At 41.5% G+C, this 121,896-nt stretch overlaps 2 protein-coding genes across 4 annotated transcripts; one reads left to right on the forward strand and one right to left on the reverse strand.

Annotated features, from left to right (window-relative positions):
* Positions 1 to 31,554: 31,554 nt before the first annotated feature.
* On the forward strand, positions 31,555 to 35,355 carry BSX (brain specific homeobox; the record flags this gene model as incomplete). The annotated part of the gene is made up of 3 exons (XM_079708797.1): positions 31,555 to 31,816; positions 33,827 to 34,023; positions 35,116 to 35,355. 3 exons carry the CDS (start codon positions 31,555 to 31,557, stop codon positions 35,353 to 35,355), a joined length of 699 nt encoding a protein of 232 aa, XP_079564923.1.
* Positions 35,356 to 52,203: 16,848 nt separating this feature from the next.
* JHY (junctional cadherin complex regulator) lies at positions 52,204 to 114,065 on the reverse strand (the record flags this gene model as incomplete). 3 transcript variants are annotated; one of them, XM_079708747.1, is made up of 8 exons in its annotated part: positions 52,204 to 52,401; positions 54,335 to 54,463; positions 55,473 to 55,553; positions 62,750 to 63,044; positions 67,159 to 67,811; positions 82,408 to 82,521; positions 98,855 to 99,371; positions 113,752 to 114,065. In XM_079708747.1, 8 exons carry the CDS (start codon positions 114,063 to 114,065, stop codon positions 52,204 to 52,206), a joined length of 2,301 nt encoding a protein of 766 aa, XP_079564873.1. The 3 variants fall into 3 exon arrangements, with proteins under 3 accessions (XP_079564873.1, XP_079564872.1, XP_079564874.1); XM_079708746.1 differs by having other exon boundaries at positions 67,159 to 67,820; XM_079708748.1 differs by lacking the exon at positions 82,408 to 82,521.
* Positions 114,066 to 121,896: the final 7,831 nt, after the last annotated feature.

Raw genomic sequence — 121,896 nt, forward strand, 5'->3', positions numbered from 1 at the left:
AAGCCACTTACACTAAATGAACCTGTTTCCTCCATTGCAAAATGGATTGATAACATCTATCTTCCAGAGTTGTGAACAAGCACAGAATTGTAAACGAGAAAGTGCTACGTAAACTGCAAGTTGCTACATAATTATTAGCTATTATGGACCATATCAACTGGACCAGATTGGACGTTCCTGAAGGACAAGAAGCATGTCTGAGTCACCTTTGCGTTCAGACTCCAGCTATGGGCATCTGATTGAATGGAAGTGAAGAGTCATTATCACTGTGGGCTCATTAGCAGACCAGAACAAATACGTCCTCTCTGCCCTGGTGTGAACAGATGGACAGAACACTGGTAATGGGATGGAGCTGTGGTGACTGTACTTGAATTCCAATATTTACTGAGCATTTATTGTGTAGCAGGCATCATCTTAAATTTACATGTATTTATTTATTTGATCCTCACAATGTCCTTAAGAGGAAGCACCTTATCAGCATCATCCCCATTTTAAAGATGAAGAAATGGACTCTCAGATTTGGGAACTGACCCAAAGCTACGCAGCTGGCAATTAGGGGAGCAGGTCTTGAACCAAGGCAGTCTGGCTCCTCAGCCCACACTCCTTAACAATGTAGAGTTTAGGTACCAGCTAGCATGGGAACTACATTTGGGGTTTGTGACCTTTTTGATGTGCTTGGATTATAGGTAACATTTCCTGAGTAATTATAATACACCAGGTACCATGTTAAGACTTTTACATCTTATCTCCTTTAATCCTTCCAACAACCCTATAAGTGCTACTGTTTATTTTCTCCATTTTACAGGTGAAGAAACTAAGGCCCAGAGAGGTGAAACGAATTGCCCAAGATCACAGTAAGAGGTGAAGGTACTGGTTTATCTCATTTTATTGCAATTGCAGCCGGTGTTTTTCTTCTTTTTTTCTTTTTTTTTTTTTAACAAACTGAAGGTTTGTGGCAACCCTGTGTCAAGCAAGTTTAACGGTGCCATTTTTCCAACAGCGTTTGCTCACTTTGTGTCTCTGTGTCACATTTAGGTAATTCTTGCAACATTTCAGACTTTTCCATTATTTATTTATTTGGCTGCACCACACAGCTTGTGGGATTTTAGTTCCCCAACTAGGGATCGAACCCGTGGACTGTCAGGGAAGTCCTGAAACTTTTTCATTATTATTATATTTATTATGGTGATCCGTGATGAGTAATCTTTGATGTTACTATTGCAAAAAGATTACAACTCACTGAAGACTCAGATGATGGTTAGCATTTAATAGCAATAATACATTTTTAAATTGAGGTATATACAGTGTTTTCTTAGATATAATGCTATTGCACACTTAATAGACTACAGTATGGTGTAAACATAACTTTTTAAAAAATTGAAGTATAGTTGATTTACAATATTATATTAGTTCCAGGGGTACAGCATAGTGATTCAGTTATTTTTTTCTGATTATATTCCATTATATGGTATTACAAGATATTGAATATTATTCCCTGTGTTATACAGTAAATCCATGTTGCTTATCCATTTTATGTATAGTGGTTTGTATCTGTTAATCCCATACTCATAATTTGTCCCTCCCCCATCCCCTTTGGTAACCTTTGTTTTCTATGTCTGTGAGTCTGTTTTTGTTTTGTACATAGATTCATTAGTATAATTTTTTAGATTTCACATATAAGTGATATAATATAGTATTTGTCTGACTTACTTCATGAAGTATAATATTCTGTAGGTCTATCCATGCTGCTGCAAATGGCATTATTTCATTCTTCTTTATGGCTGAGTAATATTCCACATCTTTTTTATCCATTCATCTGTCGATGGATGTTTAGATTGCTTCCATGTCATGGCTGTTGTAAATAGTGCTACTATGAACATTGGGGTGCATGTATGTTTTTGAATTAGAATTTTTGTTTTTTCTGGATGTATACCAAGGAGTGGGGTTGCTGAGTCATATGGTAGCTCTATTTTTAGTTTTTTCAGGAACTGCCATACGGTTTTTCATAATGGCTGCACCAATTTACATTCCCACCAAGAGTGTAGGAGGGTTCCCTTTTCTCCACATCCTCTTCAGCATTTATTATTTGTAGACTTTTTGGTGATGGCTATTCTGACCAGTGTGAGGTGATACCTCATTGTAGTTTTGATTTGCATTTCTCTAATAATTAGCGATGTTGAGCATCTTTTCATGTTCCTGTTGGCAATCTGTATGTCTTTGGAGAAATGTCTGTTTAGGTCCTCTGCCAATTTTTTTGATTGAGTTGTGTTTTTTCTGGATATTGTTTTATTAGCTTTTTGGATATTAACCCCTTGTTGGTAACATCATTTGCAAATATTTTCTCCCATTCTGTAGGTTGTCTTTTTGTTTTGTTGATAGTTTCCTTTCCTGTGCAAAAGCTTTTGATTAGGTCCCATTTGTTTATTTTTGCTTTTATTTCTTTTGCCTTGAGAGACTGATTAAGAAAATATTGTTATGATTTATGTCTGAGAATGTTTTGCCTATGTTCTCTTCTAGGAGTTTTATAGTGTCACGTCTTTATTTATTTAAAAAATAAATTTATTTATTTTATTTTATTATTTATTTTTGGCTGCATTGGGTCTTCATTGCTGCATGCAGGTTTTCTCTAGTTGCGGTGAGTGGGGGCTACTCTGTTGTGGTGAGCAGGCTTCTCATTGCAGTGGCTTCTCTTGTTGTGGAGCACGGGCTCTAGGTGCACAGGCTTCAGTAGTTGTGGCATGTGGACTCTAGAGCGCAGGTTCAGTAGTTGTGGTGCATGGACTCAGTTGCTCCACAGCATGTGGGATCTTCCCAGACCAGGGCTCGAACCCATGTCTCCTGCATTGGCAGGCAGATTCTTAACCACTGCACCACCAGGGAAGCGCTCATGTCTTATATTTAGATCTTTGAAACATTTTGAGTTTATTTTTGTAGATGGTGTGAGGGAATGTTCTAATTTCATTGATTTACATGTAACTCTCCAGCTTTCCCAACACCACTTGGAGAGACTGTCTTTCCTCCATTGTATGTTCTTGCCTCCTTTATCATAAACTAATTGATGATAGGTGCATGGGTTTATTTCTGGGCTCTCTATTCTGTTCCATTGATCAATATGTCTGTTTTTGTGCAGGTACCATGCTGTTTTGATTACTGTAGCTTTGTAGTATAGTCTGAAGTCTGGAAGGGTTATACCTCCAGCTTTGTTCTTTTTTCCTCAGGATCGCTTTGACAATTCTGGGTCTTGTGTGGTTTTTTAAATCCCGTATAAATTTTAGGATTCTTTCTTCTCGTTCTGTGAAAAGGGTCATGGGTATTTTGATAGGGATTGCATTAAATCTGTAATTTGCTTTGGGTAGTATGGCCATTTTAACAATATTAATTCTTCCAATCCAAGAGCATAGGTTATCTTTTCATTTCTTGGAATCATCTTCAATTTCCTTTATCAGTGTTTTACAGTTTTCATCATATAGGTCTTTCACCTCTTTGGTTAATAAACATAAGTTTTATACGTACCGGGAAACAAAAAATTCATGTGACTCACTTTATTGCAATATTCTCTTTATTGCAGTGGTCTGGAACCAAACTTGCAATATCTGAGGTGTGCCTGTAGAGTTAAAGTTGGAACTTTGTTAGTCAGACTCAGAGCCTACATCCTGAACCCCACTATATTTTGCAGTTACTTTGCAAAAGCAACCACCTCCTTTGTTGAAGCTGTAAGAGTGATTCTATGCAGTCTTGTTCTAAGAGGAGAGAAGTCTGGTTGGGGAGGACCATTATGGACGTAGAGGAGAGACTGAGCAGGTCATGGTGCATGAGGGCAGAAGGAGGGAGAGGGAAAAAGAAAGCTGGTGACAGTGACAGTGTGTCTTCTAAAAGCAAGATATCTTGTTAGTCTCTGTGGGGTGAAAAGATGATATAGGCCTCCAGAGTATTTGTGGACTGGAGGTGGCACAAAACTAACTCTCAGATGATTAGGCTATAAAGCTTACACGTTGAAGAAAGGTGCTTTGGAGGTTCATCATGAAGAGATATGCATATGGTGGAAGGAATCAGAAAGGATAAGGAGGTATTTGACCTGGGTCTTTTTTTTTGGTTGTGTGGCATGTGGGATCTTAGTTCCCCAACCAGGGATCAAACCCACGCCCCCTGCAGTGGAAGCACAGAGTCTTAACCACTGGACTGCCAGGGAAGTCCCCTTGACCTGGGTGTTGAAGGGAGGAGAGGATATCAGTGAATGAAGAGGGCTGAGAGGGCCTTTCCAGGAACTATAGTTGTGATGCCTAAACTTTCCTTTTTGCAATGGTCCCACATTTGAAAGATTGTGCTATCAAAGTACAATAGGTTTATTAAGTAATACGTTTTCCTATTTATAATTAAAGCAATAAAGCTGTCGATTAAAGCTCCTAATCATCACTTATTAGCCAAGATTTATTCAACAAAACAGGTATTTAGCACCTTCTATGTGTCTAGTGCTGTGCCTGGTACTTGAAATACATTGATAGATAAGAGACTGCCCTCCTTCAAGGGACTTTCTGAGATTTCTAGTTGAAACCAAAGAAACTAGACATCTCTGTCCCATACTATCTTGGGTACATCTGTTATTAGGCCTTTTGAAATATTTAAAAAGAAAAATGATTATCATTTACTGAGAGACAGTGATCTGCCAGACATGCATTGGGCACTTTATATGTGTTTTTATTCATTCGTGTCTCCCCTCCACCTACACTCGAATGCAAGCTTCATGTTTTGTTCATTGCTGTGTCTCCAGTCTCACCGTGATGCCTGCCACATACTAAGTGCTCAAAAAACACTAGTCAAAGTGATCACATGAATTAACTCGAATCTCTCAACAATCCTGCAAGGTAGTGGTGATTTGTTTTCTTTCACTGCTGAGGAATCTAGGACTCAGAGAGACTGAATAAGTTGCTCAAGTTCATGCAGCTCTCAGTGACAGGGCTGGGGTTGAAATCTTAGATCTGTCTGACTGGAAAGGTGCTCCTCTCATTCTATTCTTCTGCCAGAGAGGCCTAAAGACAGGGATACTAGGTTGGAAAACCCTGAGATGAGAAACGAATATGCAAAAGAGGGTTGGATCAGGGGGAGTGGCCTGGGTGCAGGGTCAGAAGAGGAGTGGGGATGAGGCTGCCTCACGTGTTGGTGTGGAAGGCCAATGTGCTGGGCAGAGGACTTTGACTGGATGGGGAAGGCACTGTCTAATGCAAATTTCCACTTGATTGGAGTTATGTTTTAGAAAAATTAGCAGCAGTGCATGGGTGGTTTGGCTTTTAGAGAGATGGGAGATGGACGGGGGTCATTAATTCACCCACTGAGGGAGAGGTAATCAGTAACTGAATGGAGGTGGTGACAATAGGAATGGGAAGGAAGGATGATGTCAGGACAGACTCAAATGCCCCAATGAGGGGTCCAAGATAAAGCTCAGAGATGGATTTGCAGTGACAAGTGGGCGAGGCAGCTGGTATGAATGGTTTTCTCCCTCTTCCTAGAGTAACCTCCAGGTGGGTGGCAGCCTCTGTTTCAGGGCCACAGCTTTAAACAGTCATCTCGGCAGAGCCTATGGCTAGCCATTTCCTTTGCAAATATTTATGGAGCTCTTAGTGTGATCTGTTCACAGCCTCAGCATCAGCACTTTTTCACACTTTGGGCTTAGGTCAATAACATGCATTAAGGCTGTACTACGGTAGAGTTTGGAGATACAATGAGAGAAGACATGTAGGACTCTGTCAGGCTTCCTAGTTCAATCTGTACATAACACCTCCTTTCACTTTCTTCAACTGTAAAATAGGGATAATAATTGCACCCATCTTACAGGAGTGCTGTGAAGATTCAATGAGCTAATACAGGTTAAGCAAATAGAATGGTGCCTGACATGTACAGTAGTAAGTGATTAGTATTTGCTAATATGATGTGGAAGACAAAGTTCCTCCCCTCAAGGCCATCATCATGTAACTGTATTCATCCAGTCCAGCAAGACACTGCAATAACAGATATATATACAAGCGACAGAAAGAGTTCTAAAGGGGAGTGATTTTTTTAAAAAATTTTATTTAAGTATAGTTGATTTACAATGTTGTGTTAGTTTCAGGTGTACAGCAAAGTGATTCAGTTATATCTACATATCTATTTTTTTTCAGATTCTTTTCCCTTATAGGTTATTACAAAATACTGAGTATAGTTCCCGGTGCTATATAATAGGTCCTTGTTGATTATCTATTTTATATATAGTAGTGTATATATGTTAACCCCAAACTTCTAATTTATCTCTCCCCCGCTTTCCCCTTTGGTTTTCTATGTCTGTGGTCTATTTCTGTCTTGCACATAAGTTCATTTGTATCTTTTTTTTTAAGATTCCACATATAATTGATATCATATGATATTTGTCTTTCTCTATCTGGCTTATTCACTTAGTGTGATAATCTTTAGGTTCATCCATTTTGCTGCAAATGGAATTATTTCATCCTTCTTTATGGTTGAGTAGTATTCCAGTGTGTGTGTGTGTGTGTGTGTGTGTGTGTGTGTGTGCATGCGTGTGTATCACATCTTTTTCTTTTTTTATTTTAAAGAAGGGAAGGAAACTACAGCTTTATTAAGATATAATTCACATACCCTTTTTCTTTTTGGCTGTGCCGCGGGGCATGCGAGATCTTAATTCCCTGACCAGGGATTGAACCCCTGCCCCCTACAGTGGAAGTGAGGAGTTTTAACCACTGGACTGCTAGGGAAGTCCCCCACATCTTCTTTATCTAGTCATCTGTCGATGGACATTTAGGTTCCTTCCATGTCTTGGCTATTGTAGATAGTGCTGCAATGAATATTGGAGTGCATGTATCTTTTCGAATTATGGTTTTCTCTGGATATATGCCCAGGAGTGGCATTGCAGGATCATATGGTACCTCTATTTTTAGTTTTTTAAGGAATCTTCATACTGTTCTCCATAGGGCTGTACCAATTTACATTCCCACCAACAGTGTAGGAGGGTTCCCCTTTCTCCACACCCCCTCCAGCATTTATTATTTGTAGACTTTTTGATGATGGCCATTCTGACTGATGAGGTGATAACCTCATTCAAGTTTTGATTTGCATTTCTCTAATAATTAGCAACGTTGAACATCTTTTCATGCGCCTTTTGACCATCTGAATGTCTTCTTTGGAGAAATGTCTATTTAAATCTTCTGCCCAGGGCTTCCCCGGTGGCGCAGTGGTTGAGAGTCCGCCTGCCGATGCAGGGGACACGGGTTCGTGCCCCAGTCCGGGAAGATCCCACATGCCGCGGAGTGGCTGGGCCCGTGAGCCATGGCCGCTGAGCCTGCACGTCCAGAGCCTGTGCTCTGCAACGAGAGAGGCCACAACAGTGAGAGGCCCGCATACCAGAAAAAAAAAAAAAAAAATCTTCTGCCCATTTTTGAATTGTGTCGTTCGGTTGTTTTTTTTTTTTTTGATATTGAACTGCATGAGCTGTTTGTATTTTTTTTTTTTTTTTTTGGTATGCGGGCCTCTCACTGCCGTGGCCTCTCCCGTTGCGGAGCACAGGCTCCGGATGCACAGGCTCAGCAGCCATGGCTCACGGGCCCAGGCGCTCCACAGCATGTGGGATCTTCCCGGACCAGGGCACGAACCCATGTTCCCTGCATCGGCAGGCGGACTCTCAACCACTGTGCCACCAGGGAAGCCCTGTTTGTATATTTTTAAAAATATGTATTTATTTGTTTATTTTGGCTGTTAGTTGCAGCATGCAGGATCTTTTTTTAAAGAACTAATTTATTTATTTTTGGCTATGTTGGGTCTTCGTTGCTGCGCGCAGTCTTTCTTCAGTTGCATCGAGCAGGGGCTACTCTTCGTTGTGGTGCGCAGGCTTCTCATTGAGGTGGCTTCTCTTGTTGCGGAGCACGGGCTCTAGGCACGCGGGCTTCAGTAGTTGTGGCACGCGGACTCTAGAGCGCAGGCCCAGTAGTTGTGGCGCACGGGCCTAGTTGCTCTGCAGCATGTGGGATCTTCCTGGACCAGGGCTCTAAACCATGTCTCCTGCATTGGCAGGTAGATTCTTAACCACTGTGCCACCAGGGAAGCCCTGCTCATATATTTTTGAGATTAATTAAAGGAGAGTGATTCTTATGGATGCCTGTCTATTGTTCAACCTCATACCAGCCACTGACAGCCAAGCTCTCTTTATATCTCCCCAAATTCCTCAGCAATAAAATGACTATAGGGCTTCCCTGGTGGCGCAGTGGTTGAGAGTCCGCCTGCCGATGCAGGGGACACGGGTTCGTGCCCCGGTCTGGGAAAATCCCACATGCCGCGGAGCGGCTGGGCCCGTGAGCCATGGCCGTTGGGCCTGCGCGTCCGGAGCCTGTGTTCCGCAACAGGAGAGGCCACAACAGTGAGAGGCCCACATACCGCAAAAAAAAAAAAAAAAAAAAAAAAGACTATAACTCTTTCCAAGCTTCCATGACCCTATAGGACTTGCCACAAATGTTCCGGAGTCAGAGCCCCCCATACAGTTTTGGAGTTGATCTTTATCCCCCTCCAGCTCAGCAGATCTGCAGATATTAAGTCCCGGGACAAATGAGATTATGTTCCCTTTAGAGAGAAAAAAAAAGACAATCTTCACCTCTCCCTAGACACAGATATTCATTTGCCCGATCACCTGCAAAGCAGATGAGCCTCTGAGATGACCTTTTTCTTGTTCACTTAGGGGTGAAAAATTACCAGCAAAAGACCAATTAGTATCTTCTACGAGTAAGTCCCAAGCCTTCTGGAGCCAATTCTTTTACTCCATCCTCTGCACATAAGCAGCATCTACTTTGGGATCTGGTCCTAATTGAGTCCAACCTGTGCTGTTGTCATGTGTTAATTGTAGCCCCAAGAGAGAAGAGGGAGGGAGGGAGGGTGGAAGGGAAGGGGTTCTCTCCTTCCTTTGTCTCCAGCCTAGAAGAAGGCAGTCAAGAAACAGGGTGGTTGGCCAGAGGGGCAGAGGTCAGAGATGGAGGAACTACCTAGACGCCTGAGAGGCTGATTTACATGTGATGAAAAAGAATAAAAACGATTCTTTTTTGAGCACCTATTATGCACCAGGCATTATTATTATTATTATTATTATTATTATTATTATTTGGCTTGCGGGATCTTAGTTCCCTGACCAGGGATCGAACCTGGGCCCCAGCAGTGAAAGCGCTGAATCCTAACCACTGGACCATCAGGGAATTTCCACAAAGCCCTATTCTAAATGCTGTATATGGATTAACAGATTAACAGATTACCACAACAAGTCTCCAAGTTAGGTATTGTTATTAGTTCTCGTTTAAAAAAATGAGGAGAGCTTCCCTGGTGGCGCAGTGGTTGAGAGTCCACCTGCCGATGCAGGGGACGTGGGTTCGTGCCCCGGTCTGGGAGGATCCCACATGCCGCAGAGCAGCTGGGCCCGTGAGCCGTGGCCGCTGAGCCTGTGCGTCCGGAGCCTGTGCTCTGCAATGGGAGAGGCTGCAACAGTGAGAGGCCTGTATACCGCAAAAAAAAAAAACAAAAAAAACACTGCTGAGTAGTGCAAGGCTCTTAGCTCTCCAGGAGGAGGAGTAATGGGAGTAGACCTAGAATTTCTCCTTTCCTGTGAATTCCTAATCGTAAGGAAGCAGCACAGTGTGGTTCATCCACACTGTAAAGGCATGGATGGACTCCGAAGGCAGGTTACGTGATTTTGATCCTGGCTCTGCTATTTATTGCCTCTGTGACCTTGGACAAGTTATATGCCTTCCTCTGCCTCAGTGTCTTCATCTGTAAGATGGGGAGAATGGTAGGACTCACCCACTTCATGAAAGCCGCTGTAGGAATTAAATGAGTTACATGTAAAGTGCTTAGAACAGTGTCCCGCACGCATTTAGAGCCATATAAGTGTTAAAAATTATTATATCTATAGTGCACATTTCACAAGTTCTAGATGCTGTGGACATGCAATGACAACCTACAGTTCTGTATGCAGCCTGACAGCAAGAAGGTAATCAAGAGTTACATTTGTCATGATATCTCTAACTTCCCAGGTTCCCTGGAGTTCACCATTATCTCAATACTTATTATTTTATAATTATTAATAATAAATAATTAGTAATAGTATTATTTATTATGTAATACAATGTTTAATAATAATAAAAGTAATTAAAAGTAATAATAGTAACAGATTACATAGAGAGAGAGCTTTCTGTAAGTTGGGCACCATCCTATATGTGTTCTATATATCATCTCAGTCTTTACATTAATTCTCTGTGACAAGGACTATTATTATCTCCATTTTACAGATAAGGTCCCTGAGGTTTAGAGAAGTTAACCAATTTGTTCACTTTTAAAAAGCACAAAAAAATGTGCTGCCTAGATTTAATATAATCCTATGTCAATATCTGTGAATGGGCTTCCCTGGTGGCGCAGTGGTTGAGAGTCCGCCTGCCGATGCAGGGGACACGGGTTTGTGCCCCAGTCCGGGAGGATCCCACATGCCGCGGAACGGCGAGACCCGTGAGCCATGGCCTCTGAGCCTGCACGTCCGGAGCCTGTGCTCTGCAATGGGAGAGGCCACAACAGTGAGAGGCCCGCGTACCACAAAAAATAAAAATAAAAAAAATCTGTGAATATTATGGACAAGAAATTCTGGGTATAAGAACTATTCTTTTTTTTATTTGGCCTCACTGCACAGCTTGTAGGATATTAGCTCCCCAAACAGGGATTGAACCCAGGCCTAACCACTGGACTGTCAGGGAATTCCCAGAACTATTCCTTAAAAGGAAACCCTTCTAGTGCTTGTTTCCAGGTAATGATCTGTTAGGCTGGGAGGAGACTGCTTGGAGTAAAAGGAAGCAGAGAAACTCAAGACTGAAGATGTACATCTTAAACTGTGCAAATGTGAAAGTGGGAAAATGTGCACAGCACTTGGCATTTTATTAAGTGCTTTCTGGTTGCACCAGATCCTTTTTGAAACAAGGCATTGTGTAGCTAAATAAATAGTGATGTCACCTTCTTTTTCTTGAAGAGTCCCCTACAACAACTGTGAGATCCTCATTTTATAAATGGGGAAACTGAGACTAGGAGGGCTTAGGTGACTTGCCTAAGTTCGGTGCAGAGCCAGGATTCAAACCTGTGTCTTACAGATTTCCATCTAGCAGCCTTTCCTTACACTGTGCTGCCTAAGAGTTCGCAACACTGCTGGTGCAGTCACTCAAGCCACCATATTCATGACACTGTACTAAGTGCCATGGAGGAATCAGAGCATCTGGACTAGCCATTCCTTATGCTTCAAATGGAGAGACAAGACACACGGGGAACTGAGTTAATGGTAGAAAAAATGTCCCAAAGCAGTGTAATCGGAAATAAAGGGAAAGCAGTTCTCAGCTGTCAAGGAGGAAGACAGATTCTGTGCCTATAAAAGAGATTTGTGCACAAAGTACATGGAACATGCTGACCGACTAGAAGAAGCCAAAAGGGAGAGAGCCTGCTGCCCTGGACAGCCCTCAACCCTGTCATCCAGCACCCAGCTGAACCCTCACGCGCAGAATCCTTTATGGCCACAAAATGGCTCTTCCTTTTCCTTTAGAGTTGCGAGCGTGTTTCATCGTGGTTTTGATTGAGGACTGGAGAATTTATGCCCTGCAGCCCTTCTCCCCAGCATTCTCGTCACTTTAATTGGTGGAGCTGCCCAATTACCTAAATACTTCTGGCCGAGAAGCAGGATGGGGATGTTGAGGCTGGTGCGCCTCTCCCCTCCTCCTCCTCCCCCAGCTGGGCCATCCCCATCTCAATTCCAAAGGCCCAGCAGTTTCCATTGAAGTGTAGCAGCTCCATTTCCCTCCAGTATTAATAATTATGACATTAGAAGGGTGATCTGCTGCAATTCAGCCTTTCTATTTGCAGGCTGGTGGCTGCATATCAATGGCATGATTAGGCAAATGAAATCAGATTGACACTGTCGTGAAATATTCACATGGCCAGAATGCATATGCTTCAATCTCATTGTTCCCATTATTAAAGCCATTTTATAATCTCATAACATTTAGACTCACACTTTGCATTTCTAATTAACTTGAGGAGTGACTTCGCTGGGAATTAATTGCAACTTGTGCATTCTTATACACACAAACTCGCCGAGCAACAAACTCCGGTTGGCAATCATGCAGTTCACCCGCAGGATGGACCCTAGGCTGACTTCTGTTCTAAACCCTCCTCTCTGTCAGTTGGGAAAAGTGGCTGGGGACATTGGTTTTCATTAAAATTTGGCTACAAATTGCATGCAGGAACAGTCTGAGTGCCAGAGTCCCATTTCCCTTTGGGGGGACTTGTGTCCACCTGAATAGCCTTTCACAAAGAAGAGGTTTGATGTGAGGCAGCGGTTTTCAGCCTTTTGGATTTCATGGATCAGTAATATCTTTAAAGTAATAATAATAATAATGAAGGATTTGGGATATCTAAATAGCTGTCATATCGAGCTATTATATTGTCTTTATTGAAAATTATTTCGGGATGAAGAGTGTGGTGTATCTCTCACACTTTAGTTGGTTAGTTAACATTTGAAAATCTCTAATCAAAAGTTCATAACCTTGAAGTGGCCGCTATAAGCGCTTTAATGATCTCTATCTCCTATTAACATCAGAGCTTTGTTAATGCGCACAGTTGGTGTCAGAAATGTTTGGTTTCTTTTACTTGTGAAATGAATCATGTTCAAGACATGTGGATTGGTTAGAAATATTGACGAGGCACTTTTCATGAATGAACTGCGTAGCCCGGTAGCCTACACCCTTCAGAACAGTGCCTAGGCCCAGAATTTCGCCTGGTCATATTTTAAGAAACTTATACAGGATCTGGCTGCCTGGCATTGATTAAAAAGTGATCTGGAAAAAAAAAATGGTTCTGAAGAACCTAGGGGCAGGACAGGAATAAAGACGTAGACGTAGAGAATGGACTTGAGGACACGGGGAGGGGGAAGGGTAAGCTGGGACGAAGTGAGAGAGTAGCATGGACATATATACACTACACTACCAAATGTAAAATAGCTAGCTAGTGGGAAGCAGCCGCATACAGAGCACCGGGAGATCAGCTCTGTGCTTTGTGACCGCCTAGAGGGGTAGGATAGGGAGGGAGGGAGGGAGGGAGACGAAAGAGGGAGGGGATAAGGGGATATATGTATATGTATAGTTGATTCACTCTGTTATACAGCAGCAACTAACACAACAATGTAAAGCAATTATACTCCAATAAAGATGTTTAAAAAAAAAAGTGGAGTCTACTGTGAGTGAAACTTGCTTGCAAGATGCTTGATGGAGTGATTCTCAGCTGGGGACAATTTTGCACCTCCTGCCCCCAACCAGGGCATTTACAATGTCTGGAGATATTTTTGTTTGTCACAATTGTGTGTGTGTTTTGTGGGGAGCCATTGGCATCTTGTGGGTAGAGGCTAGAGATGCTGCTAAATACCCTACAGTGCACAGGACAGTCCCCTTCCCCAACAAAGAATGACCCACCCCCAAACGTCAGTAGTGCCCAGAAACCCTGGAAAAGGATAGAGCTTCAACTTCATTGAGCCCACAGAGCTGGCTGTAGGACTGTTTTTGTAACTAATTGCTAATGTTTGCATGTGTGGCAGAATTTAGTCTGTGCCTCTCTTTCACTGTAATTTAGGACCTGCTGGTGAAGTTGGAGGGAAGTTACCAATATCTGTCAAAAAGAACCTAATAGGGACTTCCCTGGTGGTGCAGTGGCTGGGAATCCTCCTGCCAGTGCAGGGGACATGGGTTCAAGCCCTGGTCCAGGAAGATCCCACATGCCGTGGAGCAACTGAGCCCGTGCATCACAACTACTGAGCCTGCGCTCTAGAGCCCGTTAGCCACAACTGCCAAGCACGTGTACCACAACTACTGAAGCCCGGGCACCTAGAACCCATGCTCCGCAACAAGAGAAGCCACTGCAATAAGAAGTCTGCGCACTGCAATGAAGAGTAGCTCCTGCTCGCCGCAACTAGAGAAGCCTGCGCACAGCAACGAAGACCCAACACAGTGGAGCATGGGCTCTAGGCGCGTGGGCTTCAGTAGTTGCAGCACACAGGCTCAGTAGTTGCAGTGTGCATGCTCTAGGGCATGTGGGCTTCAGTCGTTGTGGCATGCAGGCTCTAGAGCACAGGCTCAGTAGTTGTGGCACATGGGCTTAGTTGCTCCATAGCATGTGGGATCTTCCTGGACCAGGGATTGAACTCGTGTCCCCTGCATTGGCAGGTGTATTCTTAACTACTGCGCCACCAGGGAAGACCCTTTAATACCAAATACATTTAATAAGAATGATCTTTTAAGTAAAATATGTTCAGCTTTTTAAAAAACTCACTTTTTTCCCTCAATTCATTGCATTAGGATTTGCTCCAGTTTCCCCTCATACTGGCAAGAATGTGCCCAATTTAGAAGCAAATGTTGCTCTTTTTCTCTTTAAAGGGTATCTTGGATCCAAGGACCAGCCTAGAAAAGGGAGCATCTTTCCCAGAGAAGACTGAGAAAATCTTCAGGCAGCCAGGCTATTGGGACATCCTTCCTTCACAGGGCTGAAAATCCACAAATGGTACACCCCTCCCCCAAACAAAACAAAACAAAAACCAAGTAGCATGACTCCCATCCTACAGAAGAGAGAACACACTTCAGCGACTTGTCCAAAGTCATATGGCTAATATGTTTTCCAGTATCTGAGCCCAGATCTCCCTACCTCTAAGATGTCAGAAAGGAAACATCTCTTCCAGGATGTGGCCTAAGGACTGTGAGCGTGTTTCCACTCAGCGTCTGATGGATCATAGGATTGAATGTTCTTTGATGGATCATCTGGTCCAGAGATTTCCAATCTTAAACATGATAGATCCATGAACCTTTTAATTATATACTTTGATTTTTTCCAAGGAAAAAAATATTTTTAAAAAACCCCAAAACCTGACACTACTAATACCATTTCAGCAAAGAAAGGATATTTTAATGCTAGGAGAATAGAAAGGAAATAATTAATTCCTTCATTCATTCAACAAATATTTATCAGGTGCCCATTACATACAGGTATTCTGGGTGTTGGTGAAAAAACAGAGAATGAGAATATCAAAGTCCTTGTCCTCTTGGATCTGACGTTGCAATAACAATCTCTGTTCTTTAAGTGAAATAAATTTAACTCTATGAAAGATTCTTCCAGTGTTCTTATTGTTCTCTTTTCATCTTAATTAGTAAAATCCTTGTGTGGCAGCACTGGTCCACAGACCAGCATTTGGGAATTCTGCATCTAATGCATTTGTCTGTTTCCAGGGACAGAGCCCTGAAGTTACCTCAGATGGAAGAAAATCAGATCAAAATTTAGATGCTGTCTGGATTCTCACAGGGCTCAAATGGGAAATGGGGCATGGCCTTGTACACCACTGGGTGGCATGAGCCAGGTTTCCGTGAGTGCAACTTCTGACGCTTTGGTTTTATCGGTAAAGTGGCGATGCCCACCTCACTTTGCCTGCTTTTTCTACACCTTCACGGATAACTCTGGAAACCCTCCAAAGCATTCCAAGCACCTTTCCATCTCCCAGTTCATTGAAGCTCATTAACAGCCCTGGGAGGCTAAGTTCATTTCCCAAACAGGGAAATTGAGCCCCAGGAAGAGGTCACCTGGCAAGGCAGAGGACCAATCTCGGCTCTTTAGGACCAGTCCCGGCTCTTCTGCTTTTCGTCCATGGATCTACTCATGCGACAAGTCAGAGTTATCTCTGTTCAGAATAGAAAAGGCCAGAAGCATCTCCAGGCCTCTGTACCAACAGCCTTGTTTGTTTCTTTCCCTCGATTGTTTGGGTTCTACCTCTTCCAAATCACCCTTCCCACTCTGCCTGAAGCAGTGACCTAGGAGTTCAGGGTAATGCGTTTGCATGGCTAGTATCTCTTACTTGCTGAGCTATCCAGCAGGCTTGGAAATGGCAATAAAATTACTCAAATACTGGGACATCCCTGGTGGCGCAGAGGATAAGACTCCACACTCCCAATGCAGGGCGCCTGGGTTCAATCCCTGGTCAGGGAACTAGATCCCACATGCATGCCACAACTAAGAAGCTGGCGAGCCACAACTAAGGAGCCCTCCTGCTGCAACTAAGACTCAGCACAACCAAATAAATTTTTCTGTTTGTTTTTTGTGTTTTTTTAAAAGATATTTATTTATTTATTTGGCTGCATTGGGTCTTAGTTATGGCATGCGGGCTCTTTCATTGCAGCACGGGCTCTCTAGTTGTGGCACACAGGCTCAGTAGTTGCAGCGCGTGGGCTCCAGAACATGTGGGCTCTCTAGTTGTGGCACACAGGCTCTAGAGTGCACGGGCTTAGTTACCCCATGGCAAGTGGGATCTCAGTTCCCCAACCAGGGATTGAACCCATGTCCCCTGCATTGGAAGGCAGATTCTTCTTCACTGGACCACCAGGGAAGTCCCAATAAATAAATATTAAAAAAAAAAGACTCAAACACTGAAAAAGTGTCCCTGAGAGAGGGCACAGTGAAGAGGTAGGAGCAAAGGGGGAGAAGCAGGCCTGAAAGTCTGAGGCTGGAAGGCTGTTCAAGGAGCTCCCCAGGCCACCAAAATCCTCAAGGTGGAAATGAGGAGGCCGGGATCCTTGCCAAGCTTGACAGTTGGAAAATAAACACTGAGCTTCCCCTACTCTGCGTGAGCTTGGTTAAGTTTGCTTTAGAGAAAGGAAAGTCTGGCTGGGAGCTTCAAGCATCATCCTGTCTCTCCTCTGGCCTCCAGGTAAGCCTGCGTTTGCACCAGTCCTGGTGAGTGCCATTGGACAGCACTCCCCTCCCTCCAGCCAGGGCTGTGCAAGCCCTCAGCCCTCCATGCAAACTCCTGCTCTTCCCAGTGACCTTCCACGGAAACTTCCTTGGCTGATGAGAGCGTGGGCCTTCACAGGTCTAACCTTGTTAATGCTCATTATACTTCCTTCTTTAACTATGGAATTCATTCTCAGTCACTGGTGCTATTGCCACAGAGAAGGGTTGACTGGGTGACCGTACAAAACAGTACCTGATACCAAGATCTTTCTGTTTGGTGCTGAGAAGTGTGAAGGAATTTTCTGAGGGAGATGCATCCCTTTTTATTTTGTTTTTTAGGCAAAGGCTAAAAATGAATTCGTGGTTCCTGAGCCCATAACAACTGCAAACAAAATGAAGAATACCAGGAAGCATGGCTGGGATTGGAGCAACATCCTTGGAATGAATGCTTGGCCATGGATGATCTTCAACATGCACAACCAAGAGGTGATTATTTTTTTGTAGAATATTTTATTATTTTTAATTGAAATATAACTGACATGTAGCATTATATTAGTTCAGGTGTACAACATAATGATTCCATATTTGTATATATTGCAAAATGATCACCACAAGAGGTCTAGTTAACATCCATTACCACACATAGTAACAAATTGTTTTTCTTGTGATGAGAACGTTTAAGATCTACTCTCTTAGCAACTTTCAAATATACAAAACAATGTTATTAACTATAGACACCATGCTGAAGAGGTCACTTTTTATATATAGCATTTATTATGTATACTATTTAATATATATGTCCAAACATGTGATGAGCTTAGTTTCTGCTGTCAATAAGTGTTGGATCAATTAGTTAATCAATGAGTGAATACAATATGTATTTCTATCCAGCATTATTCGGACCACATGTGGAATATTATGTTCAATTCAAGGCAGGCTCTGTTGTAAAGTTCAGAGATCCATAGTGGTGAGAGGGCTAAAATATGATGTGTTACAAGGAGCAGTGCAGGTTCCGGGATATTTATTCCGGGAAAGAGAATACTCAGAGAAAACAGTAGAGCTTTGGAATTTTTATTTGTTTGTTTAATATTGGAAAGGCTTCTCTGTAGCAGTGAGTTTTCTTCTATGTGATTCTGGTGGTCAGAACAGGGATCCGTAGTACAGGTGACATGGAAGTAAATTGAGTCTTCATAAGAGGGAGTCATCGAACTGTCTCGGATCTTTTAGGTGGGAGGCCTACTTCAGGTGGAGGTTGCACAAAATATCTGGTAATGCCCTTTCCTGTTATAAAATTATACTACCTATATGTATATATGTGTGTGTAGCATATGGGTCTCCTCCTGTACCCAGACATAGGTTTTTGTTTATTTTTATTAATGGGTAAATGTAGGTAAGACCATTTATTCTCTGAAAGTACACTATTTAAAGGAATGTGAATATGGTGATACATAGATATGCATGTAAAGATGCAGAAGCACATAACAGTGTTTGCTAATTTTTATTAAGCACCATGTGCTGGACTCACTAACCACTTTCCACGCATTGTCTCATTTAAAGCTCCCAACCATCCTGTGAGGAGGTGGGAACATTTATTTACGTCCCCATTTTACAGATGGGACAAAGACTCTGAGAGGTCCCAGATAACATACCCAAGGGCACACAGCCAGGTAGACCTGGGTTGAACATCCAGGAGTGTCTGATGATCAGCCTCATAAAAGAGGATCTGTGATTTGTATTTAAACACAGACACACATTCTGAGACTGTGCATTTATTACAGAGACCACATACATACCTGCTGTTGTCTGATTTAGTCACTAGCTCATGGGACAGTGGGACTGCAGAGTGGGTGGTGTAGCTTCTCTTCAGATCCCCACCTCCTTCAGGATCTGCTTACTCAACTTCAAGGAGCCCAAAGGCCCATGGCTGGGCTGGCCAGGCTGGGCCATTATGTTGGTCTGGGGTTTCCCTGCCATGGCCCATCACAGAATAGATATAACCTCAGGTTTCTTTAGTTGAAGCAAATGAAGTTTTCTGTGCCTTATTTCATTTTGGTTTTAGTGCGTTTTGTGTGCATATGTGCATATACACATGGGTTCTTGTTTTTATTTTCCTAATGGACGAAGTTGGCATGGGAGAAGCTGAGCTCTCTGCAGCAGGCAGAAGCCTCCCAATGAATGAGGACGGTTAAATGAAAGGAGATGCTTCATAATTTGTCTCAAACAATCACTTAATGGGCGCAGGAAATTTCTGCGAAATGGGTGAATAGCGTAGGTCCATTTTATCAGCCCCTTAATGAAGTAAAGCCCGCTGGCTTTTAAGACCCAGGCAGCAAACAAAAAGTGGTCTTTATCCTCACACACCAAATCTGTGCGTCAGTAAAGTGCAGGCCCTGACAGGAATTTCAATTATTTAATCAAAAAGAAAATGAAAGAGGTCTTAAGTGTTGTGATTCGAAGACAGCCTTTTCATAGACCAATCTAGTGTGTGCTCACATTGAATATGAAGCAAAATGGGAAGGAAATTAAGGCAGCTTCGGCTTAAATCATGTGATTGCAAATAGTAAATTAGTTTCTCGATGTTTTCATTTAAGTGTTTAAGTGGAAGGTTTTATTCCTAATGTAGTGTAGTGACACAGAAGAGAACCCTCGCGGACTCCAGCTTCGCCGTCCTCGCTTGGTGATGCATTTACGCTGGGGCGGGAGGTGGGGAAGGGAGGCTAAGATGGAGGGAGAAGGGGAAGGGGGCCTCAGTCACGTTGAGATGCTTTTGTTTCAAATTGCTACCAAAGTAGCTTTCACAGCAAACTCATTAATCGAGCAGATGAGTAACGTCTGTTGAAAATGTACTAAGCAAAATGCATTTAATTTGGAAGGGAAATCAGGAACTGCATTAGTCAGAGCATTTAAATGGTAACATTATCCATTCACCTGTTGTTTTGTTTGATGCGGGCTCACTGAGTTTGTTCTTAAGGGATAAGGGTTGGTAAAACTGGTCGGCATTGAACTTCAGAGAAAACATGCTCCTCTGGCTTTCAAAGGCCTCTGGGTGGTTTTGCTGGGGCTCAAACGAGAGCCTGCTGTTGGGATGGGCAAGGATGGCACAGGAATCTCTCGGGTAACGTACTAATTGGGTTGGACTGAGTTGATCTCTGGCTGATGCAACAAGTAGCTGGAGGTCATTTCTTTGCAAATGAGCATCCCTTTGTGTTTGTAATTAGCTTTGATTATTCGGCTGGGGGCTTACAGCTGTGCGGGAGATCAGGCTCTGGGTTCACTCCGTAGAACAACAGTGAGTGGACTTTTAATATCGAATTAGGCACTAGGGCTTGGCATCTCTGAGAGTTAGACTTGCCAGCGTCCCTCCTGCAGCCCACAGTGAGAAGAGTATTACTGTGAATGTGTCTTTAACTGGCACTGTCTTGGCTCTGCTAGGATTACTGACCCTCCTGTATGTTTCAGTTTCATTCACCCAAAGTCCCACCTCCTCCATGAAGTATTCCTTGCCTACCTCAGGCCAAGAGATCTTTTTTTTCCTAGACTCCTAGAAAGCTTTTGGTCTACGTTTCTGTGATGCTTTCTGGACACTTGATACTGAGCATACACTAACTTACCATTGCCCAACTTCCTTTTTATGGTTGAATGGTATTTTTGCTCTTTCTTTTTATTATGGAAATTTTCAACAAATAGAAAAACAAAGAAAATAGTATAAGTAACTTCCATGTACTGATCACTAAATTTTAACAATTATTAACCTCTTGTCATATTTATTTCATACCCCCTGACCCAGCCCCTGCGATTTACTTACATTTCTCCATTATTCTAAAAGTATTTTTTATGATTGGTGCGTTCAAAGCAGGATCTAATCAAGGACCACACATAGTGTTTGATTTTGTGTCTTGTCTCCAGTCCTCACTTTATTTTTATTTTCCTTGTGGCATTGCCTTTTGGAACGAAATGGGGAATTGTCCCATGGAATGCTGGATCTCCTGGATTTCTCTCACTGCTTCTATGCAGTATAGTTTAGCTTGCTTTTGTATCCTTTGTATTTTCTGTAACTTAAAGTTGGATCTAAGCCTGATTGGATTCGGGTTAAACATTTGGCAGGGATACTTCACAGGCAATGATGTGTGCTTCATGTAGCATCACAACAAGGGCACGTGTAATGTCTGGTTGTCCCACCATTAGGGATGCTAAGATGGATCACTGGGTTGTAATGTTGACAGCCTGATGGCACTATATAAAGTTACATTTCCTTGTTTGTAAACAGCAAGTAATCTGAAGGGTATTACTTTGGTGCCATTAACAAAACCCAGTTTCCCTATTTCACAGCAAGTGAGAGCCAAGGATGTGCATTAGAGTTTCCTGTTTTCTGCAGCACCTCATAGGAAGAGATGTAGTAATATTAAAAAATACTGGTTGAAGGTATGAATGAACGAATGGATGGACACATGAGGTTCTGAGTGAATAAAGTGAAAAACTTAACATAATGAGAAATTCTGCAAACCCACCTGTGAAATATAAAACTAAGCTAATTATGTTTACTTTGCTGTATAAATTGGAGAGAATATATTAAAGCATGTAATACAATGCCAATCACAGAGTAAATGCTAGAAGCTATTATCCTTAATAATAATTAACATTTTCATCCTGCTTGACAGTTTTGAAAGATCTTTTGCATATTTTCCTCAAAAAATAGTCCTACAATAGTCCTCCGAGGTAGGTGACATTATCCCCACTTTGCAGATAGAGTAACTAAGCCTTTCAAGGGTTAAGTGATCTAGTAAACACAAGAGTATTGTCCTTAGATCAGGTGCATGGGAATCACCTGGGGCTCTCTGATGTGCTACAGAAAAAAGTATACACTGATACTACCTTTATGGGGTACAATTTGGCAAAGCCAGTGAGAATTACAAACTTGATCCAGCAATTTATCATCTAAGAATTCCTATAGACATACTTGCCTATGTGCAAAATAACATATGTGTATGGTTATTTATTGCATTTATTGCAGCATTGTTTATAATAGCAAAAGATTGGAAACATCCTAAATATCGAAGGGGACTAGTTAAATAAAATCCTGGTCGTCCATAAATGTTATAATGTGCAACCAAAAAAAAGTTAAGTAGAAAAACCAAAATGCAAAAGAATTTGTATAAAAAGAGAAAGGATGTGTGTATGTGAGAGGAAAAATATAGATATATTACATAATATTTATATTTCACTTATACACTTATTTATTTATTCACAATATATATTACGTATTGGGTGGCTGGAAGAGTGGGATGGGAAAAGTTTTCACTTTGTAACTTTTATGATTTTTCACTTTGCATTATTTGAATATATTTCCTATAGAAAAAAATGATATGTAATCTAGTTGGAAAAACAGAACCTGGCCATAAAAAGACATAAAACATATCAATGTAGTATTTAGCCTATTCCAAAAGCTCAGTGAATAGAATATCTGCTAATTGCATGGTGATTAAATACTGTGGACGGGACTGGTTTTCTGAGGGAAAAGGGTATGAACTGGATCTAGATTTGGATGGAAGTTATCTACGTAGATGGGAGGTGATAAGGATGATCCTTCCCGAAAGAAGATAGATGAAAGCAATTTTTAGTAATCAAGTTTTGTGAGGCTAAGACCTCACAAAAGTCTGCAAAGCGGAGGCTCCGTTTTAGTTTAGCTTTGAAGAGATTTCCCTACATTTGCCAGTCCATATTTCTTTCCCCCCAAAAAATCACATGGTATTTTTTTAAAAAGCACATGGTATTACCACACCATCTTGAGGGGCTGCCCACCTTCCAGCCAATAAGGAGGGCTCTGGTAACCTGCACTAAATTATTCTCTTACCTGGTAACTGTCAAATAATACTGCAGTCAATTATAGAAATATTTTCGTGTCAATTTTGGGGGATTCCAATACTGGAAAATATTAAAGACACAGTAGATAAAATTAAATCCGTGGCTTAAAAGTGGAGGCAAGATATATACGTATGAGAAAAAGCCTCCAAATGCACACTCACATTTTTATAAGGTACATGTTCAATAAATGTTTGCAGATGTAAACTGAATAAATCACAGAGCTCTTGGCTTCACTGTCTCCCAATATAATTTTCTGTCCTAATTACAATTGAGCCTGCATCATCTCAGTGATGAAAATATTTTGCTAATTAAGTAAAATGCACAGAGAATCTCCTGGTTGGTTGGTTGTTTTGCATGTTTTTGGTTTCATGTGTTGAGGTGTGTGTATTTCAAGAGGAAATAAGGCTTACACTTTTCCGAAATGTCTTTGTTCCCTTCACTTCTCTACCCTATCTCTCCAAACCACCTCACAGGGAGCCTAGCAAAGGTAAGGTACCTGGTAGACACTCAGTAAGTAGTCTTTGTATGATTGATTCTCCCCACCCTCCACCAGAAGAAAATAGACCTGGTGTGGATATCATGTTCTAACTAAATGTTTTCGAACCCTGTCTGGGGGAAAGTAGGAACATGAAGAGTGCAGCCATCCAATAAGAAGGTGTCATCTTAAAATCATCTTCAAGGTATCTTCTAGAGCTAAATAGCTATTCCCCATTTGTATCCAGGAGACCACTCCCTCATAGCTCGTAGACATCACCACCTTCCCAATACATTCTTTTTTTAATTTTCTTGACAAGAAACTCTTCCTAGGATTATATAAGCCTGCTTTTATGTAGGGACATGGTGTTGGATTCATTATTCACTCATGTCCGTGGTAGCCCTAGGGATCCAGTATTGATCATTTGCGCTTGCTTTTATCACCACCAGCATCATCACTACCACCGTCTCCATCACCACCTCCATCAGCACGACCGTCGCCATAACCACCACCACCTGCACTATCACCATCATCACCAGTAGCAGGGCCACTTATTAAGCATTAGCTGTGTGCCAGGCACTGAGCAAAATGCATTACATGTATTACCTTTTAAAAATTGAGATGCAGGAATTCCCTGGCGGTTCTGTGGTTAGGACTTGGCGCTTTCACTGCTAGGGCCCCAGTTCCATCCCTGGTCAGTGAACTAAGATCCCACAAGCCACATGCAGCAGTGCAGCCTATATAAATAAATAAATAAATAAATAAATAAATAAATAAATAAATAAATAAATAAAATTGAGACGTAAGTGGCATATATCCATTACCTTAAATTCTCTCCAAAACTACCCTATGAGATACAAATATTGTCCCCATTTTACAATTGAGAACAATAGAGCTTAGAGGGATTAAACAAAATTTCCACGGTCATACAGCTAGTATGCAGCAGTGATGGAGCCAGATCTCTAATCTCAGTCTGTTTGACTCTAAACCCTGTTCTATTTTCAACTGGTTATGTATATTGCCCTCATCATCTTGAAGTGTATGTGTGTGTGTGTGTGTGTGTGTGTGTTCATATTCCAAAGTTAAAACTTTAAAACATCCTTTCTGGTTCTAGTTATTACAGGTCATGGTATGAATTTATAAATCCTCCAATGAGAAGAATTGGGGAGATTGTGCTCTTAAATCAAGGGCGATAGTTTCAAGTTCCATTCCAGATGAGAAATAAGCAGCATCTATTATTGCTTTACTTGTCTATTTTTCAAAGATAATGTGGTTGGAATGAAGAGAGTGTGGACACTGGGGTCAGATAAACCTGAGTTCAAATCCTAGCATACAAACCTGAATGATCTTGAGCTCATGACTCTACCTAAGTGATCTTCTGTTTCTTTGTATGTAATAAGGAAGAGTTGTGATACTCAAATGAGAAGGCAGAGCAAAATATATGATGTATAATATAAATGCAAGAAATTCACCTCATTATCCACAGTGCCATCATTGAAATTGCTAAAAAACATTCTTCAAAGACTTTAAGTGATTAAATCGATATTATTCTTAATTTATGGATGAGAGTGAGGTGTGTGATCAACTTTGAAATCACGTATAGTTTATATGAAAATAAAGACTTGCAGAACTTTTACTAAGGAATAAAAGTTTCATGTCCCTTATAGGCAAATATCAATTAAAAACAACTATGTTCTAATTTGGGTCCAGTAACTTATGGAGAAAAGCTAAAATCATAATAAAAAGAATGTAATAAATTTTGATTTGAACATTTTGGGGTTGAAGTAAAATAATTCTTTTTCTTTTATATTTTAATGTTAAAATGACTTCTGAATAAATATTACATTCATATGATTCTTACTCAAAAGATACAAAAAGGGCATTTAGGGAAAAACCTGCTTCCCATCAAGTCCCCAGGACCTCAGTCCCTAAAGGCAACTAATGCTATGAGTTTCTTTTGTATCCTTCCAGAGGTATATATAGAATATGTAATCAAATTTGTGTAGTTTCCCCCATCCTTCCCCCTTTAAAACAAATGTTAGCATACTTTGCTCTTTTCACTTAAAAATACATCCTAGAGTTCCTTTTGTTCTGGGTTTGTGTAATTTAGCCATGATGTGCAAATCATATCTGTCAGATAAATTACGATGTGCATTTGTAATTTTGATATATATTACCAAATTGTTCTCAATAGAGATTGTACAAATTTGCATTCTTTGCATCAATATATGAGAGTGATTCTTTCCCCCACAGCTTTGCCAACAGAGTGGGCAATTAGATTTAGAAAATTTTTTATTCGACAGGTTAATGATGTCTCAGTGTAATCTTTTATTAGTCTTATTTTTAGTATTATTGTTAGCATCTTTTAAAATGCTTAACAGCCATTTATTTATATTTTCTTTTTGGTGAACTCTTTCAATCCTTTGCCCATTTTTAAATTGTACTCTTGATTTTTTTTATTGATTTATAGGAACTTTTTATATATAAGTAATTATCCTTGTGTCTGGGATATGAGTTGCAAATACTTTCTCCCAGTTTATTGTTTGTCTTTTTCCTTTGCTTATGATAACTTCTGCTATGCAGAATTTTTAAAAATTAGTTAATTTTTTAATCAATGTTTTCTTCTCTGACTTCCAGGTTTTTATGTTATACACAGATTATCTACCATCTTGGTCATTGTAAGACAAATTCAATATTATTCTCTTATAGTGACAACATTTGTACCTCCCATTTTTTTGGTCCACTAACTTGATTGCATTACCAATGAGAGTTTAAAGAATAAATATCATAAATATCAATCTGTTTCATGAACAGTATTCTCAAACAAAATATAAACGGCCCAGCATTTTAACAAAACATACCAAATATTTAGTTCCATGTACATAGTCCTTTTGGGAAATGTTTACAAATTTCTATACCCAATAATAGAGTTTGAAAGGGTCTTACAATCTCTAACATTAGAAATTCACATTGTATTATGGTAGCAACTCATGAACTTTTATTTTTAAAACTATGCATACTAATTTTGTATTGTTTAAAGTACATTATGCTAGTAGGTGCTAAATTTAAAATCTGACATAGAATTTGAATAGTTTGGAATGGGAGAAAAGAATACTTAAAAGGCATTTTGTTAGCTTATTGGGTTTTTCCCTCTGGTAATACACTTGGCTACTCTTCTAGGGATTCAGTGAGGACATGGTGGAATACTAATAAGAAACCTATTCAAACCTCATTCTTGTTCTACTATATGCCTCTTAGAGTATTAAGAAATGATAGGTAATCTCTCGTATTTCAAACCTTTAACTTCAGGTGTTTTTTTTTCTGTCACTTTTTGAAGCATGTTTTGAATTGAGATGCCAAAGGCAGCATAGAAAACTTAAAGAAAGAAATAAAATGAAAGTTTTTAACTCTTCAGACTGACCTTGTCCTGAACGAGCAAACTGGATAGAGTTAGTCCTCCTTATGTTAGGAATATTGTGATTTGAATACCCTATCCTTGAATGTGTTCTCATAGAATTCACATCCTAATTTTCAGTGTAAAAGCATTATTTGAAGATGCATTTGCAGGAAGCATTCACTGACTCCTGTTCTTTTTCTAGGCATGTCATCCACTTTGGTAGTGCTTAAAATAAAGTACTCAGATAGAAGGTAAGTTGAAACAGACAACAAGCAATATAATACAAAATGTTATGAGTAAAGTGTGTTACTCAGATCCTTCTAAAATACATTTCTCCCTTTATTTTGAAGGCCACGGTATAGGTACCTTGGCTAATGGAATCAGTCTCTTCCTTTGATCATCAATAGGGTTATCTTTTCGGGAAACTAAGTCCCAGCTCAGATGACAGTTTTAGATGAGGCTGACATGAAAGAGAGAAGGCCTGTTTAATTATCAGCTCCCTGAAAAACATGTATTTTCTCTCTTTAAATTAATAATTCTTCAGATGAAACCATAAACGGGAGCTCGATCAGGTCTTGTGGGTTGGGTTGGGGAAAATTTATTTGATCCTTAACTTTTGCTCAGAGCAGTGAACGGGATCTGATTTTACGCGTCTGCCTGGCATAGGGTTATAGCCTGCTGGCTCTGGGTGATCAATTTCAGCCAAATGAGAATGAAAAATAAATGTAATGTGAGTGCATTTATTTAATCTCCTAAAGCTTGGGGAAAGCTTGTTAAGACGGGTAGTGAGTACCCTGAAAGATAGTAGATGCTCAATGAATGTTCACAATAATAGAATATAGTGGATAGATGAAGCGCAAGTATTGAGAATGTGCTAGGCTGGCTTCAGCAACTGCTTTCCATTTCTTAAAAATTTACTTATTTATTTTTGGCTGTGTTGGGTCTTCTTGCTGCGCGCTGGCTTTCTCTAGTTGCGGCGAGCGGGGGCTACTCTTCATTGCAGTGTGCGTGCTTCTCATTGCGGTGGCTTCTCTTGTTGCGGAGCATGGGCTCTAGGTGCGCGGGCTCAGTAGTTGTGGCTCACGGGCTCTAGGTTTGGGGGCTCAGTAGTTGTGGCTCACGGGCTCTAGAGCACAGGCTCAGTAGTTGTGGCACATGGGCTTAGTTGCTCCGCAGCATGTGGGATCTTCCCGGACCAGGGCTCAAACCTGTGTCCCCTGCATTGGCAGTCGGATTCTTAACCACTGTGCCACCAGGGAAGTCCCTGCTTTCCATTCTCTATGTGTGTCTACCTACATTGGAAAAGGGTAAAAGGAATTATGGCAATTTACTAGACACATGCTGTCCAATAGGTAACCATTTGCCATATGTGGTTATTGAGTGCTTGAAATGTGGCTAGTCTGAACTCCTGAACTGAGATGTGCAGTAAGTGTAAAATACACGGTGGATTTTGAAGATTTAGTATAAAAAAAGGAATGCAAAAAAATCTCAATGATACTTATATTGATTATATGTTGAATAATAATATTTTTGATATATTGGGGTTAAGTGAAATACATTACTATTTCACCTGTTTCTTCCTACTTTTTAAATGTGACTAGTAGAAAAATTTTAATGACTTATGTGGCTTGCTTTATATTTTTATTAGACATCGCTGGTCTAGACTTTAGAGATAATCTAGGCAATGAAATATTTCTGCTTTTAAGGGGCAAACTGTTTGCAAGCTATATGAAAATATGCCATTTACTCCTTACCTGGGCTGGCGGGACTGAAGGGAAGAGGGAGGCCTGTTGGCTCTGGAATGCCTCTTCCTTTTACCCTAAGACTTACCCGAATTGAATCTCAAGACGGGGCTGGGCACCTTGGGGGCCTCCAGGCCAGAGCGCCAGCATCATAGAGAAACGTGCCAGCTTTCTTCACCTCGCGATTTCCCCCAGGGTCTGGGTCGTAACTCAGAGGAATGTGAGGCCGGGACCCGAAAGGAACTTCTCCAGGACAAGCCCCGCGTACACAGCCTGCCCCTTGCGCTGTGCTCAGGCCCCATAGCCCCCTTGGCGAGCTCAGCTGGGATTATCTGAATGCGCTGGGATAAGGGGTTCTCCTTAATGGACAAGGGTGGCGACCGAGGAATCCCTGTCTCTGCCCCACTTCCGATCCCCCTGTTCCTGCCTCTGCGCCCCCAGGGGCCTGCATTGGTGCGGACGGCGGGTCGCACTCTTTCAGCCACGGAGCTTGGTTTCCCAGCATCGCTGAAAGGGGAGAGGGAAGGAAAACTCCCGCAGTCCTGGAAGTCCTTCCACTTCCCAGAGCTGTCCAGTTTCCTCCCTCCGTCTCTCACTTCCTAGGTTCCCACTGGGGCGGAGGCGGAGGCTGGAGAGCCGGACTCCCGAGGGAAAGTCTCCCTCGGAAGCGCTGGGCTTTTGGGCAGGCGGGTCCTGGCATGAGCAGAAGTAGAGAAAGGGGAGCGTGGGCAGTCGGCCCCTCCTCCCGCGCGTCTTGGCCAGCGAGCAGGGCCTGGGGAGATAGCCTTAGCTTTGGGGGACAGCAGGGAATGTGAAATAAAAGTATATGAAATAAGGGGGAGGGTAAGGACTGAGCAGGCTGTCTACCCGGCCCCTTCCCTCCCCTTCTCGGATCCCTCGGACACTCCGGGAGACGTGTAAGAATGAATTCTTAATTTTTTTTTTTTTTTTTTTTTTTTTTGCGGTACGCGGGCCTCTCACCGCTGTGGCCTCTCCCGTTGCAGAGCACAGGCTCCGGACGCGCAGGCTCAGTGGCCATGGCTCACGGGCCCAGCCGCTCCGCGGCATGTGGGATCCTCCCGGACCGGGCACGAACCCGTGTCCCCTGCATCGGCAGGCGGACTCTCAACCACTGCGCCACCAGGGAAGCCCAAGAATGAATTCTGAGAAAGGGTTTGCAGCGCCTTGGCTCCAAGGTAACTGCTACCCAAAGGCGTTGGTTTTTACTGCCCCTGGTCCCAAGGGACATTCAGTAATCTTGTCATTTCTGTTTCTGAGGCAGAAGTTAGTCCCTGCCCCCAGAGTGAAGCTAAAATCCCACCCCCAAGGCTGGGTGCAAATCTGTGCTCGGTCTGTGTAGGGATGGAGTGTAAGCGCGCGCGCCGGCTCGGGAAGGCTCTTTACAGAGGCTACTTCTGGTTGTAAACCCGCCACGCCCTCAATAGCCTCTAATCCTTTAGGGTCTTAGGAGACAGGATGCCTCTGTTTCCACTCACAGGAAAGAGTAAGCGCTCTCTGGCAGCAGGGTGGATGTGGGTCAAGTGTGGACGGTCCCCTCTTCACGAGTCTCCTTGGTCTTCCTTTGGTCCTGCGGGAGATGACTGGACCAGTGCTAAGGACCAAGCAGCGACTCCTGGAAGTCGTCTATGTTCCCTCTCCGTGGCCACCTGCTTTCCGCTCTTCAGTTCTTACAATTATAAACTTTAAAAAGATCACATTTCACACTCCAGGACAAAGAGTTCTGACTTGGTTGAGAGGCTTACTTGCCAAGAGCTTATTTTAAAGTTATTTCCCCCTTCTTCCTCCTTCTTCTCGCTCTCCTCGTCTGTTTACCATTTACCAGTGCATCCGTATGGAATACGACGCTCCCACTTCTTGGAGCTCTGTAGTTTGGGGCCTAATTGATTCTGGTAATTAATTTGTTCTACCTGCTAGATCAGATGGAAATCCTACCCATGCGCCGAAGGATTAGCACTTGGCTTCCTAACACCTCCTCTAATTATCTAATAGCATGGGTTGTGAGGACTCAGTCTCTATTAAAACACTTTTACTATTAGCAGTGGTGATTGGAACTGTGATGATGACTAGATTTCAACAAATTAGAGCTTAAAAATGGGGAGATGGAAGAGAAGTGGCTTCTTTTAATTTCCCTGAGTTTAACATCAATAATTAGAGCAATTTTCAGAGATGCGAGCTGAAATTACCCCTGCTGTGCTGTAGATGATCACCTTAATTTTAGCAAATTGACTCCAGGGAAATAAATGTGACAGATTTGAAAAAGACAAACATTAGAAAACAAAAGATTGGGAGGGAGGAAAATGAAAAGAAAGGCTGCAAAAGGGGAAGGGAAACAAAAACACAGTACAATTATTGGGGGGGCGTTAGGGCTGAAAAGGATAGTATAGCAGAAATAGCAGCCTATGTGAGCAGAATGAGGAGAAAGTAATGGAAATTTAAGAGGAGGTGGAGGCTGGCATTTAAGAGGTAGTTCTGGACATATTTACACAGACCAAATTACTTGACTAATGTAGGTATAACTTTCCTCACACCACCCTCTAAAACTGAGGTAGAGAATGTTACGATCATCATCAACATTTTATTTATTTACCTCGACAATCCAGTCACCCCTCAGTCATCAACTTAAGTTGGGTCTAGCAGATTTGGACTCTCTCCTCACTTCTCCTCTTCCCCCTCTGCTATCATTTCTCTAAAGTTTTAAAGCCCAGGCCCCAGTGCTGAAATAAGTGCTTTATTCCTGTTGCTTCGGGGCCCTTTAAATGCCTTCTGCTCTCTAAAGAGGAGTTTGTCTGAGGGCAGAGACTTTATCTCTTTCGTTTTCTTTAAAAAACGGCCGGGAGCTAGGCAGCTCCTGCCGTGGCGGGCAGAAACTGAGGTCGAGAAACCTGGTAGGAGCAAGAACCCGGTCCGCTCGGCTCCACTCTCCCCGGGCCTGGCCGGTCGTATTCAGCACCGCGGACAGCTCCCCGCCCCGCCCCGCCCCGCGCCCACCGCACCCTCCCCTCTGCCTCTGGCAGCCTTGCCATTGGCTCTCCCGGCTCCCCTCTCCAAGCTGCCAATTCTCCTACACTTAGACCCAACCTACCCAAGAGCTTATCTCCTTGCCTCTCCAGCGCCGGGGGTAGCCCAGGCCGAGGAGAGAGCATCAGGGATCCGAGCCTCGAGGGTGGTTGGCTCTCGACCAGGCGTGCTGAGACGCTGCCTGCTTCCTACTCGCCGTCCCCGGCCCTCGCCCTGTGGCAGGCGCTCGGTTCAAGATGAATCTCAACTTCACCTCCCCTCTACACCCGGCGTCATCTCAGAGGCCCACGTCCTTCTTCATCGAGGACATCCTGCTGCACAAGCCCAAGCCGCTAAGGGAGGTGGCCTCTGACCACTTCACCAGCTCTCTGGCCTCCCGGGTGCCTCTGCTAGACTATGGCTACCCCCTCATGCCCACACCCACCCTCCTGGCCCCTCACCCCCATCACCCTCTACATAAGGGAGACCACCACCACCCTTATTTCCTCACCACCGCGGGTAAGTAACAGGGGTCTCAAGGTATGGGGAGAGAGAGAGAGCAAGTCTTCCAGCATAGACCCTAAGCCTGTGACAGACGAGAGGAAAGGCCAGAGCTGGCTGGGCCTGGCTTGGCTGGGCCTCCTTCCCTAAGTGACAGTGGAAGGTTGGGAATATGGCTGAGAACACAGGGAGCTCCCCTGAGGCATGCCAATCCAGGGTAGTAACTCGTGGTCACTCCTCACTTTTTATAATGGAGGAAACGTGCCGAGCCAAGAAGTAGCTGTAGATTTTGGCGATATTCTTGATGGGCAGTGTTCAGTTTCCTTTCTCTTGGTCTTCCTGGCCACTTTGGTCCATCTCTCAGTCCCCATCCCTACCTCTCCCACTCTGAGGGAGACCCCTGACTATCCCACCCCACGGAAAGGAACTCAACTTTCCAGCCCAGAAGCTCAAAAGGCTCCAGTGCGGCCAGCTCTCTCCTCCCAGGCGCTGAGCATTTGCAGGTAGACACTGCAGGGGTTTGGAAGTGAAGGAGGGTTTTGGGATATTCTGAGGACTGAAGGTTTGGGCTGGCCCGAATAAGGGAGAGAAGGTAAGAAAAAAAGAGGGAGAGACGCGGCTGCGCATTAACCCTCTTTACTCCCAACATCTAGCATTGAATTCACAATCTTGGGCTGGGCTGCCCTCCTTTGCCCCTGTTGCTGATATCTCTGGAGCCCAGAGCCAAAGTATTTTGATTTTCCAGGCATGGCAAAGAGCGGGGACCAGCAAAGTCTGGTTGGGACAGGGAGATGCGGGGAAATACCCAGGGTTTTTTTGTGCCTCTCTCTGAAAGGCCATATTCACGCTTTCCTTCCGGCATCTTCATTCCAGACAGAATAGAGTAATTCGTTGAGTCCAGATGCAGAGCGCAGCCGGAAAAACAACCCTAGTTGGGGTGGGGGCTGGACAGACGTGAGCCGGTTTGTGAAATGTGGGCGCTGGAATCCACGACAAAAGCTAAAGCGTTTGTGAAGCGGTAAAACCCAGACTTCGGGGCACTGGGTTGGAGGGGCAATTGCAAAGCCTGCGTCCAAGTCCGCCTCTCTGCTTTGGCTTCACCGCCGGCCAGAGATAGTCTCTTTTGCGCTGCACCAATGTTCCCGAAGGCAAATAGTAGTGGCCAAAGCCAGAGATACCGGAACTACTAGTTTTCTGTTTTTGCTGTTCCCCCCTGGGATCAGCCGATATTGATGTCTGCGGCGGTTGGTCCGCTTGGTGCGTCTCAGACACGGTAAAGCTTGCGAAGGTCGGAAAGACACGAGAAGTCTCCCGCGGCCCGGGAAAAGCGCTTCAATCCTTCTGCGTGGGGTTGGAGGGTAAGAATGAGAACTAGATTAGAGAGCGGGGTCCCCAGCGCGACCCCGAGACTGATAGGAAACGTGCGAGGCGGCAATTACCCTTCCGTTCTCGCTCAGGAGCTTCCCCGCACGTGAGAGTGTTGGCCTGTTCCCTGTGGCCGCAGGCGGGAGAATGGAGGCGGCTCAGGGAAGAGAACGGTGTTTTTTAGTGAGGTTGGGAAGCAGGCTCACATTCACACTTCTGTCAGCCCCAGGACATCACTGATTGTCGTCAGGGGTCTGGAGGATTGGGGGGAGGGGGATGGTGGGGGAGGAGGATAGCTGCTGGACCCTCCGACGTTTGCAAGAAAACTTCGGGAGGCGCAGCCGAGGACTCTCCGGAAATTTCTCCAAGAAGACAGTATTTAAGGCCTCCGGATCTATTTTATAATTTTCTTTTCCGTTTTACTTACTGTTTATTGTTTGTGTGTGTAGATGGCCTTTCTGATAAAGATCTCCAAGCGCTATTCTTGTGATTTATTCCCCCTGCCCTGCGATTCCTGGGAGAAGCCCTGGAGAAGCTGTGGGGCGAGGCGGGGACCGGCGGGGGCACAAGGTGGAGCGGGTGCTGGGGTCGAGGGTGGGGAGTGGAGCGGGGATCGCCCGGGGAGGTCGGGCTCTGCCCACTTGACCGCTCTTCTCTCCGCAGGGGTGCCTGTCCCGGCGCTGTTCCCGCACCCCCAGCACCCAGAGCTGCCGGGGAAGCACTGCCGCCGCCGCAAAGCTCGCACGGTTTTCTCGGACTCGCAGCTCTCCGGCCTGGAGAAGAGATTCGAGATCCAGCGCTACCTGTCCACGCCCGAGCGGGTGGAGCTGGCCACGGCCCTCAGCCTGTCCGAGACGCAGGTGGGCCGGAGGAGGGGGAGGCCCCATCTCCGCTCGCTCCTCTCCCCCCGACTCCTAACGCCTTTGGACCGGCTGCGGAGTTCTTGAGTGCAACGACCCCGCTCCCCTTTATTCTAGGCTTCTCCGAAGACCCGTAGTAAAAGTACCGACACCTCCAATCTCTTGTCGACTCACCGAAGCAAAATCTCTCGAGCGGGTTCTGGACACGGAGGAAAAACCCCTCGAGTGATTCTGATGATCACTCCCCGCTTGAGAACTATCATTTCTGTGCCTCCCCACCCATTTCTGATCAGGGCAGTAACCCGGGTCAGACGTAAATCGGTAAGAGATAAGAGGGTTCTTGACCCGAGAGAAGCCCACACAAGATTTTTTTTTCTTCTTTAAACGCTCTCACAGCCGCGAGTCTTCAGAGCCACCCCTCCCCAGCACAGACACACGCACACACGCACACACACACACACACACACACACTAATATAAGCCTCCTTTCTATTGCTCTGAGTGGAAGAACTGTTTTCATCTTCTACCAGATGCTATTCACCTGCAACCTCAAAATACCTCTCTCCACTCCCTTTCCTTTTCCCTGTACCTGGAAACCCAACTTGCTGTGAAATCATAGACCTGCCAGGCCCCAGTGATTTTTCTCTCTGATGAGAAGCAGCAAGTCTGCTTCTCATCTTGCTGTCCAGCAGTCTTGCTGTCCAGCAGTCTTGCTGGACCAGGTATTTAGATGTCACTGTCAGAGGAACGTATTCTGAACAGAAAGGAAACTTATCCACGCAGCACTTACTATTAGAAATTCTAATTAATAGCAGTATTAGTATTTACTAAACACACCATTTTGAACCTCATCGTTATTTCAGGACAAGTACTTCTGAGAGCTAGGATGCTTGATTCTCATTCAAGCTAAGACAATAACTTGTGAGCCGTACAGGTGTGACTTAACCCAAGGTTGGGACTGTCACAACTTCTGGATAATTCATCAGTGGATTGCGGTCTATTTTCTTAAACTCCAGCAATCGCTTTTGTCTTAGCTCAGTAACCATGGGTCTGAAGGAATGACGTGATTTTCTTTGTTTCTCCCCGGAATCAGGTGAAAACGTGGTTCCAGAATCGGCGGATGAAGCATAAAAAACAGCTGAGGAAAAGTCAAGACGAGCCCAAAGCATCTGATGGGCCCGAGAGCCCTGAGGGCAGCCCCCATGGCCCGAAGGCCGCACCCGCCGAGGCTCGGCTGGGCCTGCCCACGGGTCCCTTCGTGCTGACCGAGCCGGAGGACGAGGTGGACATCGGGGACGAGGGGGAGCTGGGCTCAGGGCCGCACGTGCTCTGAGCCGCCGGGCCGGGGAAGGCGGGGAGGACGCAGAGGGGCGGGCCAGGGATATCGGCTCCGGGAAGATAAACACGACACACCTGTTAACCGTCCAACACCTGCGGGGCCTGCGCAGCGCGGCCTCCCGCCCCCTCCCCCCCCGCCAGCTCGCAGCGCCCGTGCGGGGGCGAGTGTGCGCCTGTTTGGCTCGTCCGCTCGCCCCGCGTCTTCGGCAGCGCAAAAGGGAGCACGGGCTCTTGGCTCCCTAATTCGGTGGGGGACCTCTTCCCCGCCGCGACTGCAGGCCCCTCGGCCCTCGCCCCTCAGCCACCTGTCCCCGCTCCGTTGGCCAGGCTCTCCACCGGACCCCTTGCCTTTCCTTGGGCAGACCGACGGGCTGCAGGTAAGGGACCGGGTGTCTGGGCCCTCCGCTCTGCGGGGATCCGGATCCGGACCTGATCCTTAACACATTCACTCCCGGACAGACTCGGGCGCGGCCCGCCACTAACCTCCCACTCGCCCCCGCCCCCCCAATCTCTAACTAATACTAAGGCGACTCCCTCCTTCTCAGGGCGGCGCTTCCATCCTCTAGCGTCACAGTTCCCCTCAAGAGCTCGTGGTTCTGCACCCAGGAACCCTTTTTGAGCTTGTGGTCCCCCAGGCACCCGCGCTCTTTACCCTGGTTCCCTCTCCCTCAGCCCCCGTTCTGAGCGGCGCTCACGCGAGTCGAGACACCTGGGCAGAGCAAACCCACCGAGCAATTTTGCTTCCCGACCTTGTTGCGCGCCTGTCCAGCAACTCTTCCATGTCCCACCGGTTACTGATATTTTAAAAGCGAGTGTTCCTCGGGTTGTGTGTGGAAGTGCTCATTCTCATTGCATTTTAGGGAACTCGGAGTTTTAGCAAAATGAAACCTAAAGGGGAATACGCATCCCCTTACAGGCGTGCAGCTGTTTGGGGACCCTTGAGGTGGGGCAGGAGTCCTCTTGGTCCTGCGCGTTGCCCCCTCCCTTTCCCCTGGGAGGTCTCCTATTCTTTTCCCGGGTTTGCACTCTCTTTAGATAATAAAGGGCTCGCCGGGCAAAACTGGGAACAGACGCGAGTTTCCGGGAATCGTTTGTTACCGCGACCTCCTGCGCGCACGCTCCCTCCCCTCCCTCCGCCCTGCGCCGCAGGAATGAGCAGGGCTAATAACTTTTCCTTAACAGATTCCCGTCTCCCCGTCGCCGATTTTTCTGTTTTTAATCGTTTAATAGTCTAGAGTTCCACCTACGTGAAAAAGGTCTCTGCAAAGAGTATTTTTTGACTCTGAAGTGCTGAAAGGACAGGGATCTCTTGATATTAGGAGTGTGAAGTGATGGTAATGAATTGTGTGACGACACTGCATACCCAGTACACTTATCAAATATAGCAGCCGTGCCAGAGGCGACCTCAGTTTCCCATCTGCCTTTCGCCCTGGTTGTGTATTTAGGTAAAAGAGACCAGGAAGGCTGGAAAAGAGTGTCTGTGGCTAGTACTGACTCCTGGGTTCTAATGACTAATAGTAATTAGGAAAATTACAGAGGTGTGTGAGCTTGGGTTACATTTAATTACACTTTTCGGTTCCTTATTTCTCTAATAAGAGGATGAATCCTAAAGATCCTTCTGGGTCAAAGTTCTATGATTCTATGAATGTAGCAGCAGATTTTTTTTTTTTTCCAGTAGGCTTGTTTGGGGAAACATTAACTTAAGCAAAGATAAGCGTCAGAGTGAGAACTTTATCCAACCTGCACCATTTAGGAGGCAAAGCTATTGCTTTAAAAACACAAGCATTGTATATACTATTTGGGTTTGGCAAAGTGCTGTCAGTCAACAAGCTGTGAGTCATGGCAAGGATTATTTTTCTCTTCATAGATAAGGAAATAGAGGCTTGGCGAGATGGAAGGACTTACCCATGAAATCAGGACTAGCTAAGAGCCAAAGCAGGACAGAAAATATCTCTTCTGACTCCTTGATCACTTCTTTGCCCAAAACACTTTGCTTTCTTCTGGTAACATGGTTGGCATTTTGCTTCTAACACTTTGTAAGGACGCCTCTTGTATCTATTTAGATTGTGTAGCTGTGCTACAAAAGCAAGTCTAGGTTCAGATTTCTCCTGTCTCTCCCTGTTCAGATAATGACAGTATTGTTTTAAAGCCGGAGTTTTTGGCAAATGCTTTGTGAAAGACTTGGTTATAGAAAGAAAGCAATTTGTGAATAAGAATGTTTCTAGTAACTTGGGAGAGAAAGTGGGTCCTGTTATGCAAGGGGAACATCTCAAATACTTCTAATCCCAGGAAGAACAACTACTAAAAGGGATTTTGGGGGAGAATCTTTGAAGTGAGCAGAAATACTATGTTTTGGGAGAAATAAAAACAATTAAATTAGATGGTTAACACAAACCCCAAAGCACCAGGCATTTCTTTCTTTCTTCTCTTGTCTTCACAAGAATATGGCAGGGCTTATTCTGGGTCTCAGAGTAGCAGATTAGCTACATGTTAAGACTCTCTGTCTTGAAAAGGCAGGTAAAGAGGAAACACTGTTAGCATAGGCACAGCTGTGCTTGATCAGAGGCAGGATGAATCCTGGGGCTCAGGGAATGGCTGTGTCTTTCATTTATGAGCATCAAACACAAAAAGATGCTCATTCTGCCTCGTCCTTGTCTCCCTCTGTGGCTCTTCCTGAATAGATTAGTTAGGAAGGGAAGAGCTCAGACATGCAGCACCAGCCACACTGACGGTGGCACCATTTTCTCCTCAGACAGTATTCCCTGAAATTGGCGGCAAACAATTCAATAGCCAAGTTCTCCTAGTTTTTCTTTTCTTTTCCCTTCCTTCCTTCCTTTCTTTCTTTTTTAATACACAGGGAGTTAGTGATGATAGTAGAGGAGAGACACAATTTAGTCTCAATTTAATGTAACATGATAGCGCTTTTGGCCTTCAATACTGATCAAAGCCTCCATAGGCTGAAAAGATATTTTGTCTGAATTACCAGGCTTTTGCCTCAACTCAGTTTCAATTGGTGGTGAAGATCTGACAAAACCATGTTCATTAGGATGTATTAAAGTAAAGAAAGACATACATAGGTCTGATTCTGAAGGGGCAAAACCATCTTAAAATAGCCAAGGTGGACAAGTCATCCTACATGTAATCCCAAATGTAGTAAATAATTTGTTCGGTATTTGTTCTCAATGCTGTTTCTGATGGACTTCATTTCATAGCCTCTCAGAGAGGGACTCGATAATATTTCTACTCACATGACATAAGAACACAAGAAATCGACAACACATCATTCAGCCCAGTATTAGCTGATAGTGGCACTAAGAAATGATTAATTGGAATCCATGACACCACTTCAAAAGACAGAGAACTGGCTTTTGTCCATGGATTTGATAACTAGAGATAAAGAGGTGTGAAGGCACAGAGCAAGCAGAATGCTTTCTTCTGCTAAGAGAATCGTGCAATAAACATACTTAGTTGAAGCAGTGACTCCCTGGTCTTCTTGAATTGGGCTCAGTGTGTGCAAAAATAATGAAATATTTTATATTTATGTTATATTCTTGGCAGCACATTTTAAAGAGGATATTGACAAACTAAAATTCATCCAGGAATGAATACAGGAACCTAGATAGTAAAAGGTATAGGAAACAGAGGAGTGTGAGCTTTTAAGCTTGGAGAAGCAAGGCTTTAGAGAGGGTTGGGAGAGGAGATTGGCTGTGTTAGTTGTATTTCAATGGCTACAGAGCAATTACGTATCGGGAGGGTATGTCTAGTCTGTCCTGCTAGAGAGGGCAGAACCAGAACCAATGGATGGTTCCAGGCAAGCAGATTTTGGAACAATATTTGAGCAATTTCTATAGGCCAGGTACTGTGTTGTCCATCAATAGAACAGGCTAAGTCCACAAAACACTAAGCGCTTTTCACTAGCGAAGTTTGATCAGAAGCTGGAAGGCAAAACATTTAAAATTATTTGTCATCTTACTAAGAATAAGATTTTACTTCATACACTCTAATTTAAATAAATAGACCAGGACTTCCCTGGTGGCGCAGTGGTTAAGGATCCGCCTGCCAATGCAGGGAACACAGGTTCGATCCCTGATCTGGGAAGATCCCACATGCCGCTGAGCAACTAAGCCCGTGCGCCACAACTACTGAGCCTGTGCTCTAGAGCCCGCAAGCCACAACTACTGAATCAGCCCACGTGCCACAACTACTGAAGCCCATGCGCCTAGAGCCTGTGCTCCACAACAGGAGTAGCCACTGAAGTGAGAAGCCTGCGCACCACAACGAAGAGTAGCCCCCGCTCACTGCAACTGGAGAAAGCCTGCATGCAGCAATGAAGACCCAACGCAGACAAAAATAAATAAATAAATAAGATCCCACATGCCACATGGCCCGGTCCCCCCCAAAAAAGATACCTAGAAATCAACAAAAATAAATTTAAATAAATAAATAGACCTGTCACAATTAGAAGAGTTAACGGAAAAAAAAAAAAAAAAAAAAAAAAAAAAAAAAAAAAAAAAGAAGAGTTAACGGAAACAAGGAAAAGAAGAAAAGGATATTACTTTATTCATTAAAAAAGTCCCCAAACCTCATCTAGAAAGTAAATGAAAATAAGGTGATATCCCACTGAGTTAAGGACAAAGTTATAGTCAGGAAGGAATTGTCAGTGTTAGAAGAGATACTTGACAAAAATCTAAGCCCTTCATTTTATAAACGAAGACATTAAGATCTAGATATAATGAATGTCTGGCCAATGTCAAATAGACAGTGGCAGAATTAAGACTAGAAGCCAATTTTAATTATCGTAGCTTACCACTAATTCATATTGTGATAAAGGTGGCAGTGGGGCCATTGTCATTGTATTATGTGGAGGAGGGGATTTTGCATAGCAATTTTGGATGTAAAATTTTTTTAATTAGCTGGAAATTATCTAGCAAATTCTTAGATCAATTTATGGAAAATCTTCTAATTAAGAGCAATCTGAAACTTAAATTGACATTCCTAGGAGGTACTGAATCCCTTAGCCCTGTTTTCATCCAAGCCACAGTTGAATAACCACTTGCTGGGATGTTTTCTTTTTTTTCTTTTTTTTTAATTGAAAATGATGTTTTATTTGAATAAGGCATAAAATAAATTTATACTATTATAATTTATGCCAATCCCTATATTATGCTTACGTTTTATTTTTTTCTTAACTACAGACTTTTGCTGTGTTAATATATGTTGTGAATGATCATAGGATACATTTAACATATAGCGCTGGGATGTTTTAGAAGAGGTTCATGTATCCTCTTGTAGGATGAGCTACATGATGTCTAAGCTACTTCAAATCCCCCCACTTTTCTCTAAAATTTTTGGCCTAATCTCCTTTAATTACAGACAAAGCAACTGAGAGTCAGATACTGACTTGCCCAATGCCATACAGGCTATTAATTTGGTGAGTTACAGAATTAATACATGCAGAGGTCAGAGATAATTCCGATAAATATTCAGAAGTGAGATGAAAATTTGAAATGACCCCCATGTTTTCTCTTCATTCAGATTCTCCCTGTTGTATTTTCTGATTTTAATCCCACCTCCCAAAGGTGGGATTTCTCCTTCCCTCTCAGAATCCCTGGTGTGTACACTAGATAACCGTCCCTCCGTGATTTCATTTATAATAATTCTGTGAGCTCTCTCTTATTACTCTCTTTATAATATTATGGAACCACATCTGATTTGGCATCATTGCCACTGGCTAGATGGCTTAGAGACTTCAATTCTAATCTTACTTTAGCTAATGATTACATTATTTCTCTTACTTGGCGTCCAAAATATGAGGAGAATACCCTATAAATCAGTTAAGAATGGGGAGGGGATGTGAGATAACAGTTATAAAAGTATGTACTGTGATATCTTGGATGAAAAGTGCTAGAGAAAGATGACGAATTGCAATATACATCTGAACATATCAGTTTGTTCATTGATACCAAACTTCACAGGACATCAGCTGTAGCAGTATGGTTACCTAAAAGATGAGTATTAGTCTTGTGTGCCTTCACTATCATTACAAAGGGGATATTGTGTCTCTTTCCAAGGAATTTTATTTTTTTTTATAACTTCATCTTAATTTCTCTTTGTCACTGACCTCCCGTGTGGACTGAGAGGACAAGACAGCCCTGGATGAAATAGGAGTCAGAAAGTGTCATTGAGGATGCTTTATCTAGAAAGCTCCTTTTTCTCCCCCTTACCTGTCCCAGCCCCATTCTGCCCCAGGTTTCTGTTATCCCATTTGGTGACAGACATGATGTTATATAAGGAGTCAAGTTAGAAAGAATTGCCTATGATTCCAATACAGAATGTATGAGGGAAATCCAGGATTTAAGCTTCCTTCTGAAGCCTTTAAGAAATTTTTTTAGTTTAAAAAAGACACACCTTTTGCATATATCTCTGTAACAAGAATAAATAAAAGAGTTGTTTAGAAATATTAACTAATATAATCCCTGGGAATTATCTGAACATTTCTAACATCCGTGCTCTCCCTAGCCTCCAGGGCTGCAGATAATGGAGTAATCATGTGTGCTTGCCAATATTCTAACCAGAAGTTAAAGAATGGCCAAACAGGGAATTCCCTGGCCATCCAGTAGTTGGGACTCCGCTCTTTCACCCACCAAGGGCATGCGTTCCATCTCTGGTTGGGGAAACTAAGATCCTGCAAGCTGCAGGGCAGCAATCAATACCTACGTACATACATACATATACCAAATAATCTTTATTCCTCCTCAGTGCTTCACTTGGGAAGGGAAACAAACTATAGAAAGCAATGGGAATAAAGATAGGAGATGGCTCTTTATCCTGAATTTAAGATGGAAATAATTTACAAGCTAAAAACAAAATAATGAATACTTTATGCTTGCTCTGCCCTTTTCTCATCTGTTTTTTTCCTCTAGTTCCTAAGTTCTCTAATTTTAATTTTAAAGATTTGAGCTTTATCATTTACCTGTGCACAGTGTTTAAAAAGTCAAATAGTTCTACAAGGATTATTTAAAAAGGAAGCAGTCCCCTGTCCCCTTCCCTATTTTCTTCACTACAGAGGCAACCAGTTTCTGTTTTGGGCTGATTGTTTTGGTATCTTATCTACCTTCATGTTTCTAAATGATGTCACCGAATTGCTTCTTTTTGGTGTTTCTATTTCAGGAATTATCTAGTACTTCATGCTATAAAAGATGAAGATGTAGTTCTCTTTCTCCCCTGTTCCCACCACATATGTGCATCCTCTCTTATCTCTCCTCTCAAAACTGTAATTTTGCTTAGAGCATTATTATGATGTGCATATGTAATTCTCAGCTAAGCCAGGTAATCAGCTGCGATTACTTTACTTTTCCTGCAAGGCTTTTTGTTTTTCTTGGAATGAAGGCTCATTTTATTATTCTTAATTTTTAGTGTACTTGTGACTAATTTAACTCCAATTCTTCACCATTTGTCTCTACCTCCCTCCCAAATGTTCATGTATTTTTAAAAAATTTTTACTGGAGTAGAGTTGCTTTACAGTATTGTGTTAGTTTATACTGTACAGCAAAGTGAATCAGCTATACATATATACATATCCCTTCTTTTTTTGGATTTCCTTCTCATTTAGGTCACCACAGAGCATTGAGTAGAGTTCCCTGTCCTATACAGTAGGTTCTCATTAGTTATCTGTTTTATGCATAGTATCAATAGTGTATATATGTCAATCCCAGTCTCCCAATTCATCCCACCGCCCCCTTCTCCCTTGGTATCCATACTTTTGTTCTCTACGTCTGTCTCTCTCTTTCTGCTTTGTAAATAAGATTGTCTATACCATTTTTTTCAGATTCCACATATATACATTAATATATGATATTTGTTTTTCTCTTTCTGACTTACTTCCCTCTGTATGACAGTCTCTAGGTCCATCCATATCTCTACAAATGACCCAATTTTGTTCCTTTTTATGGCTGAGTAATATTCCATTGTATGTGTGTACCACATTTTTTTTTTTTTTTTTTTTTTGCAGTACGCAGGCTTCTCACTGTTGTGGCCTCTCCCATTGCGGAGCACAGGCTCCGGACGCTCAGGCCCAGCAGTCATGGCTCACGGGCCCAGCCGCTCATGCGGCACGTGGGATCTTTCCAGACTGGGGCACGAACCCGTGTCCCCTGCATCGGCAGGCGGACTCTCAACCACTGCGCCACCAGGGAAGCCCTGTGTACCACATCTTTATCCATTCCTCTGTTGATGGACATTTAGGTTGCTTCCCTGTCCTGGCTATTGTAAATAGTGCTGCAATGAACATTGGTGTGCATGTGTCTTTTTGAATTATGGTTTTCTCTGGGTATATGCCCAGGAGTGGGATTGCTGGCTCATATGGTAGTTCTGTTTTTAGTTTTTTAAGGAATCTCCGTTCTGTTCTCCATAGTGGCTGTACCAATTTACATTCCCACCAACAGTGTAGGAGGGTGCCCTTTTCTCCACACCTTCTCCAGCATTTATTGTTTGTAGATTTTGTGATGATGGCCATTCTGACCTGTGTGAGGTGATACCTCATTGTAGTTTTGATGTGCATTTCTCTAATAATTAGTGATGTTGAGCATTTTTTCATGTGTTTGTTGACCATCTGTATGTCTTCTTTGGTGAAATGTCTATTTAGATCTTCCACCCATTTTTGGATTGGGTTGTTTGTTTTTTTGATATTGAGCTGCATGAGCTGCTTGTATATTTTGTTAATCCTTTGTCAGTTGCTTCATTTGTAAATATTTTCTCCCATTCTGAGGGTTGTCTTTCCATCTTGTTTATGGTTTCCTTTGCTGTGCATGTATTCTTAACATTTTGATTTCCTGAACAAATTTCTCCCAGAGCCCCCTGGTCTGCTCCCCTATGGATTCTGGGTCAATGCATCTTCCTTCCTCTTCATTTCAGGCATTCCTTTCATTTTACTCTTGTTTCCTGTATCTTCCTTTTTCTTGATTTACTCTCTCATTTTGGTGGAGCACACGGTCCTGTAGTTTCCTTATTGGTGTGTGAAAAGTCAATGTTTTGAGATCATTCTTGTATAAAAACATCTTTATTCTAGTTTCATGCTTTATTAGTATTTTGGCTAAGTATAGAATTCTCAATTGGAAATTATTTTGAATACTTTTGAATAATTTTGAAAGCATCATTCAATTGCTTTTTAGCTTCCAATTGCTGCTGTGAAGTCTAACGCCATTTTGATTCTTGATTCTTTATATATCCTGTTTTATTTATTCATTTGTTTTCCTTTTTGGAAGCTTGTAGGGTACTCTCTTTGGAGCCAGTGTACTGAAATTTTGCAGTGATATGCCTGCGTTGGAGGTCTGTTTTCACCCACTCTTTTGGATACTCAATAGGCCCTTTCAGTCTGAAAACTCGTTTTTTTCAGTTATGGGAAATTTTCTTGAATTCTTTGATGATTTCTCTTCCTTTTTTTCTATGTTCTTTATGGAACTCCTATTATTTTGATTTTTTTCAGCCTCCTGGATTTATCCTCTAAATTTATTCCTTTCTCTCCTATTGTCTATATTTTTGCCTTTTTGCTCTGCTTTCTGAAAACATTCTGAATGTTATCTTGTAACCTTTGAATTTTTTATTTCAGCAATCATGTTTCTAATTCCAAAGATCTCTTTAATTTCCTCCTCCTCCTTTTTAATGGTATCGCATATAATATCTTCAGATGTTTGGAAGTCCTTGATTGTGTGCTCATATTTAAGTAGGAGAAATAAAAAGCTAATAGGAAGCTCTGAATACCCAGTGCGACCTGCTGACTGTGAACTTTCCTATAGGATAACATGGTTGAGTTCTTCAGTTGGAGAACCTCTGAAATCAGAATGTTTAGCTCTTTTCTTTTAGGCTGGTCAGATTCCCCAGAGAAGAGTTTTCCAAACTCCTGCTTATAGGACGAAGGCCCAACATTCTGGGGACCACGTGTCAGAGGAGGACCAGAGGTCTCTGTATTTAGAACACCTGTGCTCACTGTCGTCTCTGTTCTCAGGATGGTGCCTCATAGCAGCCCGTTGTTTCTCACTCCTGAGACTCTGTAGAGGGTCAAGCAGCCTTCTACCAGGGTGGTGGAGGGAAGTCATCCTTCATTTAACCCCCTCACCTTCTTCCCCCCCTGCTTCCAGCAGTAATGGACACCGTCAGTTCCTGAGCATTTTGGGCATTCTGTAGTGTATATCAGATTGATTCTTGGATTTTCCCATTGCCTGGTTACGATTTAGTATTTTTGGAGGCTTCCAATTATTATTATGATTTTGCAATTTATTCATCTGCTTTCCAGTGTTTAAAAAGCTGCTACTGGTATCCCTCTCCCTGTTCTCCCTGTTCTTATATGTTTATGCCTTTAAAAAACCCGTTACTGTGATTTTAGTGGGGGCTTGCCAAGGGAGTGAAACAGATGTGTGCGTGCGTGTGCATGTGTGTGTGGGTGCTCAATCTACCGTATTTATCCAGATGTCTCATAATTTGAATCTAAGATTATTTTATTCTGGCTTTTACAAGGAGTGATGGAGGTATTGATCTTTTACCTTGATGTTTCTTTTATGTAACTGAATTTGTTAAGTTCAAGAGAGTTGCCTTATCATTGGAACATATTAAAAGGCTGACTTCATTACCAAAGCACAGGATAGCCCTTCTGACCTCATATTCAGTGATGTACTACCAACGGCTTGGGATCTATCCATTTTGAAAGCATTGGAGGTTAGTTAGTCCTTAAGAATCTTTGTCTGTGAAAGGTCCTGAATAGTTTTGCAGGATATTCGTAGAAATTTCAAGGTGAGGGAATTTATGTTATTTCATTTTCCTTGGTCTCAGATTAATTTAAAACCTGGGTCCTTAATTCTCTGAGTAGAGAATCAGAAAAGATAAACAGAGAAAGCAAAACAGAGCCACACAGAAATACACACATACACACACACATGCACGGGCGCGCTTATAAAGAGAATGATGCAAACAGGACAAGGAGAATTGGAAGGTGATCAGTTAAGACATTAAGTGTTTTGTGACGCATGGACGCGTCTGCATTTTGCCCTGATAACAGGCCATCAGCTCGTTTTCAGAGGACTGCTGCCTTCTTCAGCTCAATCCGCAGATCAAAGCAAAACTGTCTGCTTGCATTTTGCAGTCAGAATGGGGATGCTAATTTATACTCCTTAATGTGTGAGGGTAAGGGACTCCTTCAATTAACTGAATTCTATAGCTGGCAAAATAAAAGGTATACAAAGAGGCGCAGGCTGGAAGAGCCGAAATTCTCATTAAATCAAAAGGTCCAGTATTCATTACCTCGTGCATCTGAGGCTAAACACTAAATATGGGGATCATCAAAGGAGGTTTAATGGTTTAATTATATTAGAATATAATCTAATTAAAGCATTAGACACGGCAAATAGTTCTTTGATATTCATCTAAAGGTTTCATTAAAAATGGGTACTTGAGGTTTGTATGATAGATTATCAATTTTAAGTAGAGACAGCATCCTTGGTACTGATTCAAAGTGTCACCATTGTGTGGAAGCAGGGGAAATGGGAAAAGACGTCACTGCCAGGTGACAGGTTAGAGATACAAGGTAAGGCCAACAAGGATTCATGATAGCGATTTTGATCACTGTCCGCATGACAAATAAGAAAGCATAAGGATTAATTTAGGAGACACATTTGCCACAGAGGAAAGAGTCCATTTGGGGCCCAAATTATTTGGTGTAGAGATCTACAGTGGTTTTTTTCACTGGACATGCATTCTGTTCTCTACTTCCTTCTCCTGTATAGACAGCTTCCCAAAGGATAACTGATTATACTTCGTGGGTTTTAAATTTCTGAAGGTTATTTCTCCCAGTGTCAAATTTGCACCATAAGGATATCTACTATTTAAGCATCTCTTGCAAAAGCTTGGGACTCCAGCAATAAGAGGTACTCTCAAAAGCCAGTCTAGCAGCCCCAGTAGCAGGTCTGGTCTCTACGAGCTGTCAACTCATAAAGAAAATTTGTGAAATCTTGTCAGGTATTTCCAGGGTTTCACTAAATTTATTTGCCTGAAATGCTCATATCATTGTAATCCTCTCGACCTGTTAGAGCTGTTTAATAGCAGAAGACCATTTATTCAGCTTATTGAAAATTAATTACTTATATTGCCCAGGTTTGCAAGGGGACAATGAAAAGGCAGTGGAGAGGCAGCAAGGGAGATAAACCTTGCCCGCCAAATTCTTTTTTCTTCTCTTCATTTTACCCAAAGAGGCCCTATACTGAGTGGTAGGGAGAGCTGAAAAGTCTGTTCATTTTGCATCTTATTGCATCTCTCACTGTGATGTTTTCATAACCTTTTGGGAAAGCCCCAACTTTTCAGTTATTCCACTGAACCAAAATTAAGTAACCAAACATGAAGAATGGGAATCTTTAAGATGAGAGAATAAAATGAATGAACGAATGAATGAATGAAAGAAAAACCCGCCATCCAAAACCTTTTGCTTTCCAGTGAATGGATGTTTGCTTAGGAAATTGAGACATTTTGTATTTTCTCTGTACCTTTGTGAGAAAGATGTGTGGCTTTGCTTAATGAAGTTGAGAGGGGGAGTAGAAACAAATACTGTACTTAATCTGGAGGCAGTGAGTTGCGGGGACAATTCTGAATATCAGATTTTTTAGCTATTCTGAGATCGTACTTCAGTATATTTTAAAAAGTGGAATAGATAGCTAAATAAAATTTTATTAGAATACATAATTCTCCTTTTTTGCCTTTATACTATAGAAATTTTGCCTGACAATATAGACCATTTCTTATAATGAGGGATACAGAGGGAGGAGATACTGGATAGACAAAATCCACAATAATGAAAAACTGACTTTGTGCTACTGTTTAAATCCTGTCTCACAGGGAAAACAACTAAAGAGGCAATGCAGCATTTATGTGTCCTTTCGTCTTTCTGTTTTTATCCATTTAGGAATAAAAGTTATGAAAACTCACTTAGCATTAGGGAGAAGTCCTATAGTCATCCTGTAGAATACTTGAGTGTTAGAGGAAATGTGTATTATTCAAGATTTATTCTTACTCTGATAGGAAAAGGTGATCTTTAAAAAGGCATATTTAGGAAAGCAACCTTAATTTTTCCTTAAGAACTTTATATTTTCAAGTGCAACTTCTAATATAATGGTAATATATGTTTTGAAGCACATGTTAGAGTTAGTTAAACTGGTCCTGGTATGTGCAGACTATCACCCCAATTCAATTCATCTTATGCAATTTTTCAATAAGTAATTAAAAAAGAATCCCTCCTGAGTTTATCCAGTCTGATATTGTAGACAATTATATTGTAGACAATTTTCTATCAATTCAAAGTTCTCAATTAGCTCCAGTGTTGTTCTAATTACTGGATGTGTTTTCAAGCAACTTCCAGCTAATAACTGTTGGGATGAAGAGTCATTTTCTCGCTCTAGACTAGACTGTGCATGCTCATGCTTGCTGTGATGTTTTGACAATGATTCATTAACCAATAATAAGGCCCCAATTGGAACAATTAGACATCGATGCCTTTGCTAGGCTGACCTTTTATTTTGTTCCTCAATATTGTCTTTTCTTCAGTTGGTTTCTAGATAACTCCCAAGAGACTCCTTACTATACAAAGCAATATCATGATGACAGCTGTCATTAAATTCAGCTACTTGTACAAAAGCTGCCTCTAGGAGGATGCTCTTGTTGGAAACTCAAGATGGAAAAACATCATAAAAGGAGTCTATAATAAGAAAGAATACATGATTTAAAGGTCCTTTATACCAGTTCATAGAGATTAGGGAGTTAGGCACTATGTCTTTCAATGGCTTGTATAACATCTGGTCAAATCCAGGCCCTCCATCATTACGTCACTCAAGTTTATGGTTCCTTGTCTTCTAATAGGCAGATTATTTTTATTTCCTAAATATCTGAAACAGAAATATGATAAAAATTGATCACTGATCCACTCAGGTCTATAAAAGATCAATGTTATTGTTAATAGTACAATTGCCTTTAAAGGAGGAACCAGACAAGCGTTTGTCATTTACTGCTTTTGCAGAATCTCTACCCTGTCTTAGTATCATGGTGCCTTAGTGCCATTCTGCTGGATCTTACCATTGTGGGATGACTTGGGGCCAGATGAAGCCTATTTTGATCTATTCTTTGATTTCAACCCCAAGCTTTCAGCAAGTATGTTCTCTTTTTTAGTCAAACTCATTTTAGATGCCGCCTGTCACTTTCCGTGTTTGTGTACAAAGAATTTTGATTGCTCTAGGGTCATATATACTGGATGGTAAAGCTTTGCCTTGAGTGTAAAGTTCCTGTGAAATGTTGTTTGATATCAACTGGATCATTGAACCTGCTTCAGCTGGGTGTGGGTTCTTTTTTTTTGTGTGTGTGTGACTTTTTTTTTTTTTTTTTGCGGTACGCGGGCCTCTCACTGTTGTGGCCTCTCCTGTTGTGGAACACAGGATCCGGACGCACAGGCTCAGCGGCCATGGCTCACGGGCCCAGCCGCTCCGCAGCATGTGGGATCCTCCCAGACCGGGGCACGAACCCGTGTCCCCTGCAGCGGCAGGCGGACTCCCAACCACTGCCCCACCAGGGAAGCCCAGGGTGTGGGTTCTTAATAGTAGGTGTGAAAGTGCCTGGAGGATTTAATGCTTAGGCTGAGAGAAATGGTTAGGAAGAGGTTTTTAAATGTTCTGAAAAAAAAAAAAAATTGAAATAGTGTCTCTTTTATTGGTCAACATTTGAGTTGCATTGTAGATGTCTCTTACAACTTCATCAATGTAGTAATAAAGTTGCCAGACTGTACATGTTAAAAATGCAAGGTAGATAGTAAAGCGTATTTCTAAAAATGGAACGTAAATGATGGAAGTTCATGTCCCAAATTGAAACATATAATTACATCCTCTTTGCCCACACAGAAAAACAAGAACGCTCTTCCCACAAACAAATAATCCAATAGTGCTCCCCTTGCTGTTGAAAGATTGGAGTTTAGACCTGGCTAGTCTCCCATTGTAGGACTGAAGGACTTCAGAGTCACTTATCCTTTCTTTCTTTCTTTTTTTTTTTTTTTTTTTGCCATACGCGGGCCTCTCACTGTTGTGGCCTCTCCCGTTGTGGAGCACAGGCTCCGGACGCGCAGGCTCAGCGGACACGTCTCACGGGCCCAGCCGCTCCGAGGCATGTGGGTTCTTCCCGGACCGGGGCACGAACCCGTGTCCCCTGCATCGGCAGGCGGACCCTCAACCACTGCGCCACCAGGGAAGCCCCACTTATCCTTTCTTGATCTCCATTTCTGCTTCTGAAAAATTGGCACTTGAACAAGATAAACCCCTTCCAAGCTCTAAATTCCTTTAAGATAATTTAGTAGAAATGGAATGTTTAAAAAATTTACCCTGTCCCTTTAAAAATGAAAATATGGAAATGTCTCTTATGCATTATTTTTAGCTTCCAGAGCAAGTTTTAAAATATAGGGAAAAAAATCATTCTATCTCATGTTTCTAGAAAAGTCTTTAAACATGTACCTTGAAGGGTCCTCTTCTTTTACAGATACATTTTAGGAGCAGCTTGGGCTGTGATTTTCCTGAACTAACTCCTCATATATGCTATGATTTTCCAAATACTACTGAAACGTGATTCTCCAGTTTACTGTTTTATGTTCACAGATACTTGTTATCTTTCCAGACTTTCAATGCTGTTTCCAGTATTAAGAAAAAGTTTTGTACAGGCAGCTTTTCTACCACATTGTGGTATATGTAAAATTTATACAATATAGGAATAAATCTCCAAAGCCAGTCCTTATGCCACCTGTATAGAGAAACAGATTTTCCCTAAATTATTGTTAAATGTGTCCATTTCTGGATGTAGCCATCTAAGAATGCAATGCCCATCTAGTACAAGCAAGTAAGTAAAATTTAAATCCTAATTTAATAGGATTTAAAATAGTCCCAGGGACTATTTTAAGACCTGGGAATTTCACAATGTTTATGCAGTTTCAAAAGATTCTTTAAAAGGGAAAAAATATTTATTAATATTGACATTCAGTAGGATGTTTTTGTCTCAGTGCTTTTGTGTGGAAGCACACATTTGATGATATTTTAAGATATTTTTGATGGCAAGATGTTCAGCAAATTTATATACTTGGAGTCAGCAGCTTTGAGAAAGTGTCTCTCTCAGAGGTGCCCGAGTTGAGTGCTTTTGGACTTGGTGGATTTCTAATTAATATCTTGATGCTCTGTTAGAACAACATTGAGATTTGTTTTACTTGAGTAGCACATCTAGAAACACTTTCATTTTTAAAATTTTACATATAAACCCTTGGCTAAATTTAGAGAATTTTGAAATATTTTGGAAATGATATCGCAAAATTTACCTGTGTTTAGTCCAAGTTGAGTTCTTTTCGATAGAAACTGAAGTGTTTATAGTTTTTTTTTTTAATCAGAAAAATGAGAAAGAAACTGAAGTAGATACATTTATTTCTGGGTAACTTTAAGAGTTTCATTATGCTAAGAAAGGGTAGCGATCATTTAAGAAATTAAAAGAGCCAATATAAAACCAAAAAGAAATAAAAGGATCCAGTATAAAACCAAAAGACTTTACTCCCTAGTTCTTATTCAGCCCCAATATTAACTGATTTGAAAATAAATAATTAAAATAGTTTTTCTTCCTGGAAAGTAAAATACGGCGCCATAATGTAATAGGGCCCCATATTTTAAATCCTGTACAAAGCAAACATGGATTGCAGTTAGATGACGATGCTAGGTCATCACTCTCAATGCAGAGTAGTGGGTTGGAGTTTCTCTTCTCCAAGTCCATTCCCTGGGCATCTCTGGTCATATCTTGTCTATACAATGTGAAGGGCTTTTAAAGCAGCCACAGCTTGTTTTTCCCTTTCATGTCTGTTCTGCAGTACTTCCAACAGTGAGATTTCAGGTAAAATGTCTCCTTTTCCAGCATGGGTTGGATTTTTCTTTTCCTTTGAGGCTTGATCACGCAGATTTGAAGGTTTGGGTTTGGGGATGGTCTTAGCATATTCCAAAGCCTAAAAGCATAAAGATAAAATTTTATTTGAGATGGGAAGTGAACCCTGGATTCCTTAAATTAAATCTAGTCTCAGGAAAGGTTTATTGATAATATAATTGGAGACTATTGCTACAATAATGTACTAAGCGATGGATGGAAATGGAGACCAAATGGAAAATACAAATAATGCAATATAACGCAGAGTTTAAACAAAATAAATTAGCCACGTAACAAAATGCTGTGGAAAAAAAGAGAGTTGAAGAATGATATGTACAGTTGTGACTCTGGATGTTTTCTTTATAAAACTGAGTTTTATTCAAGTGCTTGAAAATAGATTTCTTATGTGTTTGATCTGTTTAGCTTCTGGCAGTCTTATTAAAACCAAACCTCTATTAAGAAGATATTAACTGACCTTTCCATCCAAAGAGGACTTGTTACAGCTTGAGACCAAAGACATCACTGTAATTGAGATAAAACTGAGTCTCCATTATTACACCAACTATTCTTGTTTCTGGGTTCTTACAACTCTGGCAAGTATTTATTAGAGGTTGAAAGTTATTTTTTCCTTTTCTTTAGCATATCTATAGATACCTGGATACTAAAAAAAAGGCACTCTTTTTTTCAGTGATGTCAGTTCTGACAGGCATTACAATAAAGATGAGATTACTGAATATGATTTCTAAATCTGCCTTTATATGTTTTACTTTTCTAAAATTAACCATTTTTTTTAATTGAAGTATAGTTAATTTACAATGTTGTGTTAGTTTCAGGTGTACAGCAAAGTGATTCAGTTATATATATATATATATATACATATATATATATATATATATACTTTTTCAGATTCTTTTCCATTATAGGTTATTACAAGATATTGGATATAGTTTCCTGTGCTATACAGTAGGTCCTTGTTGTTTATCTATTTCATATATAGTAGTGTTATATGTTAATCCCAAACTCCTAATTTATCTCTCCCCACCCCCAGTTTTACAGTTTAATAAGAGTTTCTTGAGAGCTAAAATGGGAATGGATAGTATACATAGGTCCTAGAAGGGGAAAAATCTCCAAAACAGTAAAACTCCAGACTTCTCAGGGTGTGTAGTTGACTTCTATTGGAATTTCTAATTATAGACTTGTTGCCTTGAATCTCTTCATGAACCAATAATGGACTGGAGAAAAAAAGAAAAAGTGGCATCATGGAAACTCAATCAAGTGGATTGAGGTCTTCAAGGTCTGAGGAAGAAAGGCAATAGATAGAAAATATGAGAGTCTGTGAAAGAGAACACGAAGTACAAATTCCTAAAAGGGTCACTTGTCCCTCATGCAAAGGGTCCCATATCCTTACTGGGACTGAGGCAGAGACTTGTACTGCAAAGCTCGATGTCTCTATAGAACGTATTTCATTCACATCACAACTTAGAGTTGGATGACTTCTGAGAGGGAGAACATCCTGTATTTATCATTTTTATTGGGTAGAGGAACCTATATAGTACCATCCCTTAGGAAAAATATAGGGAATGAACTTGAGAGAAACAGTGAAGGACTTTCCTCTGACATAAGCACCCAGAGATGGCAAGATGCTAATTTCTTAAAACTTATTTAATGGTAGAGAAGGAAATTGATGGTTAATCAGGATTATTAGTTTTTTTCTACGAAATCACCTAACCATTGAATTTTTGTGTGAGAAACTCGAAATACTATACTTGGAGGAAAACATGTGGAAGACTAAAGATAACAGTGAACTTCAGGGAAAAAAAGAGGCTAAACTTCCAGCATCATATGTGTGTATATCATTTTTACATCAATATCTGTGAATGATGGCGAGCCGCAGGAACAGTAGTAGCTAAAACATCCTCTGTTCAAATAATGTGGGAAATTTATTGTCATGAGGTCACAGAGGTTTCCTTTTAATTCTAATTAAAAAGACAACTGCCTTGGTGAGAATTTCTTACCTTCTGCCGAGGGACAGCAGATTTATTTTCAGTCTTTGCTATTTGTGGCTTTGACGGGATGGATAGTGCCTTCATGTTGTATTCCTTTACTTGTTTTGCATATTCCTTTTGCTGTATTAATTTCTGCATCTGTTCAGAGAAACAAAGTGAGGGTGACTCACAGGTCCTGCTAGATCGCTCTGTTCTCTGTTTAAATTGACACTAATTTTAGTGAGCTGGGCATACAGTGTCAGCCACATGGGGGAAATGGGATCACCGTGTGTAAGGTGACAGCAGTGAAGTGGTTAAGTTAATGTTTCTCCTAGAAACAGTTTCTCTTTAGGGGCGGAATGTCACTGCAATAGCATACCCAGTGTTCACTTAACAGTGGCTAAATCACATTCAGCCTCTTCTTTGTTGCGTTTACCCAATTTATTTTCACTTTTGCTTCCAACTTTGAACTCTACTCTCTTTTTATGCCTTGAGTGCAACTGCAGTTAAAACACATTAGATGGGGGCTTCCCTGGTAGCGCAGTGGTTGAGAGTCCGCCTGCCGATGCAGGGGACACAGGTTCGAGCCCCGGTCGGGGAAGATCCCACATGCCGTGGAGCGGCTGGGCCCCGTGAGCCATGGCTGCTGAGCCTGCACGTCCAGAGCCTGTGCTCCGCAACGGGAGAGGCCACAACAGTGAGAGGCCCGTGTACCACAAAAACAAACAAACAAAAAAACACATTAAATGAAGATCTCCTTTCACTAGAGGAAAGAGAATAAAGTGGATGCACTTTTCGTGGCTTGGGAAACTCTTACCCTGAGTGTCTTCTCTGTAGCCATTCTTGAATATTATCAAGATAACTCTATTGGGAAAGACCAACGACCATATAACACACACATCTCTTTTCATGTGCATGTGTCCCACTTTTCTGTTTGGGCCTTCAAAACTAACTAAAAGGTGGATACATAAAACAACATTGGCTGAGTAATTTTATTTTATGGTAGAAGTAGTGCCTGGGGCTTATTACCAGTGCTACTTCAGAAGGGTCTCTATTCAGAGGGAGACATTTGAATTAGGACTTGGTTCTGGGGGTATCTTTATACGGTTTTGCTGGAAGACAAATGGCAAATCCAGTCCTGGAAATGCTGTATGTACATCACACTCACTTTGTCTCTGATGGACTCAAGGTCAGGTCCGAGGCCTCCAAGCTTCATGTCTCTGTTCTGATAACCTTTCAGCTTGGAACTCTAAAAATACAATCAAAGAGACAGTTTCTTTTAAAGACTTGTATGTCCCCCACCCTCGAGTTGTCATGGCCACATAAGAAAGGGAAGAAGCAAAATGAAAAATGGCAGCCTGTGTGGACCGTGGGAGAGTGGGTGTGTTTCCCAACAATTCTTCCATTTTAATGGTCGTCATTGATAATAGTTTCCTTGGTAATTTGTAGCTGGTGAGCTAACATGTTTGGACTTTTCCACTTCTGCAATAAAAAACATTGAAATTCTGAAAATTATAAATAAAAAATTTCAATTGAGTGAAGTGCTGCTTTGTTATTAACATTTTTAACATAACGGATACATTACTAATTTGCTGCTGCTGCTATGAGTAGTATGTCTAGTTTTGTACCGTTCACTGAACCAACTGATTTCCCTGGAAGAGGCGATCTAAATGAATCAGGTAAGCACACTGCTTCGAAGAGAGAGCACCCTGTCTAATGTCATAATATTCAAAAGAAAGGAAACATTTAAGGGTTAAGAGCCTAAGCAAGACCCACTGAGAAACTCATTTTATTCAGTGTGATTTTGGATATTTTGAAAGGTACAAATAATTTTATACGATAATGCTTATTACTATTGCATATTTAAAGGGACAGAGTAACAGACCGAGGCTCTTTAATTATTAAATTATGTCAGTTGAGCACAGTAACAGGCAGGAAAAATACTAACGCGCTCCGGACTGTAGGATAGGTTAAGATATTCCCCAAACTCCCACTTTTGACATGAAATCTGACTTGCTACTTGCAGCAGATACCCTTGTGGGGAAACAAAGGCCTTTTTTCTTTGCATTTGTGAGTTCATTGAGTTGTCTTCCTTGGGAAGGGTAGGAAGGACAATACCAAAGAGATGGTTTGGGTGACGGTAATGATCTTAGGGTACATCAAAATTGGTGCTTAGAATAAATAGCCATACGGCAGAGGCAGTAGTTCTGAACTAACCATGTATGGTACCACCTGTCTATATGCTAATGACAAGGCATGGTATTTTTCTAAATTTTGAAAGTTCCTGTTAATTATTAAGTCCTAAAATATACAATATATCTAATGTGCCCTTTCCTAAGAGAGAATTTGGCAGAGATAGTCCAGAGACTTTAAAAACAGAACATTTCATCATATAGAGAGTTACTGCATATAATTCTCAAATCTTAACAATGAACTTATGTAGACACATATATCAACTGTTACTACTCACAATGCCTCTTGACTGACTACCTGGAGGTCAGACCACTTAGCTTCTCCATTGCCATTTCCCAGGCTCAGAGCCCAAAGCTCTTTCCTTCAGACCCCAGCACTGAACTCTGGCCCATGAGATATGAATGAAGGTTTGCTGGCATAGATAGAGGGTGCATCTTGGAAAACCTTTAATTGGATTGGCACAGCCCCTCCCCCTTTCCCTTTATCTTGCCTTGAATGTGGATGTGATTTCTGGAGGTGCAGCAGCAGTCTTGTAGCCAGGAAAGAAAAAAAGAACAAGAGAATTGTACAAATACTGGTTCTGATATTTTGAGCTATAGAACCACCGGTGCTAGCAACTACCTACTTGTGGATTAACTGTATGTAAGAAGAATGAACCCTTATTTTTGAAATTGCTATAAGAGTAGTTCTGTGACTTGTAGCTGAAGGCAGTATTTCTAAGGTCCTACAAAATTTTTATAGTACATAGTGCTTCACAGGGCCAAAATCATGTGTCATTTAGGCAATACTTCTACACTGCAAGGATTTAAAGTTCTGTAAACAGAATTTGCCTGATTAGTATGTTAAATATTTGTAGTCAAAACTCTTTCAGTGCATCTGATTCTAAAAGGTCAAAGAAGATCCTTTCTTAAATCTTTGGACTAAAATAATTAAAATATAGTATACAGAAGAATATAATATATAGAAGAAGTATATAGAAGAAATATTGTTCATTGAAAGCATTTCAAAATCATAAATCTCCTTTAAGAGAATAGAGTCATCACCCAGCAAAACCACTACAGCTGCTTCCTGCCCTTTAGATGTATCCATTCATACTTTTATAAAATTGTCCCTATCCTACAAATTATTTTGTTATTTTTTTTTGCTGAGAAGGTTACCATTCACTGTATTTCCCTGTCACTACATGTTTTCTGAAAATGTGATTTTTATGTATAACATTCTATTGTCTAGTTATAGTTGAATTATTTAGTGATTCTTCTAAATGTTGAACATTTAAGATGTCCTAGGGATGAGCATTGTTTGTGGGCTACTCTGATTATTTCTTTGAGATAAATTAAGAGAAGTGAGATTATTGAGACAGAATCATGAACATATTCGGGGCCATTCATGAACACTTCTGTTAACAAGGTAGAAGAATGCTCTTTTTGTCCAGACCTCGCTGACACTGGGTATTATCACATTTTAAAACCACTGCTAATTTTTAATAGGTGAATGAACTCAGATATCCTATACTTTGCGATTGCAGATTTGTTCTTTATCTGGCATATGCCATCTCCGCCATTGCTTTGAAATCACTATGTTACCATTTGCCAAAGTAAACCAATAATGAAAAAGGAGAGAACCCCACTCACATCCAAGTCATAAATCCAATTTGTCCAAAACTGATGAGACAGAAATGATCAGCGCCCAGAAATCGCATCCTTAGTCTGAAGCAGCTTAGCTTTAATCATTCCACCAACTCACAAAAGATGTAACGCAAAGCATGAATAATTGCTTATTGCATCCCCCCTGAAGTTCTATCACCTTGAATAAACGTCGTGGCTGTCACAGGAAAACAGAACCGAGGGTCTAGCACTGCAGACTGACACAAAGGAAAGAGAGTGGCCCGAAGGGGTCATCTCCAAATGCCACTGACTCCTCGACAGGCTGAGCTGCTTCCAGTGAAGAGATGTTTCTCAAGGGAGAGCGATGGCCCCTAACAGTTTGTTCCGGGTGACTGGCAATGAAAAATCCTGGATTTACTTGTCAGCTTCAAGTAATCTTGATTGGTTCTCAGTGCTGTAATTTTGTTTGATCTCTTTCCATCAAAATTCTTTTTAACAGCTTTATTGAGATAAAATTCACACACCACCAAATTCACCCATTTGAAGTTGTACAGTTCAGTGGTTTTTAGTATAGTCATCAAGTTGTGCAGAAGTCACCACAATCCAATTTTAGAACATTTTCATTGACCTAAAAAGAAACCCATACCCATTAGCAGTCCCTTCCCTCCCCCCACCTCCAGCCCTAGGCAACCACTAAGCTACTTTCTGTCTCTTCAAAAGGCTTTCATAGTCAAATAATGCGTAGAATTTAGTTTGATTTATCTCTCTTTGGCTGTTACAAGACCAAAAGGTCACAATAGCACCATGCCCCCCCCAGTTTTTAAAATTAAATCAACAATAATAGTCTCATTAGGTCTCCAAACACGGGGCAAATAAAAGCATGTTTTCAAAAAATCCCCGGCAGGGTTTGCTGCTAGTCTTTGTGTGAGATGCACACAGGGTGACATCAGCCAACCCTGGCTCTAGCTGACGGCTGACCAGACCAGATCTACCCCTTGGAATTGGTGTCCACTGGTCGTGGTTTTGGCAGAGTCTGGCATAGGATCTCCTGGTGGAAGGTTTCTGCCGGCCATCAATCACACGTCTTCTCAAGCCGGAAGAGTGACTTTTATTGTAAACGTGGGGCAAAAGGTGCCTGACTTGGAAATGACATTGACTGTCCCGGGAGGACTTGTTTCAACTCTGAGAGGTCGTGCCCCGCTGTGGGGGACACTGTGGGGCTTTTCTCCAGAACATTCCTCAGATGTGTAAGGGTGAGAAAGTTACTCAGAGACGGGACAGAAAACAATGCCTCAAATACTGGGGAACAGCAAGTGAAGGAAATTTGCTCTGTGGTTGCTAAACTTAATCCAAATAAACCTCGTCTTAGAAGCAGTCAAGCAGCAATACCCGGATTGTCTGTGACAACAAACACACGAGTTAATTACTGCAGCTCAGCTCAACACAGCAGTCAGAGAACTCCGTAAGCAGTTATTTTGTGGCAGGTTGCAGTAGATATTTTTATTACTGTTTGTCATCACTTGTGCTGTGTTAATCTCTCACTGCCTGATGTCTGGATTCAGCGGCATGGACAATGCTGAGTGTTCATAAACTGGTCACAACAGAACTGCCAGGGGAAGAGGAACGGTGCTTGGGCCTATTATCTTGACAAATCCTCAAATTTTGAATGTGATTCGAGTCGATTCCCTTGGAAACCATGAGATTTGCTTGGACTAGGAAATGGGCATGACGTGGGTAATGAGTCCCTCTGTCTGGGGCCCCGGCTACCTGCTGTCCTATACAAATAGCTCGGTTCTAAATCATTTTAGCTTCTGGAATGGCTTCCCGGACAAAGAGTGCTTCTGTGTCTTTGTTGGATGTAGGCTGAAAGTCTTGGATGGAGAAAATGGATACGTGTGGATTGCAACATCTCTGAGAGAAAGCAGGAAGGCAGGGATTTCCCAAGTTGGAAAGAGGGCTTGGGAAGTGGTAAGTGGAAGTTCTCTTTCTTCCTCTTCCCTCCCCTCCCCGATCTTAGATGTCTCATGATACACCATCACTGGGTACTGTCCTCTGCCTTCCCTCGGTAAAACACAGATTCAAACTACCAAAAGGAGAAGGAAGGGAAAGGAAACTAACATTTAGTTGATGTCTATTCTTTGCTAGGCACTAAGCTAAGGTTTGAATACATTATGTCACTTAACCGTCAAACCAAATCTACAAAAAGAACAATTCTGATTGTGCGTATGAGGAAATAGGGGCTCAGGTGAATTAACTTGTCCGAGTCACAGAGAGATTAGGTGATGAGAATTTAGAAATGGCTGAGTGCGTGACTTCTGCTAAACCCTGCTCGTTAGGAATTGTTAAAAGCTTGCATTTTCAACAATAATCCACAGTTGGCAAGAACCCTAACCCAGAAGGTTCTCTTCCGAGGTAGTGAGTTTGAGCTCTTTTTTAGGCCCTGGTAACTCGTAAATTCCAGAGTGACAGGACGCCCTCACCTTGAGAATGTGTTGGTTCCTAAGCTCTGAATACATTTCCCTATAGAAATAATAATACGCACAGTGTCTGGCTTCCTAGCCCAGTCTACAAACCCTATTCTATTTATGAAGTACTTGAAAACACTACTAATCGTAGCTCAGATTAGGTACGATTAACTGTCAAGTAATGATGTTTTGGTGGAAAAATAAGTTACTTATGAACCCAGGAACACATTTCTTCTTATTTACTGTGAAACTGGGGATCATCCCAGCTCTAAACAACCAGTAGTGGTTTCCACAGCCTGGGCAAGAATTAGGTACCCCGGCAGGATGGAGGATGTGAGGGAGGGTCACATGAGGAGCCCAAGGAGCCCTCAGGTCAGCGTGTGGGAAGGGGCCGAGGGAAGGACCCCGGGGCTGTGAGTGAGCTGAAGGCCTAGGCTCGCAGGTGGCGGCAGTGGGCTGGGGCATTTCATGTGCATCAGCCTCTGAGGTTCTATCTCAGGAGGACACACCAAGCTGGTCCTCCTTTTCTTCTCTGCAGTATGACCCACTGTCGTTCTAGTCCAGCTTTCCCTTCTTCTCTTCAAGGCCACCCTTTCCTTTTTTTCTGAGGCCCGCATGTGGGTGTCCACTGACTTCACGATCCCCTATTCCTGGAGTGCCCTGCGTCTGCCCTGCACACCACAGCCAGAGCAGTCTTTCTAAAACATTAATCTAACTGTGGTTAAAATTCTTCCATGCCCCCCGCCAACCCACCACCCCCTCCCCACCAGCTGAGGGATTAGAGCCCTCCTTCTTCCAATGACGAGCAAGATCCTCGAAGACCCGGTGCCCGACCTACTTCCCCACTGTCACCTCTCAACACTCAGCACCTCCCAGTTTGAGTGGCAGCAGCCCTGAAATGCATCAGTTCCCAGCATGCTTTGTGTTCTCTCAAGCTTCAGAACATTCACTTACACTGGTCCCTCTGCCTGAAATGCTTTCAGTCTGCCTTCTTTTGCTAACTCTCAATCATCCTCTAAGATGCCTCACGATCACCTCCTGAAGCTCCGCTTGACCCGCAGGTGGGGATGTGTCCCCCTCTGTGCTCCTCTGTGTTCACTGTGCATCCCTCTCTCTTTTATTTCAACATGATACTGCTGGGGAAAGGGCGTGGCTCGTTTGCTATACATCCCAGCACCTGACACAGTTCCTGGTAGCAATTCAACACATATATGTTGAGTGGAACTAAGGATAGCTCCCTAAATCTGCCTTATAGTGGACGCCCCACTGGTGTCCACTGGTTCCCCGGCTGCTGGGAGTGTTGTCTGCTATGGCCCACAGTCGAGTCCCTCCCTAAGAACTGACCTCAGCCAGATGGAGCGGCTGTGCCCAAAGTTACAACGCTCCCCCAGAGACAGTCAATAGCCAATGGCTGATCCATGTGGGGGAACATCTGGGTTCCTTGCCTCTGATGGGCCATCCCAACTTCAGAACCCTCACGGGCTTGGCTGAGGCATCCTTTGCACCAGCCTCAAAGCCGCCCCTTCTCCCTCACCCGGCCCTGCCCTCTCCCTCCCCGACAAGGGTGGTTCCCCGGTAACTCTCTTGCTCACAAATCTCCATTTCAGAGTCTGTTCCTGGTGGGGCCAATCCACCACAGGACTATTGCTTCCAGCCAGTAAACTGGGCAACTATTTCCCTGTTGCCCAGTAAAGCAGAATGCATTTTCTAGCCTTTTCCTTACTATTTGACACTAGAAACAAGTGATCTTTCCTGAGGGGTTTTTATTGTTTGTAACAGTAGAGAAACACAAAGGACATAAAAAGACTCCTTCAACGCTCCTTCATTTCTCCCTGGAAACCTTCCTCTTTGCCTCCCACCCCCATTTCCCTTATTTAACAAAGCAGACCTGATGGGAAAGACCTAAGTGCACAAAGGTGCTAGTCATGGTGAATCTTAGGTAAACACAGAACTCAGTAAAGCAAACATTTCAGAAGAAAGCTCCGTCATTGGCTGTCCTGGGTGTTTTACTGCAGGAGCTGAGGTGAGATGAAGGCTGAGAAGGGGTGGGGACTAGAGAGGAAGAAGGAGGGGGAGCAGCAGCAGCAGCAGCCCTATTCCAGGCCTGAGATAAGGAGAATGAAAATCAAGGTCCCTCTGTATTATCAAAATAAAAGGTTAAGTAAGTAAGATGTTTTTATTACCTTAATGCTGCTTCTTTTCCTATGCTCCTTCCCCTTTTCCAGTTGAAACAGATAGCCTTCAGAATTGCTACAGCTAATTTTCACTTGGTTTCTTTGGCTTCTCTCTGAACTGAGTTGGGATTCACTTTCCACCCTTGACGGTATGGGTGGAAGTGTGACGCCAGGTAAGGCCCCTTTGTGGGGATGCACCTCAGTCAGATGCATTAGGGCCTGCTGATGCTGCTCCATTGTCTGGGTGAGCCGTGAGTCTGGAGAAGCACTAGCAGGTTGGCTCTCAGAGGAAGAATGGAACTTCCTTAAAGGAAAAAAAACACAAATCTGTTAATGAAACCTAGATACATAAGACTTTTAGCATAAAAGTCTTTATGAACCATTAATTTGATGTATTTATCACTCCCCCAATCAAATTAATGTTCTTTAGCTTAATCTTTTCATAAATACATTAATTTCTTAATATCCTCTATTTTTTCTTTAGGATATTCTAGCTCTTACTTAGAACTTTCATTTAGTGCATTCAGAATAGAAGAAACATCATTCTGAAAAAATCAAAGGCATTCCCACCACAAAATACCTGGACAGGTTGGATTAAATTAAACAAATGCCCTTCTAATTAGATAGTTGGATTTGTAAGAGAGACAGGGAATCTTCAGAGACCACAAACTAAACAGAAACTAAAACTAAAGCAGATTTAGATTAGATGAAGCTATGGCTTTCTTTGAGGGAGTTTGGACCTAAGTGCTTGAGTTTCACCATTCAACACTGGTACGGGATATGTGAGATCTTGGCTCTGTGTCGGGCAGAGAATCAGAACTGAGATGCCTGCATGAAGGCTGTATGTAACCCTTGAAGAGCTACACCTTCAATAAAAAGGCAAATTAGTGAAAAACTCATTCACCAGCCTTGGGAAACAACAAAGCAAGCCTATCTGTCTTAATGTAGGCTCTGAGCTGGAGAAAAAATTTCCTGTGAATATCTATGGGACAATATTTGGGGTTCAAATTTACCTTCCCCACATAATCATGGAAATCCAACACCAAGAAATTAACAAAGTGATCCTAGAGGAAGGATACCTCCCTAATATCTGGCGGAAGCAAGTTCTCTGGAAGGATACATTCCCACCCAAGCCTGCCTAGGTGTCTACAGATAAGATGGATAAACATAAGTTCACAATCCAAAATCCTAGAACATGTGAGTAAATAACCTACCAAGTATGAGAATCAGCAGATACACATGCACACACACACACAAAGCAGTAGTAGATTTCTAAGAACTTAAGGTAATTGAATATTAGATAGCATTCATAAGGAAGCATGTTTATAATGATTAAAGACATGAAAGAAGAAATCAAAACCCCGAGAAATATATTCTGAAAAAATAACAGGAAGGTTTTACTCAGAACCATGTAGAACTCCTAGACATGAAAAACACCATTACTGAAATTTACAACTCAGTGGATACACCAAAGAGCATATTGGAGCTGAAGAGACTTAGAAACTTAGAGGAAATTTCTCAGAAAGAGGCATAGAGGGATAAGAGATGGAAATAAGAAACAGTTAAAAAGACACAGAGTCTAGAATAAGAGAATCAAATATACATCTACTTGGCGTTCCTGAAGGAAAATTAGAACAAATTTGGGAGACGTAATATTCAAAGGAAAAATGGGTGATAATTTTCCAGAATTTATGAAAGAAATGAACCCTCAGATTTAGGAATCCCAGAAAAATCACAAGCAGGGTTACAAATTTCAAACCTAGATACATCACAGCAAAGCTTCAGAACACCAAAAACAGAGACCTCAAAACCAAGAAGAGATAAAAAGACAAAGACAAAAAGAATGATAATTACATTGATAAAAGACTTCAAAGAAATAGAGAAGCCAGGAAATAGAAAAACAGTGTTTTCAAAGAGGTTAATTCTTTATCAAGTTAAACATAATTTAAGAGAGAGGAAAGTAAAGGAATTTCAGGTAAATTTACCAGTGAAATGTACTTGCTGAAAGAACTTCTAAAGGATCTACTTCAGGAAGAAAGAGTAAAATGGAAAAAAGAATGGGAGGCAAAGACAATAATAAACAACTGGTTAAATCTAAAACATCACTGACTCTATATAACGATAATAAAACGATTAGTTTTAGAGATATAAGATGCTGGATAAAAATATGTATGACACAAAGGGTGATTGGATTAGAACAATCCAATGATTTGAATGTGTCTGCAGGAGAATAGAAATTTTAAGACTAGACTAGTTAATAATGTAAGTTAAAAAAAAAAAAAGACTAGAAGGAGAATATGCATTTCCAAATCAGTGGAGGGAAAAAGTAGCAGAAAGTTCTATCAGTTCAACAGACAATATTAAAAAAAATAAAGACAATATGTATTGGAAAAAATAGGGTGGCTAGGACAAATTAAGATAGTAGAAATTAATACAAATATATGAGTATCACAAAAAAAGTAAGTAGTTTAAAGTTTAATATCTGCCCACAAATAACAACAAAAGAAAAGCCAAACAAAAAAACACATGAGAACTAAATAGTTTTACTGGAAAATTCTATGAAATCTTCAAAAAGCAGTTCCAATTGTACATGAAGTCTCCCGGAGGATATAAAATGGGGGAATTATTTTAAGGCTGGTATAATCTTGATAACACATCCAGGTGGGGGCAAATGGCAGATTGGAGAATTTTAAGCCAGTCTCACTTCCTGCCTGTGAATGTTAAATCCTAAACAGTGTTAACAAATCAAATCAAGCAATATATTAAAATAGTATGACAAGTTGGGTTAGTCCTAGGAATAAAAGGATGATGGAATGTTAGAAAATCTGTTAACACATTTAGCCACATAAAGGATTCAAGGAGAAAATTTTTCAATTGATGCAGAGAATTTGATAACATTAAATATCTATTTATGATAGAAGTTCTTTGCAGGAAAAAAATAGGAATAGGAGGTCATTTCCTATTTATCTCCCTAACTACTAAAAATTAAATATTTTTAATGGCAAAAATGTTAGACTCACTCCCTCTAAAGTCAGGGAAAAAAGACGAGAATGCCTGCTATCTATCTATCACTATCTCTTCTAGGAAGCGAATTCTGAATCTTATTAATTGTACATTCCATACCTCCAAGTGGAGCACTTAAATGTCTTCTGATTAATTCATGTGTGTCAAACTGTCTCCCGACTTTGAAAATAAGCTCCTTGAAGGTTCCCACGCATCATACTACTTTTGTATCTTTTATAGCATTTTAGTCCTATATTCAGCCATATCAGGTATGTAATAAACACATTTGACTGAATGATATCAAGAAATACCCCGATTTTAAAAATAGCTTTTCTTTCTTCTAATTATAGAAGTAATGCATCTACACTGTAGGGAACTTGGACAACTCAGAAAATATAAAGAAGAAATTAAAAATAATCCCAATCTCTCTTGCCAGAAATAACCACTATTGACATTTTGGTGCATTTTTCATCTTCTCTGCACATTTTGACATAGTAGATAGAGCTCATAATCCTTAGGTGTAATTTTTGCACTGTACTATTTTCTCTTTATAGAAGCATTTCCTCATAAACATGGTTTTTAATGGTTACATGATATTAAATATTATAATTAATCTAAACATTTCCTTATTCAATTATTGTTGTCATTTCTGTAAATGATATATATTTTATTGAAGTGTAGCTGATGTACAGTGCTGTGACAATCACTGCTGTACAGCAAAGTGACTCAGTTATACACATATAGACATTCTTTTTTTGTATTGTTTTCCATTGTGGTTTATCACAGGATACTGAATACAGTTCCCTGTGCTCTACAGTAGGACCTGTTGTTTATTCATCCTAAATGTAATAGTTTGCATCTACCAACCCCGAATTCCCGGTCCATCCCTCTCCCTCCCCTCCTCCTGCTTGGTAACCACAAATCTGTTCTCTATGTCTGTGAGTCTGTTTCTGTTTTGTAGATAGGGTCATCTGTGCCATATTTTAGATTTCTCATATAAGTAATATATGGTTGTAAATGATATTTTTACACCCACATGTTTTTTTTTTCTGTATTTTAGATTATTTTCTTAGGAGAGACCATTACAGAGTTGGAGAGAATTTGTTCCCTCTGAACATTACTTGCGACCCTCAAAATATACTGATCTTTTTTGACTGGGTCCCTCTGCCCTTCTCCCTCCAACCTCTGGTTTAACGACAGTGGAAAAAGTAGAGGAGACAGGGAAGAAGAAATACATCAAAAGTGGACTATTTTCTGCAGAAATCAGAGGCAAGGACATCATTAGGAGAATTTTTCCTCTTGCCTGACCATCGCCATGAACGGCCCCCGCCCCTCCACCCCGTCCTCCCCCTCCTGTCTTTCTCTAGCAGCCTCTCATTACTCTAGAAAGCCACTTGAGAACAGGGAATTCTTACCATAATATTTCTAAGTCCTTATACTTTGTTTCTGTGTAAGTCCGTTTGGATTGCTTCTTATTTTCAGTTGATCCATTATTATTTATGTTAGAAACAGACTGAGAGCCTTTCTGGCTAAGGGATGCGTGCTTCTTATTAAGTTCATGAAGATAGTTCAAGTCCATATTGGAAAGAATGTCGATGTGTAGCTGCTGATATGAAAATCTTTTCTCTTCTTGGTCTTTGCATCCTCTTTCTGTATTAACATTCATCATTGAGTGATACCTGGTAGAATTTTTATATAATACCTTGTCAGAAGCCTGGTGTGGTGGAGCAAATTTATTGGAGGTTACTTTGGATTCCTGGTTTCTCGGTATACCTGAGTATTGTAAATCATTGTTCGGGGCATTCATAAGCACGACTGTTTCCTGTTTCACTGCAGTATGTATTGGCTTATTTGGGGTTTGCTGCTGTCTGGAAGCGTTATTCTGGTGTCCTTGACTGACAACCAGCTCTTCAGTCACCAGAGACTTTGGGCCGTGCCGGTGTTTATGCTGTTTTTGAATCTTGTGCTTGGCTGGTCTTCTGGAAGTTTGCTGGCCATTGGTTGTTTCTGAAGATTGACCTCTGGGTCCATTGCTTGATTTTGCATTTTCAAATTGAGACCAATGTTCCTGGTAATCCAAAAAAGATATTTTTAGTTAGTATAAAGTTAAAAGATTGGCACTCTTCACCAATTTTAGTGTTTCTCAAACTGGGAGTTAAGACTTCTAGGAAGGTGAACACAGAATTGAAAAGAGATAAAGAAGGAGAACAGAGGGTCCTTTCCTCATTTTGGGCAATGAGAGGGTGATTAGCTGAGTGGTTCCTCCTGGCAGTTTCAGATTATGAATTTTCTAGAAAGAAATAGCTTAGAATGGGCATTATATTAAGGGCAAGTCTTTGACTTAAAATGTTATAAAATGAAGTATTACCAAATGGGGGAAAAAAGCAGCTTTACCCCTAAAGAGCTGCATACAAAGGAAGTGCAAATCAACATCAAAATATGCAAGTTTATCTTAACTAAGATGAATATTTAAAAAAATATTATCCAGAAAGAACATCAACAATTTGCTTTACCCACCAAGTACAAGTTCAATATGAAATACAATTCAGATGATCAGATCTTCTTACTCATATAGGTCAGAAGCTAGAAATGATCTCTTCACCAGATGAAACAAATTAAATTTTATTCAGAGGATTATAAAAGAGTCTGCGCAGTGATAGGACATCTGTGAAACCACAAGGGTTGTTTTGCTTCTGTTCCTTAATATAGCCTGTACTTAGGCAATCAAACATCTGGGGGAAATATTTCAATTTCAGAGCAGTCTTTATGCTTTCCAAAGTCTTGTAACAACAAAATGTACTCCTGGTATAATAGATGCACTATGTAACTATATTGTGCTAAGCCATTTAGACATATTTCCCGAGGAATAAAGCACTCATTACTTTGTGAAAAACTAGCTGAGTTAAGAGGCCTTTGGAAAGAATGATTAAATGATTACTGAAAACAGTCAGAGGACCATATGCCTCAGTGCGTTATATAACTGCAACATAATTCTTCCTTGCTGAACACACGTATAAAAAGCCTCTGTGGCCTGTATCTATGCAACGTTAATCGAAAAATGCAAGTTACCCAGATCATTTGAGAAAAAAACTTGAATAAATCATGTTTTTGCTCAAATTGTTTTAAGGATAAGTTCAACTATTATTTCACTTTTCTGATGTAATTGCTAAGGCTCATCCTACTCCTGTATAATATTTAATGGTAGTCTACTTCTCATGAAATCTCATTATAATGATAAGGTTGAGATTATTCAATTTAAAACAGTAATATACAATATGACTTCTTATATCAGATTTTCAAGTAAGAATGACTTATAATTCAAAATTTAGAGTAAGTTCTCCTTAGAATTTGAACTTTCTGGAGGATTGGCCAGGTTCTTAGTAGCTCCTCGAAACTTTAAATGTTTACCTGCAGTGCTCCAAAAAAGAAAAAACTTCCTTTTCTGTCTGTATTTCAATTAAGAAGGGTCTTTCTTTTCATGCAATATATTGAGCTGCATGGGGGAAATGTGGGCAAGGAGGCTCTGCCAACAGACAGCCCAAGAGCATCCTTCCTTGTAGTGGGTCCAGAAGAACATTGTTATTTACACTCTTGTAGGTGTGTTCATGAAACACAGCGGCTCTTTTCATGGCTGTCATCGCTGTTCTTGAAGGTCAAAAACGATCCCTCTTTGCTGTGACCTAGAGATATTTATTAATGCTGATAATGTCATTCTTTTCAATATTTGTTCAGCCTTCTTTTATTTATTTATTTATTATTATTATTATTATTATTTTGCGGTACGCGGGCCTCTCACTGTTGTGGCCTCTCCCGTTGCAGAGCACAGGCTCCGGACGCGCAGGCTCAGCAGCCATGGCTCACGGGCCTAGTCTTTCCGCGGCATGTGGGATCTTCCCGGACCGGGGCACGAACCCGTGTCCCCTGCATCGGCAGGCGGACTCTCAACCACTGCGCCACCAGGGAAGCCCCAGCCTTCTATTAAATTGAAGGATAGTTGATTTACAATGTTGTGTTAATTTCTTTTGTACAGCCAAGTGACTCAGTTTAACACATATATACATTCTTTTTTTATATTCTTTTCCGTTATGGTTTATCACAGGATACTGAATATAGCTCCCTGTGCTATACAGTAGGACCTTGTTATTTATCCATTCCATATATGATGGTTTGCATCTGCTAATCCCAAACTCCCAGTTCATCCCTCCCCCACTTCTCCTTCCCGTTGGCAACCACAATCTGTTCTCTATGTCTTTGGGTCTGTTTCTCTTTCATGCATAAGTTCACTTGTGTTATATTTTAGATTCTACATATAAGTGATATCATATGGTGTCTGTCTTTCTCTTTCTGACTTATTTCACTTAGTATGATAATCTCTAAGTCCAACCATGCTTGTTCAGCCTTTTAATTGCTAGAAAAATAAGTGACCAGGAACTATTTTTCTGCTGCCCTCTGACTGTACTTGTCTAGCTCTCTCTCTCTCTCATTTCCACTAAAAAAAAACCTATCAAGAAATTCTTTTCCTGGGGTACCAGACCCAAAATCTTGGGTTACCACTTGGTCTTAATCATGTTATACCTTTGCAGCTGACAATTCAGATGACAATAGTGCTCTTCACAGGGTGCTTTGTCAACAAGGCCAAGGACTCATCATTTCATGAGAAACTTCAATTGCCTCGAGTGTTAAATCCACTGTTCACGTAAATGTAAGTGCCCAGAGACGGCATTTCAGTCTCCAGAAAGAAAGACGTTTATGGGCTTGATGTGATTTCTCTCACCTTCCGAGCAGCCTACTTGAGATCTGAGGTTTACTAAAGATTTATTACCCACAATTGAGGCATCAGATGTCACTCTTTAGGTGGCAAGACCCTAGTTCCCTGAAGTTAATATACAAAGCCATTCTCAGGCTATTTAATCTCCATCAGCACTGAAATCCTCTATTTCATCCCCCTCTCACTGGGGTTCTTTTGTTACCAACACTCACAATCAGTCCGGACTACAAGCACTCAGAATAACTGCTTAATGGCAGTAGGTTTTCCCAGCACACAAAGCTGAGTCCTTTGGCTGGAGCGTTAGCACCGGGGTCTCCTGATGCCTAATGCTGGGATGATAATTTCTCAGTAAGATCTGTGCTCAGTTATTAATGCTCCTCCATACTGTGCCATCCAACGGAAGTCTGCCCCCAACCCTGAGACAGGCAGCCTCCGGCTATTTCTCTTTCACGACTTTTCCTGTTTACATGACCTAAGCAGAGGGGAGAATGCACGCTTTGATGTCAGCCAAAATGTTAATCTGCTTTAAAACAAAAGCCGTTCTTGTTCTTAGTCACCCTAATCGACCCTGGAGTCCTGTGGGTTGTGCCTGGGCTCCAAGATTAGCTCTGAAGTTTCTTTTGTGTTTACTAACAACAAAACACACATGCTTTGAGTCTGGGTTATACATTCCATTCGATAATGTTAATAAAATTTAGAGAACACAGTAGCTCTAATTTTCAGTGCTAGTATAGAAGGACTCTATTGCTCAGGTGAATAAAAGCGGCATAGCTCTGTTGATAGTGCTGGAGGAAAACCAAATGAATAGCTCTTTGGAAAGGTGGGAAGATCACTTAGGATGTGGTCACAAGGATGTTGCCACAAATAAGTCAAAGACGCTACATATCTTTCGCGCTATCATTTCTTTTCCTTGTCTAGAGAGGCAAGAGTTATTTTATTTAGAGGCAAGAAAGGAGACATCCTATTTCATCCTTTTGAAGACTCATGTATTTGGGGAACTTTCTTCTTTCCCACTGCCAGCATGCTCCTTTCCTGGGAAGGATCTTGGGCTGGTGGGAGTGTACCCTCTTGCACTGGCCAGCAAGGGTCTGACCCTTAGCTCAGTACTGTGTCTGGTTCTGAGCACACAGTAGAAATGGGATTTGGAAAATCTGTGAAGATTCACAGGTGAGCACAAAGCGATTCAGGGCAACAAGACCTATGTGGACAGGTAAAGTGATGACGGATTGCTTGGCTTGAAGTAAGGATCTTAGGCATGTGTATGGCACTTACATAGAAAATGATGAGGATGACCATCAATTCTCAGTATTTTTTTAAAACAGATCTTTATTGGAGTATAATTACTTCACAATACTGTGTTAGTTTCTGTTGTACAACAAAGCAAATCAGCCATATGCATGCACATGTCCCCATATCCCCTTCCTCTTGAGCCTCCCTCCCAAACCTCCCCATCCCACCCCTCTAGGTCATCGCAGAGCACCGAGCCAATCTCCCTGTGCTATGCTGCTGCTTTCCACCAGCCAACTATTTTACATTCGATAGTGTATATATGCCTATGCTACTCTCACTTCGCCCCAGCTTCACCCTCCCATCCCACATCATCAAGTCCATTCTCTATGTCTACCTCTTTATTCCTGCCCTGCAACTAGGTTCATCAGTACTTTTTTTTTTTTTTCAGATTCCATATATATGTGTTAGCATACAGTATTTGTTTTTCTCTTTCTGACTGACTTCACTCTGTATGACAGACTCTAGGTCCATCTACCTCACTACAAATAACTCAATTTCGTTTCTTTTTATGGCTGAGTAATATTGCATTGTATATATGTGCCACATCTTCTTTAGCCATTCCTCTGTCAGTGGACATTTAGGTTGGTTGCATGTCCTGGCTATTGTAAATAGTGCTGCAATGAACACTGTGGTGCATGTTTCTTTTTGAATTATGGTTTTCTCAGGGTATATGCCCAGTAGTGGATTGCTGGGTCATCTGGTAGTTCTATTTTTAGTTTTTTGAGGAACCTCCATTCTGTTTTCCATAGTGGTTGTATCAATTTACATTCCCACCAACAGTGCAGGAGGGTTCCCTTTTCACCACACCCTTTCCAGCATTTATTGTTTCTAGATTTTTTGATAATGGCCATTCTGACTGGCGTGCCATTCTGACCAGCGTGAGGTGACACGTCATTGTAGTTTTGATTTGCATTTCTCTAATAATTAGTGATGCTGAGCATCTTTTCATGTGCCTCTTGGCCATCTGTATGTCTTCCTTGGTGAAATGTCTATTTAGGTCTTCCGCCCAATTTCTTTTTTGATTTTTTAAATAAATTTATCTATTTTTGGCTGTGTTGGGTCTTCGTTTCTGTGCGAGGGCTTTCTCTAGTCGCAGCAAGTGGGGGCCACTCTTCATCACGGTGCGCAGGCTGCTCACTGTCGAGGCCTCTCTTGTTGCGGAGCACAGGCTCCAGACGCGCAGGCTCAGTAGTTGTGGCTCACAGGTCTAGTTGCTCCGTGGCATGTGGGATCTTCCCAGACCAGGGCTTGAACCCGTGTCCCCTGCATTGGCAGGCAGATTCTCAACCACTGAGCCACCGGAAGCCCTTCCGCCCAATTTTTAACTGGATTGTTTGTTTTTGTAATATTGAGCTCCATGAGCTGTTTGTATTTTTTGGAGATTAATCCTTTGTCTGTTGTTTCATTTGCAAATATTTTCTCCCATTCTGAGGGTTGTCTTTTTGTCTCGTTTATGGTTTCCTTTGCTGTGCAAAAGCTTTTAAGTTTAATTAAGTCCCATTTGTTTATTTTTGTTTTTATTTCCGTTACTCTAGGAGGTGGGTCAAAAAAATATCTTGCTGTGGTTTATGTAAGAGTGTTTTTCCTCCATTTGTAGTTTATTTTTGTGTATGGTGTTATGTAGTGTTCTAATTTCATTCTTTTACATGTAGCTGTCCAGTTTTCCCAGCACCACTTATTGAAGAGGCTTTCTTTTCTCCATTGTATGTTCTTGCCTCCTTTGTCGTAAATTAGGTGACCATATATGTGTGAATTTATCTCTGGGTTTTCTATCCTGTTCCATTGATCTATATTGTACCATACTGTCTTGATTACTGTAGCTCTGTGGTATAGTTTGAAGTCAGGGAGCCTGACTCCTCCAGCTCCGTTTTTGTTTCTCAAGATTGCTTTGGCTATTCGGGGTCTTTTGTGTTTCAATACGAATTGTAAAATTTTTTGTTCTAATTCTGTGAAGAATGCCATTGGTAGTTTGTTAGGGATTGCATTGAATCTATAGAGTGCTTTGGGTAGTATAGTCATCTTCACGATATTGATTCTTGCAATCCAAGAACGTGGTATATTTCTCCACCTGTTTATGTCGTCTTTGATTTCTTTCATCAGTGTTTTATAGTTTTCTGAGTACAAGTCTTTCACCTCTGTAGGCAGGTTTATTCCTAGGTATTTTATTCTTTTTGTTGCAGTGGTAAATGGGAGTGTTTCCTTAATTTCTCTTTCTGATTTTTTGTTATTGGTGTAGGAACGCCAGAGATTTCTGTGCATTAATTTTGTATCCTGCAACCTTACCAAATTCATTGATTAGTTCTAGTAGTTTTCTGGTGGCATCTTTAGGATTTTCTATGTGTAGTATCATGTCATCGGTAAACAGTGACAATTTTACTTCTTCTTTTCCAATTTGTATTCCTTTTATTTATTTTTCTTCTCTGATTGCCATGGCTAGGACTTCTAAAACTATGTTGAGTAAGAGTGGTGAGAGTGGACACCCTTGTCTTGTTCCTGATCTTTGTGGAAATGCTTTCAGTTTTTCACCATTGAGTATGATGCTTGCTGTGGGTTTGTCATATATGGCCTTTATTGTGTTAAGGTAGGTTCCCTCTGTGCCCATTTTCTGGAGTTTTTTTTTTTTTTTTATCATAAATGGGTATTGAATTTTGTTGAAAGCCTTTCTGTGTCTATTGAGATGATCATATGGTTTTTATTCCTTAATTTGTTAATGTGGTGTATCACATTGATTGATTTGCATATATTGAAGAATGCTTGCATCCCTGGATAAATCCCACTTGATCATGGTGTATGATCCTTTTAATGTGCTGTTGGATTCTGTTTGCTAATATTTTGTTCAGGAGTTTTGCATCTATGTTCATCAGTGATATTGGTCTATAATTTTCTTTTTTTGTGATCTCTTTTTCTGGTTTTGGTATCAGGGTGATGGTGGCTGCATAGAATGAATTTGGGAGTGTTTCTCCCTCTGCAATTTTTTGGAAGAGTTTGAGAAGGATTGGTCTTAACTCTTCTCTAAATGTTTGATAGAATTCACCTGTGAAGCCAGCTGGTCCTGGACTTTTGTTTGTTGGAAGATTTTTAATAACAGTTTCAATTTCATCTTGTGATAGGTCTGTTTATATTTTCTAATTCTTCCTAGTTCAGTCTTGGAAAATTGTACACTTCCAAGAATTTTTCCATTTCTTCGTGGTTGTCCATTTTATTGGCATATAGTTGTTTGTAGTAGTCTCTTATAATCCTTTGTATTTCTGCAGTGTCAGTTGTGATTTCTCCTTTTTCATTTCTAATTCTATTGATTTGTGTCCTCTCCCTTTTTTTCTTGATGAGTCTGGCTAAAGGTTTATCAATTTTGTTTATCTTCTCAAAGAACCAGTTTTTAGTTTTATTGATCTTTGCTATTGTTTTCTTTGTTTCTATTTCATTTACTTCTGCTCTGATCTTTATGATTTCTTTCCTTCTATTGACTTTGGGTTTTCTTTGTTCTTCTTTCTCTAGTTGTTTTAAGTGTAGGGTTAGATTGTTTGTTGGAGATTTTTCTTGTTTCTTGAGGTGAGATTGTATTGCTATAAACTTCCCTCTTAGAACTGCTTTTGCCGCATCCTATAGGTTTTGGGTCATCATGTTTTCATTGTCATTTGTTTCTAGGTATTTTTTAATTTCTTCTTTGATTTCTTCAGTGATCTCTTGGTTATTTAGTAGCACACTGTTTAGCCTCCACGTATTTGTGGTTTTTACAGTTTTTTTCCTGTAATTGATTTCCAATCTCATAGTGTTGTTGTGGTCAGAAAAGATGCTTGATACAATTTCAATTTTCTTAAATTTTCTGAGGCTTGATTTGTGACCCAAGATGTGATCTGTCCTGGAGAATGTTCCGTGTGCACTTGAGAAGAAAGTGTATTCTGCCACTTTTGGGTGGAATGTTCTATAAATATCAATTAGATATATCTGGTCTATTGTGTCATTTAAAGCTTGTGCTTCCTTATTTATTTTCTGTTTGGATGATCTGTCCATCGGTGTAAGTGGGGTGTTAAAGTCCCCTACTATTACTGTGTTATTGTTGATTTCTCCTTTCATGGTTGTTAGCATTTGCCTTATGTTTTGAGGTGCTCCTATGTTGGGTGCATAAACATTTATAATTGTTATATCTTCTTCTTGGATTGACCCTTTGATCACTATGTAGTGTCCCTCCTTATCTCTTGTAACACTCTTTATTTTAAAGTCTATTTTATCTGATATGAGTATTGCTACTCATATCAAAAGCTTTCTTTTGATTTCCATTTGCATGGAATATCTTTTTCCATCCCTTCACTTTCAGTCTGTATGTGTCCCTAGGTCTGAAGTGGGTCTCTTGAAGACAGCATAATATGGTCTTGTTTTTGTATCCATTCAGCCAGTCTGTGTCTTTTGGTTGGGGCATTTAATCCATTTACATTCAGGGTTATTATTGATGTGTATGTTCCTATTACCATTTTCTTAATTGTTTTGGGTTTGTTTTTGTGGGTCTTTTTCTTCTTTTGTGTTTCCCGCTTAGAGAAGTTTCTTTAGCATTTGTTGTAAAGCTGGTTTTGTGGTGCTGAATTCTCTTAGCTTTTGCTTCTCTGAAAAGCTTTTGACCTCTCCATTGAATCTGAATGAGATAGTTGCTTGGTAGATTAATTTTGATTGTAGGTTTTTTTCTTTCATCACTTTAAGTATATCCTGCCACTCCCTTCTGGCCTGCAGAGTTTCCACTGAAAAATCAGCTGATAACCTTATGGGGATTCCTTTGTATGTTATTTTTTGTTTTTCCCTTGCTGCTTTTAATATTTTTTCTTTGAATTTAATTTTTGTTCGTTTGATTAATATGTGTCTTGGTGTGTTTTTCCTAGGGTTTATCCTATATGGGACTCTCTATGCTTCCTAGACTTGGGTGACTATTTCCTTTCCCATGTTAGGGAAGTTTTCGACTATAATCTTTTCAAATATTCTCTCAGACCCTTTCTTTTTCCCTTCTTCTTCTGGGACCCTTATAATTTGAATGCTGGTGCATTTAGTGTTGTCCCAGAGGTCTCTGAGATTGTCTTCAGTTCTTTTCATTCTTTTTTCTTTATTCTGCTCCTCAGCAGTTATTTCCACCATTCTGTCTTCCAGCTCACTTATTCATTCTTCTGCCTCAGTTATTCTGTTATTGATTCCTTCTAGTGTATTTTTCATTTCAGTTATTATGTTGTTCATCTCTGTTGTTTGTTCTTTAATTCTTCTAGATCTTTGTTAAACATTTCTTGTATTTTCTCAATCCGTGCCTCCATTCTATTTCCAAGATTCTGGATCATCTTTACTATCATTACTCTGAATTCTTTTTCAGGTAGATTGCCTATTTCCTCTTCATTTATTTGGTCTTGTAGGTTTTTACCTTGCTCCTTCATCTGTGACATATTTTTTTGCCGTCTCATTTTTTTTTTTTTTTATGAGTGTGATTGTATTCCTGTCTTACTGGTTGTTTGGCCTGAGGCTTCCAACACAGGGTTTTGTAGGCTATTGGGTAGAGCTGAGTCTTGGTGCTGAGATGCTCCGTCAGACCTCACTCCGATGAATATTCCCTGGGGTCTGAGGTTCTCTGTTAGTTCAGTGGTTCATAAGAGCGAGGCCTGGGAGATCAGGAGAGGCAGGTGGGAGGGGCCCTCCGGGAGGAGCTGAGTGGGAGAGAAGCAGAGGGCAATTGCCCCATCCACTCGGGCCTGGGGAGCTTGCTGAGCTCCCAGGCCGATCCCCTGCCCTCCAAAGCCCTCTCCAGGCTGCATAGCTCCTTGGGGGCATAGGAGGGAGGACAGGGAGATCAGGAGAGGCAGGCAGGAGGGGCCCTCCCAGACGGAGGAGCAGGAGAGGAGAGGAGGGCGTTTGCCCTGCCCACTCGAGCCCAGGAAGCCTGCTGGGCTCCCAGGTGAGGTCCCCCACCCTCTGAGACCAGGGGTGGAGGGCACCCTGGGCCCCTTCTGTTCCTTGAGCCTAAGCCCCACCCTCCACAGCCCCCAGGGCCTTTTTCAGCCCTGTGGGTCCTGAGCATTTGCCCCACCCACTGCCCAAATCTCACCCTTTCTTAGGCCCCACCCTCCACAGCCAGGGCCTTCCCCCCCACCCTTTTTTTTTTTTTTCCTCCTCTTCTTTTTTACTACTGTGGTATTGTTGTACCTTCTGGTTGTTGATTCATCTTTATTTTTATATTCTTCCTAACATATCTGTTAGTTTCCTAGTCTAATTTTATTTTTTTTGTATTGTTGTACCTTCTGGTTGTTGATTCATCTTTATTTTTATATTCTTCCTAACATATCTGTTAGTTTCCTAGTTTAATTTTATTTTTTACTTTGTTATTTATTTTATTTTATTTTTTTGGGCTGCCCCAGGCGGCTCGTGGGATCTTGGTTCATGAACCCAAAGTTGGGCTGAAGCTCCTGCGGTGGGAGCTCTGAATTCTCAGTATTTTTAAAGTGAAAACACACAGACTTAAATGGTCCAGGGACCTTGTTTCCAGCATATCACCTTTTCTTTTCTTGTCCTCTATCTCCAGTTTCTGATCCTTTCAGCATATAAATGTGTTTAAACCTCTTCTATTAAAAAAAAAAAAAGAAACAATCCCTTACTTGATCTCATTCTCTGGTTAAACCTCATCTGTTAATCCACAGCCAGGCATCTTAAAATGTAGGCTGGTCTTCATTTCCCCAGCTCTCATCCTGACCTCTGTACCCTGCAGGAGAGCCCTTATTCTCACTGAAACTGCTTTGCTCAGGCCACCAATGACCTTTTAGTGCTAAATCCTATGGTACTATCTTCTTTAAGTTTCTATTTTTTCAAACTTACACAATTATTTCAAACTTACAGAAAAATGGCAAGAATAGCACAGAGAACCCCCAAATATCCTCACTGATTCACCACTTTTTAACATTTAGCCACATTTCTTCATTCTCTCTCTTTCTGTAGCTCTCCCACTCTCCATTTGTAGACAAATATACATTCTATCATTTATAGTATTATTGTTTGTATCATCATTACTTAGTTTGTCTGAATCATTTGAAACTTGCATATTTGAGTTGCATACATCACTCCCTTTTCATGGCACCTCTTTACTTGTCTTATCTGCAGAGTTGAACCCTGTTCACTGATTTCCCTTCCTTGAAGTTTTAATGTCTCAGGTTCCATGACACTGTTATCCTGGTCAGCTTTCTGCCTCTCTGGCAATCCCTTTGTAATCTTTTACCTTCCCTACCTCTGCTCTCCCTTAAAATATTCTTACCAATTTCTCCAGGGCCCTGTTCTTGACCTTCCTTTCTTCTCCCACTACCTACAATTCCTGGGGCAGCTCAGCAATTCCCATGGCTGCAACCCACCAGGGAATTCTTATGATGCAAATGCACATAGGCTAACTCAGATGTCTCTCCTGAGTTCTAGGTCCTCCTCCCTACAGGCACCTCCTAACTCAACGTCAGGCCCACTGCTGGCCTCACACACCCCTCTTTCATTCCCAGAACCCTCCTTTCTCCTTTTCTTCCTCAGTGGTGTTGGTGCCACTAATCAGACACTCAGAAACTATTCTCTTTCTCTCTCCCACGTTCCCCTTGTATTTAAGCAATTGCTAAGTTTGTTCATTCCACTTCCTGACCACCTCAAGGCAGGGGCTGAGGGGGATCAGGTGCTGTCCTAACCTGCCAGGAGTTCAATCCAGCCGGTGGAAGAAGATATACCCACCATCCTGCAAAGTGAACTGATGGCATGTGGAGTGTGGGGCAAACAGAGCAAATGCTGCCACCTTTCCAGTTCTCTCATCATCTCTTGCAGAAATTACAGCAGAAGTCGCCTGACTGGTTTTGCTGTCTCTGCAATCTTATTATTCTCTTCCAATCTATTCTTCAGACCTTGGCAGTTTGTTAACATGCAAGCCCGATGATGTCATTAACCTGCTTACAATTTGCCAATGGCTTCCTGCTCTCCCTAGGATAAAATTGAAAATCTTTTGATCGGCATAAAAAGCCTTTCATGGCCCCTAGCTGACCTGCCCAGCCCTGTGTCCCTCACACTTTGCCCTTTAGCTACTGAACTCCAGGTGATACTCAGGACAGACTAGATTGCCCTGCATTTTTACACCTCTGCTCCCATCTGTCTGCTTGGCATATTTTGACTCATCCTTCTAGGGGCAGCTCAGGTGCTATCTCTTTTCAGGAAGATTTCCTGTCTTTTTAGGGCAGAATTAGGTGCTCTTTTAGTTACATTAAAAGAAAGAATTAAATTATACCTACTTTTATATCACTGCATTATAATGATTACATAACTGTCTTCCCACTACCAAAAGTTTTAAGCTCCTTGAGGGTAGGAATCTTTTTTTTTTTTTAAGGATCTTTTGTCAAGTTTTATTTACTTTTTTCAAGAGTTTTTTTTAAAAAAACATGTCTTTTGGGCTAGTCACCTAAAAGCTAGTGGTTGGAATATAGTAGGTACTCAATAAATATTTGTTGTCTGAATTATTTTGATTTCACGTAAAGGTATCTCGTAGTAGTGAGTTACTCATTGTTAGAGTAAGTTTACTGAGGGATATGCAGATTCTTTGAAAATCATCTTTCAAGAAAAAGATTTCACATGAGGCCCATTTTCACTTGAGATTCACTAAATGACCTTTAAATGGTTTTTTAATCAACCATTAAATATTGAGATCAGCTTTGGGTAAAGCAATGTGCTAGGAGGTGGAGAGGAATACAATGCTAAGGTTCAAGGAGCTTATCATGTAGTTGGTACAAAAGAAACACAGGCAACAGCTAATGAGACAGTGGCCGAACAGGATTAAACCCTGGCGGACTGGTCCCAGCCACAGGCACAACAGGACAGGGGTGGAAGAGGCAGGAGAGGGACCACAGAGAAGCCATCGGAGGTGGGTAGTTGAAGAGGAGAAAAAAAGTCAGCCTGGAGGTTTGTATGCTGAGTGCCCCGCCAGCATGCAGGATGCAGCGGAACACCTAACAAATCCTTTCTGAATAAAGAAAGGGAAACATCCCTTGGGCTGCTCGCTCTTGCTGTCATTTAGATGCAACAATCTTAAGATGCTTTGCTCCTTATTGCCTTTACTCAGGAGTGGGTTAGAAACAAATGAGTCTTGTACCCTCTCAGAGATGAAACAGTATCCTTCTTGCTTTCTTCTGATTTTCTTCTGTACGAAGTTTTTTACTGTCTCTGCCTAGGGCCATGCCATGCATTAAGCACCGTGATTTTACCTTGATTATTTTATCACTGGCTGAGACTCCTAGTGACAAGTGTGAAAGCTAGAGTTTGCAAGAATCCTACATGCTTCAACTGTGTTTCCTATAGTAATTTAAGTAACTAGAGATAAAGGATCATAGATTTATAGCATTTTGCAGCTGGGATGGACCTTGTAGTTCATTTCTGCCAATGCTTTGTTTAAGAAGAAAGAAACTTAAGGCTCGGGGGAAGCTGAGATTTGCCCAAGTCACGCATCAAGTAAACGGCAGGTCAGGGCCCAGAACTCCCTGTCTTCTGACCCAGTCCTTTACCCACAACACATAACAAGCCTTAAGGCGTTTCCTTTGTCCCCTCGATCCTGTTGGCCGAGCTGCCTAGGCTCTCCATCAGGTCTGGTAGGAGACCCTGTCCTCTAGGTCCACTTCTAGGAGACATTTGTCCCCATCCTCCCAACTTCTGGGTGTGGCCTCCCTGGCATCAGCTTTCAGGAAGCTTCAGGTGAATGGCTGTTTTCATTTCTTTCTTTTTTTGGCAACTCTAAGAGTAGCCTGCAGGCTACTGCAGAGGCAAAAAGATGATTTGAGCTGTCCCTCTTTTCTAACTTTTCTGAAACTGGAATGAATTTTATTCTTCTTATTACTTTTCCACTGTACATAGTTTTAACTAATGATGTCAACAGGCCCTACAGGCTGGGTGATTTCAAAGGGCTTCATCCCTTATGAAGCAGGTATAAAACCCGGTACAAGAGCAACTGCCCCACGTAACACTATACACTGGATTAAGAAGACATCAGCTGCTAGAGCTTTTCTTGATGCTTCTAGAAAAACAATCAGTGGGGACGGTTTCATAAAAATCTTCCCTGAAACCATATTGTGATTTCAAAGTAGTAAACCCATGGCCAAAAAAAGGGATGTCATCACGCTAAATTACTAGGTAGTAGGCGTTTATGTTCTGCAAACCGAGGGCTCAGTGAGGCTCTGGGGATTCCCACCCATTTTTAGGGACCATATCCCCCATCACCTAGGGATACTATATGACTGATAACTCCAAAAGGAAACAGACTTGGGAGCAGCACAGTATTGCACAGTATTTTGGAACTGTGATATTTTTTTCCTGTCTGTATTTTCTCCATGCCATTCCTCTGAATGTTTGAAGAGTGATATGATGATTTTTCTCTAGGAAATAGAACGTTGGAAAAGTGGGTAGGGTTGGCTAGCTGAGCAAGTAATGACCCATCTGGGCAGAAGGCAGTCTTACCCATCAGAAGGTGGGTAACTATTCTCAGGCATAAGAATAAACCCTTAAGTGATAAGATGTCAGTCACAAACATCACTTAGATCCAGCAATAACCCTTGAAACACACTTAAAATTCAATCTAGCAGGTGACCTTTAGCTGTTGGGCTCTTTGATGCCATTTGTCTTCTGGGTCGATAGTGACATTTCCAATCTCTCTGGTGTTCTGAATAGACGTCTTGTCAGTTACTCTGACAGGGTAGGAGATCTAAGGGGGTAAAACATATACAGCACGTTAACTGGATTCATTTTAGTCTTATGGCCATGGGGCTCGAGTCTGTACTCTAGAAAGAGGTCCTGCAGGGTTACATTTTATTTATAGTTCATTTCAAGGATTCATCTCAGTCCTTAGGTATCTGGATTATTCCCAAGGAAAATGGGAATAAACAGTGTTTTGTCTTGCAGGGATGATGTGAGAATTGGTGTTTTGAGGTCAAACTACTAATTATTGGGTTGGCCAAAAAATTCGTTCCGTAAGGTTATGGAAAAAACCCAAATGAATTTTTTGTCCAACCCAATACTTTAAATGCTCAGTACATACTCAGGGGACCTGATTTTAGAACAGTCATCTGAGCTGGACGCTGCGACTAATGTTTAAGTATGCCAAACAAATTATGAAATAACACTATACTCTAAGATGATGATAAGAACAATAAAAATAACTAATATACATTGAATGCTCATGATAGCTGTCCTAAGCACTTCGTATACGTTAGTTAATTCTCACAACAATCTTACCAGGTATGTACCTTTTATTATCCCCTTTTTGCAAATGAGATAACTGAGGAACAGACAGGTTAAGTAACTTGCCCAGAATCAACAGCTAGTAAGCAGAGGAGCCAGGCAGTCTAACTCCAGAGACTGCACATTTAGCGATTTTGCTAAATTAACTCACTTATTAGAAATATCATCTTTGACTTGCAGACTTTGTAGTTTTGACACCCCATAAACTGGAATGATGTAGGTTAGTGGTGCTCAACTTTAGATAGATATTAGAATAACCTAGGAAGCTTTTAAAAATTAATGTTCTGGTCCCATCCCAGATCAATTAAATCAGAAGCTCTGGGGGTGGCCCCAGATATGAGTCTCGTACTTTAAAAGCTCCCCAGGTGGGCCTAACCTGAAGACAGGTTTGGGAGCCAGTGACGAAGGCAGCTATGTGGGATTTAGGTCCCCAGATTATTGATGGATTTAGGTTCCCAAATTATGGAGGCTCTCATTAGCTACCTGTTTTAAGTCAAGGAATTAGATTGTCTTCTGTGCTATACGGAATTCTAGCCACCAGGTAGCATTTCAGAAAGCAAACTTAAAGTTCTGCGATAGTAACGTTGGCAAAGATTCTGGCGGTAATTATCCAGTACACCCTCTAGTGCTTCTGTACCATCCCTGGTAGACGTTCCTCCCCTCACTGCCTAATCACTTGCCCCTTCTCCAGGCAGGAGTTATCTGCTTGTCACTATTCGTATAGGTTTAAAGATCTTGGCAGAGAAAGCAGGAACAAGGTGGCTTGTGAACGTTCCTTTCTGTGGGAGACCTGGTCCTTTCAAACACTCCCTGGAGTAAAATGTTAGACCTTTGAATCTCTGTTTTATCAATGATAAACATTATTTTCCATCCTCGAGAAACCTACATGCTATAAGGCTCTTCCTTATAAGAGCAGTGATAGGTCTGTCTGTAATTTCTATCCCTCTGCCCTTTGAAATAACGTAGAATAAGTCAATCCCTCTGTCGGAAAACAGCCCTAAACTGGTAGAACCTAAGATGCCTTCCCCAAGCCTTCTCTTATATAGAAGACTTCTCAAGATGTCTTTGTCATTCCTCCTGGGAAAGATTATTCATATGGGGTCCTGTGGCCACCCTGCCTTGTCACCTGCAAGATGCTGGTCTCTGCATTTCTAAATTGATGTCCTTAATTTAAAAATTTAGATTCAGGATTTGATACTTGTTTTGTTAAATTTCCCCTGGTGGGCTGTGTGGTGTGAGAAGTAGCAAGGTGGAACGCCGGAAAGAGCATGGGGTTTAGAATCTGTCATGGCTGCGTTTAAATTCTCCCTCTGCTGCTGACTTTGACTTCATACTTATGCAGACTAGTATTCAATGCAGAAAGAGGCAAAAATACTTGTTCAATATTAACTAGTAAGCAGGCATTTGACAGTGAAGATAACCTCATTCCTTACCACTCAAGGTGGCTTCTCTGGCACAAGAAAGACAATTTGTTCCTTTTGTTTTGGGTGTAACCCCCTCTCTACCTGAATGCCTCCCTATCACAATTGCCCTACTAATACATACAAATAAGGGAAATAGTGTGAAAGTTTCAGTACTTAAAGGTTGATCTGAAAATGGGAAAAATGAAAATATAACTTTTTCCATGTTTGAATTCTCACCGCTAATACAAGGTACAAAATGTACTATTGGATCATGGCAATTTTTAAATGACAAATGGAAGTAATTAACAGGTCTTGAGTGATTACCTACTCTGCAAATGGAAAACTTCACAATACCATGGAACAGTTTAACTTGTGCTGAGATGGAAAGTTTGGAGTTATAAATGCTATAAATGCTCAAGGTCAGGAACCACTTCTCATGTTTACATCTCTCAGTCCCTCACTGGTTCCAGAAACATGGGATGACAGTAAAAGTATTAGATTTACAGCTTCTGTCATCATTTGCTCAAAGGCTTCAGTCCCTTACTGCCATGACGTTAAACTGATACAGAACTCATTTAAAAGAAAAATCAACTCCATCCTGGAGGAGAAATGAAGGTCGGGGCAGGAAAAAAAATCTAAATAGGCTGCCTAACCAGGCGAGGAAATGATCCTTTTTTTGGCGGGGGTGGGGGGTGGGGTACGCGGGCCTCTCACTGTTGTGGCCTCTCCCGTTGCGGAGCACAGGCTCCGGATGCACAGGCCCAGCGGCCATGGCTCACGGGCCCAGCCGCTCCGCGCACGTGGGATCCTCCCGGACCGGGGCACGGACCCGTGTCCCCTGCATCCGCAGGCGGACTCTCAACCACTGCGCCACCAGGGAAGCCCGAAATCATCCTTTTTTAAACCTCAAATACACAATGTCTTGGACACGCTGGAGCCTGGGAGAAGTTGGGTTTATTCCTAGATCTGCCACTAGGGGGTTTGAGTCCGGCTTTTGTAAAGGGGACTTAGTTTAGTTAACTTGGTTTTTCACTGGTGATATTAATTGTTTGATTAACAACGATGGGATCCCTTATGGAGCTCTGATAAAAAGTTTACAAATGAAAAATACATTGTCCTACAGCTTCCTTTCCCAGAGAACATAGGATGTATAATATTTCCATCCACAGGCTGTTTTGGTAGAACTTGGTGTCTGAATCACTCCACTGAGTCTCTGGGTGAGTAAAACATACTTCTACATTATCTCTTTGAAAGTGGAATGGGACACAACCTCTGCTAGCTATTTCTTTTTTTCCCTTGGTGAACCATTCTATTAATACCAATCAAATCGAGAAAATGATCAAATGAAATTGCATTTTGAGCATCCTAAGCTGTGTAATGTCTATTCTGTTAAATTGGGGCCATAATTGCTTCTCCACTGAAAAGATACAACAAAGACAGCAATCATGGCATGTCATTATGCCAGACTAGAAAACCGGCCTTTGCTGGGAGGACTTCAAAGGCTTGTGGTTCTCGAATTGCATTTGGCTGCTATTGTTGGAGCGCAGGCAATCTTGATTAGGTGTTTACACTGAGGTAAGGCGCAGAGCAGAGCGCCTGAGTGCCTGGGTCTAGAGCCATTAAAAAATTGTACATTATGTTCCTGGCTTTGAAGTGAGGGTTTATATGTAGGAGAGCAACTCAGATTGAGTACAGCTGAGCTAGATTGGGCTGCTCCTTCTCTCTCAAAGAAGCTCATCAGGTTCTTAGAGAATCAGCGCCACAAAAAAAGTTGATGCTTTTCCAAGAGCTGTATGTGAATCACTGTGTGTCCGCAGAGACACACACTGAAACATGTTTAAATAGAATATCACTGTGTGGCCCTGCGGTCGCGGGAGGTTCGGGTCCTTTTTTCCTCTCTGTTGTTTTCTGTTAATAACCTTGTGTTTAGATGTCGTGGGGAGTCTCGCGTTAATTTATGAGGTTCCTTGTTCTCATTCCTTGATGGTGTAAACAATGATCATATATCCCAGTTAAAATAGGCCAGAGGGTCCTGTTTTTCTAAATGTGGTATTTGCTTGCCATCATTCCAACACATGGAATTATTGAATCCCTCTCTTCGGGGCATAATCAGCGGACTCAGTTGATGTTTCTTTGTTAACTGGGCTAATGAGTGATCTGCAGTTTTAACTCTGTACTGTTTCTAATACACTTTGCTCTGTGTCAGTCTGCGCCTGCTAAGATCAGTGGTACTGCCCCCTGTATTGACAAACGGCCAGCAGAAGAGGTGGAGGCATGGCAACACAGAGAGCCTGCCGCGGTCAGGCTCCAACACGGGGATTTGGTACAGCTGTTTGAATTATCTGGGGATTTGTATTAATTATTCAGCTATTTAGAGACAAAACACCTGAAAGCTGAAATGTTTTGGCTCTGCCTGGCCACTTTCTCCATCCTGTAGAACACTTCCTAATGTATCAGTATTTAGCACGTACGTGCTCAGGAAGAAATTGATGACACTGACACCTCTGGATATATTATTTTTACATTCATCTTCCAGATAAGATACTTGAGCTTTTAACAACCCCAAACGAATTATGCCAGTCGCCTACTTTAAAATCCTTTGACGCTTTTACATTGCCTTTACCTTGTAAGGTTTATAAGGCCTTCAGCCTCCCCTCCCTGCTCTCTTTAGATTGTACTTTTCCAGGTCTGCTCTTGGGCCACGTGCTCTGGGTCCACGCACAGGGCCCTTCTTTGACTGGAAACTCCCCTTTACCTCACTTATTCCGACCAGTCCCATTCACTGTTCTAGCCTTGGCTGAAATATAGTTAGCCTTCCCTGATACCCTGGAGGAGGTTATAACAGATGCGCCTGAGCTCACGGCCTTCGTGCTCTGTCCTTTCCCTTGTGTGACAAGTTTCACCCTGGTCATTATGTTTGTCTCGCCTCTAGATGTTAGGTCCCATGAGGGCAGGAAAAGTAGGGACTCCGTGCTGGACTGTTCAGCTCCAGAGGCGCTACTCCCACGAGCTACGTGGTGGTTCTAGATGTGCCTGGCGCGTATGTGCTCAATAAATATTACTGAGTGAGAAGATCGATCTACATTGCTCACTGGACACTCCCTTTACATCAGAACACATCTAATCTGTCGTTTATCTGGCTAGACCTGTGGTTTATATTAAAGCCTGGAGGCTGTCAGCAGAACAAGGTGGAAGCTAGGATCCCATCTCTGTTCTTTCCCTCCCTGGTTCGGCCCCAGGCCCAATGGCCCTTCAGCACTTCAGCCCGTGGCATTTGCTGTTCCCTTTTCCAAGGAAGCCCTTTCCTCAAATATTTGCCTGGCGCTCTCGCCCACCTCCTCTGTGATCTATTTACAGCTGTAACCCCGCTCCCAGCATCCCCTCTCTCTCTGCTGTGCTTCATTTCTCTCCTCACCATTACATCACCTACTAGTACGCTGTTTAGCTGTTTTGTCTATTGTCTGTCTCCTGCTGATAGAAAGTTAGCCCCACGAAGGCTGGGATTTTTGTCTGCTTTGTTCACGGATGTATTCCAAGTACTTAGAACAATGCCTGACACATAATAAGCTCTTAATAATTATATGCAAATGAATGAAGCAATCAACCATTTTCAAGAACACGAGAGATTTTTAGGAATGTGTCTTGAAACATCTGTGAAGGTTGATCAGCTAGCAACCTGAACTCCCCATTAACACAGCTCAGAATATTGTAAGCGTGACCTCTGGATGGTCACAGGATTCAAACTGCTCCATTACTAAAATCCTTCAGTGATTCCATGTCATGTAGAGGAAAGGCCTAACTCTCTAGCACAGTAGCTCTAAAACTTGAGCACGTATCAGAATCAGTTAGAGGGCTTGTTGAAACACAGAGGTGAAGGCCTCACCCCAGTTTCTGACTCAGGAGACCTGGGCTGGGGCCCGAGAATTTTCATTTCTAATGAGTTGCCAGGCAATTCTGTTGCTGTTGGTCCGGGGACCACATCCTGAGAGCCCCCGCTTTAAAATGACACACAGGGGCCTACATGAAAGGTCCATGCCCATTTCTCTAGCCTAAATACGCACACTCCCATCCTCATGATCTAGTCATGCACAACACGGAAGTTCTCCTTAACTAACTTGCTAGATTAAGTAACACTCTCCAGTACTTTCTTAAGATAGTGGGCCAGGGCTTCCCTGGTGGCGCAGTGGTTGAGAGTCCACCTGCCGATGCAGGGGACACGGGTTCGTGCCCCGGTCTGGGAAGATCCCACATGCCGCGGAGCGGCTGGGCCCGTGAGCCATGGCCGCTGAGCCCGTGCGTCCGGAGCCTGTGCTCTGCAACGGGAGAGGCCACAACAGTGAGAGGCCCGCGTACCGCAAAAAGAAAAAAAAAAAAAAGAAATCAGAAGTGGACACCATAGATCTTTCAAACTGACGTGAGAAAGATAATACAAAACTGTAGTCCATAGAATATACACTGATAGGAAGGCCCAGCCCTTCAGTAAAAGGTTGGTGAATTAATGTGTATGTATATACTTTAAGTGAAAGTAAAGTACTTAAGGTCATCGTTTGTCATATCTGCTTTAACCACTTTACTTGATTAACTGACCAACTGCCAGTTCGTGACCAGCGCCAAAGTAGTTCCTCCTGTACCCACAGGTCTCTACTTAAACAGTGTCCTTTCTCACCCTCATGCCATCCCATATGCTCTCTCTGCCTGTGGTAACTTTGCTGTCCACCTGCACCTGTTACTTTCTACTTCTCCCTAAAGAATCAGTTCAATGACTGCCTCTTCCGTGAAGCCCTCTCTGACTTCCCCCAACAGACTTGGGTACTTCTTCTTCTGGGTTCCTTTGGGGCCAGACATGTATCCAGGACATCAGTTATCACTTGATTCTGACTGTTTACATGTCTGCTTCCCACTTGGCCAGAAGCTCCTGAAGAGCATATACACTGACAGCAGTTTATAAAATGACCACAGAATCGTAGCATTTGGGGGAATTTGGTAAAGAGGCAAAGGATGGTTCCCATCACCATAGCTCTTGACTTTACTGCACAACAGTGCACTATGGCCTGGGTAAGAGAGCACAGAATTATCAGGTTCTCCAGGCACATTTTTGACACCTGTCCTTAGACATGATTAATTCTGTTAAAGTTTTGGTTTTTGAAAGGGCATGCTTCAGTTATGGGGAAAGTTCTCTTTCCATGGATCCCTCCTCAGTAATGTCGAATTAATGAAGTGTCACTCTACAGATCAGATAAATAAGTGCTGAATAGTGCATACAAGAAAGATGCCTTAAGAAACTTCTTGTACTGAAAAACCATAAAGTTCAATTTAAATTATGCTGTCATAAGTAAGTGCTCTTGTTGTGGTTGCACAGGGCAAAAAAAAAAAAAAAAAAGATCAATCAATGAACATACACAGAGTACCTACTCTGTAGAAGAATATTTTTAATGAGTATAATATGAGACATGGGACTCAAAAACACCATCAAACTAGAAGAATTCTATAAAAAATAATTCTGTGTTTCTAACCAAACATAATTAGAAAAAGATCATAATTTAAATAAAGGTAAAGTTTAATTTTATAGACAACCAAAAGTTTCACAAACCATGAAATTTAAAACCATGGAAAAGGAGAGTGTTATATCACTTCTATATTAATCTTATCCAATAGGAGGTTAAATTCAAATCAAATGTTCAATAATAAATATAACATATTTATACAGGGCTATATGATTATGCAAAGTGTTCACATACAGCATCTTATTTGGTCATCTAAATAATCCTGGGTCTGTAGAAGAAGGCAGACATTTGTAACCTCACTCTGATGGGGAAAAACAAAGCTCAGCAAGGTTTTTTTTTTATTTACCAAAGGTAATAATTGGCTCTAATACTAATGGGGCTCAAATCTGGTCTTTCAGTGCCAAATTCTATTATTTAAGTCGAGAGCACAAGCTCGTTAGTCTTTTTTATTTTTTCATTTTGAAAGTGGTAAAATTCTGAACCCCCCCCAAAAACTATTTAAAAATCACATTCCTTCATAAAAGATGTAGAAAGTGCTTACTGAATGCCAGGCTCTCGGAGTTCAGAGATGAGCCTTTAGGAGCTCAGAGTCATGAGAGACATACACATACACTAAATAGTGCAGTGTGGTGTTATGGATTCTACGGTGGATGTTCAAGGATGAGGGAGGAGCTCAGAGAGTCTTCATAAAGATAGGGGACTTTGAGCTAAATCTCAAAGGAGGCTGCGATTTTCCCAAGCAAACAAGACAGGGAAAAGTAACCCATCAGCCTGGACAGAGGCCCAGGGGAAACACTGGGTTCTGGGAGCTGTGAGTTCCCAGAGTACGACTGGAGCATAGGATGCAAGGGAGGAGTGACAAAGGATGAGGCTAAAATGGCAGGAAGGAGCCAGGTCACAAAGGGCCTCGAGTACCACTCTGAGAGTCAGAATTTTATCTTGAAATCAACAGGGACTCTCATTAAGCAGGAGATTGATATGATCAGATTTGTATCTAAGAGGAGCACTTGTGAAGGCAGTGGAGAAGATAGATTTGAAAGAGTTATGATGTGAAATTGTACTTCAAAACCAAACTGTCAAATATTCACATGTTCCTTATCACCAAGTGTAAATATTTGAAATATAACTGAGACCAAAGGCAGCTATTAAAGAAATATTGCCAACAAGTTGGGTACAAGACTGTAGGGTCCTGTAATCCATGGGGCAGTGTTTGATTGACTGGGGATCCTCAGGAGACAGCATGGTGAATGTGAGGTGTGTCCACCCCCGTTGTGTACAGTCTTTTGGGAGTCACATCATAGAAGGGGCTGCAAGAGCCTACAGATGTTATTCTTTTGACAACACTTTGTTCTTATTCTACCTGCAGTCACATCCCTTTCATTTTGAGACACTGTAGCCTGAAAAAAAAAAAAAAAAAAGCTGTTTAGGAGAACCTATTCCCGGGGTGGATTCCTTTCTCGTGGCTTAAGGAATGACCAGTGGTAATAACAGCTTCGCTTCACTGAGTGTCTGCCATGTGTCAGGAGCTTTGTATAAACTCTTCCAATAGCCCTCCAAGGCAGAAATGGACCCCATACAATAGATGAAGAAGATAAGGTTTGAAGAGTCACTTGCTCAAATATCTAGTTAGTGGTACCACCTAGTACATGGAAAAGCCAGCATTTAACCTGTGATAGTCTGATTCTCAAACCAGTGTTCTGTTTCAGTTTCATCTCTTCTCCCACTGTACTGTGTTGCCCCCTAGGAGAGAATGCTGCTTCCAAGGCTGGGGTCCCAGAGCTTACATAGTCTTTTCTTTTTCATCCATTCACGTCTCAACTCGAATGATATCTCCTCAGAGAGCCCTTCCCCAAGTACCTCGCTAAACATCCCAGTTACACCCTGCTCATTACTTTATGAAAGAAAGTTGATTCAGTATCCTTTGAGATGTTTATCCCTACCTGAAGTTATTTTGTTATATGTTTCCTGTCAACTGACTGGATGTAAGTCCCTTGAAGGCTGGGCTCTGCATGTCTTGTTTTCTGTTACATCCCTAGCACTAGGAAGAGTACCTAGCACACACTGTTGCTCAGTAAATGCTTGTTGGCTGAGTTACCTGCTGCCTCAGCAACAGTCTCAAAGATGTGCTGATGCTCAGAATGGGTAGTGGATTCTATATAGGACTTTATATTGTTTTGAAGGCCATAGGTAATTGAATAACCTTTCTATATGCACATTGCAAAGTATCTGTAATTTCTTTAAGAAATTCCAAGGAAAAGAAACAGAATAACATGAATAACATGTAGCACTTACTGCTCCTTTCTGAGCCTGTACTAAATTTCGCCTTCATCAGCCTTCAAAGTCACATTAGAATCAAGATAGAAAGGTAGCTCAGGACTTCCCTGGTGGCGCAGTGGATAAGAATCCGCTTGCCAATGCAGGGGACACAGGTTCGAGCCCTGGTCTGGGTAGATCCCACGTGCCGTGGAGCAACTAAGCCAGTGCACCACAACTACTGAGTGTGTGCTCTAGAGCCACGAGCCACAACTATTGAGACCACGTGCCACAACTACTGAAGCCCATGTGCCTAGAGCCCGTACTCTGCAACAAGAGAAGCCACCGCAATGAGAAGCCCGTGCACCACAACGAAGAGTTGCCCCTGCTCACCACAACTAGAGAAAGCCCGGACACAGCAACGAAGGCCCAAACGCAGCCAAAACAAACAAACAAACAAACAAAAAAAGGTAGCTCATTGTTCAAGAGACAGTTTCCTTTAATCGTAGATCATAAAGTGACTCAAATTCTAGTGAGTTTCAGACAAATACTTACGGTTATGAAACATATCATAAATAAAAGTAAGCACTGAATATTCACCAGCGAAGTTATTGGCCGACTGTGATACTTAGGTGCCTTCTAGCGTGTGTTGGTTTTCACATCAGTTCCTTGCCTCACACATCATGTGACTAAGATCTTGCAATGTATTCAAACGTGATTTTTCCAGTGCATTTTAATGTGAGACTAACAGATCTATGAAAAATGGTGAAATGATTGTGGAGAAATTGAATTTAAAAATTAGTGGTTCTACTCTGAGCCATTATTTTCAAGCAAAAGTGCAATTCAGGTGACCCTGAGCAATCAGGGGGGTGTAAAGTTACCAGGGTTCCTACCAAACACTGTATATTGTAAACACATAGGCATGGTTCAAAAATAAGAGATATGGAAAGGTATAAAGTGAAAAGTTTTGCTCCCACCCTACCCCCCTCCCCCCCCTCCACCCTCTACAATTAACCACCTATGTATCTTTTCTCACTTTTTTTTTTTTTTTTTTTTTGGTACGGTACGCGGGCCTCTCATTGCTGTGGCCTCTCCCGTCGCGGAGCACAGGCTCCGGATGCGCAGCCTCAGCGGCCATGGCCCACGGGCCCAGCCGCTCCGCAGCATGTGGTATCTTCCCAGACCGGGGCACGAACTCACGTCCCCTGCATTGCCAGGTGGACTCTCAACCACTGCGCCACCAGGGAAGCCCTATCTGGGTACTTTCTAATCTTTTGTTATTAGAAATGAGGACGAAATGAATGATTTTGTTCAAGGGTTATTTCAAAACTGCACACATATAACTAGGATACATTCCTGGGAGTGGAAGATGTTGGGTCAATTTAAAAAATAGTAATTACTAACATGTATATAGTGCTCGCTATAAGCCAGGCATTGATTTAAGCACTCTCCATATATTAACTCATTTAATCTTCTTAATAATCCTTTGAGGAAGGTACTAGTATTATCTCCATTTTAAAGATGAGGTTACTGAGGCACAGAGAGGTTAAGCAACCTGCCCAAGGTCAGATGGCTAGCAGGTGTCAGTGTCAACCAACCTGGCTTTAAAGCCTATACTCTTGGCCATTATGCTTTGCTTTCTCAAGGAGTGTATGTAGTATTTGTATTTTAAGTAGATATTAACAAATTGTCCCCCATACTAGTTAATCCAATTTATTCTCTCATCAGCTTGACTATCCTTTTTTGCCCAGAGGTAAACTGGGCAAAAACTGGGAATTTTGTTGGTTTAATTATAGATGAAAAATGGAATCCCAATGTAGTATTAATTTGGATTTCTCTTATAATGACCAAAGTTGGATATCTTTTCATATGTTTAATAGCCATATGTATTAACTTTTCTGTGAATTATCTATTCATATCTTTTGTGAATTTTTATATTGGGATATTGGTCTTTTTCTTATTGATTTCTAGGAGCTCTTTATATATTAGAGCTATTAGTGTTTTGGCTGTGATGTGAATTAGAAATTTTTTTTCTAGTTCTTTATATTTTGGCTTTCTTATGCCTTTTTTCTTGCAGAAGCCTTTGATATTTATGTATAATTGACCCTCAAACAAAGTAGGGGTTAGGGGCACTGACCCTCCACGCAGTTGGAAATCTATGTATAACTTTACAGTCAGCCCTCCATATCTGTAGTTCTGTATTTGTGAATTCAACCAACTAAAGATCGCGTAGTACTGTAGTATGTATTTTTTAAATAATCCACAAATAAGTGGACCTGTACAGATCAAACCCATGTTGTCCAAGGGTCAACTGTAGTCAAATCTATCAGTCTTTTGTAGATTTGGGACCTCAAATTGGGTCCTACCTTTATCAAATCACAATATCACATCATATATTCTCACACTAATTTGGTTCTATTTCTAGACTTTTATTCTGTTCTATTTTTCTGTCTGTATATGCATTAAATATTACCCTACTATTTAATTATTGAGGCTTAAAATATACTCTGTTATCTAGTGGGGCTAGATTCTGTCATGACTCTTAATTTCCAGAGCTTGCTTTATCATTCTTTTTTTTTTAAATTTATTTTATTTTATTTATTTTTGGCTGCATTGGGTCTTCATTGCTGCACATGGGCTTTCTCTAGTTGCGGCGAGCGGGGGTTACTCTTCCTTGTGGTGTGCGGGTTTCTCATTGCAGTGGCTTCTCTTGTTGTGGAGCACAGGCTCTAGGCAAGCAGGCTTCAGTAGTTGTGGCATGCGGGCTCAGTAGTTGTGACTCGCGGGCTCTAGAGCCCAGGCTTAGTTGTGGCATATGGGCTTAGTTGCTCTGCGGCATGTGGGATCTTCCTGGACCAGGGCTCAAACCCGTGTCCCCTGCATTGGCAGGCAGACTCTTAACCACTGTGCCACCAGGGAAATCCCTGCTTTATTATTCTTGCCTGTTTTTTTTAATGTGAACTTTTCAAGTTTTATTTTTTTTTTAAAAAGTCTCACATTTTTTACTGGGATGTTGTGAACTTCTTAGACTTACTTTCAAATCTTCCCAAATACAATACACTGCTTAAGACGCTGTCTGATTCAACTGGGCATGGAGGCTTGCAACAAAATGATATATTAAAAAGCTGGGTTTTCTTGGCCATGTAATGGTAATTGACATTTATTCATTCATTGAACAACAGAGGTCATTTATCCTTTCAGTATTTCTAGTTTTAAGATATTTGTCATCTCTTTCAAAGAAATGAGTAGGGGAAAACAGACTTTCAAATATGAAAACCTTCCAGATGGATGCTGCTTAATATAAAACAGCCTCCAAACCTGCCACCCCAACTTCTTACCTCCCACCCCCAAAATCAACACAATAATCCGATCAGCCATTGCAAACATCAATGGTCAATGGGTACTGACTTACACAATTGTTACTGTAGGTTTCTGAAAAACCCTTTATGTTCTTTCTGTGTGGTCCAAGCACCAACAGCCTTGGCATCACCTGGGAGCTTGATAGAAATGCAGACTCTTGAGTCTCACCCCAGATTTACTGGATCAAAATCTGTATTTTAACGAGATCCTCAGGGCGTTCATAAGTATCTTAAAGTTTGAGGGGAAAAAAGGATCAGTGGTTCTTAAAGTGTTGCCCTGGTAGCAGAAGTGGCGTCCCCTGGAACCATGTAGAAAATTCAAATCCCTGGGCCCTACCCTACCCCTACTGAATCAGAAATCCTTGGGTTAGGTCCAGAAACAAGCCCTCCCGATGATTCTGATGCACCTAATGTTTGAGAATCACTGCTCTAGATCAGTCTTAATGAAACACTAGGAATACCTGGGGAGCTTTGAAAGCTCCCCATGCTTACAGTGTACCCCAGATGACTTAAATTAGAGTTTCAGAGCTGCAGGCCAAGGAACCAGTGTTCTTTTTATTTTCCAGGTGATTCCAATGTGAAGCCAAGGACAAAAGCCACTGCTCTAGTCTGGAACAATGCTTCTCAAACCTGGCTTCATGTTAGAACCACTTGAGCATCTTTAAAAAAAAAAATACTGATGCTGGAGATCTCACCCAGATATGTAAACTGGTCTGGGTAGAGCTGAGAATCACTTTGGGTTTTTTTCTCAGATGAATCTAATATCCAGCCAGAATTTCAAACCACTGCTCTAGAAATACCGTTTCTCCCACATAAACTTCAAATCACAGTAAAGAGAAGGAGGTGGTAAATAGTTTGGAGGTGATGGAAGACAGACACGTTTCATTTCCCATGTACTTACTGAGCCCTTACAATGTGTTAGGCTAATTACCATGAAGATTAAAAATAAATACAAAGCATAGTTCTTGCCCATCAGGGGACATATAATCTGCACTGGTAGAAAAACCTGCACATACTGCATATATAAATAACGATTTGAAAGGAACACTGTATTCCATGCTACTGACTATAATTCAATAAACAAGTTATACCTATCATTCTATCATTGTAAGGTCAAACTAATTTGTATCCTTTTTTAAAAGAAGAGGAGTAAAAGAAGGAAATATAGGTTGGAAAATGGTGAAGAAACAATTTTGAATATAATTAGCAATCAACTCTTAAACATTTGAACCTGGAGAAAGTGGTAGAGAAGGTCAATGGCCACTTCAAAGAATAATTCACAAGCTTAAAGATTGGGCAAGCCTAAAATGCTTTAAAGTTTCCTCCTTGGCATAATGAGAAGAAAATTATGCTATGGAATCACTGGCAACACACCATGATATTGTTTGTAAATTAAGTTATAACTATTAAGAAAAATTAGCAATTACAAAATCAATTAAAGAGTTTATAATAAATCTTTTTTCACTTTTATTATTAGAGATATAACTAATTTTTTTGGCCCTACTATTTGCCTCTTCTCTTTTGAGAACACATTTAAAAATAAAGGAAAAATATTGTCCTAGTCTAGGAGAAATTATTGGCTATAATCATTTTTCACAGAATTTATATTTTAAAATGAGCAACCAAGCAAAATTCAAAATTTCACAGTTTTATGGAAAAGTACATTAACAACTAAAACCGAGTCAAAAATGTTAAAAATTGTTTGAAGTCAGCTAAGTATTCATTTTGATAATCAACTAAATATACACACCCATTCCCTTGTTTTATTATTAGTTACAAAGGCAAGGATGTGACATAATCTTTTAAGACCATATAAGGAGTTTCTCAATTAAGAAAAAATCACAAATGTTCACCCACTTCATCCCTCTTGTTCTATCAGGAAATACTTACAGGTTAGAACAGGTGAGAGTACTCTACATAATATCAGTTTGAATTTGGGAGAGGTCTAAGGGCATGCCTATTTAATGTAATAACCTTTCCTTCATATTTGAAAATGATCCCACATTAGTGGGTGATGAATTTCAAGTTGTCTCCTCAATAAGGGTGGTGGATGCACTGATCCAGCCAGTTTTCCCATGTTCACGAACATACCAACTAGGAAGTGGGCTGATGTGATCTTTATGTGCACCCATGAAATAGAACTAAGTTTACTGGCTCCGACAGGCTTTTTTTTTTTTTTTTTTTTTTTTTTTTTTTTTCTGTTTTTTGGCCGTGCCGCACAGCATGCGGGATCTTAGTTCCCCCACCAGGGATCGAACCTGTGCCCCCTGTAGTGGAAGCGTGGTGCCTTAACCACTGGACCACCAGGGAAGTCCTCCAACAGGTTTTTTGGGTTTTTGGGGGGTTTTTTGCGGTACGCGGGCCTCTCACTGTTGCGGCCTCTCCCGTTGCGGAGCACAGGCTCCAGAGGCGCAAGCTCAGCGGCCATGGCTCACAGGCCCAGCCGCTCTGCGGCATGTGGGATCTTCCCGGACCAGGGCACGAACCCATGTCCCCTGCATCAGCAGGCGGACTCTCAGCCACTGCGCCACCAGGGAAGCCCCCTTCCAACAGGTTTTGAATCCATCATCTGGGTTAGAATTTACCCTCAAAACGATCAGATGAGAAAGGGACGGCACTTATTATTATTCCAATTTTATAGATGGGGAGACTAAAGTTTATAATGGTATCACATCATTTGCACAGGATAAAAGACAGTACAGTGATTATCAATGGAAGTTGGAAAGATAATAGAAAGATAATAGAATCGACTGGATAATTAAAAAAAAATACTCATGTTGTATCCTGCCCTCCTTGCACTACCACCCAATATGTACACAGAATCTAAGTTGAGAATCACTTCTGTAAGTGAGCTGCTGTTATTGATATGAGTGTGTCATTGCACCTCCAATGTACTGGAGGAATTTAATAGGGTTGAAAACCAGTGCCTTAGGGGGAACAAAGGCAACCAACATAGGGAATCAAACTCTCAGCCCTGTGTTTTATCTAATGGAGCATACAGTTAAAAAAAATTCTACGGTTCCTTGAATAGAAACATTTTGAATATAATAATTGAATTACAGCACTGTAAGCCATTGATGGCTTTTATTTTGCTCTTAAGAATTTGTGGAATATTCCCTTGATTCTTCAAAGAGGGGCAAGGGACATGGAGTTCATTTTACTCAGCCAGGTGGTTACAGTGGCGTCACCATCCCAAAGGAAGTGATACCTAGCTATTTCAAACAAAGGCAAATTCCTGTCTAGTGCTCAGAAGGGATTTTTAAGTAGCTGCTACATACCTGTTCTGGGTGAGTTTCCCGCCTTTTTTTATTGTGAAGTTGAAGATAAGAGTCCGTTTTCGGAGTGGGTAATCCCAAAGTCAGCTTGTTTTTTTCCACAAAATATTGTTTGGACTTCCTTTGCCGAGGGCCGTGTGATCCTGGCAGGAATACCTCATTCTGTGAACTTGAACTCTTCAAGTAATGAGAGAGGTTGCTGGACTTCTCCAGGTCACTGCTGCTCAGCACTGAAAACGGCCCGCTGCGATGGGCACCGTGCTCGTAGTTTGGGCTTAAAAATTCACTCCCGAGTAAGGAGGCTGTGCTCGGTGGGCTCTTCTTCTGTTCACCTTTCCACCCTGAGAGTTCCATCGAAGTCTCCTTGGAACGGTAAAGTGGATTCAAAGTCAGATTTTCTGCAGAGCTGTCCACAGACTCTGGCAATGCTTCCATAGCCAACAACTTCCCCTCCTCTTTTTTCCTCTTCCAATTTGGGTCATATCGCAGGTCTGAGTACTTGTCTTCTATGGGTTGTTGACTGCCCAAAGCAGAAAAGAAATGTCAAGTCCTTTATCCAAACAGATTTACTCGTTCTCTTTAGCTGATCATCTTATTCGAAATCAATCTCCATCTTTCTCCTACAATTTTCCTTTTACTATCTACATGGGAAAGACACATCCGAGGCTCACATTAGACCTACACATTACACATAAGGGCAAAAAGTCATAATTATCTAAGTTCATTGAAATACGAAATAAAAATGGGGGATGGGGACTTCCTTGGTGGTGCAGTGGTTATGAATCCACCTGCCAATGCAGGGGACACGGGTTCGAGTCCTGGTCTGGGAAGATCCCACATGCTGTGGAGCAACTAAGCCCGTGCGCCCCAACTACTGAGCCTGTGCTCTAGAGCCCATGAGCCATGACTACTGAGCCCGCATGCCTAAAGCCCATGCCCCGCAACAAGAGAAGCCACCGCAACGAGAAGCCCATGCACCCCAATGAAGAGTAACCCCCGCTGGTTGCAACTAGACAAAGCCTGTGCACAGCAACGAAGGTCCAACGCAGCCAAAAATAAATAAATTTATTTTAAAAAAATTTTAAAATAAAGTGTACAATTCAGTGATTTAAAAAAATGGGGGATGGTTAATTTATATATGCTGGAAAACAAATGTCTATAATGTTAAACCAGTAAATGGCCTTGATGCAAGGAATGCTGTTACTTAAGACACACCATAAGCTGAATAAGTTACAAGCTGCTGAAGATAAAATGGATTTCACACTTAGCTAGTGATCTACACATTTAGCTGTTTATCTGGGAAGGGAAATTCGACTGTTGCCTGAACGACTCAGTCTGAGCCTTTCGTGGGAGGAAAGCAAGACTTATCCCAACTGAATACCTACATAGGTTCATCCTCCTGTATCAGTGATTTTTACTTGTGACTTCATTTCGTCTTTGTAGATTTTATCAAATGTGCTACAGAAAGATCCCTAACTTTTGGAATCAGATGGTGCCTCTGAAAGCTCTGTTTGTACTCTCTTGGTCAAGTCTATGTACACAAAACTCAGTAGACAGGTCAGTGTGAGCTTTAAGCTGTAGACAGCCCTATCTGAATAAAAGGTTAAGCACAGGGTCCAGCCCGAGGGGAGTCAACTGGTCTGTAATCAGTACATATGACCCCAAGTAAAGTCCTCCCTTTTCTCCATGACGATCTCAATTTGTAAAGTATCTCCTAGTCTTAACCAAAAAAGAAAAAAAAAAATGCTGGTAATATGGCATATTTAATGGCTGCTTTGATCTTCAAAAGCTAAATGGGAGAGATTTTCCTTCCTTGGTACAGTAGATGCAACCCTCTAATCAAAAAGAAAATGTAAATCATCTGGGCTTTTTATGCTATTTGATATTCCCATTTATAGAGGACATCATTTTATGCTGGGTAAACAAACTAATGGTGCCCCTAATGTTAATTTAGTCTTCTTAATGTGGACCTAGAGTTCTTTGATTTGATGTAAAGCAAAAACTAGAGCGGAAAGCCCCAACTCCTATGTCTTGCTTAATTGTCACTTTGAATTTTTAGTGTCTTTTTTGTTTTTTGGCTGCGCTGTGAGGCTTGTGGGATGGGATCTTAGTTCCCCGACTGGGGATTGAACCTGGGCCACGGCAGTGAAAGCACTGAGTCCTAACCGCTGGACTGCCAGGGAGTTCCCCTTGTCACTTTGAATTTTTAGTTTGCATATTAAGACGGAAAGCTTCTTGGGATAGGCTGCTCTTCCTTTTCCACCAAGGGAAGAAAAATGATATTCTCCTCCAGCAAAGTGCCTGAATGGAGATGGTCCACTTTGGCAGGAAATCGACATCAAACTGTGCAGCTCGCTGCTCCCGAAACTCCACAGGGCTGCCTGCCTCTGAGGCTTTGAGGGGGTTTCTCCATGTGATGTCCCCTCATGTGAACTTACAGGAGTTTTTGGCCCTGCCTTTCACTTGGCTCCAAGGGTCACTGGGCATGTAGTGTCCCAGGGGCAGGGAGGGGGCCAGCAGGGCATAATCTAGATTTGGGACTGGACAGACCTGGGCTTAAGTTCGGGTTTGCCACTACCTATCTGTGCATCAGCTGGCAAATCATGTCACCTCCGAGCTGGTTTCTGTCATCTGTAAGTAGGGATCAATTATATTTGTTCTGTTTATTTCTCAAGGTTGCATAAAGTCAAAATGAGACAATATAGCTTACTTCCTGTTCTGTATTTGTGCTTATTTCACTTTTCACTATGGCAACGGTATCTTCTCACCTGGTTAAGGTCCTGGGCAGCAGGGACAGAGGGTTATCCTTCCTTCCCTAATCTCTACCCTGTGCTATGGGCAGAAGAAGCAACAAGTGATGCTTCAATCAATAACTGAGCATTAGATATTTATTTAAAAAAAAAAACAGCAGCAGTAAATTAGAATCTAAACATGCAGAAAAACCTCCTGCATTGGACCAAATCAGTGAATGATTTTAGGGCTTATCTTGTGCTGCATTAAGTATAAGGTTCAGCAGTGGTTGTTTAGATGAGGAAGAAAAGATGAAAGTACATCTTCAAGTAAATAAAGATATAAAGATTTTTTGAAATGAAGAAACATGCCGTTTCCCGTATCTATGATATATTGAAAGGGAAAAGTGAGTCTAACTCTCCTCGTTCATTCATTCACTTGATTCGACAGAATTTAACTTTCCTCATGCATTTGCTCGTTCACTGATTCTATATTTATTGAGCACATACTAAGTTAGGGGGATACAGTGGTGAGCCCATAGCCTAGCGGGGGATACAGACCAGGAAATGAGCTATTTGTGATTAGAGTGATGAGTGCCCGCATGAGGAGCATGGGGCCACCAGGACTCAGGAGGGACATCCAATCCCATCTTGGGAGAAAGGGAAGCTTTCTGAAGGAAGTGATGGCTTAGCTGAGACCGAAGGCTAAGAAGGGCAGGAAGTGTAAGCCAGGCTGAGGAAACAACACGGAAAAAGGAATGGAGGGGAGAGAGAACATGGGGCTTTCAGAGAACAAATTCTACCTGGATAAAATGGAGGGTGGGAGGATTAGAACTCAGGGTTAAGCAGAGGTGAAATCTTGAAGGGCTTTGTAAACTCTGTGAAGGGTTTGGCTTAACTACATTAACTTGAGAGTCTGGATTTATTTAATTAAGTAAAAATCATTTAATTAGAGAGCAAAGATGTTATCGTAAGACAAATACTTTTGGGTAGGCAAAGTGATGAGTTTTTGGAAAGGATTATGTACAGAGGCCATATGGTTTTTGGGGTCAAAGTTTTAGAACAGGTAGCCCTGTCCTCTGCACTATTTAGAGCAGGGGTTGGCAACCTTTAAAAGTAACACACGTTATTGGAGCCCACTGTCTTGCTGCTTTTCTGGGTGGGTTGTAGAGTGCTGGCTTTGGGAAGATAGCACATAGCACACACTACTTACTATGTGCTGATCTAGGGAAAGCTCACAGTGAATCTCTAGTTTTCTCCTTATGGCAACCCTATGGGGGAGGTACCATTATTATGCCCATTTAATAGATGAAGTAACAGGCTTGTGTCACTTTTCCAAGGTCACAGAGCTAATACGTGGTGGAGCCAGGATACAGACCCTGGCAGTTGGCCCTGGGATCTGGCTCCTGTCCAGTAACTCGCCCTGTATCACACAGCCAACCCCAGAGGTGGTGGCGAAGCAGGTGTTGTTGCAGGAGGGCCTGCCTTAGGGGAGTTAGTGAATCGGTCGGTCAGTCAGTTGGCCAGTCAACAAATATGTACTGAGTGGCTCCCCAGGTACTAGGCACTGGAGGAGAGCGGTGAGTGAAAGAGAAACAGGCGGATGGAACTGGCTGCTGAGTGAGGAAGACAGGCAGATGGATCTTATGCACCAACAGTAATAATCAAGTAATAAACTAGATGCAGAAAGAAGTACAGAATGTTATGGGCATTTAAACTAGGAGGACAGACCTTGTTTATCAATGAAAATATGTTGACCTCTTATTTCCAGATCCAACTGCTAGATGATATCTCAAAGTCCATTCCAACTCTCTTGTTCTGTGATCCTATGATGAACTCACAGGAGTCGATAAGCGAGGAATGCCCACTCTTTTTAACAAATAGGTAGTCTTTGATGATTGAAGGAAATGGAGTCTCTGACTTCCATCTCTGCAGTTATACTAAGAAAACTGGCACTCAGGCTGGTCACCAGACTTAACTAGCATTAGTTAATGATGGCATGATGTCCACAGTCAGGGCTCTAGACACCCCTCAGTCTCATGGAATAAATGATATGGAATATTTTGGTTCTGAGAAATGGTACCATAGAAAGTCAAAGGACAGGGGTCCTAGAATCAGGCTGCCTGCGCTCAATTCCTGGTGCCACCAGTTACCGTGGGAGTGTGGGCAAGTTATTATACTTCTTGTGCCTCAGCTTCCTAATCAATAAAATGAGGATAATAATAGTATCTACCTAAAAAAAAATAATAGTACCTACCTCATAGTCGTTGAGAGTATTAAGCACATTTATATACGTATATATGCTTAGAACTATGTTCTTGGCATGGAGTAAGGAAGGTCCCAGGAAGGGCTGGTTATAAAAGCACATGCCAACGAGCTCCATCACTGGTCTTTGCTTGCTGTGTGTTGTGTTCTGTTACCATGACACAACATTGGTGTGTACTATGCTTCCTCCTGATGGATCTCAAGGGATTCTTCTCTCCCTAGGGCTGAAGTTATTTTCAGGACACAAAGTTGTCTCGTGATGCACTAAGTGGGACCTTAGTGGCCTGAAAGAATGAACACTTATCTTTAAAAATCCAGTTTTTTTTTTACCACGACCTAGGCAGCATGGAGAATCTGTTTGAACTGTAATTTAGGAAATGGGATTAAGAAATGTCAGTGTTTCCACATGATGAGGTATTTTAAGAACTGCTGAAAGATGATGAGGAAGATAAAACTGGGAGAATTCAATTACTTTAGACCTTCAGAAAGAGCTGTAATTTCTAGCCTCAACAAATTGCCATTCTTAGATGCCCACGGAAGCAATCTCACATGCCCTGGAAAAGACTGATATTTTAAGTGAAACCTAGAAAATACAGAAGGGTTTGAAACAAATCAGACACAATGAGTTGCTCTGGCTGGGAAAGATGTTTTTGAACCAATCGTTTGAAGAGACACTCTAGTAATGTGTATTTACAAGATGAGAATCGGAAAATGTGGCTCTTCTAAGAGCTTTAATTACACTGTACCGTGTACACCTGCAATGATTATCTTAAAACATCCCCCTTTCTCCCCCTTTTGATGGAAACCATGTGTTGAGACAAATGGGAGTTTATGTTTTGCAAACTATAGAGCATGGAAAGCTGTAATACTTCACAGAAACAAATCTAATGGTTGAAATAGAACATGATACTAAAGAACCGCATTGTTCTGAGCTTGTGTGCGGAGAAGCTCAATTGTGTTGTGTGGTCCAGGTCAACACACTGGAACAAAATGTGTGTGAAGTGCTCCTTCATCAGTAATCTTGTGCACACAAAACACATACCTCATTTCCTCCCCATCTGATAGGAAGGTTACACAGACAATGAGTACACAATGCTTTTGTTGCTGTTCAGACAACAGATGCCAGGTCTGCCCTTCAGATGCCCAGGTTAGAAATGGATGCAGGGAGGAAGGGGAGGGTGGTCTCATATGCATATGCCATCCTATCTGCTGGCTCTAATGGACCATATTTGAGCATGACTGTGACAACTTCAGTCCAAATAAAATCAAATCTCCATTTGACGAAGAGCCTAATATTCAGTTTAGTATTCAATCAAAAAATTACTAAAATTAGAGCATGTTTCTAGTACAATGAACATCCTTTGCACTCACAGTAAAATATTCAATAACTGGCCATTTTGCCTGTCGAGGAGGTGAATAAAAGCATTGCTATTAATCATTTAGCAGTTATTTATTTGCCACTTTAAGTAGGCAGTTAAATTGAAACTGCACATGTTATTATTGATTTAGGTTTAATTTAATCCTTTTAAACAGAACAATTATTCCCAATTTATATGCCATTAAATCTTTTATGCATATGAACAGCAAATTCAATTTCTGTTTAAGTGTAAAGTGTTTTGTTTTTTTTTAAGTGTAAAGTTTTTAATGCTTCTTTAAGGAGCTATAAAACTGACAATTGTTTCCAAGGATTTCTGAGTTCTGTGCTCATCTTAATCTTTTTATCAACAGCTTTAAGTAAATAAAATGAAATAAATCCAAAGGATTAAAAAATCACTTTTGCAAGTATGAAATAAAATGGTTCCACAAGTATACTGAAATGCTTTGGGGAGGCTATTTACAACCCAGAAAATTTCATTTAATGCAGGCATTTATTCTGCTAAAAATATTAAACATCTTAATAGAAGAAAGGTAGTTTAATGAACCGAAGGCCAAAGACTGTCTTTAGAAACACACTCAAGTGAAGGGACTGGATTGTTATCTGGTGAATTTTATTTACTGCAATTATAGAGTTTAGATAATTCCAACTAAAGTCCCCTTTTTTTTTCTTTTTGACAACAGGTTTATGGCTGCAAAATAACCAGATATTTGCCCCAAGTTCTTATTAGTACCAGTCTTGATTCAAGGACAATCTGAGTGTTAAATGAAAATAAATTATCTTAAGAGGGCGTGTTAGTAATTGCAATGTAAAATTCTAGTACGTCATTTCTAATTAAGATTATCTTATGTGAAACCAAGGCTGCATCTTCACAAGGGAAATGCTGTATGACACAGAACATATTTAGAAACATAATTCCTCTCGTTCAGTGAGAGTTTACAGTGCTCAAGCCAGACATTTTCTGTGGAAGGCTTGGATATTCTTTTCATTCTCCAGAAACAATGGCTAAAAGCCAGGGACCGAGATTTACAACATTTCCAGGTGCATACACTTTCTTTAGATAGAGTCTCTTGTATTTTAAATGCCAGATATTTACAGCAACAGAACTGCCAGGTAGCTGTGACTTCATGGGCAAAAGCACTAGACAGGTCTTGACACCTGGGTCCTGGTCCAGATTTTGCCACTGAGCAGCTGTGTGAACTTGGGTGAATTTGTTATCCACTCCAGGCCTCAGGTTTCTCCTTTTACAATAAGGAATAGACTGACCTTTAAGAGTCCTAACAGCTCTCAGAATTCACTGATTTTTAAATTGAATTGGGCCTATCATGCGAAACTCAGCAATGTATATAAGTGTTGGGAAAAAAACATTTATTTTAAATTCAATCCATTAAAAAATTATAGTAACCAAAGATTTCTACATTTCCACATTTGTCAGGGAGTAGGAACAGATTAATACAGTGGAGGTCGTGAATTAAACTATCTCCTTAATTACTTGGTTACAACCTTCCTAATCCTCTTGATAAACTTGCAGGATTGCAGGTGATGTAAATTTAAATTACACTTTGTGAGGTTTCAAACTCACTATTTACTTATTTTAATACAGTAATGCATCCCCATTTGGAAATAAGCTAGAAAGGAACTCGTGGTCGTCTCCGAGGGCAATAAAATCCCAGGAGTCACAGTGGCTTTAGCATTTCTGGTGGGGACTGTGCCTCTGATAGACACAATTCATGCCCAAGCACACGCCTTACTCCCTCCTCTGCTTGTCTATCATGATGGCACCGCACCTGCTCTGAGGAGTGCATCAAGGTTTGACTGCTGCACAGTTTGTGAGCAAGTGAGCATAAAACAGCAATGATGGGACTTCCCTGGTGGCGCAGTGGTTAAGAATCCACCTGCCAATGCAGGGGACAAGGGTTTGAGCCCTGGTCTGGGAAGATCCCACGTGCCATGGAGCAACTAAGCCTGTGCGCCACAACTACTGAGCCTGTGCTCTAGAGCCCGTGAGCCACAACTACTGAAGCCTGTGCGCCACAACTACTGAGCCTGCACACCTAGAGCCCATGCCACAGCTACTGAGCCTGCGTGTCACAACTACTGAGCCTGTGTGCCACAACTACTGAAGCCACCGCAGTGAGAAGCCTGAGCATGGCAACGAAGAGTAGCCCCCGCTTGCCGCAACTAGAGAAAGCCCGCGCGCAGCACTGAAGACCCAATGCAGCCAAAAAATAAATAAATAAATAAATTTATATTAAAAAAACAGCAATGACAACAGCCTACGACAAGTCACCTCTCTGCTATGACTATACACATGTGATCAGAAATAAATAACCAAAATGCTAGTAGCTATCCCCAAATACTGTGTGAAACCCCTAGAATTCGGTAAATAGTAGAATGTGTTTGAAAGCAGTTGGCCAGCCAATGGCCTTAAATTGAAAATCTACCTAATCAAGACAGTATAAATCAACATGGATGAATGCTGCTAGAAACTAACAAGAATGAGAGTTGACTCCTGGAAGCTCTCAGAATGTTCTTGGTAATACTAGAATATTAGATCTAGCCTCAAGTGTCACATTTACTCTCCCAACCAGAGCAAAATAAACAAAAACAAAAAAAACAAAACTCTACAACACTTATGAGAGGAAGTAATCTCCCCTCAGCTTAAATATATCCAGTGTGTCCTACAAAACAGTCGGGGAAATTAAAATACTGAGTTTTAGTTTTTACTAAGTCTCCCTTTACCCACTTTCTGTTTTGCTTATCCCATACTGCTACTGAAGTCCTAGAAATCATCATTCAATATTTCACTTGATTCTCGTAGTATTCATCAGAAACAACATACAGTGGTCCCTTGGTATCTGCGAGCGACTGGGTCCAGGACACTCAGGGGATACCAAATTCCACAGATGCTCAAGTCCCAGAGCCGGCCCTCTGTATCCATGGTTCCACATCTGCTAATTCAACCAATTGTGGATTTTGTACTACTGCAGTACTATTTATTGAAAAACATCCTTATATGAGTGAACCCGCTCAGTTCAAATCCATTTTGTTCAAGAGTCACCTATATATGCAAGTGTTTGAGAGGAAAAATCATATACCACCATAAAAATGCAGATTATTATTCCTGAGTCCTTTTCTTACCTTCAGACAATTCTGAAATTCAGTTCAACTAAGAATACCTCATGGTGCCTATCTGCCACCCAGTAATTTCTGGTACACGGTGGTTTATGAGACAGAATGTGGGCTCTTTTGTGAAGGCTACACTTCCCAGGTGATGAGAGAGAGCTCAATGAATGAAAACATTCCGTTTCCCGGCAGAGCTGCTGAGGAATATAGTCTCTATGACCTCACTGCCCAAAGTAAAATGCCATTAATATTTATAGTATTCTGGGCTTCCCTGGTGGCGCAGTGGTTGAGAGTCCGCCTGCTGATGCAGCGGACACGGGTTCGTGCCCCGGTCCGGGAAGATCCCACATGTCACGGAGCGGCTGGGCCCGTGAGCCGTGGCCGCTGAGCCTGCGCGTCCGGAGCCTGTGCTCCGCAACGGGAGAGAACACAACAGTGAGAGGGCCCGCATACCGAAAAAAAAAAAATTTATAGTATTCTGAGGGCACAGGACCCTTTATAAATTTGTATTACTTTACTAAAATTCATAATTTTACATGCATATTTAATTTGGCCTCAGTTTAGTCCATACTGAAGTCGTTACACCTTTAATTTTTGCTAGAGAGCAAAACTGAATCCTTTACCAGATCAGCCCTTGATCGCCTATCTAGGTACTTATAATTAGAGGCTCAGACTTTGATGTTAAAAGAGAGTTCATTCAGTTAAATTTTTGGCTCTGCCACTTAGTAGCTACATACACCTACACAACTTTCAGAGCCTTCGTTCCTTATCTGCAAAATGGGGATAATAATGCCGATATCTAAGAGCCTCTTGTAAAGATAAATGAGATAATATATATCAAGCAAATAGTCCTACAAATGGTAGCTAATTATATTGAAGTATTTTTGTAAATAAGACCTTATCAAACACATATACTAGTTACTGTACTGCTGCTTTCTGATTTTTTTTTTTTTTTTTTTTTTTTTTAACATATGAGGTTTCAGTAGGCCCCAGAGCTGAAGAGGTTATCTCTAATGCTCTAGGAATTACATTGATCTCTTTCTCCTGAGTGCCGGAGTGTCATGGGGCTAGTTCTGGAGTGGGGTTTAAGGATTATCATATGAAGATCCTCTTTCCACTCTTGATTCATTCACTGCAGTCAATGCTGCTCCAATTTCCATTAAGTAAAAGGTTTTCTCTAATCCATATACATCGAACTGTGGCTTGACTTTGCTGAGGAACAAGGGAGTAATTGCTTTGAGGAGCTTCTAGTAACATCAAAACACAAGAGTAGGGCTCAAGTGATTTTGTCAGGCAGCTTTTAAAACGGTTGCCCATAAAAGCAAGAAGAAAGAGATCTTCTTCCGTTTTAAGGCAAGGCTTTGACTAATTATTTTGAACTACAATTCCCAGAATGCCATCTACCTGACAGAAATGAAAGTCGTCTTGAATTTCATACTGAGAGCCTGAGATCAATTTGTCTATTTCATGGCTAGTAAACTACTCAGATCCAAGTAACAATACACCTAAGAAAGGTTTCCAAGACTAAAGGGAGGCAGAGAAAAGGGGCCAGTAACAAAACACTCACCTGAAGGATATTTTTGAGGCATTACTTGGCTAAATGCTTCAGTTCGGCTTTCCTTTGTAGTACAGAACTGGTCCTGTAAATGTTCAATGTATGAAGCACTGTACAGCCAAACAATTACTAGGGCTGTAACCCATTCTAACCCTGGGGATTATAGTCTATCATTAAGGATTTCTAAGGCAAATCCGTCCAAGGAAAATACCATTATTTAAGGATCTCTGAATCAGAAGACCGAGGCTCTAATGATGCTTTTGACTTTGTAAGTATGGTTTTTTATTTTGAAATATATTGAGTGGTATTTACATTGTCCTTGGGTAAAAAGCAAGGTTAAAGTCAGGTCTCTGAGCCCCACTCAAAGAGCAAAAACTGAACATTGGGGAAATGAGGTCACATAATGGCTCCTTGCCTTGGTTTCTTCATCGTAAAAGTACAGACAAGAATACTTGTCCACCACAAAAGATATTTCTTTGCCGATGCCCCTCCCACCCCCGTAGTAAATAAAAGTACCATTTATTACCTAGGAGACTATGCCTCTCCTAGATTAGAGCTACAATACAAACATGGTTTAAAGTTCCCCAGCCTTTTTGGCACCAGGGACCGGTTTCGTGGAAGACAATTTTTCCATGGACGGGGGTGGGGGTTGGGGAGGGGGTGTGGTTCAGGCGGTAATGCGCGTGATGGGGAGCGATGAGGGCAGCAGATGAAGCTTCATTCGCTGGCCCGCCGCTCACCTCCTGCTGTGCGGCCCGGGGGTTGGGGACCCCTGGCTTAAAGCATAGAGTCCGACTGCAGGAGTTTTCTGTTCCACCACTCACCCGGTGGAATAAATGGGTATAACATAACTGGTTTCTTTAAGCCTCATTTGCAGTCTTCAGGATGGGAGCATTATAGTGACCACCTGTTGAGGCTGCCATAAGGATTAAATGAGATGATACATGTACAGCGTTTGGCAGAGGGATGGGCTCGGGACAAGCATTCTATAAATGCTATTGTTGTTAGAACCTTAAAGTAATCTGTGCCTTTTCTTGTTCCTTCCAACCCCAGTTCTAAACTGTCACCAAGTCCTATCAATTCTTTATAAACATAAAGAATTACCTATGAAGTAATTAATTCATAAATTACCTATGAAGGAAATGAATAAAAGATTGCTACGAAGGATATACACTCATAAGAGTATATGTGGGTTGGGACTTCCCTGGCGGTCCAGTGGTTAAGACTCTGTGCTTTCACTGCAGGGGGTGGGGGTTTGATCCCTGGTCAGGGAACTAAGATCCCCCATAACATGTGGCGCAGCCAAAAAAAAAGAGTATGTATTGATGTACGGGTTATCTCTGAGAGGAAGACGGGGACGGATTTGAGAAGGGGAACCAGGAAACTATCTGTAGCATTTTATGTTTTAAAAAATATATCTGAAACAAACATGGCAATAAGGGTGAGGTGGTATTTTTCTCTGTACTTTTCTGTAGGTTAGAATTTTTTCTTGATTAAAAAACTCAGGGAATTTCCTGGCGGTCCAGTGCTTAGGACTTGGCGCTTTCATGCTTTCACTGCTGTGGCTCGGGTTCAGTCCCTGGTCGGGGAACTAAGATCCTGCAAGCTGCACGGCGCAGCCAAAATACATAAATAAAATAAAGTATTTTTAAAAACACCTCAACATCAATAACAAAGCACTCTGATGTTGGGTGACTTCATCTCTGCCAGCTTCATCTTCCTAATCTGTAAAATGGGAAGAGCAGCACTTTCTTGCAGGGTTACAATGAAGAATTGAGTGAAATTCTTCAAAAGATATGGCCTTTCAAAAGAGACGTCATTACTCTTATTGTTGTCATTGTAATTATTACCATCTGGTAGGCTCTTTGTCCACTGTGTTTTTACCCTCTAATTCATAATGCACCAGCTTGCAGAATAATCTTCCTTGAACACTGCTTCATCTCACTGCCCTCCCCAAGAACCTGCATTTTCTCCTCCAGGTGTGCCCAACCCAGTCCAGTCAGGTGCGGCTGGCTGGTTAAAGCCTTCCTAAGCCCCTCTTTCACCCCCCAGCTCTATGGCTGCACCTCAGTTATAGCATTTATCCCTTGTACAGTGGACATACGAAGAGCATGTTCGTTAAGTCCAATTTGTTAGTAAGTCCAACAAAGTTAGCCTAGGTGCCCAACTAACACAATCGGCTGTAGAGTACTGTACTGTAATAGGGTTATAATACATTCGCATCCTTGAAAGTTTGCAACTTGAACGTTCGTATGTAGGGGATTTACCGTACTGTACTGTGAGATCCCCTAAGAAGCAAATGAGCTCGATTCAACTTGACATTTCCAGTGAAAGAGAGAAAGAGGGAAAGACGAAAGGAAGAAAAAGACTCAGGGCTGGGCTCTCATTCTGGCTCCCACACCAGTCTTCGCTGTGACTGCATTCTTGGGACACGTCATTTGAGTTCTGTGTTCAACGTCCTACCTGCGGCGTGGGCTGGGGGCACTCCACGACAGTCCCTGTCCGCAGGCCCCTCCTCTGTCTACTTTCCCTACACTCAGAACAAATCCTCTGCCATCAAGTGCGGTTCAATGTGCCACACACATTCATTCTAATTCTATTCTTTTTTTCCCCAAATCTTACCTAGTCTCCAAACCCCTGCCTGCCCAAGTTCTAGGCCTTCCAATAAACTTTTCTCAATTTACTTTAACCCTAATTAAAAAAACATCTAACACATATAGAACTTAGAGTCGCTGTTCGAAGCACTTTTTTTTTTTACAACTTTATTGGAGTATAATTGCTTTACAATGGTGTGTTAGTTTCTGCTTTATAACAAAGTGAATTAGTTGTACATATACGTATATCCCCATATCCCTTCCCTCTTGCGTCTCCCTCCCTCCCACCCTCCCTATCCCACCCCTCCTGGCGGTCACAAAGCACCAATCTTCGAAGCACTTTTTATATATGTATACACAGACTTATTTTAGCCTCACTGTAACTCTGGGAGGTAACTATTATTACTATCCCATTTCTACTGAGGAGGAACTGAGGCACAGAGAGTTTAATCGGGCTTGGCCAAGGTCACACAGCTAGTCAGGGGCACAGTCTGAACCCACATGGTCTGCTTCAGATGCTCTGTACTTTACCACCATCCCAAGACCCCTGTCTAATCAACAGCTTTTAACTTCAGTACTCTAGCATATCATTTATATTTTCATTAAAACTGAGTAATATTGTACTCATTTAAATGAGACACTTGGAATGTGACAGGAAATAAGGAGCAATAGAAAGGCAAATGCCCTTATTATTAATAACTATTCTCGTCTTGTGCGTTTTTTTTTTTTTTTTAAATAGAAATGAATGTGACAAAAATCTTGGCTCCAAGCTGTCCTTAGCTGCTTGGACACCTGTGTCACACACACTACAAAGGTGCTCATTACAGCAGCCTGTCCAGAAACAGACTCACAGACTTAGAAAATAAACTTATGGTTATCCAAGGGGAAAGGTTGGGGAGAGGGATAAATTAGGAGATTGGGATTAACATGTACACACTGCTATGTATAAAACAGATAATCAACAAGGACCTACTGTACAGGGAACACTACTCAATATTCTGTAATAACCTATACGAGAAAAGAATCTGAAAAAGAACAGGTATATGTATATGTATAACTGAATCACTTTGTTGTACACCTGAGACTAACACAACACTGTAAATCAACTATACTCCAATATAAAATAAAAATTAAAAACAAAAAACAAAAAAACAAAAACCAAGAGCCTGTCCTTACTTTCACTTGGGACAGTACCAGTAATTATGTAACAATGCATTTCAGAACCCACTGTTTTCTTACACAAGCCAATTCCTTACCTGTTATTTGCACCAGCATCTTGGGTATGGAGGTTTCTCTGAGCTGCTTTTCTGCTTGCTTCCTCTTCCGTCTCACTCAAGTTCTCCTCCTCTAAGCTGTCAGGCTCCATGTCGTTGTCCTGAATTCGGTCTTCAAGTTTAGACTGGGACTTGATCTCTTGAGTGAGGCTTTCTGAATCAGATTCCAAGGAGTCTTTTGAAATCCAACGTAAGTCTTCATTCTTAAAAGGTGGCTCTGTGGACTGGACCTTTAAGTTGGTGTGATGAACAGGAGACTGAATAGAGAGCTTGGGAATTAATTTACTATGAATCATCTTGAGAAAATACGAAAAGGAACAGGGATACTCTTGTGGATGGCAGCAGCTGGCTGAATGTTTAAAGTCGTGGTTCGCAAAAGAATTTGCCTAAAAAAATTATATTTATGTTACTCTGTGACTACTGAAATCTCTTTAATTCCAATGTTAATCAAAAAATTAAATAAGAGAAACTTGTTATTACCTGCAGGCTTTTGTATGCCCCCTTTTGTGTGTATGAGAAAGGTCTATTGGAAAAACTATTATGTTTTTCTCTCTACAGAAACACATCTGATGTAGAGCTCATAAACAGTCTGAGTAATCAAATGCAGCTTTATTGAGAAAATTAAATGGCTGGATTCCTTTTTTGAGCTTCCAAGGGCCTGTTACAGATAAGCCCAGACAAAGCGAAATGGCTAATTAGGGACAGTACTTCAGTGCCTTATTTCCAAGACCCAGGCACTGATATAAATATGCCATGTTCAGTAGTATTTATGGACAGAGTAAAACAGGTTCAGGGTCTGCCTTTTGGAAAATAAAGGAGGGGGAGAGAAGTAGAGTATGATTTCCACAGTTGGAACTGTAAAGCTGATGGAAGCTGTTTTGCTCCTAACCCTGTATTTGCTGACTCTATCATTTGGAAGACTTCTTGATATCCAGATTGCTATTAGTTGGGAATGTGTAATTTAGGTGGACATTACATGGAGATCAACCTCAGCTCAGAGGGAAAAAAAAAAAACACATGATAATGATTAAAACTGTTCAACAAAAGATTTGGTGGCCTTGTGAATTCTGCCATTCAGTGATTCATAGCAGAGGCTGGGTGTCCACCTACCTGAACGGAATGCTGTTCTGGGGAGTGCTGGGTGGGTGGAAGATTGGCCTGAATAACAGCTCGGGTCCCTTGTAACTAGCTTAAGAGTATGATTCCAAGTGAGCCCTCCCTGTCTCAAAGGGCTGTCATAAAGACCCACGAGATGGTTTACGGAAAGGATGCTTTGAGTTCAGATAGGATTGAAAGGAAATGATGTTTTTGGATGTGCTTCCTTTCATCTCTACTTGGCATTTCTACTTGCTCTGTCTTCCATCTCACTGCCTTTATGCTGTTTTTTTGTTTTTGTTTTATTTTCTCTAGGTCAGGTAACAGAAACAACCTTTCTCATCAGAGATTACTGTAAAATTTGTTTTAATGGCTTGCTCTTGTTCTTTGGGCAAATCCTCTCTTTAATTAAATAACACGACCTTCTTCCTAGTCCTAGTTGACCTTGTTGCTAATGTTTCCAAGGAACATCCTCAACTCCTTGGAGGAAAGTACCTTAACAAACAAAACAGACTAAAGGTAACGATCATACTTAAATACATCTGATATTTAAATATCTATGGTTTTCTTTTTAATTCAAAGTTCCCCCTTGTTGGTAGACTAACATATTATTGTCAAACTGCACAGACCAGTTTGCTGTATTAATTCTCTTATTTTAAAAATACGAATTTCATTCTACCGTATTATTTTAATTTTGATAAGCAGATCAACTGTTGCTTTTAGGATATTTTTAGAAAGTGGCAAATCCCTCAAATACTAACACATTTTAACTGAAACAGTTTGTAATAAACACCAGTCTTACTTTAAGAGTTCAAGTCACTGTACTTGGGATCTTAAAGAAAACTTAAAATAATCATTATATTTCAATTTGGAATTGCTCCTTCATGAAATAATTCAGTCCCTTCAATTTCTCTTTTAAATGACATGGACTAGGATTTCTTGGAGTTAATCAATTAAAAATGTCCATAGAAGAAGATATAATTTTTGTCATTAATGAAGTTTGGGAGATTATGAAGAGAGCAAAGGCAGATGCCATCCAAGTTGGGTCGTCTGTGGAAGGCGTGATTTTATAAAAGCATGAGATTAAAGTAGGAAAAGCTGATAGCTGAGATAAATTAAAAGTGAGCCTTTTAAATGTAGTGAATGTGGCTGCCTAGTGGCACAAAGTTTTTCACTGAAATTTCTGACCAAGAGGGGCTGACACATCTCCTAAGTAAACAAGAGAGACAGGGATACACCGGTGGCACTAAGAAATGGCTGATTCCCTAGGGGTCCCTTCAAGACCTTGGGCCTAGCCCATTAGTACTGGGAGACACATTTCCTTCTGTAGGTGAAAAGGAGCCCTGCTTTAAGGACTCACCTACCAAGATGAGTGGTAGAGGAAAAGGTGCCCTGTTTTGGAACAAGCCCGAGGCTGCCCAAAGGGAAGTTGGGTTTATTTTCTCCACCCCCCCACCCCTTTTCTCCGATGGACAAGACTGGGCAACCAGGAGCATTTTAAGGCCCAGGAAGTGATGGGTCTGGTGGGTCTGATGCCCTGGACCGGTCTAATCAACCCACGCTAGGGCTGTTCTGGGAGTCTGGGCGCCAAAGTCATTCCAGATCCCGGCCACCTGGGCCCCGTCCCTGCCTCGGTCACCGTCTGCCCTTCCCGCCTGGGTCCCAAGTGCTCCCCGGCGCGGGCTCCTTTGAGTTCTCCCCGTCCAGATTCAGTTTCCTCGAGAGGTTTCCTGCCGTCCCCACTCCCAGTCCCACCCCTCCCAATCCCCTCCTCTGGCGCACCGCCCACCCCGCCTGTCACCTGCCTAGCGCTCCTGGCTGCCGCGACCCCAGCGTGCCCTCATCCTCAGCGCCTCCGCAGCCCGGCTGCCCAGCGCCTCGCGGTCCCGCCCCGCGTCGCCCGGCGCTGCCCTGGAGACGGGGGCCAACAGGACCCGCCCCGCGCGACTCGCCCCGCGCGCCCCAGCATGGCCGTGGGTGGGGCCGCACCGGCAGGGCGGGGCCGCACCGGGAGGGCGGGGCCGGTGCGGTCCAGGCCCAGCATCCCGATCGGAGTGTGCCCTATCTTGTCCTGGTGGAGAGGGTGGGAACGGTTGTGATGAGGGTGGCAGGGGAGAGCTCCCAGGACCCCGGGAGCTCTCGAAGAAGCCGCTCGCAGGTCACACTGGCTTTTCCGAAGTTGTAATGCAAGGAAAGACAGGGCACCGAGTGGGAGATATTTGCAACACACACTGCTAGGAAACGTGAAGAACTCCTACAAGTTAAGAAGGCAAAGAACGGGCAAATGACTTGAACAGGAATGTCCCAAAAGAAACCCAATGGCCAATAACTGTCTGTTGTTGATTGAAAAGGTGCTTAATTCGTTAATAATCAGAAGCGGAGAAATTAAGACCACCGTGGATATAGCTCCATACTCACCAGTTGGGCATGCGTTAAAATATCTGACAGCGCCCAGGGTTGGAGAGGAGGGAGAGCAAAGACACCCCCCCCCCCCCCATATACTGCAGACGGGAGTGTGAGGCCGTGCAGACACTTTGGAAAATGGCTTGACATTAGCTAGAATGTGTACACCCTATGGTTCAGCAATTTCACCTTTAGGTATTTACCCCACAGCTGTGTGTGCTTCTGGGCACCCAAACTGAAAATAACTGAAATGTCCATCAACAATAGAATAGTTAATTAAACTGTAGTATTCCGTATACTGTATAGTAATACAGTAGCGAAAATGAATGAAACACAGCTGTGTGCAATGACACAGGCATCTTAAAAATATATTGATAATATTGAGTTTTAAAAAAAACCCAAATAATTTTGTATATAAATATTTATAAAGGCAAAATTAAACTGTATTATGTTTATGGATGCATGCTTAGTAAAGAAAACTATGAAAACAAAACCAAAGTAGTGATTCTCATAAAGTTAGGATTGTGGTCAGTTCTGATGGGCAGGGCAGGGTGGGGATTTTTAGGGAAGAGTGCCTTTGAGATTGTATTTCCTGACTTTTAGTGCTGGTTACATAGATATTCATTTTATAACAATTCATTAAGCTATACATTTATGTACGTGTAGAATATTACACTATTTAAAAAATCTTCAAAGAAGTGTAAAGAAAGGAAGGGTTGAGAATTATATTCATATTAACACAGCATTAAAACCACAAATAGATTTGAATAACTGACTTCAGAGAGGCAGGGATTCTTCAATATCAGTTGCCTCATTAATGTTCGGAAACACAGAGAATTGGAAAAATCTTGCGTACTCAATTTTACCATTTTTTATTCGGCTTTTTATTAGAGTTAGATTTTTTTGACAAGGGAATTAAAACCTTTATTATGGTAAAATAATTGAACCCTACAACACTGCTTGTTTTATTTGATTTGATTATGACTCAGGGATGCATGACTGATTAAAGCTACATCCTAGTTTTGTTTCATATGCTTGAGGTTGATGCTGTTATTTTTAAAAATATCTATTTGCTGTCACCTTTGACTTTTAGTTCAACAATGATTTATTAATTCACTGGTCAAATTTTATTACAAAAACTTAAAGTAATTTTCTTCCACCTTCCCTTATTTTATTGAAATAAATATAGTTGGAATTGACTAAGAGGCCTCTGACTGATTTGGAAATAACTTTTTTTATTAGTGGCATCTTTTCTTTAATTAATTTTTTAATTGAAGTATAGTTGATTTACAATGTTGTGTTAGTTTCAGGCGTACAGCAAAGTGATTCAGTTGTGTATATATATGTACCTACATATATATGTATATATATATGTATTCTTTTCCAGATTTTTTTCCCATATAGGTTATTACCAAATATTGAGTATAGTTTCCTGTGCTACACAGTAGGTCCTTGTTGTTGATCTATTTTATATATATTAGTGTGTATATGTTACTCCCAAACTACTAATTTATCCCTCCCTACCACCATTCCCCTTTGGTAACCATAAGTTTGTTTTCTTTTTTTTTTTTGGCCACACCACATGGCTTGTGGGATCTTAGCTCCCCGATCAGGGATCAAACCCCGGCCCTGGCAGTGAAACCACCGAGTCCTAACCACTGGACCACCAGGGAATTCCCTATAAGTTTGTTTTCTAAGTCTGTGAGTCTATTTCTGTTTTGTAAATAAGTTCATTAGTATCATTTTTTTAGATTCCATGTATAAGTGATATCATATGATATTTGTCTTTCTCTGTCTGACTTACTTCACTTAGTATGATAATCTCTAGGCCCATCCATGTTGCTGCAAATGGCATTAATTCATTCTTTTTTGTGGTTGAGTAATGTTCCGTTGTATATATGTACCACATCTTCTTTATCTGTGATGGACATTTTGGTTGCTTCCATGTCTTGGCTATTGTAAATAGCCTTTGAGATCGTATTTCATGACTTTTAATGCTGGTTGCATAGATATTCATTTTATTATAATTCATTAAGCTATACATTTATGTATGTGTAGAATATTACACTATTAAAAAATCTTCAAAGAAGATTAAAGGAAGGAATGGTTGGGAATTATGTTCATATTAACACAGCATTGAAACCACAAATAGATTTGAATTACTGTATTCAAAGAGGCAAGAATTCTTCAATACCAGTTGCCTCATTAATGATAGGAAACGTAGAGCATTGGAAAATATCTTTAGTACTCAGCTTTACCATTAAAAAAAAATGAGTAACAGGTTTTTGTTTGTTTGTTTTGGCTGCATTGGATCTTCGTTGCTGCGCGTGGGCTTTCTCTAGTTGTGGCGAGCGGGGGCTATTCTTCATTGTGGTGCGTGGGCTTCTGACTGTGGTGGCTTCTCTTGTTGCAGAGTCGGGCTCTAGGCATGCGGGCTTCTGTAGTTGTGGCACGTGGGCTCAGTAGTTGTGGCGTACGGGCTTAGTTGCTCTGCGGCATGTAGGATCTTCCCTAACCAGGGCTCAAACCTGTGTCCCCTGCATTGGCAGGCAGATTCTTAACCACTGCGCCACCAGGGCAGTCCAATTTTACCATTTTTTATTCTGCTTTTTATTAGAGTTAGATTTTTTAAAAAAAAAAACTTTTTTGACAGCAGGGACCTTGTGAGTATACAGTAGGACCTCAATGTTACTTGAAGAAATGAAAGCAAGGTTGCTGAAAGCATTGATGTTATTCTGTCCAGCATATTATACAGTTAACATTAGAGCAACTGCAAACATGCAAACAAACTCCAAGCAGAAGGATTTATTCCTCATAGCAGCTAACAGGATATGTTATATAATCAGGGCTAAGTCATTCACACTTTTTGACTGTCACATCTACTGGTCTGTGGAAATTGATGCTATCGTTCTTCAGACTCTTCAAGCATTTTCTGCATTATCCAGAAAAGAGTTTATTCTGCTTGTCTGAAAATGAGTGGTTCCTATGAGTCAGGAATCCACCAATCCAGCAGCTACTTGCAGAGACTAGTCACGCCCAGAGGATGGAATACCCTGAACTTGATTTTCCTCCTTCCTCTTCTGGAATGGCTGTCCTGATTATTCTTACTCAGAGTCACTAAAGGCTGGAATAATAAACACAGGTGGCAGTCAGGGTCCAATCAGGAGACAGAAGCCACAGCAGTTATTTTAATGGAAATAATTGAATATGAAGATTTATTGACTGAAAAGTAGCAAGGGGAGCCCAGGTATCCTGAGAATAGTAGCTACAGGAAACCATTACCCGCCCCCCTATTTCTGGGGGAACACAGGGAAGAATTTGTAACGATCAACATTTAGAAGCTGGAAGAAAGGGGCCAGTGCTGGGACGAGGAGGAAATTCCAAGCTGATGGGTGCTGGTGTCTTTAAGAGGTGTGATGAAGCTGGTTCTGGGAGCACTGGGAAAACTGCCACCAACTGCTGCTACTGAAACAGGCTGAGCTGCGGGGGGTGAAGAAATATGTCAGGACGACTCTGAGAGGAAGAAGCAGGGGAGGAACAGTCCCTTTTCCTTTTCAAGCTGTGTAGTGTCCCTCTACCGCCCCCTACTGGCAGAGCCTAACAAGGAGTGACTGGCCAAGGAGAAATGAGGTTTGCAGAAGTTGCCCCCGTATGACAGCAGAGTGCATGAGTGCGTTCGAAGCGGAGAGACAGTGGTTTAATAAGCAGCACAGTGATACACTGTTCTGCAGAATTCTTAAGGATTATAGGGTGCATACATATGAACAAAATAAAGCTGTAAAATGCATTATTATGGTAATAATGATGATAATTTACATATGATTAACAACTTCCCGGGGTTTGCAAAGTGCTTTTGCATATGTCATCTGTTCAGAATCAAACTGGCAATCTGACGCTGAACTAACTAAAACACAAAGAAGAATGAGAAAAACACGTCAAAAAATGATGAAAATAGATAGTAATAGGGTAGTTCTCAACCCACGGTGGTTCTGTCCACCAGAGAACATTTGGCCATGTCTGCAGACATTTTCTATTGTCATGACTTAGGGGAGTGCTACTGGCATCTAGTGGGTAAAGGCCAGGGACGCTGTTAAACATCCCACAATACACAGGACTGCCTGCACAACAAAAATTATCCAGTTCAAAATGTCAGTAGTGCTGAGGTTGACAAACCCTGAGCTAGACTAACGGCCCTTGGTCTGTGGCCACAAGGTACCCAAGTGCATGATTCTGTCTTTGTACCGACACATGCATGGCACTGGCTTATAATTAGCTGTTAATGGTTCTGTCACCTCCTCACTATACTATAAGCTCTGAGAGACCAAGGACTAGTTGTGCCCATGACACCTAATAGATGCTCAGTATACACTGAGGAAAAGCCACAATGCCTTACACTTCAGCACTTGAATGGAGAGTAGATAAGTATAGCCCATTAGGCCTTTTTCTAGAGATATGCTCATATGTGGCACATAACTAAGATGATTAAATAACTTATTCTTAAAATCCAGAATACATTCAAGAATTTAAAAAAAGATGCTATTAATAAATAAAATAAGACAATAGGTATGGCCTGAAATTGTCTTGGATAGCCGGAAAGTGTGGTTACTCCCTATAACTCTAACAAGTTTA

Source organism: Hyperoodon ampullatus, assembly GCF_949752795.1.
Source record: "Hyperoodon ampullatus genome assembly, chromosome: 7".
Lineage (NCBI taxonomy): Eukaryota > Metazoa > Chordata > Mammalia > Artiodactyla > Ziphiidae > Hyperoodon > Hyperoodon ampullatus.